Source organism: Brachionichthys hirsutus, chromosome 20 (assembly GCF_040956055.1).
Source record: "Brachionichthys hirsutus isolate HB-005 chromosome 20, CSIRO-AGI_Bhir_v1, whole genome shotgun sequence".
Lineage (NCBI taxonomy): Eukaryota > Metazoa > Chordata > Actinopteri > Lophiiformes > Brachionichthyidae > Brachionichthys > Brachionichthys hirsutus.
Genome location: NC_090916.1, coordinates 3,555,905 through 3,690,280, shown reverse-complemented (window position 1 = coordinate 3,690,280; position 134,376 = coordinate 3,555,905). Strand labels below are relative to the sequence as shown.

The 134,376-nt window shown below is 42.8% G+C and overlaps 4 protein-coding genes across 6 annotated transcripts; 2 read left to right on the top strand and 2 right to left on the bottom strand.

Moving 5' to 3' along the window:
- Positions 1-6,566: 6,566 nt before the first annotated feature.
- Positions 6,567-29,609, bottom strand: LOC137909483 (A-kinase anchor protein 7-like). The gene is made up of 10 exons (XM_068753945.1): positions 29,507-29,609; positions 28,618-28,776; positions 28,215-28,369; positions 27,482-27,618; positions 26,400-26,560; positions 24,120-24,232; positions 23,356-23,402; positions 23,140-23,240; positions 9,010-9,045; positions 6,567-6,937 (listed from the first exon to the last, which is right to left on the bottom strand). Exons 1-10 carry the CDS (start codon positions 29,556-29,558, stop codon positions 6,717-6,719), a joined length of 1,182 nt encoding a protein of 393 aa, XP_068610046.1. The 5' UTR covers positions 29,559-29,609; the 3' UTR covers positions 6,567-6,716.
- Positions 29,610-43,170: 13,561 nt separating this feature from the next.
- LOC137909276 (triadin-like) lies at positions 43,171-53,475 on the bottom strand. Of its 3 annotated transcripts, none has more exons than XM_068753720.1 (7): positions 53,087-53,475; positions 52,560-52,647; positions 49,845-50,043; positions 48,117-48,158; positions 45,212-45,259; positions 44,703-44,834; positions 43,171-43,912 (listed from the first exon to the last, which is right to left on the bottom strand). In XM_068753720.1, the coding sequence occupies exons 2-7, from the start codon at positions 52,560-52,562 to the stop codon at positions 43,890-43,892; spliced, it is 447 nt and encodes a 148-aa protein (XP_068609821.1). In that variant the 5' UTR covers positions 52,563-52,647; positions 53,087-53,475; the 3' UTR covers positions 43,171-43,889. The 3 variants fall into 3 exon arrangements, with proteins under 3 accessions (XP_068609821.1, XP_068609819.1, XP_068609820.1); XM_068753718.1 differs by having other exon boundaries at positions 43,663-43,912; positions 44,673-44,834; XM_068753719.1 differs by lacking the exon at positions 52,560-52,647 and having other exon boundaries at positions 43,663-43,912; positions 44,673-44,834.
- Positions 53,476-66,467: 12,992 nt separating this feature from the next.
- On the top strand, positions 66,468-117,810 carry nkain2 (sodium/potassium transporting ATPase interacting 2). The gene is made up of 6 exons (XM_068753653.1): positions 66,468-66,521; positions 93,550-93,687; positions 94,165-94,245; positions 104,057-104,257; positions 112,648-112,708; positions 117,725-117,810. Exons 1-6 carry the CDS (start codon positions 66,468-66,470, stop codon positions 117,808-117,810), a joined length of 621 nt encoding a protein of 206 aa, XP_068609754.1.
- Positions 117,811-125,999: 8,189 nt separating this feature from the next.
- rnf217 (ring finger protein 217) lies at positions 126,000-131,591 on the top strand. The gene is made up of 7 exons (XM_068754060.1): positions 126,000-126,875; positions 129,022-129,243; positions 129,346-129,510; positions 129,918-130,015; positions 130,110-130,213; positions 131,094-131,165; positions 131,512-131,591. Exons 1-7 carry the CDS (start codon positions 126,000-126,002, stop codon positions 131,589-131,591), a joined length of 1,617 nt encoding a protein of 538 aa, XP_068610161.1.
- The last annotated feature ends 2,785 nt before the right edge of the window (positions 131,592-134,376 follow it).

The window sequence follows — 134,376 nt, the reverse complement described above, 5'->3', positions numbered from 1 at the left end:
TTCACTTCGGCACGCTGACTGCCTCCTGATGAAGATATGCACTGAAGGACCCTTAACCTTTTAGGTTGCTGTCCACGGTTAATGGCATCACGCCTTCAGCGATATAAGTGAATGTAATCTGTTACTAAAGTCCACCGGAGACCTGAGCAGCGAAACGGCAGCGCAAAGTAAAACCGTCTCGTTGCTGCAGAGGCGAGTGCTTCCATGTTAAACGCTGATTCTAGCTTTCTAAAAATGAAGCCTGCTCGTTATTCCTCTTCATTAGCGTCATGGAGACTGAGACTTAATCAAATCACGACTAATGCCATGCACTCAGGGGCCCGCCTCTCTCTCTCCCTCTCTCTCTCCCTCTCTCTCTCTGAGATGTAGGTCATGCTGTGCTGTTGGGCCTGTGGCTCGCCCACTAAAATGCAATGTGACAACACGTCGGCCTGCGTGGTGCAGATTGGAGGTTCACATCACCATGTGGTCGAGTAAAGCTGTCGCCACATGTGTGTGTGTTTCTGTCTCACTGCGTGGGAAGCCCGGGTTTAGATAGAGCCTGTCGGCTGGACTGGTCCAGAAGCTTAAACGTGTCAGTGGCGGATTCACAACGACTCTCTGTTCTGGTAATATCCTCGTCTCCATTGTGCAGGTTTCAGTCCCACAACCGCTTCTGGACACCCGGCTCTAACGTCAAATAAAGTCACAATCTCCTCGTCTTTATGTGAAGAGTTGACCGATGGTTAAGTCTCCCCTTTGATTACTGTTAGACACGCGTGAACTTTTGACTTACCATTAGGTCATTCAGCCGAGAGACATAACGTCTCCAGTGTGTCTGTCCCCCGATGCCTCTTCCCAGTCGGAGGTGTCCAGGGGGGGGGGGGGGGGGGGGACCGAAATGGATGCCCCAGCCGCCACTATCCCACCACAATCAGGAAGAAAACTGTCAAAGAGAACGAGAAACAAACACACACACTGTTAACACATTTCTGATTACATATCTCTGATCAATGCAGATGTTTTTTTTAATGACTCAGCATCACACATTCCAGATATTTAAGATGCAAACATGCAGAGCAGCCACACAAATCCTTGCTTTCCACACTTCACAGTAGTATTCTAATGTCAAGCGTTCTGTGCTCTGCATATCGCTGGCACAAATATCTTTGTCGTCTGCTCCATAGGAAGGTTGCAGGCCTGCCATTGGCTGTTTAAGTGAGCGTTCTCCTCCCCTTCTGCAGCACGATTTCCATGGCTGATTCTATAAATCGAAGAAAAATATTTTTACACTGACTGATGGACGACTTTATCTTCATACTGCACATTTCACACACACACACACACACACACACACACACACACACACCAACATTGTCATCACTGATGATTCGGAGAGTGGAAAACGTCCTCACCCGTCTGCTGCTGCTGCTTGGTGAGGTTTCAGGTTTGACGCTGTCTGAGGACATTTTGAACGACAATTTGCGGCAGAAATTGTGATTAATGTGCAGAAAGCTCAGAAGGAAATGACAAACACTTGTGATGCTTGTTGATCTCGGCCCCGAACAAAGCTAGAAACATATTCCGCAGGCTGAGCGTGGCGCGTCTGTTCACCGCAGCTGGTGTGTGTCACAAGCCTGGGCTGCAGCAAAACACTTCTTTGCTGGGTGCAAGCTGATCATTTGTGGTTTTGGAAGTTTCATTTACACTGTACAATTTACAGTGTCAACAGTCAACACACAGACAGCAGCTGTGTGTGTGTGTGTGTGTGTGTGTGTGCCTCACTAATGGGGACAACAAAATCTTTAAACCGCTGCAATAAATGTGTAAATTCTGGTCTCAGTGACTTCACTGTCAGCGAAGCGAAGGACAGAAATACCCCCCCCCCCCCCAACACACACACACACACACAGAGTTATTAACAGTGTCAATACATAGCTGTTCCAGGCTTGAAGGCCAATGAGGAAGCTATAATAAGCAATCATTGACAGAGGAAGTAAATGACATGAAAGTGATAAAAAGTGGTAAATTGACTTGAAAGCATTTTAATATTAGACAAGTACAGTTTACAGGAGAATTAGGTGATACGCAGGATAAAAAAAAAAAGGGGCCACACAAACACACGTAGGACCAAATGTGGTTTTCTAATTCACATTGAAAATAATATAATAAACATTCAGCACGCATTAAATGAACACGTTTCTTTGTTACTGATGTATTTACAGAATGTCAGAGCAGCAGCCAAACACATGGAGCATCGTTTTTCTGTCTCTCTCTTTGTGGGTGAGGAGAGTCGGGGTACCTTGTTCATATTCCAGTCATGCTGCAGTCATCCCTCCGCCAAGCCTCTTCCTCACAAAGAGTCGTTCTCCAGCCCTCTCTCTAGTGGCACTTTAATTTTGTCGAATTATTATTATAATTACCAGTTCTCAGCCCACAGAATTAGTATAATGGGTTCTATATTTATATTTACAAAAGGGAAACAGGAGATCTGAGCCGAAAGGTAAAGCAGCTGACCAGACATATTATATATATATATATATATGTATAGAGAGAGAGAGAGAGAGCTTGCTTCATCACACACTATCACCATATAATCTCAGAAAGTGTAGAGTAAGGCAGATGGTGCAGAAGAGAGGAAGAGAAAATAAAAACATGAAGCATATTTGTCTTTCACTGCAAAAAACAGAACAAGCCTGTGGGCTTCAGAGAGCACGCACACACACACACACACACTACAACTTCATAACAAATCCGAGCTACAGGTTACATATGGTCAAAGTTATTTTTTTTAATTGTGAAAAGGACAAAAACAGTTTCATGTTAATTACCAGTGAGCTGCAGTGAAGTCTGTTTTTCTCCAGACAAGCAGTGTGTCCAGCGTGTTAACGTAACGCACAGATATATATATAAACACTAAAAGCCTGGCGTGAAAAACATAATCTATGAAACAAAAATAGGATTTTGCTGGTATGCCAATTAAAACAAACTACACTTCCCATAATCCTGCTTGGTCTGTTCCAGGCTGAATAGTTACTCTGTAAAAGTGCAGCTGAATTTTCATGCCCACACACCGATGCTGATGACACTTCAGATGCTCCGCCAGCAAATCAGAGAAGGCCGTCATGTGGAGGTTAAGTGGAATGTGAACGCCTGAAATGTTCTGGCTTAATAAATGCTCTCATTCCCTTTGAAGATAAAACAAACACAGAAACTGATGGAGTGCAGCATTCAGCCATTTACCCGACATCATCGCTTCAGCTGCATTCTAATACCTGCTTATGCAACGTAAACACAGAACAGGAGATGTGAAATGGGCAAGCATCATTTCAGCGTTACGTTATGAGCTCTGCTGATTCTGCAGCTGATGACGAAGCTGCAGCAGCTGTCTGGTGTTACTATATGTGATTTCTCAAATCATGAAATCGTGAAGCTGTGAAACAACGGAGCTCGGAGCGACTTCCCTCAGTAACACCCCGATGCCCCAGCTTCACTCCTGCTTTTCTTTACTGTTGAATCATCATGCCAGCCTCTGTACTGTGATTACAACAGGCATGGTGAAACTGCTCCCCCCCCCCCCCCCACACACACACACACATCTCTTCAATGTGAGCAGGAAATTCTAATAATCCTCATAGAGAGATGCCATGATCGGTTGTGAGCTTCCTCATTATTATAATTGTGATCATGGCGGAAGGCCGTTATTGTTTGAGAATCATCTCAACGAGAATAATTGGCTCCAGTCATTCCGTTTTTCCGGGACTCGTTGGCTGTGAAGGGGCCACACAGCTCCCTGCTTCCTGCCGGCCCTCGGGAGTCGTGGAATTGGCCCCTAGACGACAGGTTGCACCGGGATCTTTAACTCGCCTCCTCTCAGACATGCTGCCGTCTCGACACGGCGCTTCAGATGAGGGCGATTTGATTTCACTCCACTCTGAGCTTCCCTTTCCACCAGAGTTTAAATTCACAAATTCATTCCACTCAATCCCCCCACACTGCACTTTACTGATGTTCAGATGATGTAAATCACCCAACACCACCCTAGCAGATATCTCATATATATATAAAAAAAAAAAGTCAAAATGGAGAAAGTATTGATCTAGCCTAGCATCAGTTAATTATATAAAAGACTGCGCAGGAAGGTCAAAGTGTAACCAGCGTAGACACAAATCTATTTGTGGTGGGCGTGTCGTCCCTACCCTTCCATGTGAGAGCCGGCGGAGGGATCCCCATTTGGAAAAGCAGCAGCATGATTGGCAACAAAATACACAGATTAAGACAGAGACAACTTAAAGAGGAGCCGGGTTGGAAAAACTGCTGGCAGCGATGCTCGGCAGGCTGAAGTCTATAGAGGGGAAACAGCTGAGTGATCAATTGATCGGTGGCTGAATTAATGCAGACCCAGTCAAAGGGTTTTATGACGTAGGCTACCAATCGCACGTTTCATCACACGCCGGGGGCGGAGGCGACATTCAGACAGCAGTGGAGCAGCTAGTTAAAGACCAGGAGACGGATATTGGTTTTCAGTCTCATATCCTGCTTTATTGTTGAAATATGGCAGGACAATATTTACCACACACACACGCACGCACGCACACACACACACACACACACACACACACACACACACACACACACACTAATCACACAGGACAACTTCAGTGTTAAAGGGGATTTTAAGGAGGTTAAGGATCTGGTGAAAAAGATCAAAATGAAAACATTCCAAGTTCAATTCAGCTTTGTTGCTGACATTTCAAAGACTTTCTCCGGCTCGCACCTCTTCATGTGGGAGGAAAAACAAACCTCGCAGGGTTACAAATCTATCCTCGTCACAGTCACAGAAACCAATTCACAAACAGAAATAACAAGAACTGCGTCTTACTGTGGACAATTTTGACATTTAAACTCAAACCTTTAGCGGAAGGTCGACATTTAAGAGAGACTTTGGCAAATCTCACAGCAAAAATGAGTCTTCATCAACCACAGGAGCTAAGAATGTTAATTTATACTGTCACCAGCAGCACTTGGAAAAGAACAACTCGTATAAATTTGTTTTAGTGACTTAAGGCCATTCTGTACAGAGGATTTTATATCTATTGGCTCCTAAAAAACAATGGTGAAAATAAATGAATACTCTTGTGCTTTTTTTCCCCTCACCCTTGAAAATAAAATCAAAAGCTCTTTTCCTCAGTGTAAAAATGATATCTCTGAATTTGTTTACAAGCGATTTCTCATCATCGCCAGAAAGTTTTATTTGAAATAAAAATCTCCCTCACCTTCACCTCCCTTTTCCTGATTCGTTTCATCAGCTGTGGAGTCGAGCGCAGCGCGAAAGGCCGATTTCTTTTTCACGGTTAACAGGAAATAGATGGAAGACACTGAAATGAATAGCCGGAGGGGTTTTGGGATGATTCACGGATTGTAAAAGATGACCGTCCTGACTTCAGCATTGCAAATGATACAATAATAGAGAATGAGCTCCTCAAGACGAGCAGACACGGTCCCAGTAAACACAGCAAGCCAGGCCTAACCCAAAATGGATTTATGAGAATAACTCTACATAACTCTGGGTGCTCTGTTCAAACTAAAGTCACACAAAAAGTCAATAAAATATGGAACAAAAACAACAAGAAGGAAAAAAGTGTGTTTTGATATGTCAGCATCTCATAAAAAAATGATAAGTACAAGAATTAAATGAGTATAAATGCATTTCTGGCAGCCTGTTGTAATTGTTGCAGTGTTATTATATTTCTAAACCATTTCCATTTAATGGTGTCCAATTCACCCGACATCTGTCGTAAAGGTTGTGCTATTAGTGCAGATAATTTAATGCGACACAGATGAGCGTTCGTGGGTTGACAAATTGTTCTGAGAAACTCTCATCACTGGATTCGTTTTAGGAATTTAGCTTAAACTGGTGATTCTGCAGGACTCATGTAGTGAAATCAACAGTAAAGTATAATACTAAAAGCGTAGATGGGATCAGATCAGATCACTTTCTAAAATAAAAACGCAAGGATAAAGAGGGAAAATATAACAGTGTCTCCTGTAAAAAGTGAAAATAAAGTTAAATCCAGAAATGGACCAGAGGAGACGGAGAGAAAACTTGAATGACATGCTGTATGTCACAGAGTCAAAGCTCAGACTCAGGTCTGTTCTTCCCACAGCAGCAGCGACGAAGAGGAGCAGCGGAGTCATCTTTGATCCTTGATGACAGCAGCGTTTAGCAAATCAAAGAGCAAAACACAGAAATGATGAAGAAGGCGGCGGAGGCGCTCTTTTCTGGGGAACTTGCGGATTCTCAGTTCCATTTTAAGTGAGGGTGACGGCAAACCAAAAGGGGTGCGTTCAGGAAAATGGGTCACGGAGAGTTCTGTGCGTCTCTAGGAGTGCTGCACTTGTGTTTCCTGGGTTTGTTGTGCAAACATCCGGGCCACCGCTGAGCGGCGGCTGCTGTTGGATGCAGGGAACCAGAGTTAGTAAGATAACTAACAAGCCTAGGCTGACCTGTGGGGGGGGGGGGGGGGGCAGTCACCTAGCAATGAAGTCAAGCTACATGATCTATTTAACTAGAGCAGTGACACGCTAGGACAGATGGGTGGGTAGCTAGCATGACTGGCTAGCCATTACAGTTGGCTGGGTCAGGCTTCGCTCCCCAGGGCTCACCGACTCTTCGCCCGGTCAGCCAAGCCAAGCCCATCCCCCCCCCCAGGTCTCTGTGTCTCAGTCCAATGACATCACTTCCTGTTGTCTGTAGTGGAATTTGCCGTAGTGTCCGTCTTGGTTGGCGTTTCTTCAGTGTTTCCCGGGGGTTGCGCGGCTGTGGCATTAGGCCCACCTCCATTCTGTAGTGTTTCCCGTTTGTATTGTTGCAAAGCGCGATTGACAGCATCCTCGACCAATCGCCTGCTAACCCTCAGCAGCTCCGCCTCATCAGGCTCAGACCGGCGACACCCACCTGAGAACAGGTACGACAAAGCAGAATGGAAATGTTGACACTACAGGAACAGACCATCAGTCACACACAACGCATGCATGATTGCACACACTTGTTCCCTTAAACTTTAAGGGAACAAGTTGGTTTTAGCCTTATCTTGGTTAAAGGCTTAAACCAAGATAATTAAAAAAACATTATTCACGTTTTGCTTTTTTATTTTCTTTAAATGTGTCTAAACATGCAGAGATAAATAAAGTAAATATACCAATATTCCCCTGGAATATTTTTGAAATTTGGCATACTAATAATACAACAGAATACTGAATGCAGTATTTGAAAATATATTGTTTCTGATGTTTCTGGAAATAAGGTTGATCATGTTATCACATCAAACTGACTCTCCTAAATGTGGTTCGACAGCATCTTATCAATAATATAACAAAAAAAAAGATATAAATTCCTTCCCACTGCGTTGGTTCCACTAAGGGTTGGTCTCTCCTTAACTACTGCATGACATTTAAGTAACTACGGCTCTGCTAGTAACCAATAACACAGACGATACGCAGCACCAACATTCGGTAGGAGTCGAATCGGACAGACGCAAGGTGAGCTGGTAAACAACTCATGAACGACGGGTAAACAGACGCGTCGCACAAAAGAACCGGCAGCAGAACCTCGCTCACCGACCCACGCAAAGATTACTGCAGTATTTCACAAACACACTATAACCACCCCAACATTTCATTATCAAGGCCAAGCGTAAAATCCCTCAGCTAATCTTTTAAATCCCACAATCCCACAGGACCCAAAGCTTGGTTTGTATCAAGGAGCAGAGTGATGCTCCATTATTCATTACAGAAAGAGACGGCGCATAGAGCGGAGCAAGAGGATGACAGAGGGCTGGTGAGGTCAGAATCAACACTACCTCCCTAAAGGTGCCATGTTTTAACCGTTTGCAACGCTATGGGATGATATTTTATTGAGCTTTGAGAGTCTGTAGCGCGAGTTAAACGGCCCATCATAATGTTTCACTGATTTACAAGCCAAAATGAAGTAACGCACACAATAAACACCACAATCTACCTTCAGCACACAAAGTGCCCTTGAGGTTTGTCCCAGGTCTTATCAGTGTGCATCTGTTTCAGAGGCTAATGGTCTAACCTGCCGTCTGCAGCGTTTCACCAACACCACCACGCCAGGGGTTTGTGCTATATGGCAAACATTCAGCCTGCAAGTGGTATCAAGAATGTACAAGACCGTTCTCCACTCATACCACGTGCACACATCACCTTACAATACAGGCAATAATAGATCGGAAGATTATATTCAGTTACCTGCAGCCCGTCTCAGCTTGAGTCAATCGTAGCTCAGCAGACAATGAAAATATAATATGTGGAACAACATCCTAATATGGCGGCCATTTCTTATACAAATAAAACCACTAACCACTTAACTAACTTATGAAACTAAAGCGTGTGTGTGTGTGTGCTAATGAAGATGGAACCACAGCAGTATGTAAACATGTTAAACACATTTAATGTCATCCTAATAGGCCTTAATTTTATGTACACAATAAAATAAATACCAAAGCAAACAAAGAGTAAATATTATCGGCTGATGCTAAAGAGACGGCCTCGTCCTTGGAGCCTGCAAGTGTTGAGAAAACACAAGGCCAGTGAAAGCAGGAGCTTCAGGAATCACTTCCTGTCCTCTTCCGGACAACACGGCTTTCCTTTGGGTCCCTCAAGTTACTGAATTCATGCCGATGTGAAATTAATACGGATGAGAAATATGATATCAGCAGAAAGGAACTGATGGTCGACTACAAAATAGGAGGGAAGTACGCCTCGACATTCGGGAGATTTGATAAGAATTTATCACAATATTACTGTGACTGCATGCGATTTCAGAAAGATATTCAGATTAGATGATATAATCAAAGCATTTTGGAGGTTGCTGAAAGTAATCAACGTCAAATGTGCAGTTTGACATTCTACGGATGCAGGTTCATCACGCAATCAGTCGTAGACGGTGTTTTAATTGGACGACTTTGATTCTGATTGCTGTCATATGGTATGAATAGGGAAACATACTTGAACGCCTCACATGGAGTGAGTCCTGAGACAAATCTGCAACACAAGCACAAACATCAAATATTAAACAAAGACACACACACACACACACACACGGATGCTGCCTGAATTTCATGCACTCCTCAAGCTGTGCTGCACATAAAAACCTCTTTGTCGACTTCCGCAGGGTGATTTCAAAGATCATGGGCAGCATGAGGACTAAAAGGGATGCATATATATTCTGAGGAAGCGCCGAAAGACAAAACCCACTCATCAAAAAGTGGCATGACGCCGCAGTGCAAAAATAGCACATATTTATGCAGCGTTTATGGCAGAGATCAGCAAATGAGATAAACATTTCTAGAGAATTAGTCTCCTTCACCTCCTTTAGGAATCCACGTTGTGACCAGACATCAACAGCTTTTGGCTTGTCAAAGGTCTCTTCTGTGTGTTTATTTTTATGATATGCCTTCTCAAACTAGCCAGAACACTCAAGGTGTTGATTACAGTCGAGCTGCAGTAAAGCTGCCCTCTGTCCCCGTTCAGCACACACTGATTAACGCTACTCACCGAGGACGGAACGCTTCCACAGCTGCACTTATCTCCGTCTGAGACACACACGCGCGCACACACACACGCACACACGCGACAGAAACTCACACACCTTCTCTCACAGTAATTAATTCATTCATTTCCCTTAATCTACCTCCAACCTCGTACTTTTTTTTCCTCTTTCTACTTTTTCTTGCTAGCAGTGTTGCCATGGTGACAGGATGAGGGCCAGACAGGAACTTGAAGTTTACAACAACGCCGGAGGTTTTACCGACTTCCATCAAGAGGGTTTGTTTTTTGGCAGGCTTCGCTCTCGTCTTCCACAAAGTGTCCTCCTCCCTCACATGTGTTGTTTTTTCTTACGGAGCAACCTTCTCCTCTCTTCCACCTGACTGACTTTTTTCTTTGCCGCTCTGACTCTCATCCCGGATCGTTTCTCCCTTATCCGTTTGTCGTGTCCAAGAATCTCTTGAAATAACGCTGTCAATTTCTTTAACGTTTGCTTCTGCCTGCAATGAGCAAAACACTGGAGTGGATACGAGCAAATGGGAATCCCTGAGAACGAAAACGATTAAGGAGTTGGGAACTTTAAACGGTGCAGAATGACTGGATTCACTTCGGCATTCATTACATTAAACTCAGGCTCGACCTCTTTCACTGGGATGCTAATTTGCACACAACCATATTAAACCTCTTAGCCATATGGCATTTACCAAGCCAATTAGTAGATTCTAGCGAGACCTGTAGGGGAAAAGGGATTAGCATAGGATGCACCCGCTTCTCTGTCCGAAAGGAATACCGCAAGGCTGTGTCTTCGGTGAGTTCTTACATTTCGTGGACCGGTCACAGCTGGGCTACCGCTTTGATGAGCTGATGCTGATTCTACAGCTAACAGCTAAAAGAGGAGATAAAGACTTTATATCTTAGATAATGCTCATTGGTGGAGCTCTAATTATCATGATAGCCGTTACATACACGACAACCTAGACAATGAAGACAATAATTTAATTATATAAAATGCACATTTTTTTATATTAGCTTTTTATCCAAAGCACAAGTAATTACCATGGCAACAGGGTTATATATGTTAAAATAATGTTGAAAGGATACAGCTTTAATGCTTACATGTTCCAATTCAAAACACTAAGAGTTCTGGTTCTCTATTTTACCACGTTCAAATGTTAGCATGCTGATGTCACTGAGCTAAGCAGTAGAAGCTCCACCTGATGGCTGCACTTTTACCGACAGCCTCTTTTTTCCACTTCCTCTGTGTTCACGTCTGTTGTTCTGAGGATTTGTTGCCACAGGTTAGAAGTTTTTCATGTATAGATGCAGCGTTTGGGATTAGCCTCATACGAGCACCATCTACCTCTACATCCAGATGCAAACTAATCATCTCTTATGAGGTCTTCTCACTGCAGAGGAACTGATCTCACAAAAGCTCTGGCCGTTTTTAAGCAAAAAAAATAATTTGTAGTAGCTTACCTAACAGGAGAATGAGGACAACACATAACCGAGTCATGGATTGATGAAGAGGATGAGTATGAAAAGCTGGGGAGACTAAAGAGAAGAAAGACTTTGATACAGTGGAGGAAAGAGAGGCTTATTGCACAACATGAAAACTCCTAAACGGAAGTTTGAAGCACAGAAAAAGCCAAGGAAAAAATGGATCTGTGGCCGTTGATAGAGATGAGGAAGACGAGGACAACGAGGCCGACAGAAGCTGTGCAGCTGGAGGGCAGAGAGCCGATCTTGGACCGGTTTACTGAGGAAATACCAGAGGCTGCTTCAGTCATGAGACGCAGTACTCACAGCAGCCCAGTGAACATATTTATACTCACTCATATTGAGGTTACTTACCCACTAACCAAGATTATTATGCACACGTTGTACAATCCAGGAGAACACAGCCTAATGAAAACCGACGCGGGAGGCAATGCGGCCGTCCGCTTAACGAAAGGTCGGGTGTTCGACCCCCAGCACCCTGCAGGTGAACATATTCAAGTATCCCTCAGCAAGATACTGAATCACAATTTTAGCTCCACAAGCACCTCTATGCGCACGGTTCCTCCGGGATGGGTCAAACTCTGTGTAATTCTGTATTCAGTATCTCAGTGGGAGTTACAATCTGCAGCTCTGTACCGGTAATAGCTTCTCTTTATACAACACTTCCTGTAATGCAGCTTGCATTTGTAATTATAAAGCAGAGGGCAATAACAGTTTTCTGACAATCCATCCCGTAGGATTCAAAGAGTCAGTGCCCGGAAACCTACAAGTCGACTTTCCTCCGACAGCGCACTGATGGACAATTTCATGCCTGACAGTCTCCTCCGTTAAAAGGATGAACACTTTCAGGGCTCTATTCTTCACAGTTACTGAACCTTCAAAGAGCTATGGTGAGGATGATGAAGGCTGCAGCTGGGCCCCCCCCCCCCGGACTGGCTGGGGGGTGAGACAGCAGGAGGGCGTGATGCGCAGCCGTACGGCGGACACCTCCGTATGACACTGACAGGGAGACGACAGAGTCAATTGATTTTTCAGCCATGAAATGAATGAGAAGCAGCTCGGGTTTGGAGCCCGAGTGTTACGACACTCAAACAACATGCCAGACGTGTTTATTCACACAAAGACCGTGTAGTCCTATTATTCATTCAGCGAAGTACCGGGTGCAATATGTTTTAACTTTAGACTCTACAGACACTAACCGTGCACAGCTGCTCTGCTAATATTAGCTCCGAAGGACAACGAGCTGGTGTTCAGTAGGTATAATCTTAGATATAATATAAAATATTTGCTCAGGCCTTCTTCTAAACACTTCCATGGGGATATAAACTCAATGCCGAGCTGCATGCAGGCGACTTAGCTCAGTGACATGATGTCATCTGGGAAGTAAGCACCGATGCTAAATATTCCAGAACTGGACTGAAAAGCAAAACAAACAAACAAAAACAAACCGCTCAACATCCGGCTCAGAGGACGGACATCGGATGGAGACGTTAAACCTGAGCAGCCGGGGAGAGATCGAATTAACAGCCCGGGCTCTCCGGCTTGAAATGACAACATGCGACAATAAACGCACGCTGGGCTTTGATTCGACATCATTTCTGTGCCTGGTTGCTAATGCTAACGTACCACAGCACAACTAGCGATAACCGAGTGCCTATCGGCTCGTCAGAGCCCTGCTGAGACTCAACCTGATCGAGAGGGTATTTTCTACAGTGTTTCTCTTCCTCTTCAAGCAGCACAAGAATCCACAGGTCATTCCCCTTTAGCCTCACCCATTTGTCGCCCCCCCCGGACCCAAACGGTCTTAACTAGCGTTACTTCTGTTTCTACTTGCTGCCAGCGCCTTCATTCTGACACAGGTCTCAGACAGCGATCTGCACAATCAAAGAGTGGAGACAAAAGCAGTAAAGAAGTCCACTAAATAATCACTGCTTCCATTTAATCTCACAAGACAAACCACCAGCGAAGCATCAGGGCGCAGCTGTGTCTCCGTCCTCCATATCAGGACATGACCTCAGGGCAAAAGCAGTCAGTATTCGGGTTTCCTGCTCAGTGACTCTCACTCAGAGACAACTGCAGATCTGTAGAATGTTAGGACGGGCGCTACGACTGTCAGCGTTTCAGGGATTTAGATTTCGTGCTGAGTGACTGCTGCATCGGAACGGGAGGGATTTGCAAAGAGAATCAAACTAAAGCATTGAAAGAAAGAAACCCTGGCAGAGGATTGATTAGGGGAAAAGAGGATGGATTAATCAGAGCTGCATGGCTCTCCTCCCTCCTCCATCCCTTCCTCACATGTCTGCTGGGTTTTCCAGCGCTCTCATTCTTGATGCATTTATTTTGTTTTGTTTCATATTAGTTTATAAAAAAAATTGTAAAACATTTTTCATTTTCTTGAACCTTCACAGCTATAAACACATTTCCTACCAGAGTAATTGATTAGTAATCATTACAGTTTTCCAATGGATTTTTTTTTGATGTGGCTATATCTGGATATCTTTGGATTTCTGGACTGAAATTTGGACGGGAAAAGGTATCCAATTAGGAGTAGATGCATCCTGCTGTCACTGACGGTTAATACCGCCACACTAAATTCAACCACTACATCCCAATCTTAATCTATTTACATCCACCGATAGATTTCAGTGGAACTTTGCAGAGGTCGCCATTGGACGGAGGAGAGGTTCTAGAATGAGGTGGATCCAGATCCAGGAACTTATATTTGCTTTCTTTAACACTGATGATGGAAATAACAACAACAACAAAAATTTAACTATGAAATTGTACGGGGGTCTTCCACCTTTGTGCCTTAACCCATCCTTTTTGGTGTTTTAGTTACTTCTCTTTCTTTTATATTAATCAAAAAATAAACTATTCCTGATTTATACACACATTAATTGACATAGGAGAAAAATAATTCCTGTTCAAGTTTTGTCTTTCCTTCTGTGAGGCGCACACACGCACACACACACACACACACACACACACACACACACACACGATGTCTGGGTATCACCTCCTCTCCTCATCCTTTGTCTCAATGTCACCATCTCTCTGTAAGAGCATTCCCTCCAGCCCCCCCCCCTTATTATTCATCACTCCCTACGTCATTATTGCCTCTTTCCACCCCCCACCCCCCCACTCCCCCCTCTTCGTACTCAGAAGTAGGGCACAGTGGCTTGACTGTTTATAGCAATGCAGCTGCGAGCAGGGAAAGAGGAGCAGGACAGATGAGAGAGAATGCAGGAGAAGCTGCAAGGAGCAGAGGAGTGCACACACAGTCATGTGTGTATTGTAGCAGTATTTGTGTCCTTACCGTTGCAGGGCGAGCAACACATGCCCCCCCCCCCCCCCCCCCCCCCGACACAGACACACAGCACCTATTTTCAGAGCTGCCATTTCCCCTGGTGCCAAAGTTGGGATTAATGATCGTGCTATTATAAACACACTGCACAGGCCATAAATGATTGAATCACTTTATTACTTGTCGAATCATTAATCCAACCCAGCAGCAGTGGCACGAAGCCGCTGTAACTTAAAGAGAAAAAGATGTTTGTTATCATTATCTAGACGTTCTATTCTGAATGGAAATGATGTGAAAACTAAAATCATTTCATTTGATTTAAGTTTATTTAAATGTTAAAATGTATCGACTTTTCTGGACTCTTTAAACCATTTGACGTTGATCCGCATGAAAACAGTAAAAGAGATTCAACTGACTTTATTTAATGTTGAGGATATGAGTTTCAATGAGAATAAGTAAAAACCCATCAACCAACCAACAACCTACCGAAAACCCAAACAACAATCCACCAACCAACAAATCAACAAAAGGCAAACTAACCATTCACCAATGACTTCATCAACCCAAACAACTAAATCTGGATTTTCCCCATTTATAAAAACAGCAACAACCTGTCACGCAATCATAAAATATGCATTCAATTCACTCACCACAAATCACAGTCATAAAGGGATTCGATATGCACTATAATGCAAAATGTCTTCTGGATCTGATCTAGAATGAGGTCAGGAAAAAACCTGAAATTTTAACGTTGAAAACTCAATTTATGGATTTACAAATTGGTTAAAAATACACATCAACTCTGATTCACTTTGACTTTTCATGGTTGGTGTATAAAGATACCAAGAACAATTTAGAACCTTTTGATGAAGATCCAGATCACCATGTGGAAGGTGTGAATCCAATTAGGAGGGGAATGAGCTGCTTGGGGGAGGTCTGCTCTCTCTGAGTGCTTTTCTACTTTAAAACTGTCAACGCTGACGACCAATTCTTTTCAAATGGAGCAATTTGAGTCATTTGGTGAGCGAGAGAAAAAGGAAATCCCACAAAAATCCACCAGTTTCACACAACTCTGTGCATCAATCAATGCATGAAAATATAATATATTATGTTTTCAAAAATGGCCTTTCAGGATACAAAGATTTAAATACACGAGTTTAAGTCAGGAACGGTGAAATGTAAAAGCCACTTTTATTAGTTTTCAAGAAATCTATGATGAACAGGGAGAAGTTTTTAATCTTCGGAGGCATTAATAATCAGATATAATCAATAAAAGAACACACTTCAAATGTGTGTGAGTGGCCCTGCGATGAACTGGCGGCTTGTCCAGGGTGTAACTCTGCCTCCCGCCCGTTGACTGCCGGGATAAACTCCAGCCTGGACCGGGAGATGAATGAATGCAGAGGGCTATAATCAGACTTAACAGAACTATTAGCACGGCAGCTATTTCAGCGTGGAAGAACATCGTTCCTTTAAATTAGACAGCCACACTCGGACCCTCGACAGATGTGTGGAGGCGCTCCCACGGAAACATCTGTCTGTCGGTCACAGACACTCGGAGACACAGACGCTAGTCGTTTAATGACCCGCAGCGCACCGTCGGCGCCTTCCCTACAGTCCCTCTGCAAACACAGCACTACTGAGTATCAATCCAACTGCTTTCTTCAACAACACCCCCCCCACGCACGAAGACGGGAGCAGGACACTTACTGATTTTCTCCTCCGCTTGGGAGAAAGGGAAGCAGCACAGTTGACCCATGGCGCCTCCTTCCCTCTCCCCGATACGAGCCCTCTTTTTCCGCTCCCCCTTTTAAGACAGACAGGTGGGGCGAGAGTCCTGCTTCTCCCCCCTGTCTCGCCCCCTTCTCTCTCACCCCCTCCTCTCTCTCAATGGATAAATGGACCCATCGATGATGGGAGGCAAGAAAAATACAAATAAAGACTCCCTTTGCCTCCTTGCAGAGCAGAAAAGACCGAGCAAGTCAGCAGACGGGGGAAAAAATGAACGGGTGTCTCCTTGCTCTCGCTCTACTTTGCAGTGGCACACAGAGAAGCGCGTGTGTGTGTGTGTGAATAAGAGACAGACAGAGAGAGAGGGGGGGGGGGGGGGGTAGTAAAGAGGTGTGTAGGAGAAAAGATAAGATTGCAATCTTTAATATGTGTGGGACAGTGGAGGAGGGATATGTATAAAATAGAGTGCGTGCATGTAGGGGGAGGGGGAGGTGGACGCCAGGCTCCACCTCCCCCTCCATCATAGCGGTCGTTGAATGGTTGGCATCTGCTGCCTGGATTACTGCATTTATTTCTTACCATGTCACAAATTATATTTAAATTTGGCCAAATATCAGAGAATAGAACCAAAATCGCTTAAAATCCTCTGCTGAATATAAATAAATGTCAAGGTCAAGCATGGATTATTGTTCAATGGGCGGGGGGGGGAGTCAGTAGCTGTAAAAATACAACTTCAAGGTGAGGGTCAATGGAAAACTGATCCTCCGGATCAGGAGGAGGGAAGTTTAAAACTAGAGCACATTTCATTTCATCTTCATAGTCATTTAAATGAAAGGTATTTAAATAATGACCCCGATAGATGTACTCCTGATGGCGTCAGGCCAGTTCAGGCTTTTATTTCTCTGACTCAACCTGGCTTGAACTTTGAATTCTTGGAACACAGTTGTAAAATAATGCAAAAAAAAAAAAAAGATGCAATAGTCTCCTCTGAGCATAAGACGGTGCTTAGGGCACCGCCGCCTGATGACGGTGATAAAACTTCATGCTGCACTTTGTTGGGCTCTGGGGAACCGTTCTTCTTACATTTTATAGACTAATGTAATCATCTCCATTTAGGGACAATTCTTGGAAGGTCCAGCCTTTATAATTGTCATATCCTGACATTTTATTTCTTGGCGTCGTTGAATAAAGATCCTCTAACCCCGATGGTCCTCAGGCGGAGCGTCTGGCAGCACGTTAGCCCTGATTAACAGCTCCTTCTTCTGACTAAGGCAAGGAAAGGGAAATGTTTTGCTTCATCTGCTATTCTGTTGGTGATACCGACTTGGGCGTTCCAACTGAGAATTTCATTTCTGACGGGCGGCTTTGGAACACAGTCGAGGGCTTCGTTGGTCTCAGCGAACTTTTTTTAAACCAGAATGTTGACAAAGCTGTGATTTTTGCCAGCGCGTTTCGTTTCGACAGTAAAGTTTTGAGTTGCCGTTTAAAATCGGGATTTAAACGGTGCCGTATTTTTGTGAACGTATTGGTTTTAGTAAAACACACAGCAACAGGTCACCGCTACATCGTACTGATACGAACACCATGCAGCGTCGCCGCACGAACCGATGAGGGTGGTGGATAGGTGAATAGGAGACTGTTTGGAGCACCCCCCCCCCCTCCGCTGATGAGCCCCTTCAGTAATACAAATGAATCCCCCCACCAGCTCCAGATTGTCTTTCTGCTACTGCGTGTGCACCAACGTGAAGAGGAAGCTCCACTCTTCAGGGCTAATGGAGGATCACAAACGAGGGCTGAACGCGATGATCCAGTGAGATGTTAAACACACACACGTCCACTGACAGTACCACAGCAAATACACAGTACTGCATTACTACTGCATCACGCACTGAGCTCAGCTGTGAAAGGAGACAGCAGAGCCTTTATCCAACAGCAGCATTCAGCTCACAGCTGCTACTTAGCAAACACACACACACCCACACACACACGCAAGCTGGGATGACAGCTATTGGTAAGGCGTATTGTTGTTGGTGTCAGATATTGTCATGGACACACACCTGCACACACACAGATATTATCTAATTGATATGCGCTCTTTAACTGCAAATCAAACTATTGTTACTCTTGAAACCAATGAATCGGAACCAGGTATTACATAAACACGTACTTTTACTGCACACACTTCTTCCCTGCAGTGCAGATTATTACCGCCTTTGATGTTCACACTATTAAAGAGCCACATCCATAAAGAGCGCTGACGTGGTGTAGCTGAAGGTCGACTCGTGTTTGCCTCACGCCTTGATCACAGGGCAGATTACGGACACACACACAGAAGAAAGACAACCGTGTGCTGCAGATACCAGGAGTCCAGTCTACTCTGCTGACGTGGCTTAGTGATTAGCATAATAAGTCATTAATTACCAACGTGAAAAACAAGGAATGAACATAACATGATGTGAAAGCACAGAAACTAGCCACTGTTTGTTAAAATTAATGTTGTGTGACAAAGCCTGCTATTTCAGCGCCACGCAAGCCCCGCCTGCTGCTGGGATTTATTCAGAACTGGCATCAATATACTTCACAATTGTAAATATACACAAGTCAATCCAATTGTGCAAACCTACTCCTGTGCTGAAGCTGCGGTATAGTGATCTTCCATTGCTATTACGGTGTTATTACATGCGCATATGGCCCGTTTTTTCCTGGTTGAAAGGATAAGCATACAATCACGTACTTCAGGGCCGTGGGAGTTTTCGGTTCTGTTCACTCCTGCAGCTTTTGTATTCCTACGGTGTCTTTGGGCTGCATTAATTACATGCCGTTCCGTATCATTTTCCCGCTAACTTGATTGTTACCCCCGGCGAGGTTATGTTTTCGCCTGCGTTGGTTTGTTTGTCTGACTTTTAGCAAGACTACTAAAAACATTTTGGACTTGGATTAGTTCTCTAATTTCCCCGAGAACGACGTTCCGACTACTGCCTGCAAAATATTTTTTTCTGTGCTGCGGGAAAACAAGTTGGAGTTGCGTGAATAGTTTCAGGACTGATCAATGCTACAATAAAATATCTACAGAGAACCACACAGAGACACAGACGGAAAAAGCCTTTTCAGTTGATTCTTATTACTTCAGACGAGACGGAAAAACCCAGAGGGACTATTGTCCCTTTCAAACCCCTTCCTCCTTCCATCTGTTGCTACGCTCTAGCGTTACGCCTGTCCAGTCCTCCCCATCACGCGTCTCACTGCGTCTTTGCTTGACCCACATCGTCCTCCTCGGCCTGCCCTTTAGAATCGAAACGAATTTTCTCATCTGTTTCGCGCTGCTTCCCTCCCAGACTATCTGCTTTCCTCATCTTCACTGCCCAATTCTACAGCTTGTATGAGGCGAATCCCCCCCCCCCCCACCGCTTCTCCTTTCATGTCTAATCTCACTTTTTCCTTGCTCTGTCCTCTCCAATCTATAAAGTCCTTCCAGCAGCAATCTGCTGAGTCACTGCTGCTTTATCAACGCTTTCTACGCTTTGTCTTTTCTTGTCCGGTCTTCTGGACCTCGCCCAGGCCCTTTTCTCGTCATCCCGGCTGACGCGTCTGCTTACCGTTTGTCAGATGTGGGAACCAAACAGAGATTAGATACCAGCACAGGTTTAGTGCTCGTGCTGAGTGCTGTTTTCTACATTTTAAGATGATTATTGAGACTTGGACGACAGAAACAGAAGGGTGGAGTTTGTAAAAAATGACCCACTTCTTATTTCATTACATGTATGAACTGCAGGCGGTTGGAAGGGAGCGTCCTGGGACAAAGCGGCACCAATATGACCGCCATGATTATAGATGCGTGTGACACAACCTGTTCTCTCACTTCAGCAGCCTGTAAAGATGTAATCAAAATTGTCAAAAGTACAGGTGGGTCCTTTTTTGTCCGGACGCGAGGCGTTCCAAAGTCTGTAATGGAACGCCGTCATTACGGCACCGCATGGGATAAACCAAGTCAACGACACACCAGGCTGTTATTGGCGGGTCAGAATGGGACGGGCAGGAGCGCTCACATTTCACGTGATACACATCCGGTCAGACGAGCAGAATCTTCAGTAAAAAAATAAAATAAACTGATCTGACTTTAAAGATTCAAAGTGAAAAACTGTCTCCTGCGCTATTTCAATGTAAGAGTACCGCCCCCCTGAAATAGCAGCCGTCATCATGTTCCTACATTATGGAAGAAAATGAGAATTCGCTGAACAACAGGAGATGCGGGAACCAATTGAAGATGACATCATCAAGCTTACAGTAAATTAAATGGACAGATGGATGACTTCATGATCAGGATACACGACAACCTTCACCCAACATCCATCCAAGTTCATTGATAGGGATTACATTTTAAATGGCCATCTCCAACCATTACGGCACGGTGTTGAATCATTTCTCTACACCACATCTTACAATTAAATCTGATTCAGAAACACAACACAGACAGAATTTAGCCCATTATCGGCTTCCAACAAGAAAATGAGCCCAATCCATGAAAAGGGAAGAGCAAAGCAGCACCGATCCGTCCCTCAAATACCAAAAGGTCACAGAGCAGCAAACTGTTCCTCCGTTCGTGTGTGTGTGTGTGTGTGTGTGAGAGCCGCTTGAATCTGTGTGGATGAGTTTCTGCATGTAAGCTAGGATGCACTCTAAATACCACGAGGCCATGACAGCAGCTATACCGGCTGGAAGAATATAATCTCTACTTAACAGACATGCTGGAAATGTCACAGCGGCCATTTGTCAATTCAGCATCAACACACACACACACACAACAGCGTGCACATGTGCCGGAATCGAACCGCCAACCACTCGATCATAGGGCGACCCACTCAAACCACCTGCGCCACAGTCGAGTGACCGGACGACAGTTTTCAGTGAAGTAAACAACAAACGACAGATATCGGCCGGATGTCATCAGCAGGACAGAAAGGCATGAAGAACAGCCTGTGACTGCTGTGAGGAATACGATTAAATTAAAAAGGTGCTCATAACTGCTTTCAAACGCCCCCCCCGCCCCAGTGATCAGGAAACAGACGTACTGTTATTATTATCAGATCACGTTTGCAGCCATCTCTGATATCGTTTTCATGTCTTTGCTCTTGTGTCGTATTTCTGGAAAAAGTTGAATGGTCGGCCTTTGCCCTTAGAATTCGGGGACCTCTGCTAGTAAATCACATTTGCTGTTACCACAGCAACCAGAAGTGGTGCCACCAAATCCGCCAGCGTTGAAAGCTTGTGCGTTACAAGAAACGCAAATATAAAAAATATACAACAAAAGCTCCTTTCTTGTCACTTCACCCTTTTTTTTTTCAACCACCGATGTCTGTCCACACGCAAAACCTGCTGTGTATCAGGTTCTGCAGTGGATTATGAGATTAACACATGCACACAGATAATCAGATAATCAAACATTGACTACTGTGCACGCCCGGGTAAAGCAAGCTGAAGCTTTATGCTCCTTGTGAGAAACGTAAATGGAAATACGCACCTACTGAAAATGGAAATAGAGCTGCCCCCTGATTTAAATGATTCAAGCCATGAGAAAAAATCTCCACTGAACTGTGGAATATTCGACTGGATTCTTTACCCCCCCCCCCCATCGTTGTCCATAACGAGTTCTGGCTTCATAATGCAGAACTCTACGACTGCCTCTCGTCAACCAAAGGCTTTCAAGGCCAAAGTCAAGAAACACATCTGCATTGCTCTGCATTTAATCCACGAGTTCTTTAATTATCTCCACCGAGGAGGTTACCGGTATGTTTTCACCGGTTTAATATATATAAAAGAAATATTACCATTACCTCAAACAAGGTTGGAAATGGGAATCTTTGCATTGGTTAATAGAACATGGATGGAGAGTTCAGTGGAAAGTCGGCCTTCACACCTACACCATAGTATCTAAGGGTGCAAACATGGCTTAGCATTAGCTACAAGCTGGAAAGGAGGAAACATGTAAAGCGAAGCGAGGATATGTCTTCCTTCTTACAAGTAAAGAGGCTGAATGCTTCAGTCTTCTTCTGAAAGAGTCGTGTCTGTAAAGCTTATGTAACTTAAAAAGCTCGAGGCGACACGCGCATCAGCGCTGAAACCCTCCACACGGCCACTCTGCTGCGGACAGGACAGGGTGACCATCAGCGCTTTATCCCGCCTCCCGTGCATTTAGGCGCGCACGCCTGGCCGGGAGGAACACTGGATGAAAACGGGAGCTTTAAGTCGACGAGTGTGAGGCGAACGCCCCGCCGCTCCGTCTCACACACCGACGCTCTTTGTCTCAGCCCAGTGATCCGCAAAACATTGTGACAGGCAGATTCCACTCATGCCGACAGCAATTAGTGCAGCGACACAATCCTGGGAGTTCCTGCCAAATCCACCGCTTCTTATATCTGCAAGCATTCATGTGCCGATCGAGATGGGGGACAATAAATTCTTAAATAATGGCAATAAAAATGATTATTTTTAGTTTAAAGGTTACACGCAGCATGTAACCTCAGAAAAGGACTCCAGTTGTAGAATATTGAGCCACCAAAGGTATAAAATCAAGCCTTATTTAAGATGGTCAGTTTAATCTGTGGACAATTAAACCGATCTGCTTATGAAATAACCCTTTGAACATTTTCAACTGATATAAAATACTCAGTTTGCTGCAGAGCAAACCATCAATTCTGCCTGACTGACTTCTACCCAAATCCCAAAATCCTGAAGGTCATCATCTGGAGCTAGAATAAACTGCTCAATACCAAGGCTGAGCAGCACTAACAGCCGACTCATCATTTGTTTAATGCGCTCATCTGATTTGTGCCACATTTAAACAGAGTCATATTAAACTGAGCATTTCTATTGTACATTTTTTATCTTTAAATCTTCCAGCTACACCATCCGGCATCCGCAGTGATTTCTACCTGCCGCTGAAAGCACATCTCCTACCACCGCCGTAGCCATGGAGACCTACGACTCCGGGAAACACACTGGCTTAACGTGAGCAGACAGCGTCCTCTAATGGCTGGACACGGAAACGCACGCGTACTCACCCAGCTGGAGTGACGTCTCGGTGTGGTAATATCCATCTCGCTGCTTCTTTTTCAACATGGAACAAAGATCCAGCCGCTCAACGGTCTGGCCTCCGAAGAACCTGAGACGGAGAGGAAACAAATGCTATCCAAGAAAATCTACGGCCATCTTTTATCTGTTGGTATTATGGGATTGGATTATTTCCTTATATATATATATATATATAAAGCACCTACTGGTTAGTATAGCTGGAGAAGAGAGCTGGGTCCACACGCTTGATACCCTGAATAAAAGCAGGAAAATAATGTTATATAATGTACCATGATTATCACACACACACACACACACACGAAGACGAGGTTGCCACGACGCAGACAGCAGGCATGACAAGATGTCATCCGGTGTTAAAGAAACTAATGATTGGCCTCTTTCCCCGACATTCTTATTGTAAATAATAATATTTATCATCTTAAGTTCAGCGTTTACTTTTACTGAAATATAACCGTTGTTCTACACCATTTTTCTGATGGTCTTTCAGTCTCTTATTTTTTTACAAACCTGTTTGATGCACATGTATATTAGTATATAGTATATATATATTAGTATACACACACGGTCCAGGAAAGGCAGACTTCAGTATAATCGATTATTTCTAGAGTTAAGCCTCGCGCTTGCGTGAGAAATACCAGTAGAAATTGCCAGAAACTGTATTTATGCCTTCAATTTGTCCTCTAATACTACTACTGTACTTTCGACTTGTCCCTGTCTCTCCTCTGGACATGTCCAAACCATCAAAGTCTGGTCTCTCTGACCTGGTCTCCAAAACGTCTAACCTTCACTGTCCCTCTTATTGCCTCATTTCTAATCCTGCCCAACCTGGTCACTCCCAAGGAGAACCTCAGCATCTTCATCTCCTGTCTTTTCCCCAGAGACACTGTCTCTAAGAATATAACATAAAATACCCATCTCCACTTCCTTGTGTGTGTGTGTGTGTGTGTACCTGAGATCGCAGTTTTGACGCCCTCGACAGCTTCATAATGGTGAGGTGGGGTTCAAACCCACGACTGTCACCTTGCAGAAGACCTTGCTCTACGAAACGGCTCCGCAACCACTCTGCAACACACAAAGGGTTAAAAGCACCCGGAGGTTTATAAAAACAATCACTTTCAGAGTGCTGCACGCCCATCTCTGTTTACCATGTCATCATGTCAATCGCCATGAATTAACTTTTATCAAAGCCACACTTAAAACGTCAGGTGACAGAAACAGCGACTTTAGTCTGCGTAAAACGAGGGCATGGACACGCAGACGACCTCCAAGGACGGACACGCAGGGACAAAGACCGACACACCGGCAGATGAGCTGTAGAGGGAAACCACATTTATTTTTAGAAGAGGAGCGCTACAAGGAGAGAAAGGTTAGTAAATAATCAATAACCGTGGTGAAGGGAGAGGCGAGGCCAGAGACCTCCATCGCTAACAACACGGACCTTCTGTTGCTGCCATTTTTAAAATGTCAGACATCAACAAAAGTCTAAAGAGGATGAAACCGCTTTTCATCCAACTTTTTAATGTTCTACTGCGAAGGGTTTCCAGTGCGTACACATCCGTGTATTTAAATGCAGCTGTTGTATTGCTGACCGGCCCGTTTACCAGCTCATAAACGTGTTCAAATCATGAAGCAGTGGGTTTTTAAAGTATGGCCACAATTCACTGTGCAAAAAGTCAAAATGAAACGTGGGTGGCAAAAACCTGCTGCTATTAATACACACTCAACAGAGACCGACTCCAGTGTTTGGGCTGATTGTGCTTGATTGGGGCAAGCAGGGAGAGTCCGCTTTTTTTTTTTTTGATTAAAAAAACAACAAGAGACCAAAACAAATGTTGATGCATGTTCTGTGTCTCTAAAGGAGAACAAATCTTGCATTGCTACCACTCCCCTAAAAGTGATCTGGAAAGCTCATCACTGCACTCACATCCAGTATTCGGACTGGGCAAAGCTTTGCATGCAATGATGTGCTTTAAAGATAAACCTGTTGGACCGGGGAGCTTCATCTATCAAAAAGATTAATTGATTATATTTTCATTTCATATAAAGCGCTGAGATTAAAAGACTTTTAGGATTTGTCTCAGCTTAGCCCCCACTATTATGGCACTATCTGCTTGAGTCTGAGCGGTCGACGCGTGTTAACAGCTTAAATGCTGCAAATTGTAATGCTGAATGAAAAGCGGCTGCGTGTTCAGCCGATCGAACATGAGGACTTAGGAAGAACACTTCCGGAGCTGGACACAAAGCTCCCCATTTCCTGTGGCGTAGATGTGCACAAGAACATCGCTGGATACTTCAGAGTAGAAGTGGTTTGTGTTGAGCTCATTTACATCATACATGTGTGTGTGTGTGTGTGTGCGCTACAAGAGCAGTGCAGCAGCAATCCTCTTAGAAATGTTGGCTTCATGTCGCTGCCAAAGGCACACACACAAATACATGCTTGACACGTTAGAAGCAGAAAAGCTAAATTCACAAAAGGTGCAGACGGGAGATGGTAGAACAATCTATTTCCAACACAACCCATGATATTCTTTTACTCCAGCCTGACCAAGCAGTTTGAAAACTCTAATGCCTGAAGATTTCACCAAGATCTGTCTGTCTGTCACCTTTTGAGTTATGTTGCTAACAAACAAACAAAAACATAACCGCCTTGCCGGATGTAACCAGTAAAAGTATTTTACATTGTTTAAACATAAGGTGCACTGTCGACTCAAGAACTGACAACCGTTGGTAGACGATGTGTTTTCATTTTAATCAAATCTGACGCCCCTGATCTCATGCAGGACAACAATCCAGCCTGAGGTTGACACATTTTACACCGGACTGACGTTCGCCAGTTCACTCCAGGACAAACCCAGGTCCTGCTTTCCCCCCCCTCCTGTCCTAAAGCCATCCTTTCCAACCTCCCACAGAAAATACCCAACGACAGCGAGCATCCACTCAGCTATTATAAAAGGCAACAAAGCCTCCGACCAGCTGCAGGGCTCCTCTGCTGACCCTCAAGTTCAGCCGCCGCCCCACAGGGACACGAGAGAAGGTCAAGCATCGCATCGACGTCCTCTCATGAAATGCATCTCCTCGCGAAGCGCGAGAAGCACTTAAATCTATGCGGCGAAACAAAAATGGGAGTTTTACATTTACGGTGACGGACAGATTCAAGTGCCGACAGAGGACGGAAGGAAAATGAAAGGAGGACACGATGAGAATGAAAAAAGCTCAGTTTGTCACTGACCTGCCAGACTGTCCAGTTTGTCCCTGTGCTGTCCGGGGGCCAGCCCAACAAACACCACCTCCTTCCTGAAATGACCGATCCCTGAAAAGGGCAGCACCAGATCACGCCCACCCAGCAGCTCAGCCAATGGCCACGCCACCTCAGCCAGCACGGTCGCCGCCCTAAAAGGAAATAAGTGCAGAGAAATGCACAACATGCGCTCAGACACACATTAATCCTCTCTCTCAGATTACATAATCTAGTGATTAGTAATCACATAATCGCCAGCGCGATGTAAATTCAGCATTAGAATCATCGGAACGTGGATGGCATGTTCCGAAATGTGATGAGAAAAAGTCGCATTTTCTGATGGCATGTTTCCATTAAGATGAAATGGTCATTTCTGAATTACATAATCGGTGCTGAGAGCCGCGTTTCCAATGTTTTATCATCTAGCTAGCAACATTGACGACACGGCTTTGATCGGTTAAGTGGGCCGCTGACTTCTGATTGATCAGGTAAGGACTACATTCCAGCATCACTGTCCTTCCACAGTTGTTGTTTTTAGGGATCACTTCTGTAAACCTGAGAAATAGTTTACAACAATCGACCAGTTTTCTGGGAGGAGGAGATAAGGCAATACTATCAATCTCCAATGGAACGGGAGGAGCCATGGGCCCCATCCCAACTCCCCTCATTAACCCCTACCCGTCCCGCTCCATTATGTGCGCTCCCATATAGAGTAATGTGTCCCGTTTCTTTAGGGGCTGGAGGGCTAGTGGTCACCGAGACCTCCAGCCGGCCCCTGCTTTCAGACGTACTCAAAATGGAGGGGTAAAGACAGTGGTGGAAAATCCCATAATGCTTTGCAAACAGAGGCGGTGTAACTGTAAGATTATTTTTTTTCAATAAAAGACGAGCATGAACGTTATAATCTTTGCAGATAACCATAGGAATATCATTAATGTAGATGCAAATGATTATATGTTATTTAATATTTGTAAAGTACACATAAAAAAAAAAAAGAAATGTTTTTACCCTCAACATTCTCATGCAGTTTGTGCTATTTTTGACAAACACAACTTGCAGACGCATCCACTCACAGGTCCACTTGCTCCTGATTGGCCAGGTGGGCGACTAAAAGAGTGATGTGAAGAGTTGGGGCAGGGATCATGGCTCTGGCCAGTCGGGGCTCCTGCTGCAGCACCGCCTCTTGGACCTCGGTCACAGCGGCGCTGATCTGTCATTAGACAAAAGGAGTTTATTCATTAGCAGCCATCGCTAAGATTTGGAGGATGCATTCATTCACAGCATGTTTAAATATCGCTTCTCTTGTTCCCCAAACTGGCCTGGAATTGCTGGGGAGAGGGGAGATGCTTCTCAGATGGAGGAAAACAACCAAATCAATGCCCAACGAGAGAAGCTTCTTGGTCAACACGCATTAAAGGTTCAATGACGTCATCCGGGTGGAAAGGACAAATCTTTGCGGGGTTCTATTTTCCATGTAGAAGATTGCATCTAGTAGACGTTAATAAATAGACTATGGACAAGTTAGATACAAATGTTTTTCATGCAATTTCAGGTAGAGAAAACTGTATAGATAGTCTGATTACATGAAAACTAAATTATTTCAATCATTTCTGAGTACCGCCGAAAATTAAATTACCGGTAAGCTTTTGACGATATTTGTTTGTTAGCAAGATTACGGCAAACCTGTTGGATGGAAAAAATAATCTGAAGCAGCTGGGTCTTGGCCCAACTTGGCTTCCATTGAATTTGGAGAGCGACCCGGACACCCGTCTGTACATTCAAGGGAAGAGGATGGAAATTCCTTACTTGTGTGTTCGTGATAGGGATGGAGAGAAAGTAGTTGGGCCGCTGGCTCTCTTTTTTTGGTTTCTTCTTATCGGCATCCTCTTCACTATCAACTCGCCCTCCAGCGTCGCCCCTCTTCCTCTTCCTCTTCTTCTGGTTAGACTCTGAGCTGGTGACTGGAGGGAAAGGACAAGCGTACATTACATACACATTATATATATAAAAAAATATTCTGTCACAATCTCTTTCATTATCACCGCATAGGTCGTAGACACAGCCCCCCCCCCACACACACACACACAGCATTTAGCCATTTAGCCAGCAGTAAAGCACAATAAGGCTAATAATGATCACACATGCTACATTTAAACGTGTAATAAATAAAGAATTATAATTCAGTATTTAAAAATAATAAAGTACACACATCCTAGCTCCTTCCACGTGCTGGGGCTCGTCAGAGAAAACGGCAGCTCTGACATTAAATTGTCCGAAGTATCCGGTGACTTGAGCTTTTTCTTCATCCATTTCTTCTTCTCCCTCCTCACCTTCAGCTTTCTGTTCTTTTGGTTTGAGCCTTTAGGACCTGCTAAGAAAAGACATACACTACAGTAAAAACGAACAAAAAACCCACATCCTGTGCTTGAGAGGAATGTTTAATTAAGATGCACTTAAAAAAGGAAGCAGAGAGAGCAACATGGTACACAAGTTAAACTGTTAGGTTAGGTTAGGTATTCATTTATTTCAGGCAATGACAATGAATAAGTAATATGTCAATTCAGCCTGAAAGGGAGTGGGAAGAAGAAATCTTATTTAATCCCACCCCTATTTATCGTAATATATAAACATAACAAGTTCCTCCATTTCAAATCATATAAACAACAACTATAAGCACTGTATGATTTTGAAAAATACAACAAAATATCGGATGAAATTAGTTGTTTGTATGTTCAAGGTTTCATACTCTTATCAGGGCTAACCATCTAATCAACAACACTTTCTGAATGTTAGTGTTGTATATAGTATTAATGGCATAATATAGGAAGATTAACAAAATAATATCTTATCAAACTCACTAAAAAACATCACATTGAGACTAAGTCTTGCACAAGGTAAAATACTGCATAGGGCACTTAAGTGAAAACGTCTTTACTTGTGCATGAGCACAAGTTTTGGTGCTTCTTAAAACGGTATCGACACAATAACAGTGCAAACGACACGTGTGTCCACCCAGAACAACGCAGCCTGTCTTAAGCAGGGCTCTCTCCGGTCCTACCGGCCAGACCCGGTCCTGATTGTACAGCGGCTGTTCTCACCTGAGCCTGTGGAGGAGGATCCGGTGCGAGTCTCCCGTTGCTGGATCTCCATACCGATTGAAATCACCGCTGCTCTCTTCAACTCCACAACGCCTTCATCATCACCATCATCAGCTGAGGCGACCGGGCTGCCCGCATGTCAGGACAGAACTGTCCCTACAACACATGACAATTACGCAATCAGCTTAAAACAACCACTTCCAGATTGACCTAATGCCAGCTGGAGATTTTTGACTTTAATTTAATTACCTGAAGTTTAGAGGGCGCAGTCTCCGGACGGATCTTTCCCTTCTGTACATAAGACTTGTGTTCTGAAGCTAACACGGCCGAGGAGCAGGACACTGAACCACGTGATGCACTTTTGAACAGTTCGCCGACCTGCTGTTCCGTACACTTTACATTAACAGCTGGATATTTGCACTGGTATTGTAATAAAAATATATATATATATATATAAACATCTGCAACTCCCTTCTGATAAAGTTAGCGATGGGAAAAGCTCCAGCCGCCGCGTAGCGCTAGCTAGCACCTGTTGAAATGAATCTACGGGGAGCTAACTGTCCGCTGTTTGTGAGTCATGCAGCTAATTAGCAAAACTTAGTGACGAGTCCGCTCAATTAACTCGGTGACGATGACGCTGCGCGAATAAAAAGCTCCTCCGTGTCAGGAAAACTAAATCCTGGATCTGATCCGGATGAAGAACAGAGCTGGACGCGACACTTAGCTCCCCCAGGCCAGCGCTCTAATGTTGACAATAAGCTTCTAAGGCTCTCCTAAGCTGTCCCACACATCCGGTTTGGTTTTTCACAACAAAATGACAGTCTTTCCCAAATAAAAGCATCGATCAACACAAACACTTTAAAGGCAAAAAAATATCTTAATTATGCCAAGTTTGGTAAATGTCACATTATTTATTAAAATAATTAAGCAAAGGACATTTTATTGTTACTGTTACTCATGAAATAATGGCTGCCAAAACATTCCTCCATCAGTTCTAGAGAACTGGAGGCCAGTTTTAATAGTTTTCTACACTGACCGGTCATTTAGAAAAGAAAAACACAGAATTCTTTATTTCACAATTAAAATCGGTTTACAAGGGTATTGACTAAAGACAAAAAATTATATGAACGTGTTTTCATTTACAATACACATTATATATGGTGGCGTGTATTATGGCACAGTCCACTCACTGATTATAAAATGAATGAAGTTTCAGTGTTATAATTATTGATGAATAATTACAGTGGTTAATTTTAAAATGACAACATTTCATATGTCTGACCATATGGATGGATTGCTACACACACACTAGCAATTTATTAGAGGGATTTGTTACATACGTCGTGGCAACTTGCACTTTCCACAATGAGATTTTACATGCAACAGCAAAATATGGCATTCATGCTTTCAAGAAAACCTCATTTTAATCTGAATAGCTTACATGACCTATATATAGAAATTAAGATGTGGTAATACATTCATGAAATAACTGGATTCAATAGAGCATTATATGCAATCAAATAAAACTGAAAGCATTAAACAGCAGCACGGCAGTGAACAATTGTCGAGGACAGACCTGATGTTGATGCTGCAGCTGGAGAACTGAATATTGGACCATAATTATCAGGAACTCCGATTTATTTTGAAAGAAACCATTTAAGCCAATTATTTTGGCCCAACAATGTCCGTAAAGTTTGGCCAAAGTATGAATAAATTGAATACTGACATCGTAGGGCCACTATCATTATCTTATCAGAGCCAAACATGCACTGGACGTATCATTAACTTTTCTTTCTATTAATTTGATCCATCTATTGTTCTGTATGCATGCTAAAGCTAGTTTACCACCCAGCTTCACCATCCACATCCATGGCATCTTTGGCATCTTCAAATGTGCCAGTTCTGTACTCCAGCATTTTCTTCTGGATTTTGGAGACAGCTTCATCATTCTGGTGACATGTGAGAAGTCCATGCTTTGGCAAATGGAAGAAAACCTCGACATACAGCACAATATTGGCGTCAGAAGACCATGTCTTCTTAGAGCTTGTGCGCATGGGTTCAACTACGTGGTGCATCAATACCAGAATGACAGGTGTATTATCTGTGGAGAAAATAAAAGTACATGGTACATGAGAAAAATACATTCAATATTAAATTGTAACTTACAATTTAAAATCTACAAGACTGTCCACAAATAATCATAACAAATATTTACATTATAATTATTAACAATAACAACAATACATTAATTGTGCTAATTATTTTAATCATATAGTCAGAAATAACCTTGTTATTCCAATCTCGTAGAATGAAAATAGAATAGAAAAAAGCAGATGATTTTTTATGGCTTAAATATTTACCTTACCTTTTAAATCACTCAAGGATTCCTCAACATCAGACGCAACGCGTGAAGAGATTGGGCAGAAGACGACAGTGATCTGGTGGCCCTCAGACCTTTCACGAAACTGAACGTCATCATGAGACGTCACTTTTTTCATAAGTTGTTTCTGGACATTAAAGGTTTTATTAGAACCAACAATGCAGAATGTCACTGTGAAAAGAAAAATGATTGCGTAACTAGAAAAGCACTCAGAGAGTCAGACCTCCACCAAGCAGCTCATTCCCCTTCTAATTGGATTTACACCATCCACATGGTGATCTGGATCATCACCAAAAGGTTCTAAATTGTTCTTGGTCTCTTTATACACCAACCACGAAAAGTAAAAGTGAATCGGAGTTGACGTGTATTTTTAACTGGTTTTTGAATCCATAAATGGAGTTTTCAATGTTAAAAATATATTTTTTTTACTGGCTCCATTCTGGATCTGATACGGATTAAATTCGGTGGTGGGATAGAGGCCCCCACCTTACATGACTGTGTCAAAATCTATAAACATTGGACAATAATCAACCGAGATATTGATATCATCGGCGGAAGTAACTAACAGATTAATGCAAGAGCAAGAATTGAATGAATGTAACAACAGAATAAAATGTTCGTTTCAAATATCTATATGTAGTTAATTCTATAGCAAAGCTTTTTTAAACTCCTTCTGAAGTCACTGCTAAATTTAAACTTGTGACGTATATATACTGTAAAATTGAACGTATACAGTATATATACATACAACACAAACGTACTTCATACAGTATATGTACATACAAATATGTAAATTTAAACTTATATGTGAGTTTTCAGGTAAAAAGAACATTAGAAATATTGTTAAACATGGTACTGATCATTTTGCAGCTTTTTCTCACCAATCCTTAAAGATATCGAGAACGTTCCGTCATACAAGCCTACTTTGCAACAATCTCTTTCTGTGAGTGAAAAACACTACAACATTTAGAATACATTTCAAAAAGGTTTTTGAATTGATGGGTGGTCCATCAGTTTGGTTACTTCTGATTCCCAATGAACCAGAGTTGTCTAACAAAAAATATGTTTACCATTATTAAAAGATTATAAAATAGATTCCCTTAACAACAACACTTCAAGAACAATTCTAAAAAAAAAGTTGAAAAAATCAAGTTGCCAGAGACCCTACAACCAGCAGAGCAGCTCTTACAGGCAGAATGAAGGACCGGGGCAGTGGGGGTTTGAATCACTTGGATGAAGAGAGAGTGTGGCAGTAGGGGGGGGGGGGGGGGGGTCAGAAATAAATACCTTTTTCATTAGATAATGATCAAGGAAATCATGTGTGAAATAAGTGGAATTAAGAGGCTCTTGAAGGAACAACAAAGGTACAACCGGGGAGCGTTGAAAGATCACACACTCACCTGTCTGCACCTCAATGATTGTGTAGGGACTTTCTGTTGAAAGAGACATTGAATTAATTTAAAGCATCTTCTCAATAAATGCCAATTTTCACCTCAGTCTATTGAAATAAAGTGAGAAAAAATGTAATTGTTTGTAAAAGGCCTGGAGGGCACGGTTTTGGCATTTTCCCTTTCCACAGCAGCTCAGGTTTTCCTCACACCAATCATATTAATGTCCTCCCTCTCTGCATCCATGAACCTCCTCACTGGTCTCTCTCTCTTTTTTTTCCTGGTAGCTCCATCCTAAGCATGCTTTTCTCCCCCACACGGCTGTGACTTCTCCTACACCCTGGAAGCCCTGTATGTCTGCTGCATATATCAGCACAAACACAACCCAAGACTGTGATAGTAAAAGTGAAAGTATGCTACTCACCTCGTCTTCCTTGCGGAAGCTCCTTGGTTTGGTAATTTTGCATTCCAGATGAGGAACACGCGCCTGCCACAGATCCTGTTAATATATTATATAAAAAAAGATTTGTTCAAGTCAATATTTCAGACATTCCTGAATAGAGGGGGGGGAATTCATCTCACATGTCCACACACTGTGATAACAGAATATTAAGTAAAAGCATTCCAGTGCATCCGACAGCCCCTCTTCGGCAAAACCCAGGACCTTCATTACGGTAAGAGGAAGACTGAAAGATGTTCTGACTGCATGGGCTTGGAAATCTGAGCAAATTGCATTTGTTATATAAGGAAGTCTGATTGCAAGTGAAATATTTTTGTTTCAAAGAAGACCTCAATGTGTTTAATCTTCTGAGAATCTACTGGATGCTGGAGTTCTACTCCTTCTGTATCCAAAAACACTGTTTGTGTACAACCGACAACCAGCAAAGCCTCCATACAGTGTCAATGCACTTCCTGTTGTAAAATTCAAACTAAGAAAATTAGGATTATAGACTTAAAACATTCCACCCTTATTGTTTACATCTCCCATTATTTCTGAACGTGGCCTAATACGCCATCACACCTTTTTCATCACGGTATAAATCCTCTTTTGCATCTTTCAGAAGACCAATGTGCTGATCAATGAACTCCTGCAATGCATTTATCTGGATCTTTAAGTCATTCAGGTTTTTCAGGTTATCAGCCAAGACTTCCCTGTTGGTTGCAGCATCTGAGGGGAGAGAATCTAACCCATAACACACACACACAATTATAAACTTGTGTTTCTTCTACCACCAAAAGAAAAAACAAACAAACAAACAAATAAATAAAAAATAGCTGTCATTTGTGAAGATAGCCGTAGGAAAGGCTACATACCTTGGAAACATTTAAACAGGACAAACTTTTTCAGCTCTTCAATGAGTGCAGTCGGATTCTGCAACAGAAATATTACATTTGAACAAAACCCGGAGGAAGCATTAGAGTTGGACACTGCAATTTCTTGTAACAAGTCCCGAACCACGTTTTATAAATCAATTTATCATTGATCAGTTCATTTTTGTTATTTATTTATTTGCTCACCGGTTTTTGTATTTCCTTGAAGATTTCCTTTCTTAGTTCGATTTGCTGATCTCCAGGAAACAACTCACGAAGGTTTTCTGGAGTCAGTGACTGGATATCCAAGTTGTTGCACAAATTCGCCTCTGCAACGCATTGCATGTTGGAAAAATTCAGTTTAGAATTAGTAGTGGTGAATGAATGTATTTTAGACTATTACATAAGTAAAAGTATGTAAAAGATACTGGCAATACAGTAAAAGACACAGTAAAGAAAAAGTAGATATACAGTAAAATACAGATATACAGATACTGGAGTGGGAAAATACTCCACAAGTAGAAACCGAGCATTTACAGCCTCGCTAAAGTAAAATATCCAAATATTACTAGCACACTATACACAAAAGATCAGAAACAACTATCTATCACACACGCGCACACACACACACACGCACACGCACACGCACACACATACTACATTCACTGGAGCAGAGAGACACTTGGAACAGAAAGAAACCGAAACTAAACAGGAATCTAAAAATAAAACCTTACCTTCCAAAACACGGGCTGCGTTTATGTCTAATTTCTTTATATCTTTGAGTAGCGACATGATAACGCCTGTAAAAAAAGAAAGAAAAAAACACACATAAAGGCCGATAAAACGCTATTATAAGGCCATTAGACAAAGAGAACTGCGTCATACAGAAGAGGCTGGGAGTAAAGAGGAAAACAAACCTTAGAAATGAACAGAGCGACTCACGACAGATGTTTTGACAGATGTTTTGACTTCAGCGTCGGAGCTGCGCCTCAGTTCAGTTTCATGCAGGTTCGACCTGAGAATAAGGACCGGAGGTCGTTTCTGCTCTTTTCTTCCACGAGGCGAACCACTGCCCGCTGTCAAATCAGAAAGTGAAAGTTAGAGTTGGTTTTTTTTACGTACTGACGCAACGACGTTCGTCAAAAAAAAAAAAAAAGTGTTCCAGACCGGAGATGTAAAGATCAGATCTGTTGGCGCAGCTTTTGCTTTGCGGTGTGGAAAGACAAAAGCACAACACATCCATATGATCTTCATCGTGTTCATGCAGAGTCACTAGCTGGAGGAATGTAATGCATTTATTCATTAGATGTTTCTGTTCAGTCTGCTGCTGATTATTGCCATGCGCGGTGCGTCACAAGCCTCGAGGTGGCGCCATGTTTCAGCAGAACAGAAGCCAGGCCAGCAGGGTGCAGCAATGGAAAGCTTTTATTTTACCTCTCTGCAACGTCTTAACCAGCTAGCCCCAACATGCAAAGTCAACTGGAGGTAGTTAAAAAGTGTGACTACTCCTTCAGCCGGTGAAAACAGGCAGCAGTGATGGTTTAGAGCTTGGAACATTTGTGGGCTCTGAAATAAATGCACTATTTTTGCTTTAGATGCGAGTGAGGACCAGCATCCGCTTTCTTTCTCAGAACGGTGGGACCATCCAGTCAGACACTGGTCATGCATGTTCTATCCTCATTCTACTAACGCTCGCTGCAGCACAACAGCGAAGACAAAGAAAAACTGGCATGGGCTGAAATGTTTGTGCATGAACTTAGAATTCTACCGTATGATGAGGAACACCACACTCTTGTTTAGTCTGGATCCAGCCACAATAACAGGATTATATCCGGCGTGCACTCCAGTTACTTTACTCAACAGCAGTGAAAGGAGAAGAGCAACATCAAAGCAAATAAGTGCAACAGGTGTGGGTGTTTTTCTGCGATAGTCCAATTCAATACCTCCAGACTTTTGGCAACTGAGAAGAGAAACCTGAAAAGACAAGTATTTATTTAGGGGGATTGAATTGCATTGAGGTCCTAAAATAGAAATCGTTGGATAAAATTGACTAGTTATTGGATGGTATCGGCTGCCAGTGTGCATTAATTTAGTTATACATTGCTACTGTTTTCATAAAATCTATGTATATAAGATGTAAGATGGAGATAATCACAAATCCTTTACAGTTTGGTTAATTAATGGGGGACTTGTTTGTAATTTCTCAGCACAAGTAAAAAAAAAAAAAAAAAGATTAAAACCCCTGCTTTGCAGAAATTACAGGAAGATCCATCTTTCTGACAAAAAATGGATATGGAAAGACAATGTTAGGATGAGAATAAACTCGCATGAATTTTTGGCCCTTTGATACGCTTGGAAATGAAAGAAGAAAGATGAGACAGGGACAGTGACGCAACTCCCCGGTTCTCCACAGCAGAAGCCTAATCTTCCCACTTTACATGCTTAATTAACACAAAAATGTGATTCCTCTCATCTAGACACAAGAAACATGTTAGCTTGAAAGACACGAGCACGCACACACACACACACTTGCTCTCAGTCACAGACATTGCCCCCAGTTATTACGCATTTATAAATCAAAAGGTTGTGAAGGGAATTAATCTAAAACGATGGTGAGTGTAAGTCACCGGATGCAAATATGACAGCTTTATTAGAAAAGTAGATTGCTTGAATTTGTCTGAATTAATGTGACACTTTTTTTGATGAAACAGCACCAGTTCCTTCGCTTAGACGGGGCTGAAGGGAAGGGGGAGGTGAAGTGGGCAAAAGCATAGGAAAACAGGGGCGGTTCATTTTATTTTTATTTTCATTTGTTCACAATATAATATATAACATAACATTGCTTTTATAAATTAGGTTTAAGTATGTTCATAGAATGAGTCTGGAATTCACATTGAATAAATCCATACTATAATTTGTCTGTGGTAAAAATAAAAATAAGGGCTCAACTGTGTGAGCGCGTTAAACTAATGCTGACTAATGTCAATCAATATGCCAACATACAATGTTAATGAAATACAGCACTGACTGCAACAGCATGCTGGCATTTGCTAAGCAGCACCAAACGCACTCCGCTGAGGCAGTCATTGGTTTAAGGTCAGAAACCAAAGCCAGTAATACAAATTGATATATTGACAATGGCAGTAAAATAGTCTCTTACTGATTGCTTCTCATGTGATGAAAGATGTTTTTAGTGGAAACAGTAAAAGTGTGTTTTATTTTATTATTTAACATATTAATTACATGCACAAACAGTTCAGCTTATTATTGTCTCTTATGCCGTTTCCCTCATTCCCTCCAGTGCTTTGCTTGCCCTGCTGTTCCATCTCTCCACATCACACACACACACACACACACACACACACACACACACACACCAACACGCACACACACCTACACACACAACACACTCACACCTTTTCTTCATTAAAGGAACAGGAAAGGAGGAATAGTTTTTGTACAGTTTTCTTTCACATACAAATAAACTGAACCAAACGCAATCCAATGCAAGTATTCAAACTATAACACGAAGACAGGAAGGCATGAGATGTACGTCAGAGGTGACGCAATATGTTGAGACAGGTCTTTGACTGTTTGATCTGTCAGGAGTAAAGCTATTCCACCTTTAGAGAGGGGGAGGAGAGGGATGACGGAGGTGGAAAACGATAAGCAGCCCGCCGCAGGGAGAGAACGGCTAGGTGGCAGCTAGCGACAGAATGCAGATCAGAGAGACACGGGCACATCTAGACTGGGGCCTGGAGGTTTGAGTTCTGTATTCAATACAACCAGCTTTGTGTGTGTGTGTGTGTGTGTGCACGCATTGGAGGGGAGAACTCTGGATATAAGGGCTAAAGAGTGCTTTGGGAGTCCATCCAGGAGGGATGTTGCAGCAGCCCAGGCGGGATGACTGAAGCATGATGGGAGTGTTGGGTAGAGTCCCCTGCGAGGGAGGGGAGGGGGTGGTGTAGACTGCAAACCCGCAGCAGTACACCTATAAACCGTGTTTGCAGCACATTTATAGAGCAGATATTAGTCTTGGTGCAGGTAGAAAACAGCTACGAAACAACCGCCTTCGAATCATTGAATCGGCTCGCCCCAGAATCAAATATTTCTGCCTTCAAAGTCCCAGAATTTGTAGAAATACTGAATATTTCAACTGACATCATAGTGGAGTCGCAGCATGAGATATCTTCAAGTAGAAAAATTTAAAAGCAGCGTCAAAGTCTTCGTGTTGTGCCAGCAGATGTCTGCTAGTACGCTGCGAAACGTGGGACGGTTAAAGAAGCATCTGAAAACGTCCACAAATAAAGCAGCTTCTCTCTCTGCAGTCACAAATGGCATGGGAGCTTTGACTGATCCTTTACTCTCTTGCTAGATTCTATTGTGCGTCTGTTTTGAGTGTGTGTGTGTGTGTGTGTGTGTGTGTGTGTTTATCGTCCGACTGCGGTTTTAACAGCAGGAGCTGATCCTCTTAAAGAAAACACACAACATCAAGCGGAAGTGGCATTTTCTTTGATTGTGTGACTTAACGCCACATGGTTTGCGTTCACATACTCCAAATGTCCAAATGTATTTGAATGCATGCCTGAACAGTAAATGTGCGTTGTTGTGAGGGTGTACCCATGTGTGTCTTTGTTGTTGTGCGCGTTACAGTCGCGGGACTGGCATTCGTTTGATCATGACAGCGGCATGGATAAACAGATTACCCTTCAGTGCTGCGGCGACAGAAGAGAACTCCCAGGTTGACAGACCACACCAGCAAATTTAATATCATGCGCAGGCAAACAAGTTGGACGGGGAGATGAAGTGAATGATTTTATGAATATACTTCCCAGAGAATCAGTTTTATTATTCCATCTCTGGCGGGGGGGGGGGGTACAGTCTTCTTCTTGGCCAAGGATGGGTTGTGGTTGTAAAAAAACAAACAAACAGTGAACTGCAGGCACTGGATTCAGCTGCAGCTGTGTGAACACTAGAACAGATCCCAGTGCTGTCGATCGAGCACGGATTGTTGGTTAGAAAAGTGCAATTAGTTAAAAAGATGCTGCTTGTGTGATTCCATCAAATTAAAACAACACGGCACACTGCAGAAATTCTTAGGCTAAATGTTTGGCAGGAATTTGAAGAAAGAAGCGTGGAAATGACAGGATTGACAATACTTTCTGTGCTAAATACAATGCCAGCAGTGGCAGCCAGATGGCTTCGTTTTGGAGCTAACTAGTGTGGTGTCTCCAAAGTTCACCGCATGTTTGTCATACTGGATGTAGTTCATTTATTTCATATAAAGAACAGAGAATATTTCAGCCTGGTGGAATAATTTCAGACAGTTATCCAGTGCCTTCCCCTCTTAATTCTAATCTAAGCCATGCGCTAATTCTTTTCTCATCAAACTGAAGTGGTTTGATCGACTCTAATGATAGGAAAGAAGAAAATAAGAATATTGTGGGAAATACCAAACTGTTCCTTTCATGATTGCGGCTCCTGTAGGAACAATAATCAGTAGGATCTAGTGGTCAGATTTACATATAGAGGTCAAATCCTGTAAATGACTAGAAGAACCCTTCTTCTAAATTACCCGTCTAACCTGTTTTCACATCATAGTGAGATTTATTTTATTTGACCTATTGCACCTGTATTCACTTTGCATGTCACAGCTGGTTATGGGTTTTGAGTGACAGCACAGACCAAGCCCGCACCAAACACCTACATTGATATTGTAACACAATTCTGTCTTTAAGCGTTTAATATTTTTGTCCAATAACCTGCATAAATAAAAGTCCATATCTGGTCTTGAAAGGTTCCCAATTTGCTGCTGACTAATAGCAGCAGCAGCTGCATGAGACGGTAACGCCAGCCATTGTGCTCTCCCCCCTAACCCCTAATCCAGTCACCTGTGGGCTTTTGTGCCTTTATTATTTTGGTTCCTCTCAAATATGAAGGTTTTGAGAGTTAGTACTGATGCATGCACAATAAACTGCTTATAATGACTATAACACAGCGAGTGCTGTAAACACTCAAGACCTTTGGCCACATGATGACACTCGTGATGGTTCACCATGATTAAAAGTTGTCACCACAGCTGATCCCGAAAGCTTCTTTGGATTTAAAAAGAAAAAATAAATAAAAACAGCTGTCTCAAAAAAACTCAGTTTGTGTTCATGTGTGTAAAATATGCAATTTATCTAAAACTGTGCTAACTATCAGGGCTAACGCACAAAAACACAACCATGTCATATTACAGATTATGTCTCATGTTTCAACAAGTTGGACCCGAGCTCCACCAACAACCCTCTTTATCTGGTCAGCATGGGGTGAGGGTTAATCTCTACATCTGGCAACCCAGAAGAAACGGGAACGCAGTGATTGCTGTTCCTGGATCATTTGTACAGGTTCCATTGAATGTTGTGACATGCTATTCCTTCTGGTTGTTAATTTATTCCCTAGCTGCATTTTGGGGCAAATTCTATTTTAATCTCCACTCTTTATATGCTGAAAATTTAGACGATGACAAGAACAGAAGTGGCCGGGGAAAGGGAAGTCTGGGCTTCCCTGCTTGGGCTGCTGCCCCCCGTGACCCGGCCCGGGATAAGCGGTTAGAAGATGGATGGATGGATGGAAGAACAGCTGTTCATCTCAAGCACAAAATATCAAAAATGTTTAAGCAGGGTCTTACAACAGATCTTGCAACTGTGATTTCACCCTCTTGGGTCAACAGCTATTCTACTTGCTATCGGTTTAATAAATATATTAAAAGTCTTCCAGAATCCAGACTCCATTTATTATTTTTGAATGTGTGAAACAGATCATCTCTGGATGGAAGGTGCAAATATTTGTTCTTACCTGATGCCTGAAGAGAGCGTGTTTCACACCCCACCGGTGCTGTTTAGTTCTGTCTCATCAGGAGGACTCGTCGTTACCAGGAGGACTCGTGCTTACCAGGAGGACTCGTGGTTACCAGGTTGTGTAAATAAATGAAAGCAACAAATTATGTCTAAAAGCTTCTGCCTCTGAACATAGAAAGCCAAGATACATTATTCATGGTTTTACTACCGGGAATCTATGGGCAGGTGTGTGTGAGTGTGTGTGTGTGTGTGTCATTTTTTGCTTGTTGTTAAGAGATTACGCACTCTTACCTAATCACATTATCTTGTTAATAGAACCTATATTGACATTGTGATACCACTAATGTCGCTGAGCCTCATTTTTTTTTCCGTCTGTGGGGAAATTGCTATTTAAATGCTGAACAGGACGATATCTGATATTAAAAAAAAGATTCTACAATGATTCTGATCAGTGCAATGACCATCAATCCCTGTCACTGTCTCTGCAGCACGGCTGTGTAGTGAAAGAACATCTGATGAACCAGCATGTTTTAACACAAAATACTGCAAATGAACACTAAGTACATGCAAAGGATTTTTTTTGGCCAGTACTCACTACTGATCACAAATTGCATAATATAAACTTCACTTACTTGTGGAAAACTTGCTTTTCTTTGAGGTTAAGGTCCTTACGTTGCTTTTGATCTTCCATATTAGCTCTGAATAAAGCTTTGGTGGTCAAATTGGTTCCTCCTCTGTTGCTATTTGTACGCTAGCTGTAAAATCACCAATAAATGTTCACAATATGACCTTTGCTCCGTTCCAACACTCACCAACGTCGCTGCAGAAGCGTGCCCAGGTCATGTGATGCCACTCCATGAAATTCACTTGCAGCTATAGCAACCTTTTCCAGGTCAGCTGACTTATAATTCTACCAGCACATCATGGGCGGTCAGTAAATGTCCTCCGGCGTGCATTTAACAGAGATGGTCAGAGGAAACTTTGCAAGTCTAAGTCAAGTATGATATTATTTGGTACCATGTCCAAGTCACGTTTCATGTTTGTTATGTTGTAGGGTTTGTCCTCAGCTTCAAACACAGCTACTTAAAGCAAGTGTTCTACTTTCATCACTCCCTGCATCTTTCTCCATACAACAGTTTAAACAAAATAATACCCAGTCACTGTGACAGAGTCAATTTTCAGTCCCCCCCCACTTACACAGTGGTGTATTTAACATTCTCCATGACGGTATGTAGGCTGCAACAAATAAAAGGATTCACATATGAGGGATCGTAGAGAGGAGCAGGGTGATGAAAGAGGCAGCGATCCATGCAAGCGACAGCAGGCGGAGGAGAACGCAAGTGAATTTGTAGATATCAATCACTTATTCATTAACATACACATGGTGCGATGTGTGTGTGTGTGTGTGTGTGGAGACACTCCCCCCTGATTGCGCTGATTGGCACAAATGTTTTATTGTGTTCTTGCTTCCGGGTTTAGAGCATTTCTGTTTGCTATTTTGACAAAAGACTGGCACAAATATTTCATATAAGTGTTTGGGGAAAAAGGGTATAATATGGGACCTTTAATGTATGTATGAGTTACATGAGTAACTGTATCTAGTTACTTTCCACGACTGCAGTATTTCTTGTGTGACCTCATCAAACCACAATTTGTTAAAGCTATGCTAATGTTCTATTATTTTTATTTGATTTATGAAATGTAAACTGTGTTTCACGGGGACACCATTGTCTCAGAATGCAGTATTTTCCTCCGCCATTGTCTGAAATATTTCTTTTATTTGTACTACCTGGTTATGATGACGTTGAACCGGTGAAATGAGGCCATATGAGATATTCATGCAGGATAGCGATCTGATGCTCAGGCTGTTATTTTTCCCTTTATACTTGCCTCCATTACTTCATCTGTTCTTTTAATGACTTGCCAAAATACATTGCTGATTCATTATCGCAAGAAAACGCATGGGTGTGCAGTTTGAGCTTTTCCCCCTCATCGTCATCTAATTCTCAAGTTCAGATTCCCTGTTGAAGCCACACAGTCTGATACCAAAGGAGCCCGCGTTGAAAGCTCTGCTTGTCGGCTTCCTCCTGACAGAAGCGTTCATCTTTCTGCCTGGAAGGTTGTTGTTACCACACTTCATCATTCGCCTGGCGTCAACACGGTGGCTTGTTAGTCGGGGGGGGGGGGGGGGGGGGGGTCAGTTGCAAGGCAGACCACCTGCTGTGCAGACTGATGGAAGAGGGAGGCTTCTTTTTATTTCACTAATTCCACTTAGCAACAGACACAGAGAGAGATAACTATGACAGACTGAAGAAAGAGAATGATGACAGGATTGCCCAATGTCTGTTCTTCCACTAATATCAGAGGGGCTCCTTTTTCTTCTTCCTTCTCCTCCTCCTCTTCCACCTCTCTTCTGCTCGTCATAATCATCAATTCTTGCTCTCGCTCCACAATCCCCTCATTCAGAGCTCTTCAGAGTGGAAAGCTGAAGGACACCAGGAGAAAATGAGGGATGGTGGTTTAAACATTAGGCGAGGACCAGCTGGAATACTGACTCTTCCTATATCTCACAGAAAAAGAAAAAAAACCTCTTTATAAGAATAAAGGCAGCTACTTTTTCTTGCTTGATTACCTGGCCAGCAGTAATGATTAAATCCTGCATAAAGGAAAGATTCTTTTTCATATTCCCGTCAGTGCCTGCTGCCGTCGGGCCATTCACCGTTACAAATGAAGTGCTTGTTATGTTCATGGAACAATAACTGTGACTAATGCATGTTTCTGCTTCTGCCATTCTGAACCCATTAATGAAATTCAAGTGTCATGGAATTATTGTGCATTATAAGTGATTAAGTTCACGTTCTTACCACAAGTTAATTAAGTAATTTTGATGGGTTGCTGGTTCTGCTAATTGGATGAATAAGATAAGATGGGAGGCTTAATTTAGGCGTCATGTTCTGTATTTCTACAAATTAGAGGGTTGCAGGGGTTTCATTTTTATTATTAGCTGGTGTTAGCCGGTGAGTGATTGCATTCTGACTAGTTTGTCATTACTCATATCTAGACCAGAACGGATTATCATAATGAACATCTAAAATCAGTTTGAAACAAGCTGTAGAAGTTACTTTTCAATGCATTCAAATGCTGCTATATTCATTATTCATTAGTGTGTGAGCAAGTTATTTACATTAGTTTGCACTCATGATCATCGTGAAATGGTTAATAAATCAGAGGTGATGTTTTCTTACATGTGAGGGTGTCAGTTAGCTGATGAATACCTTCCTCCTCATCATCGGGAGCAATCAAACTGACTGCAAATGCCCATATCATGTCCAACCAATCGGTGCTATCCTGAGCGATGACATCACTAGGCACAGCAGCAGGGCTTGATCTTACTGGACGAACAGCTCCTAATAAAAGAGAAGAAATAGAACACCATAATACCGGTAAATGAAAAGTAATTTTAGGAATATGTTGTGGTTTTGCATATATACATAGCTTGAAGTTGACTATTGGAAAAATATCTGATTATTATGGTTATAGAACAGTCACCTGTCACAGCCATTTTTAACTATTGCACAAACTGTTCCATGGTCAGGATAAAATTACTTTTTTTTAATATATAATTTATTTGCAGCAGCTGTTTATAATAAAATGTGGCACCATCAATGTATTGTGGCTCCATTCTCCTCGACTCGCAGTTTGGTTAGAAACAATATTACGCCACATTTGATATATTTAAATGTTGTGCTATGGAGTGATGATGTGTGATGGAGATCCTACTTGCCTCTCATCCTCATTCCTCTCTTAGCGATGGAAGCAGGAGGGGGGAGACCTGAGGGGAGAGACACTGTTCTGAGAAAAATAAAGGTTGCAGAGAGATGGAGAAAAAAAAGAGGGTGGGAACCCAGACAGAAAAGATAACGATGGACAGGTTCTGTGATGATTAGTGGCCTTCATCACACAGTTCCACAATTCAATCTCTCACACTGAGGACATGCTGAGTGAAAACAACAAACAGCAACAAAACTGCAATTCACCATTCGTCACACAGTTTTATCATGTAATACATTAGGTTAGGTTAGTTTCAACTTTATCGTAATTACACATGTACAAGTACAAAGTGCAGAAATGCAGCAAAGTGTGTTAGTGTTGTAGTTTGTGTTAAGCACTAATGTTTGGTTTGGTCTCCAATCAGATGAGACTCCAAACATGCAAAAACTTGCTGGTACCTTTCCAGTCTTTTAATTAATAGAAGGTAAAATATTCAGCAAAGATCATTTACAGAACAGAAACAGATTTTTGGTTCCACGTTTGTATTTAGCCTCCTCCAGCAGAATCAGTACTTTGTAATTCTTTGTGACGCTTATTATTGACATCCTAGTAACACATCTTTACCTGCAACTTAAAGACTTATCAGAACGTTTAACTATTAATAACTAGCAGCTCATTCCCCTTGTAATTGGACTTACACCGTTCACATGGTGATCTGGATCATCATCAAAAGGTTCTGAATTGATGAGACGAGAAGAAGGAAAATCCAGCTTTCCTTTGTATCCCGACGGGTATCCGGATCACTCTCAAATCTAGTGGGATCTACTTTAGACCAAGACTCATCTTCACATATACAGCACTAATACAAAGACGTGATAGATGATAAATGCTTCATTAATTGGCCTTAAAAACTCTTTTCGAGGGACAGAAGGAGTTGTATTTTTTTGGGTGTACTCATTCCACAGGTAATTTTATGAATCTATTAGTACCCACAGGTAGAGAATATATGACACAGCTTCCAACAAAACGTGTGGACTCTCAGGCAGCTTTGTCCCAGGTGTTGCTCATTTTTGAGTCTCTTTAATTTCCCCTCACCCAGGTGGGTGAAGCTTTCGGTGTGTTTGCTGCACAGTGTGCAGGAGTCGACTGTCATCAACGACTGATCAATGCACTGACATTTCTCTGACTGGCACTCCAGGCGCCACAGAAGGCTAGAATTCTCACTCTGTCACCTTTTTTGATGTATTTCTACCCATTTCTTCTCTCTTTTCGTCTCTCAGACTCAGTGTCATCGTTCATCGTTGTTCTTTATTAAATTCATTGTTCTCTCTCTCTGTCTCATAGTCTTCTCCCTGACTTCATGCCTTCTGGGTTTTGTGTAGTCGGTGTCTACATCAAAGTGATAAAACATGAATTATAATTAAAATTGGGATGCAGAGATTAAAATAAGAAACCCAGCAGGAGACATACAGAAGCGGAGCTGATTAAAAGAGGTCAAATGAAAATGAAAGCTTTGTTTCTTTCTCTTAATTTTTTGCTTCTGTAACTACACTTCCTTTCCTTTCTTTGTGTACTTCCTTATTTCCTTCCTTCCCATAATCCTTTTTCACGCCGATCTTTTCTCTCGGGTTCTTGCCTAGGTGAGATAAGTTGGCGGATTAGCTGATTCTTGGTCTCTCTTCCTCCGAGCTCTTTTCTTTGCCTTCTGCCTCAATTGCTCCTGAACTCTTTCTCTCTGTAAGCATCTCTGTCCTTTTATTTCAGTTTCTGATGCTACTTGATTCACCACACACACACACACACACACACACACACACACACACACACACACACTCCTACACACACACAAATCAGGAAGAATTCTATTTCCCCCTTATTATCCAAAATGTTTTGTGCTATTTCATTTTCACACTCAGGCCTTTATTGAAATGTCATGGATGGAGAAAAGCCTTGTGATGAAAAAAGGTTGCCAAGTATTTGGTCTTTGCAAATATTTGCTTCAAAAATGAGGACAGGATTATGGCGTTTCCCAGTAACTCAGGGGGACATATATCTGGGGACTCTGTCTTCTGTTTTGTCTGTTTGAAATATGTTTCTCAAAGAATTATTGCTTAAGACATTTGTTTCTCTAAGTTAGAGTCGAACTGATGTGGATTTGACTTGCAAAACCTTTTATATAGAAAGTGTCTCAAAGCCAGAATAGTCACTTAGTGACGCTTAGTTATTTATGGATGCAATTACATTGTGGTTATTCACTCTTTTGCCGAGGATGTCTGGAACCACTTCAAGGACGGTGGCAGAAGACGACACTGATAATGCATTGCAGAGAGCGAAGGTAAATCAACCCTGAATCAGCAGGCATGGCATTGGCTAGTCACACATAGCTTACGCCCAAGAATGATCATGGGAGTGAATAACCTAAAAACTAAAACAAATCTGCACAAACCTTTCATGAAGTTTAACTTTGGTAAACTACATCCTGTGAATCTAGAAGAGCAACAGCAGCTGCAGAATCCAAGTCGTTGCAAACTCTCAGGGTTCATTAATCAAGTTGTGCCACCAGGTTTTATTTATCCCTCTGCTGTTGTAATACAAGCTTTTGCACACAAAAAAGGGAAATGGTTTGCAGACTCAGGAGTCAAGGGTGCGAATGCATCTTTTGAATGAACTGTGCACTGAGGTAAAGTGTTGTTCAACTGACATTTAGCAAGCTTGTTTTCAGGTGGTGGAAAAAAGCTTGCGGAAAGTTTCCATCTATGGAAAGTTCTGTTTGTGTCGCCAATTTAGAGTTGATCTACCCACGTTATACCGGGCACACATTTATCAGGGGTGGCATATCTTCATTTTTGCGGTCAGTCTAAGCGTTGCAACACGCATGCAGTGCAGTAAAAAACGTTAGTGGCACTTTGTGTTTTTACCAGGATGTAAACACAAGGGGTCGTCGCAGTGTGATGTGTACTCTTTGGATGGGATGGCAGGGGATTGACAGCATGAGGATGGAGAAGAGATGAAGGAGGGGGGAGAGTGAGGAGAGGAGTTACACAGATGAGTGTGCTGATGTGTGAAGCATATGATGATATGTTGAAGCTGTGGGAGGGACATGAGCAGAACGGATAGAAGGGTCGCTATCGCTCTAAATTGACTGCACTTTAATGCACCTGTTGTAAAATGATTGATTTCCTGCTCTGTGGGTGGAAGAAGAGAACTTGTGTGCAGGTCTCCTCAGAACATTTCGTGATCACATCACTACAAACCTTGCATGATTTATTCTACCCTTTTGTCAGAATTAAATTGTTTTTTGGAAAGAGAATGTGGATTTAACGGTAAACGTGCGGAATTAGAAGAAGAAGACACATTTTACATATTCGCTTATTTAGTTAAGCTTCCTCAAAATAATACAGATTTAAATCAATTACCTGAATGTACCATGTCTCTATTTTTTGTAATTAGTGCCAAAATTATTAACAGGATTGCCTTTTAAATTAAATGACTTGAATCGTAACCAAATCAACTAGGCTAATAGTCATCGTAATTTGGTACACGCAAATTTTGAATCACTAAAAGTGTTTAGTGCACTTAGTTTATGCTATATGAACAAATGTATTGAGACAGCTGGGCCTTACAGCGACAGAAACATTTGGCATGTAACAGGATAATCTGATCATTTCATTCAGACTGAATGAAGAGACTCAGATGCCCAGAGTATACCAACCACGAGCTGCACAGTGAAATACACAATATTTCTTTAAACAAAGTGAATATAATATATATTTTTTTGCTATACATGTAAAGTAAATAGTAATTTGAATATAATTAAATTAGAATATCAAAATATTTTGCATATTGTTTTTGATTTATGGGGTATTAAACCAGAGTTAAAAATAAATAAAACAAAGCAGCTGTGTGCCACAGTTGCTCCTTTTCTATTCCGCTTGTTATTCTACAATCAGATGTCTCTCATTATCTCAAGATGGCCCAGGGTGCACAGCTCTGGACACGTGATCACATCATCAGTGAAAAGACACGTTTAAGATGAACAGAAAACGTGTGATGGAGAATATTCACTGCTGCATTTACTTTAACCAATCAGTGGGAAATGATCGTTCTCAGGGAAATGGACTTGCTGTTATCTTGAGATGATGAAGTAATTAAATGTGATGACAGAAAATAGACGAGACAATTAAATCATGAGTTGATGATAATGGGATAAAGGATTGTGAGGAAATAAAAGTAGCGCAGCAGCTGGCAAATGCGACACCAGTAAATTCTTAGTCAAAATTACTACAAGTTTAACTTGATTACAATTTTTATTTGCTATATTATCCATGTCTATCAACAGGACGCGCCTTTCCATTAAATTCTAGTATGGTATGAATAAGAAATGCAAGTTGAAATGAGGACTGTGTGTTGATGTATGTACACAGCTGTATAAATACACTGGTACATGAACTGTTAGCTGATGGACTAAGATGAGATGGTGCATGACTTCTGAGGCGTGTGAAAGGTTGAGAAAACATGGTTGGATTAAATATGGATCTGCAAATGATGAGTGAAAGAATGCCAAGATGTCTTCACCTAAAATGCAACAAAGCAAATGCAAAATATCGAAATGACAATGGAAACAAATAAATACAAACTTTTGCTACCTGTCAGAGTTTTATAGTCGAGCAGATCAAATAAAACGATGGCGACTCCAGACCACGTGAGAATCAGAGCCATAACCAGCAGCCAAGCCATTGGTGAACTAAAGGTCATGATGACTTCATCCATAAATGTCCTGTGATTGGTCCGAACTGGAGGGACCGCCTCCTCGCCGCTTGCCTGACTGCTCATTGGTGACGAGAGCTGAGAGCAGAGAGAGACAGTTAGTAAGTCAAAGTTGCTTTATTGTCGTTTCTGCAGCATTTACGAGGCACACAGAGGATTGAAATACCTTTTCTCTCAGACCCGAGTGCAACAAGGAGCAACGAAGAAACAAGAGAAGACTAGACAATTCAAGAAAATGGACTCAAATTAAAGTAGAGAAGATAAAGAGAAGAAGAAAATGTAAGCCACAAAACAGTTATTCAAAGACTGTAATGCAATTTGGCAATAGTACAACTGGCAGTAGTGCAAATATATATACCAACAATACATAATATTCCAATACTGTGCAGTTTTAGATCCAGATCTGGATTATGGTTTTCATTAATATGTATATTTAGACGGGAACCATAAATATTGGACCACACTATGACAACTGAGGGGCAATGAGGAGATTAAATTTTATCTCACTTTTAAAAATCCGCTCTATAAGTCAAATCACCTTTTGAAAGACAGTTTTGGTTGCATGGCGGCGGGGCCGTGTGTCAGAACATGATTACACGATTACACTCCCATGCTAGTTTGTTTGCATTCATTACGTGGCTTGCTGAATGATTCATTTTCGCTGTCTCTCTGTCTGGCTCTCACACAATGTATCAGCAAATACAAAGTGATGGACGCAGCGTGGAGCGGATTTGAATTAAAATGCCCATTTGGAAGAATTGACCTTTTCAAGGTCATTAACCAGGCCCTGAAGGGCACCGATCCACTTGAGTCCTGTGCGGTCCGGTCCGACTGACGGGCATCTAAACTCATTAGGATGTTCATGTTGACACAATTAGGTGGCAGTTTGGACTGTGATGGTTCTCATCCTCACTGTCAATCAATAGAGGCTGGTTGGTGCCAATAATCTCCTTTCTCCTCATTATATCACGTGTTCAACTGAAATAATAATTATTTTTTCTTGCTCATGCATCAAACTAGATAACTTGAGTTAATTGGCTGCATTATATTGTATTATATTAAATCAAATTACATTGCAGCAAACTTATAGGCCTTGTAGACTAGTGCTACACAATACTGTACCTTTTCTCTTCATCATTTGGACCATATGAGTGAGAGAGAACATCAAATAAGCTGTTTGTTCATCCGGCTGCAAGCTGTGTTGTGCAGCCAATAGATTTCAGTGATTTTTTGTGTACGGGAAAAATATCTGAATTTTGATGACTTTCTCTTCTGGATTGCTTCTTCTCTTTATTCAACATTGCAAGGCCCATAAAGCAAATGTTGCAAGCTAATGATTTTACAGAAAGTACATTGGAATTACCATAGTGTGCGCACACATATGCACGCCCATTTCCTGACAGGGAAATGGTTGGTTGGTAAATGATTGGTGGTGACATATCCTGGAGGTTTTCTCTGATTGTTCAGGTTTTAGTGCCGTTTAACGGCGCGATGGGATTGTTTGAGTGGCATCACTCTGCCTTTGGTGCTGTTCATTTATCATGATATGGTTAACATTAAGGATGAGTGTTTCTGAATGGAATCACATCGCCTCTTCTTTATCATAACTTTAAGGATCATTATTTAAATTCAGATTTTTCTTCGGAGGGCAGATCAATCCTCTGAATTATGCATTTACAATATTGTAAATCTCAAATATTCCCGACCTAGTTCTTCCTTCCTTTCGTGCTTACTGCTTTGCTTCCAGGACATAAATGCCACACCTGTGTCCAGAACCATCCAGTCTTTTCTATATATTTTTGAAAGAGAAAACGAAGTGCATGGTGTGAATCTGCTTCACAGTGTTCAAGTCATCCAGGAGAGTTAAATATTTGTTTTGAGTCGGTCTCAGGTTGACCGTTCTGTTTCTGCATTCAGATAAAGTGAAAAATCAATTCAGCATAACTCTGTCCACGCCCGTTTAAATGTTTGTGTGTGCGTCTGATTCGAGAGCGTCCAGCATTGATCTGGAGAACAACAACTGCCGTGTGCTGAGTCTGTGCGTGTCTGGTTGGGAGACATAAAAGCTGAGCATTGATCTCGAGAAGCCCTGGCAGTGACTGGTCAGGCCAACATATTGATCCACAGCAGGTAGAATCGTTTTGCAATGATCGGGGGTAAGAGCAGAGTTTAAACGGATCGGAATGAGGGGGGCGGGGGGGCGCTGTGCAACCATCCACCCCGCAGTTCTTTCCAAAAATCCTGTTCTCTTACATGGCCCTTTTCTGCATCTCAACATTTGAGTCACAAACTGTTTCCCACTTTCAGCACACGTGTGTGTGTGTGTGTGTGTGTGTGTGTGTGTGTGTGAGTGTGTGTCCTCTTTTAAACACCAGTTGACCCGGCCCACCTGTTGTTACCACCAGGAGCCGGGATGATCTTCACACTCACAAACAAGGAGACCAACTGCTGCCACAACACCAGAGGAATGAACAGAATTAGAACAATGTGTGTGTGTGTGTGTGTGTGTGTTTGTGTGTGAGAGCCACTGAACACAATCTGAGGGCAAATGAAAGACAACAAAGGCACTGTGAAATGAAATAATGAAAACTCACCATTAAACAGCTTCAACTATGGTGCCGACAGACGGATGAGTCAACATGATGATGTCACAGGGGCCAAGCACTGACGTGTAACATGTTTCTAGTGAAAGATAATTATGTGTTGCCACATGCGTTTAACATCAGATAATGATGTATTCTGCAAACGTTACTCTTGATTGCAAATTTAGCTATCACATGATCTCATTGTCAGAGTGGGGGATAAGGGAGAACGAGAGAATACAAATATTACAATCCATTTGTTCCCAGACTGAGGGTTAGGAACCCAAAAGGAACCCCAAAGGAACCCTAGGATAATATAAGGAAAAAGAAAAGTGTTTTATATTTTGTATTTTTTCTACTCAATAGATGCTCATATGTCACATTTACACTGAGGCCCTAATCTATGTTGAGATGTCTTTATTCTAAGGGAGAACCGACAGACAGACAGATGATAGATAGATAGATAGATAGATGACGGACTGACCATGAAAAGTATTACTATTATAAATTCAAAAAGAAAAAAACTAATTTTACTACACCTTGAAATTTCTGGATGTTCAGCGATAACCTTCGGTCTTCAATGGCTCAGGAAATGCAGCGTTACCATAGAAACAAGTATGTAAGTCCTTCGTTAGATCCTCTCTGGACCTCAGTTGATTGTGAGAAAAGACGATGAGGTAACGCTTGAATCTGGCAGCATGAAGCTCCCAGGAATTGCGCTGAGCTGGATCACAGCAGGTCTAAAAATACACTAAAATACTCCCCCACAGGATAAAACTGAAGGAAAATGATTTGCTTTCTTTATTTGTTCTTGTTGTTTCAAAGTTATTCTCAATGGGCTCAGTTTGCGTCCAGGAAATCTTTGAGTTAAAGTTTCTTGCTGGTGAAGACAGAAAGAGTGAGAGGAGTCACCCTGCCCCCCTCCGAGGGTCCAAAATAGAGAGACAGAGGAAGTGGAAGGAGGGAGGACGAGAGGGACGGGAATATTTCAGAAGATGAGGTGGAGTCGGCGCGAGTGGATGGGGAGGAAGAGGAGTGCCGAGATAAAGGTCGATGCTGAGCTTATTAATCATGTTGTAATGAAGGAGGTGGTCAAAGACTGCTGTTGATGCCTCTGAGAGGCCATTACCTCGTTCCTCTCATGCTGTCTGCTCTTCACTGCAGAATATCAAGCCAGCGGCGAAGCCCTACCGATGATCTGCTGTAATAGGATTAGAATCGATGCGTCCTCTAACAGCAGCAGCAGCAGCAACACAGCAGGGACACCGTTGTGCATTTGAACACAACTTGGATTCTGAACCTTCCAAACATTTTTACCCTCATCCAAGGGAAACCAACTTCCTCCAAAGGTCAAAGTCAATCGCCAATACGTGAATAAATTATCCAGTTAGCTCACCCTATGTGAGTCCTTATACCCTGACAGAACCTGTGTTTGAGGCCCAGTTTAAACGAGGGTGTGTGCCTATATGAGAGAGCAGTGGGAAAGAGAAACCTGACCCCCAGTCTTGCCCGGGGAGCCTGCAGTGAGAGGCTATAATTAGAGATACAGACAGCAGCTGGTGTTTTAACCCTGGACTGAGAGCTTGGGGGACATGAATACACACACGCACACACACACACACACAATATTCTGGTTTCAAACTTCCGCAAGAACATAAAAAGTTTGAAACATTATGAAAAGTCTTTCAGTGGAGCGAGTTTTGCCTGTTTGCCTTATAGGACGGAAACATCTTTCTTCAGCACCGTTAACCATTTCCTTTGAGCCAAACCTTGAATTCTGCCTCTCTGAGCTTTATGCTAAACATAAAACGTCAGAAATACACTCATGTTTAAGCGTGGATCCAGAGAGAGAGGCTAACATAAATAAATAAATATTCCATTTACAGTCAAACAGTAAAAAAATAAATAAATACACAACCCAGCTTTTCATCTGTATAAAAATGTCGTGTTTAACTCACAAATCCAATCTGCTTCTGGATAAATGATGGCAGGTTTTCCTTTTATTTAGTTCAAAAGCAATATAAATCAGTTAATCTATCAAAGGGACACGCACAGTTCCCAGCTGTATATTCATCCATCATCTCATCTGAAGTAACCTACATCGCCGGCTCCTGATAAATATTTGCTGTTGACTTGATATTAATTTTTTATTATTTGGCTGTCACTTATAAGTGGCCAGATCGCTGGTGGACGCACACACAAATACACCCATAAGCAAGAAAGCAACCATCCCAAGTGATTCTGAGGAAAATGACAGCAATCAACAAGGACAATCGTGTCAAAGCGCATCAGTCAGAGATTGTCTGATTCATTCTGAGCGATTCTTTCTCCCATCCCTAACTCAGGATATTGAGGAGATAAAATAAAGGAGCATCTGCCGTGCTTCTCATTTCTATTTCTGTGTGTATCTAACATTAAATGGTGTTGGATTTCCAAACAAAACTTACTACTAAACTAGAAAATTAAATGAACATTCAGCTCAACAACAGAATCAGAGGCTGATGTGTTTTTTTCTCCTATGTGTGTTTTTTGTTTTTACTCTGATGCTAACAGGCTGCTGGGTGTTTGTAACATTCACTGAAAATAAGCACTGCTAAACAGACAAATGAATATATCTGCAATGGTATATTTATATTATATCTTTCACCTTTTAACATCTAAGATGTTACACAGGACTCCATACAGTCATTCAGTTAGACTTGCTGTGTAAGGCTTGAAACCAGATTCCATTCCAGGGCTACTGGTTTGCGATGGCTCTTAATGAGGCAGACCCTTAGTGAGGACACAGAGTTCATAGATGCAGGGAGAGGGTGAAGAGGGCAGTTTGAGAATGACTCTCTCACACACACACACACACACACACACACACACACACACACACACACACGGCTGTTGGAGACATAGATGGAACTGATTGGGAACCTCCAACAAGCAGTCAGAGTCAGCCTCTGCACTGTGTAACAGTACAACTTTTTAGAACCGTTAAGTTTGGATACTGTGTAGTGGCACTCACAAACTCACTACAATTAAGTTTCAAGTTTTAAAAAACACACACACACGATGATTTGTGACCATGATTGTGTTAACATTCTAAGTGTGAAATGTGTGTTTCTAGGTTTGTGTGGCAGAGAAACTTACTTCAGGGCTGATGGAGGTGAATGAAGGGATGGCATCTTCAAACGCTGCCTCAAACACCTCCTGCAGGAAATCCGTCAGCATGCAATCCATTTGTTTGGCAGATCAGAGTGATAACAGAATATTTAATACTACTACTGCTGCTAATGAGTCAGTACTATTAATATTATATTATATGATGAAAGGAGCCGGTCTGCAGCATGAGTACTTTAAAATGATGCTAACAGAGAAGTGGTCCTGAGGAGGTGGTAGAATAGTTACCCTGAATGTATGTCTTATATCACAAGTTGAGTAACGCTTCAGGTTTAAGATTTTCTTTTCCTGCTATTCTCTAGACTGACTTCGACAGGAGCCGGACCCTCTGCTGATCCGATTACTGTATTTCGCCCGTGAGTGAAGACAATAAACCGATGGCTCGTTCCATCGCCTGTACAGCACCTTTCTCTAATGCACGCTCTTTTCCAAAGGAACAATCTATCAGATGGTGCAACAGCCATCTGGTGCATGCGGCTAATGTTGCGTGTGGTCTGTCAGTAATGATGCCACAGGGCTACCTCTACCTGTTCTGGCTTCAAACACAGCTGCAGACCTCCATCCAGCAGAGGACGGAGAGGACACCGGCTCTGTGATTAAAGCAGATAAGAGGAGCCACACATCTCTTTCCCTCCAGAGCACACCCTGCTCCCTCTCACTGTATCCTCACGTATTTCTCCCTGAACTCCCTTCCTATCCTACATTCACCCTCACCTCTTGCTCCTCTCTATTTACCTCCTTCAATCCTTTAGTCTCATCCTCTGTCCTCCTTTCCTTTCTGCTATTCAACCGGCTTTTGAAACTGTTTGGCCCATGTTACATGTGCTGCGTGTGTGTGTGAATATGTCTTTACATATGTGTGTACAGTATATATATGTATTTATGTTTATGTATATGTGTGTGCATGTATTTGGCATTGTTTTATCAGTTTATTCTTTGTTGTTTACGTGGTCGAAATAAATAAATAAATAAATAAAAATAAATCTTCTTTTCTTCTTTCAACTCCTGCACACTTTCTCCCTCCTTAAACACACACACCCACCCACACCCACACACAAACACACACACACACACACACACACACACACACACACACACACACACACACACTCACAACTCTTCTTAATAAATTAGCAATAATGTCACCATGCTCCTTCCCAGGAGAGCAGTGTTATTGACTTTATTATGCAAATGTAAACCAGCCCAAAGCTATACAACTGATGGGATAGGACACACACACACAAACACACACACACACACACACACACTGCTGTTTTAGATAATTAAGTCAACCAGTGAAGCTGATGCATGTATTTCCATGAAAACTTGCTCAGGGCTTACTGCGTCTGTCTTGGCCTGCAATGCTGTAGTCACTAATAGTGTGGACTACAAAAGAAAATGCAAGCAGACAATGCAAAATTTGCCAATGACTTTGTTTCCCCTTTTTTTTTTTACAACTCTTGTATATTTTCACTTGTTTAAAGTGAAATAATTTGGCATCCAATAATCAAAGTGTCTGCAGTTGGATTTCTATTTCCTCTTGTCTGAAAAATGCAGTGCAGCCAAATCTTTCAACTGAAAATTGCTCCTGGTTTGTTCAAACAACACAATAAATGATTTAACTTGTAACAAACCACATGTTCCACCTCAAAGAATATTTTATTATAGCTGAGATGAAATATCGCATTGAATTTTCAGAAATTATGAGATTTCTGCCCACAAAAACCTACACAATAATGGTTGGTTGGTTGGTCTATTGGTCGGTTTGTTGTCTCAAATGGACATTTATTAACATATTATCCATATTATTATGTTACAAATAATACTCTGAATTATTCCACGAGTTGGAATTTGCACTTCGTATTTGTAAATAATCAATCGAGCCATCAATGTGTTGCTGCTGATGGTGATGTGTTAGGGCTTGGTCTGTTGTCGGTGCCAGCTCTGGCAGACACGCTTGGCTCGGGGCAATTCTCCAGAGGGAACAGGAAGACGGGAGCTCAGGCCAGGTGGGTGTACCCGACGTGTACTTGAACGTACTTGGCTTTGGGATTTGGCCAGGAAGTGAAATCCTGCTCATCTTCACTGTGATCTGCCGTCTTTTGGTCAAACTGGTGTTTGCTATTTGCCAAAGCCTGCGGTGTCTTGATATAAGCTCACAGACCTGGAAATGGACCGGGGGTACAGCACACTCACACACACACACACACACACACACACACACACAGACATTGGCAGAGTCAGACCAGACAGATGGAAAGACAGCAGAGACCAGGAAAAATAAGTATAGTTTGAGGGTCAAAATTATCTGTCTGTCTGTCCGTCTGTCCATCCGTCCATCCACCGTATTTATAGTTGTATGTTTGGATGATTCAACTGTAAGGCACAGCTGTATTCCTTTTTTTTTTTATTATTATAAAGAAGTACATTTAGCTTCAGCTAGCTTTCCCTCCACCGTACTCAGCTCTCCCAAACTGCATGTTTTTCTTTGTAACTGTTCATTCTATGGGCTGAATATCTTCAGCGTTCGCGTGATGAATAGGTCAACCTGTGTCACATCTAGGAACATAACAATTGCATCCATTTAAACATCACGGCTATTGGGTGTGTCAGCACTGACTCCGTGAGTGTGTCCTTAGCATAACCAAAATCTAATTCTTCATAAACAAATCGATTTTCAATCGCTCAAACTGAGAATTCCTTTAGCGACATTAGTGGCGTGGCTAAATAAAACCAAGGAGCAGAGAGCCGTGGCAGGTAGGATGGAGTAAAGGATGATTAAACGACAGTCGCAGACGTGGTTTACTGACCCGCTGCCTGAGAGGACAACAGAACAGCCGGTCAGCCCAGCTGAAGACACTCACTTCTTTATTTATTTGCTCCATTTCCAGCTTCTACTTCAGTCAATACTTGGAGATAAACACCGGATTAGCATCCTCACCTTTTTGTTTATACCCAGGAGAATGCTTCCCATTCCAGCATGTAAGGTTTAATGCTCCAGTGATTTTTTACTGCCTGTTTTAGAGACTTTTTAGAGTCTGGTTGACAGACTGATTCACTGACTGGCAGAAAAGCATATTAAAGACAGTGATTAACCACAGCTCTGGGATCTGATGCTTTAACTGTGGTCAGTAGGCATTAGAAGTGAGGCACGTCATACATATTTAACACTTGTGAGCATCAACAACCTGGACATGGACTCACAAACACTTCAAGTTTCTTTTAAAGACAAATTGATTTCTGTCGAGAAACTCCTGAAAGCTGAAATAAGTTCGAAGTGATTCATTGAAGTCAAAGCGGTATCATACCAAAGGCAATTTCACTATTACTACAGTATTTACAGGTGAGCGCATTGAGTCACTGTAGCATTCTTAGATGTGTTAGGATGAGAAGCAGGAACAAAGGGTAGCGGATGTGGACGTGAGAGGGATCGCTGTCTGGGAATGTTCTTCTGTAGGCGGAAGAATTAAAACTACACGATAAAAAAAAAAGAAAAGAAAATGACTCAGGGCCGGATCTGTTAATGGGGCTGGCTTTTGGGATTTCCGTTACACATTCAGACTTCACTCTTGATAAAAATGGCAAATGCATTGAGTTGTATTGAGCTCCCGTGAGCTATACCGCTGCAATATCCAAGTCTAATAGCACTTAAAGTTCTGCCTCCAGGCACACACACACACACACACAGTTGAGGACTGCCTATTAAGAGAGAAAAAGAAGCATAAATTAAAAGCTGAATTAGTGTTTCATTCATGGTTCAGACGTCTGCATCCACATGGTGGAGGAAGCACACAGCGACACCCAGGCTTTGTGTTTGCATGCACAAGCATCACTTATCTCTGTCTGGTTGTCATTGTGTTTTAGAAACTTGCTGAGGACCAATTTGTGTTTTAAGAGGATTCATGGATTTCTGAAGGACACCTGTTTAATAATTGCGCTTAGAGAGGCATGCTTGCTTTGAATATCTCGGACCAAATTACGTGGAGCAAATTCTATTGCGGCACAATTTGCACAATTAAAGGTTTATAAAATCCCTGAAAGAAAAGGAAAGCTGCTGCAAGTGGAGCGCATAGACACAGCTGGTGGTCCCAAGAATAGTGGGATGCTCATTGTAATCAGTCGACGCTGTAATAATTATAGGGATGAAGACACCTTGGCTGCTGCTCAACAGCGAATGAAATAATTCTGTAATTGGGAAATTAATGACATTTCCACAAACCTCGAAGCAATTCTTATGAGTCTTGATTAAATCCTTTAGAGTGACATTGTAGATGGGATGTTAATTATGTTGCATTACTATCTCGAGATGCAGAGGAAAAACAAATAAATTCAAGATATTGACAGGACATGACGTCATCTTTTCTTCCTGCTTGTTCACTCACTCGTTCTGGATCGACCAGCGTGCGGCGAGGACGCCTGCTGCACCGTGATGAGGACGGATCCTTCTTGTTGCTCCTGTTTGGGTTAGGGGTAAGACAGATCGGGCACTGTGCGTTCTATTCAACAACAACATTAGTCGCTGCAAACAGCTCATTTGCCCCATTTGCTCTCCCTTCCAGATTGTTATGAATTTATGAAACTATTGCTTCTGGACCAACGTCCCACTCCGGAGGGCGACAGCTGTCGGTGTCTTCCTGCTCTGTGTGAAATTGGTTTCTCCATCTTGCTGATGCCAAGCTGCAAATGATTCAAGCAATCAAGGTCTCTATGAGAAATGTTAAATGTGCTGACACAAAGAAATGAAGTTGGGGGGGAATCTAAGACTTTTCAAACCCCTGTATTTACTTTGAAATGGAGCTGCTGCAGCAGGAAACTTGAAGCAGTTCAGAGGCTTCTGTGGGTAAAGACTTCAGCTGTGCCATCGCCAGGTTGATAGCTGTTGTGTTCAGGAAAGCTCTCATGTCTGGTAAATCTGAAACCACCTTCCACTGAGGCTAATTTGTTTAGCATAAGGAATAGAGACAGAAAATAAACATGTTTTTAAATCTCTCTTTGTTTGCTTAATTCATGCAGAAAATCATGCAAAATAACCTTTCATAGTAATTTATGTGTTGCACTGATTAGTAGCTGGATGCTGGAGTGAGCCGAGCTGCGACTGACAAGCTTCGTATTTATTTTTCAGGCACCATGAAACTTCTAGATTTCACCAGGTAAGAAAGTGAGCATATTTTTAAAACTGTTATAGAGTTTAAAAAGAAATGTACAGCAGCTCTGATTTTTAACTCCTCATTTTTGTGCAAACTTGAAAAAAAAAAAACAAGCTAAACAATGCATTTATTGTCTTAATTTGCTTGCACTAAACCTATTTATCTTCATAGATCAAAGTCATGAAGTCAGGACAGCATTCAGCTAATTTGGTGTCTGATGGAGTGCTGCATATATGAAAAGGCAGGAGTTACAGAATGGCCTGCAGTTACGCCACAGATAGCAGGAGATCCGTTTCACACCGAGTCTGCTCGGCGTATTATGGCAGCCACCATCAGGATTTAACATCTGTCAAAATAGCCTTTTTGAAGGAGGTCATCTAGCGTTTTTAGTTGAAGTGGCTTTAATTCGTGTTTCAACCCGCCAGTCTTTTTTTTTAAATGAACACGCTACCTTTCCTCCAGGCCTACACACTGTTTTAACTTCTTTCCCTTCATTATTTTACATTTATCTCTCTTGGTTCAGCATTAATCTCCTGTGAGAGCCACGCTCGGCTGCAAAAGACCCAATAGTTTACAGCCTGTCTGGCACCAGATAGATGAAGGCAGCTGCTGCAGCTAATAGATCTACTTAAATAACATTCAGTGAAGTATTTAGCAGCAAATACAACAAAAAAAATAAATGGTGATCCGCCACATATCTCCTAGAGCGAATGTTAACCCTCATGCCAACTGGAAAGGAAAGTGTCCACTTGAAATGTTGTTGAATTAAACAATTGTGTCCTTGATGATAGTTTTGTCAAAAAATATATTCAAGTCATGCAAAGTGCTTCTCCTGATGTTCTATTTTGATCCGTCGACTGCTGTTGACTCCTCAGTCCCTTATTAATGACTCACTTTTGATGCACTAATGTGTTTTTTTTTTCATCTATTTTTATATCAAAAGCTCTTTTCCCACCAGTCATCATGCCCGGCTGTTTCCACCTCAGTCTCTGTGCTTCTTGTTTTCCTTCACTATATGTGAATTATCATCTACATTACGATGATGTGTTGTCAACATGAGACGTCTGTGATTCCGACATAACTTCGTATTCCACATACATATGGGTTATTTTCAGCCACCTGGGTCTGTGGCTGGGTTGTTTTCGGGAGGTGTCGGAGCTTTAGCATGCCACAGCTGTAGCTTTTTCTTTTTTTTTTTTGCGTGTGTGCGTGTGTGTGTGTGTGCGTGTGCGTGCGTGGGCTGATATATAGGATGGCAGCGGCAGGCATCTGCTGACAACTGGTCTCGACAGATAAAGTAATAAACACACTATTTCTCTATCTGGAAGGAGGTGCACTCCATCCCTCTTCATGTCTGTCACCTTCTCTCTGTCAAAAACCCGATTGGAAGAAGCTTTATTGTCACGTCAGGAAGGAGAAAATGTTACCAAATGTTTTGTGGTTTTACAAACAAGCGGAGAGATTGCTGCTCCTCCTGATTACAGGAGAGATCTTTTAAATACAAAACGCTGCCAGCCTCAAACAATTCCAGCGTCTGAGAGATGAATTGTTTGTTTTATTTTTTTTACATTTCCATGACAACTGGACAACTTTCTGTTAAGGACGATCATTCGATATGATCAAATGCACTAAAATAGCTCTTAAGTGCGATTGTTTCATTAAAATTCCATTCCCAGGCCCTGGATGCCTTTAAATGTTTTTTTTTTTTTTTTTAAAGCTCTTCCTTCTGTTTATTTATGAGTTTGTGCCTTGATGCACCAACACTGCCATCTATTAATACAAATGGCTTAGCAAGTCAACACAAATTAAACATTTATTTATCAGCAGTGCGGCACGCTTACAAGGACTGTGTGGAAATACTCGTGAGGAAATGATGAAATGAAAGGACACAGCACAAAAACACGAAGTCGCACATTTCTCCAAAATCAAACTTTGATATGAATCGACAACGCTCTGCTCACCTGAAAGTTCATCCAGGTTCTGGAGGCCAGGGGGGTCGGTGGTCCGGACCCAACTGGCCCGGCCAGTGACCTCCCAGAATGAGCAGATGATGTGTGACAAAGAGAAAAGCCACAGAAATGACAGCAGCGCTCAGAAACGAAGGAGGAGAGTGGGACATGCTGGAGGAATGTTGGAGACAGTGAAGGTAGAATTTGAGCTGAGAAAGGGGAGGACGGCGCGACGGATGGATGACTAAGTAGGCTAGATGATAAAGAGAAGATGTAATAAATAGATTGATGGATGGGGGGGACGCTTTGACACATGGCCTCCGGGGAATCAGCCGTTATACATGCCACTGTCACTCATGATTAGCAGCATAATTAAACTCCTGTCACACTGTGTGGCTTGATTGCGTGTGTGTCTGTGTGTGTGCATGTGCATGTGCACCTCGCCGTGTGTGTTGTTGTCCTGCCTGGATGTCTATGCATGGGAGGGGGGGGGCTGAGACAGAGATTGATGGTGAGGGGAAAGCAGGCCATTATGCTGTATAGCTAAAGCAGTGATATCGTCTCCACCTCTTTGTCTGTTTAAGCTGCTGGTCATTTTACAGGTGTAGAACACGTGACCCCAGAACACGCACGGACGCACACGCACGCACACACACACACACACACACACACACAGTTCTCTGTCCATTCATTTTCCTGTAGACTTGATAACCTCAATCGTTTCATCTACAGGTCTTATCTGGTACACCCCGGATGTGTCACCAGTGCATCACCGAGCCACACATAAGCTGACAACCGGCTGCGTGTTTTTGGAGGTGGGAGGAAACCGTGGCGAAAACCCATGCAGACATGGGAGAGAGAGAGAGAGAGGGAGAGAGAGAGAGTAATGGTTGAGCAGCTGTGCACCGACCAAAGCTGCTCTCAGTCCATGCTTGTGTCTCTCAGCGAGTAAAAAGAGCCGCCGCTCCCCCGCCGAGCGGAACATCAGCCGCATCAAGCCCCCCAGACAGAGCCGCAACAGCGACGGAAGTGCGATCCTTCAACCTTCAAAATAAACGTACACAGAGGGCATTTATTTAGCTTTCAAATGCCCTTTGTGTAGGTTTGTTTTTTTGTTTTTGTATTCCTTTTTCTACCACCAATTTGAATGAGTTTGAGGATAAAATACATTTTGTTATTTTTTAACATTCGATTGTTATAGAATTTGTTAATTATTTCATTTTCTCATCTCTGAGTTTTTTTTTTTTTAATACCTTGTCTGTATGTACAAATCTGTACATTCTACATATAGAGAAGAGTTCAATCTGGCGAGGAATGGGTATACAGCAGAATTGGGTACAGGCAGCGCATGTGGAACTGTTCCAGCGCCTTGAGGTGAGGGCGGCACGTGGTCCACGTCTTTGACCCTTAAAGGAGAGTAGAGACAGCCACAGTGTGGTCCACCTGGATCTCAGTGTTCAGACGCACCACAGACAATGCTGTAAACGTCCAAAAGACTTGCTGGCCTTGTTGCAGTCCTTGAAGGCATCATGGAGCCTGCTCTCGACACTTTTCCTGCGCGTCTCACAGAGGACATCATGTCTGATGTGCCTCGTGAAGCCTGGAACTCACTCTAGCTCTCTGGGATGATGCAGAGAAAGTATTACATTAGAAAAGCATGTACAAAAATATAAGGCATCGAAAGAGAACTACAATATTTAGACACCGTTGCAGATCTTACTGCATCTTTACTGCACATTCCATTCTTAATAATTGTCTAAATATTCCTTGCATAAAAACTGGATGGGCTTAGTTGTACTGCTGAACAATTAGTTTCTGTATCCCTAAATAAATCATAATTAGGATTTTTTTTAGGGGTTTTAAAGGTCTGTAATTTTCTGCTCGGTCCCATTATAATCTAGCTCAAACTTGGTGCACACGTATGTAGGCCAGAGGCAGTTTAGGCAGTTATGGATTACAGCTGCAAGTAAAAACTGGGCCAAAGTACCGATGGAAAACTCTCAGCTGGAGTTTCACAAGTTTGTTTCCAAAAACAGAAATTCCATCTTAAGTGTAGGGCAGTGGCTGCTTTGGCCACCTGGAATTATAAGGACTGTAGCAGACATTATATCCTGATTATTTTAATTCCACATCCTTTTCTGTTTTGGGGTCTGAATCCACCTAATACGGCCCCCAGTGCATGGAACTATTGTATTGTATTGTATACTCAGAGATCATACAGTGCTGCTATAAGGAAGATCCCTTTCTTCCCTTTAAACGTTAAGCCATGGAAAATGTTTTTTTATAAACTCAAATCATGGAATCAAAATTCTGATCAGGTGATGTGATTTAGAACAACGTGCACCACGGATGGAGGATGCTGTTTACTGATGACAAGGACTCGTTGCTGGGTCTCTAACGGAATAAAGAGTATGGTCCAGATGCCTGAGCAAAGTATTTGCCATCTCGCTGTGTCAACGTTGCAAGAGTAACAGCTTTTATTTTGAAATTCCCAGCACCGGAACAGCCCTGCTCTTCTGTGGTGGTTGACTTGACAGATGGCAGCCGTGAGACTCTCCTCCAGGCTGTCTCTCTCGGTCCGTTGGTCCATCCCGGGTCCCATTGTCTCCCCTCCACGAAGACAACCCAGAGACAGGGAACTAAACTTGCGTGTTATTCCGGCTGCCGTCCCCCCCCCCCCCCCCCCCCACATTAAATGTGGAGACTTAGCTCGACCCAACATTTCACACGCTCTCTCTCCATCCGACATGCAGACGCGCTTTCGATGAGAGATGCGTCCGTTCTAACCGGAGACTGAACCACCCGTGTTCGTGACGTGGACCCGACGGAGAGACGAACCAGAAGAGGACTTATTGACATCCGACACCTCAGTGACAAATTTACTCATCGATCTCTGATTGGATAAAAAAGCACCTAATTCAGAGATTACGCTGGATTATTTGAGCTGTTTATTTTTTTTGCGGTGAGTGGATCTTTATTACTGTTAGTGGAGAGAAGAGGAGAGAAGACGGGATCCACTTGGCACTTGTTTTCTCCACCCTTCAAATCCACCAGACTATTCAGCAAACGATCTTCAAGTCCCCGAGGATACCTTTGAGGATCCATTTCAGGGTCTGCCAGCCACGTGTGGGTGGCTGCTGTGGCCATAAGGATGCAATCAGGAGGGGGTGACTGGACAAGTGTGACCTGTGTGGATGTAATTGGACAGTCGGTCTGTTTTTCTGCCCAAAAATTGAATTAAATTCTGTCACATCAGTCCAAATGCACCAGTATCCCACCTGATTGAAGGGTTTCTGTATGTAACTCAGCTCAGTGGCTGTGACAACTTGCAGACTTGAACCATCCCTGCGGTTCTCCCTCCATCTTTGATCCCTGACCCACCGTCTGCTGGAAATCCAAGGGACCGTGTCCTCTGGCTGTTTCCCTGCCAACATCGCCCTCCGTTTGAATGAAGCAGTGGCCCGGAGGATAACTCCGGAGCTTCGGCGAGGGGCTGTCTTCTCTCCTGTGAGGCCAAGCGGGGAGGACCTCCACCCGGGCGGCCAGCCAGCCAGACGGCCCTCTGGAGGGGGTCGGGGGGGTAGGGGGGGCTTTGTGGATTTTCAAGGTTCTGCTTGAGATTTGAAAGGTTTGCCTCCGAGACAGAGGAGGACACCATGGGGTGCTGTAGCGGCAGATGCACCTTGGCCTTCATCTGCGGCATGCAGCTGGTGAGTGTTAACGCTGAAGTCAAACAAAGAGAAGAAAGGCTTTTCTTTTTAAAGCCAACTTTTAAGAGGTCACGACCAGAAATCAGAATTTCTAACTTGGGTGACTCGACACCATCCATGCTCTGGGTGGATGACTGGATGGTGGGAGGAAGATGAACGACTGAAAGGTCACTTTTTGGAAGTGAATGGGTGTGTAGAAGGTTGTGATGTAAGGTGGGCATCCTGTTTGAGGAGCAGGCTGACGAATGGGAGGATGCAGCGGATGAATGGCTGTAGGTGGGAGCTCTAAGAGTCTACACGGAGCGGTGACGGATAGGGGGAAGGCTGAGCGATAAATCTGGACAGTTTAGATAAAGGAGGGATGGATGGCTGCATGGCAGAGGGATAGATGCATGGGACAGGTACACGTGGGATAAATGTAAGGTAAGACGGAAGGAGGCGCAGACCTGGCATCCACTCATGGAATCAGCTGCCGCCATTCTCTCTGTCGGTCTCTCCTTGCGTCTCAGTCACAGTCACCATCTGTGTCAATGGAAAGTGGTGCCAGGCAAGACAATGGGCTGTGGGATGGATGAGTCTGTAGGTGGGCATGCGTTCAAGTGATGTCATCAGTGCAGTCATGTAAATAGTTCATATCACAAAGAAAGGAAAGCTCTCATACTCCTGCTGTAGGAGCAGAGATTTCCAGGAGAGCTACGTATCGGATTAGCCGGAATAGTTTAAATTTGCAATTATACAAGAAGAAATCCTTTAGAAAAAAAGGTTTAACTTTAAACCAGTATCGTAAATATTTCATACCTTATGATTAACATGACGCTGCTATTCACGGGCATGCAGCTGGTGAGCATCAAGAAAATATGAAAGTATTGATGAGTTGAAATGAGTCTGAATTGTGGCTTTATATGTCTGAAAATCATTTTCATAATGATGTTTCTATCGGTGCCACGTTATGTCTCTGCCCATCTTTTATGTTGCTGTTTATAAAAACGTCCACAGGAGGGCAGTGAAGAGTCAGAAGTTACAGCAACCATGAAAATCGCAACTGCAGGTTATGATCGTGCCACTAGTGTGGAAAAAGTGACATGTGGCGATGTGTTAATCGGTTGCATACGAGGTCATGACTTCTTCACTTTTCCATAGACATTTCCTGTATTGCTTTGTCTGCACTGCCCCAAACATATTTTGCCGGTCCTGTTCCAAAAAAATCATTTAATCCTCCTTCTGTGTCCTTTTTGTAACTTTTGTAACTGAGTCCGTGAGCGGTTGTAAATGTCAGGTTCGAGCCATTATTCAGAATATTCCCAGCCCTAATGTGACAAAAAAATAAGTGCAGCTTTAATACAAAGTACAATTTCCACAAGCCATTTTGAGCAAGGTCCTTGACTCAGAATTAGATTTTGCAGAGCTGGTTATCATTATTTTCGAGCTCGCCGTGGTGGCATGTGAACCTGAGGAGCATCCTTTCAGTGCTGGGTATCAGAAAAACTTTAGCTCTCCTCAGGCCAAATCAGAACAGGGAGGTGTGCACAACGTCTTACAGCTCACTATGAAATAAATAATTTCCCTCAAAACGGTTTCATTATAGATTTATAGAATTCGTCTGTGCCGGAGGGTCTTTGGCTGGACATAATCTCTTTGTATAAAAGCTGAAGGCGCCACTCTGATGCAGCCGGGGGCCGGCGGGCTGCATGTGCACACTATGCATAAACATGAGCTGACATTTGTGCTGTAGCATTGAGGCCATTTAGCATATACGTAGAGGCAAACTGAAGACCTATCGTCGATCTGAATAGGACACTGCTACATACACTGTTCCCTGTGTGTGTGTGTGTGTGTGTCTGCATGCATGCAAGTCTGTTTGAAATCAATAGCAAAGAGCAGGATTTGAAAATCAGCTAATTTACAAAGGATATTAATGATTGTGACTCTTGCTTGGTGAGGACGTGTTAGTAAAAAGGTGTATTGTGCTGTGAAATGAGATATTTCAATGCCTGTTTTCGTTCAGAGGAACAACTGCCACCACAAAGCCTCGTGCTTTAAATGAAACACACCTTTGTGCCGTAAATGGGGATGCTGCGTGCCTCTGTAGGTAGAGAGGAGGAAGGCTTGAGATGCTCTCACACTGATAGTTATTGTGTCGAATGCAGCGGAACTGACGCTGTTCCATAGCTAAGCCAGCTGACGCCACCGCTAGGTCTCACGCTGCAGGTCACCGATGCGCAGTTAGCTTTGTTGTAGCTTGATAGAAATCTGTTGACGATGAAATCCATAACTTTCAAGAGAATAAAGAGGATTACATTTCATGAAAGTATTTTTATGCTGGGTTAAAGGGAGGTAACCACAGGAAACCACACTACCCACAGTCTAATTAACCACAAATTAAAAGACCACCCCCTCACCTGCTTCACCTCTCACCCCCTGCTGGAGGTAATTGTCTTTTCTGTGTGAGCTTCTACCTAATAGTTGACCTCAACTGATGCCTTGTGTAACGCCTAACAGCAGGCTTTCTCCTGCATCATTAGCGGGTTTAATTGATAAGATAGGTGAATTTACCATAGCAGAGCAGAGGCCAGCGGTCCGGGTCGGACACGCGGCGGCTCCACAGCCGACATCGCCACGTGGAAAGCAGTTCAAAGCAGTTCCAGTAGGTGGAACGTATCGCTTGGTTACTAATGGTTACCAGTTGTTTCCTCCTGATTCTCATCTTTAATGAGGCTGTTGTTCATTTAACATTTAGCAAACATTTTGAAACGCAACTGTCACATTGATGAAGAGCAAAACACACGCAAAGTGTCGGAGTACGTAGAGAACAGAGAGGAGGATTATGAAATTAGCACAAAGTGAACGGAGATCAGGCTGAACAATATAAGAGCGGATCAGATGGTGTTTTGAAAACACCTCCTTCCAAAGACACTCTATATGTTGATGACTTACACTTATACGTGTAAGTGTGATCATTGTTGCTGCATCAGAGCACACGCCCACCAGCTGCTGTCATAATGATGATGACCAAATCAGCCAATGGTGTGACGTGGAACTGGGTGACAACCGATGGCCTTGCTCCATTGGCTGCCTCGGTGGTGCCGGTGCAGACTGTCGGTGGGCGTTTCACGTCGATAGAGCGTTAATTATCTTGTTGTGTGCAAGCTAATTGAAAAGACTAAATGGAGCGGGATTATAGCTTTGCAATTAAGCCTCGTGCACAATTACAGTGAGGTAATCATTGATGATAGGATATATATGTAAATGATCTATGAAACAAACACATGATAAAATTAAAATAAAAACCCATGTAATATACGGAAGTGCAAAAAAAAAAAGATTGGTGATTTTTCTGAAACAACTCTTCTCTTTGGCATCAAAAGATGAAGGTTACACCCACTCTGTAACCTGATTGGTCAAATGGAGGCTACCCGAGAACAGTGTTTCTGTGCGGCGGTGCGTTCCTGTTGCATTTCCCACAACGGATGGATATAATCAATAATTCACCTCCATGCTGAGACCTGAGTGCAGAGGGTGTATCTCTGTGCCCCCGTTGGAACCCAGAGGGAGGTCTGTAAGGAGACCCGCACGACTGTCATACGGTAGAGAAGAGGAAAATCAGTCCAAAATGTCTCAAAACTGGAGACGCCATCAACGAGGATGAGGAATAATTCAGTTTAGATATATATATATATATATATATATATATATCATTATTAGCGTGGCCGCTGCTCAATTCATCTACTGATTACTAAAATTCATCCTCTTCCTCCTGCAGCGGCGCCGTTGTTCTCATCTCATCTGTGAAATCATCACCTGAGAATGTTAGTTTAAATTATTACTTCAACAACAAGCGTCTGTCCTGAAAAAGGATGCACAGATGCAGGACTATAAACACATGTGTTTTATGAAGCGTCTGGCAGACAGAGCAAAAAGTGTGTCCACACTGTCATACTAACTGATTACTTCATATATATAATATGTGTTTAACAAAGTTTGACACAAGCCAGCAGCAATTAATATATCTTTCTGAGTTCAAAGTGCAAGAAATGTTGGGTTGGGATTGATTATTTTACATTGATTTTCCTAAGTAAAGTTATTCCATCCGTCTTTAAATATCCACCGTCTGCCGACTAGACCGATCTTTTCCTGCTGTCTTTTTCCTCTGCTCTGGTTGCTTTTTTTTTTTTTTTTTTGCCGTTTGTTCCTGTGCCCTCTCACTGGCCGACCGACTCATTCCGCACCTCGCTGCTTCGTTCTTTGAAGCCGCCATTTTTCTCTCTGGGGGGGATTCTTCATAGGATCATAGGATTCATCACTTCTGTCACCGCACCACCCAGAAGGCAGTGCTTTATCAAGGACGTATTTTGGTGGGTTCAACACTTTGGACTTTAAGGAAATACTCTTAAATCATATTGTGCTGCTTAGTCTCTTGTGTAGCTCCAATATAATTTTGATATTCAGAGATGAAGGAAATTCAAGCAAGCATCATGTGTGCTGCTTTCAGTTTTCCTTTCCTGACTCCTTCCTCATCAACACAACACCCCTTTCAACAAGGTCACACAGTCTCAGCAGAGTCTGCAGCTTTCTCTTTTTCTTTTGGCAGCCTCTAATTTTTCAGTCTCATTTCCCACTTGGCCTTTGTCTCCCCGGCTGCTTTCATTTCTTTATCGGTCTCCTTTCCCACTTTATCTGTGCTTCAAGAAATACAGTCGTCACAGTAGGGCCACTGGCTCGACTGACAATTTATTCAGTGCATTACAATAGATTCTGTGAACAAGACAAGCTTGCGTAGATCAGCAGCTGACGTGCTGTTCCATTGTGCCAGAGCGGGCCTCAGACCTGCTGGATCTGCCCAAGCTGTATTTATATTGTTCGAGCTGTGCTCTGTGATTAAGGGCTATTATAGTTCAGCAGGCTCTCAACTCTCAATAAATACAGTGAGTTGAAATGTGCTAACTTCTTGAGAAATGGTTGGCAAATGCAGGAGAGGCGATTTAGAGGAGCTAATAAGTTGGAAAAGCCATTTCTCGGCCTTGTTTGACCTACAGAAATTTGTACCTGACGAAGGCGCTCTCTGTTTTCCTCTAGAATTGGCTGCAAGCCGAACTGCTGCTAATGCTAACTCAGCCTGTTTCTCTGAGGTCTTAATATCTAGATGACTGAAAACACTTCAACCAGTTATAAGAAGAAAAAAAAAGTGAAATGTAGTGGGCTAGAGGTTTCAGTGTTGGGAAAATTAATTTAGGTCTGCCAAGTAGGCAGCCTGTAAGCTGCTTAGGGCCTCCTGGCCAATAGGGCCCCCCCCGACCTGGCAACCCTATTTTGCATGATGCTATGCACAGCGCGCGTGAAAACTGCAGCGCGTACCGGTAATCTGAGCAGCTATCCTTTTTTGTGTGATTACAACCTGGCAACCTACAGAGTGACGTTGGAGCCGACCTTGCGCTGATTGGTCAGCCTTATTGTAAGCAAACCAGCGTGGAAGCAAGCGATGCGTGATACAAACAGCGGTCGTCACTCGTCATCATGTCTACGAGAATTTATCCGTCAGGCACCGAAAAACTGAAGAAGGAACGGAACAACAGTCGCGAGGTCCGGCTCACTGATATTAAAGCCTCCCATCTCTCTGAGCCAATAGAAAGATGGGGAGCTTCTCCATTATCCTGATTAGGGGTGGGCGATGTAATGTCCCCAGTCCTTTTCATGGTGTCTCAGAGATGGCATGATATTTATTGTCCTCTTCCTTCATACAAATTCCTCATAACTTAGTCGAGTAGATATAGCACGTGAGTGACGTAGCCAATTGCATTGTTTGGCTACGCTGATTGGACAAACTCGACATGGCCCTTCCTTGGGTGACGTATTGCAAACAACGCAAACCATCAGCATGACGCTCTGGTACTTTACTGCCTCAAGGTAATGGAAGTATTCTGAGCAGTTGCATCGTCATTGCCTTTATGTCCTCTTGTTTCCTGGGTCAGGATAGCATGAATCAGATGAGCTCTATTTTCAGTCCGTTGACGTAGGAATGATGTGATCTTTTGATTAGAAAGGAAGGCACTTCAGCCCAATCACGTCTGTCAGAAAAAGTTCAGCAGGAATGGTGCCTTCAGGGAGCTGGTGTGGGATAAAGACTCACCGAGTCGCCTTCAACACCCACCTCACAAGTTAACATTGAATATTTTTAGGATTGTGATGAAGTAACCCTCCCTGTCTGACTTCATTTACTTGAACCCGATCGCTCTGGTCATAAGCTCCACTGAATGACTCCTAATAGCCACTTCATCATGGGCAACCCAAGCAGGAACGTAAGAGACGGCGCCTCTGAATGACGTATGGAAGAGGACAAATCTGCACTTTCTGCAGGCAGTACAAGATGCAGCGTTGGAATCTAAGGCAGCAATAACCGAGTGTAGCTTGAAATAATGTGACGTCTTTAGCTGCTTCCTTGATCAGTGGCTGGGCTAAAGAGAGATCTGATTTAAATGCGAGAAGCTGTGTTTGGCACAAAAAGAAGAGCCTCTATCTTTGGAAATAAAGACGCTGATCTAGGTTTAAACCTTTCCTAGCGTCCTCCTTTATGTCTGTGCTCTGACCTGAATCCTCTTCTTACAAATCACCGGTGACGTCAGAAGTAGAGCTCGGATATTCCGAGTGTGCTCACACTTTCAGAAAGCCCGATACATGCCACAGTTGCTGTGCTCTACATTTACTGGAGTTGAAGGAACAACACACATCTTTGGTCGAGGTGCAAGTTTTGCATATGCAAATCATGCTTTTAAGTGTCTTGTAATAGGACTGTGTGCTAATCCTGAAAGGGTTCATTCCAGCGTAGTGAAAAAAGATGAATGTTTTTCATTATGTCTTTCATATATCATGCTAAAACTTCTACAAAACAAGGTAGCTGCTCATGAATGAATGCATCCAAAAAATGTTACATATTCATGAGTACATTAAAGCTTCAAATCCAACCTTGGGATTGAGAGGGTGGGGTGCTCGGCGGTGGTGTTTGCTGTACGTGCTTGCAGCAGCCCTTTGATAACCGAGTCTGAATGAATGCACCTTCAACACAGCTGACTTTGGACAGGAAGTACACCCCGGACAAATCTGGTCGACATAGGACTACATAGAAAACAGCCATTCCCAACTCACATTTATGCATACGGTCAATTGAAGGCAGGTGAAGCATCAGCATCATACGGATTGTATTTGGTTTTTCCCTCAGTTGAAATGGGCTGATTTGTGTGAAAGCTGACGGCGATACGGTCGTCACTATCCATGCAGATGGTTTGTTATCATGATGAATCTGCAAATTAATAATCAGATTAATGACCAACACGTGGGCCTCCGATAGGCCCGCTCAGCTATAATCTCAGCTTCGGAGTCAGAAAAAGCAGTAAAATGAATTTGATACTGGGATGGGTCTTAGCTCCAGGCGGGTTCGGCCTCTGCTGACACGGCCTCTTTAGAACAAACATCTGGAGGTGACAGAGCTCCCCCTCACTCGCTGATCTCTGATGGGTGACATAGAATGACAGATGTGTGTCGTTGACATTTTGAGTCATGTTTAAGCGTCTCCTGTGCTTCCGAGAGTTGTCGACCGTCCTCCTCGCCGACCTATAGCCTGTCCTCAGCGAGTATCTGTGATTCAATATGTAGTCAAATAGCTCGTGCTGGTTGCAGCCGCCTCTCGCCTGTCAGCTGGGATAGGCTCCAGCCCCCCCCCCCCCGCTTACAGAAAATAGATTTTCTGAAATGATTATTTCGTGACAAACACAAATCAAAGTGTCGGAGAAGAAGCAGACCATGAAAGTGATAAAACCATCAATGAGCCAAAAAGACTTCTTCACTCGCTGTGGTTCTTTTGTAGTAATTATTTACTGCATGCTTTAATTAATAAGTACACAGACATGCTGACTGGTTCATTTCATGTGTGGCGTTTGGGATTCCGTCCACATGCCTTCCTCTGTAGAAGTCAGAGATAATGACTCTGGTGGCAAAGAGCCCAGTATGGAGGTAATGTCCTGCCAAAGCTTAACAAACAAACAAAAGACATTTTAAAAAGCACTATTCTTCTTAAAAATAAAATACCCCAATGAAAGAAATACATCTTGTTTCCCAAACCAAAATTACAAAACTGTAAAACAAACACACAGCATGGTAACACATCACACTGGCAAGAACAAAATTCATTACGTTTTGGGAGAAAACGAAATCCAACCAAATAAATAAAAATTGCTCTCTATTGACACCTTTGAGAAAGATTCAGTAAATGTTGCTGCATTGATATTTAATGTTTCTCTACAAACACCTCACCTGTGCCAATAAATAATAAACTGGAATTCTACCATTTTTTGAAAAAGAAATTCTCACAGTTGCCGGAAAAGCTGACTCAGTCTTTGAATTGTGCCTTCACACAGCTGAAGGGTTTGTCCTATAATCAGGTTTAGCACAAAAGCATCTACTGTATCACCTGTCTGGAGCACTATCGCGCCTCTATGTGTTGCACTCTATGGTGATACAAAGCTGGATTTGCCACTGGTTCTGGAATATGTCCCCTCAATCAGTCCTCTGAATTACGTCCGCAAAATCAGTACAACACAAAGGTTGCCTGAGCTGACACCTTGGACATCCGCAGGATACTTGGCGCAAAGTTTGTTTGTTGTGTAAGGTAACATACGTACAGTGTGATGAACTCAACAACAGACAACTCGCACACAAAGGTAAATAAAAAACTTTATCTGCATTTCTTTTCCGACAAGGAAACACATTTTAAATCCTCCAAAGCATTCTCAGATGCATTAGTCATCAAAGAAAACCTTTATTTATAAGAATTCTCAATTTCATTGTCATCTCGAAATACAACGGCAAAGCGGCAGTCACGAGTTGATTGCTTGTTTCTCTAGAGCAATTTAGCGGCCAATTTCAGTCTTCCTGAGCGCATCGTTGAAAATTGCTGCCAGTGTCAAAGCGACACTCAGCAGTGGAGTGGGAGGGGAAAAGTGAGGCGATGACATGGAACTAAGGTCATGTAGGGGATTTGAGGGAGCGATACCAGAGTCCCTCCTGGAGACGGGTATTGATGGAACAGGAAGCTGACCTTGTATGTGACCACTGGTGATGGATGGATGGATTGATGGATTGATGGATGGATGGTGTTTACCCAAACACTGCTGCCTCAATTTTTACACACAGGCAGGCAGACACTAAGGGAAGACAGTCCGATATAGAGTCAGACATCTTTGCATTTCCTGTTATAACATTTCAAACTTGTGTGGTGCTATTTTTCCATCAATGTTTCCACCTCCGGGTGAAACATTCCCCCCCACTGCTCCCTCAGAACTCACATCCTGTTGATGCAGTTGTTGTCATGGTTCCCGCTATTGTTCGACTATGCAGTCGTTTTGATCTCATTGCATCAAAGTAATGCTTGAATTATTACGGTGAGCGACTGTAAAGCAACGCCTCGAGCTTCATTGCACTTAAACGTGAGATGGCGATGACTGACGCGCGAACGCTTCCCAGCTCGAGGGAAAACAACCACATTTACAAAATGACTTTTTTTTTTTTGTCAAATTTCCGGTGGCTGTGAAAGTTGCAAAAAGAAAGCGTAAAAATAATCAACACTTTGATATTCAGCTGACAAAGCTGGAAAAAAAATTGGGTTTTCAGGTGGGAGCAATTTCTGGTTTCTTATCGAGTAAACAGACTCCCGAGGAAATATGTCTAAATATACACATTATGTGCGTCTTATTCTATTAACCATTTTCTCTTTTGGTTCTTTTAGTTTTCTTTTAATCTCTTATTTTACGCCACCATGTTCTTTCCTCTCTGTACCGTTATTGCCCTTTGTTTGCCTTGAGCTTTTTCTCACTGTCTCTCATTCTTCCTCCGTCTTTTATTCTCTCCTTCGCTGCTCTGCACAGACTCTCTCGGGCCATTTGAGCTGCTCAGGGAGCTGTGAAAGCGATGTCTGCGTGTCTTTGCCTCCGCATCCTATAGGGAGTGCCTTTGGTGGAGCGTGTTAAGTCTTTAGTAGAATCCTGTCAACTGGGATAAGGAGCCAAGAGAGCATGGATGGAGGGAGGGTGGAAAGAAGGGATGGTTGGATGGATATATTCATAGAGGATAGATGAACGTCTGCCGATGGATCGATACTGGGACAGAGTTTGAGATTTGGATGAATGGATGGAGAGGGCCGGGGAGATGAGTTGTGGGAAGAGGGAGGGGTGGATGATAACAAGAGGGGATGGATCGATAATGAGTGAGTATGGATGAACTGATGATGAATGGGTGAATGGGTTAACACTGCAAAGTTATCAGTAATGGTCGTAGATGGCAGACAGTCGAGAGCCAGAAATGTTAGGTGTTGACAAAGTGCTGCAAATAATGTGCAGCTGAAGTCTTCTGACAAGAGACGCAGTTTAGAAGCTGTCACTGCAAAAAGGACCGTTTGGGTCGACCTTCCAGAGGGCAGAGACCAATTTAACCCGACCAGTGGTTAAAATCCACGTTAAACGTGACAAAGGAAGGAGCGTCGATAACACAACGGTTTAGGCGAGTCCCACGGATGGAGTCCGCTGTCTTCATGTGGTGGTGACGGTTCGACTGTCAGACAACTCTGACTGTCCCGTCCATTAAGGGCAAAAATGCCCCACCACCTTCCAATAAAATAAACTTAAAAAATAATGTTTTAATAATAAGACAAATGAACTCAACATTGTCCTATTAAAACCTTTTTTTCATACAAAAGTAAAACTCTCAGGGTTCTCGTTTTCCAAGAAAGATCTTACAAAAAACGCTATCTAATCTCAAATTCTCTAACATTACACTTTCATTTAGTGTAGATGACATTTTATTGCAACACAACTCCAATTTGTAAAGTTTGGCAATGTATTGTCAATTCCAGAAAATTTTCTGACTGTTCTCTCTCTCTCTCGCTCCCTGGTGTTGGAGTTCTATCATAAAACGCTAAACTCTTGTTTTCTTTTGAGCTCTTGAAAATGCAAACCTTTGAAAATGGCATCCAGGTTGTAATTTGAGTCACCCAATTTTATCTCAGATTATTTAATGCGTCCCTGCATTACTATTTACAAGTACAGTATCCTACCGGCATCCACCAATTCCCTCATCTTCCTCCTTTGTCCTTTAGCTGGGTCAAAAGTGTCACTTGAACCCTCGTCTTCTTCACTGTGACTGGCTCAGAGGCAGAGGACAAGCAGCCAGAGAGAGACAGTTTGAGAACGTTCAGAGCCCGAGGATATTTTCCAGATGAAATGATCGACCGGTCTGGTGTGTGACCTTTATTGATTTATCCGTTAAAGATTTGTTTTCACTTCATGTAAAATCTTCCTCGAGTTCGGCGCCTCGATTCGCGCAAAGTAGATCTTTTAACCTTGAACGCATGCAGTCGGTCGTCACTCTTCACTTACCCACAGTTGTTTTGGGCACTTTGTGAGACTTCAGCGCAGCGACGCAACAGATGGTGTGTCCTCCCTAAAATCACAATCTCTGCAGCATTTAAAAAAAAAGGGTTATTAAACTTATGTCCTGGCTTACTGTGACTTATTGAATATTTGGCAGGATGGCCGTCGCTGAATAAAACTAGCATCAAATAATCATTAAAATGTTGCACATTAATGGCCACACGCGTGACAGTCTGTCAGTTTCTTTTGTTAATTGACGTAAAGCCCATTGAAACCAGCACGACGGGGAATTAAACAGCAGCAGCAACCAGGTGCACTCGCAGGCTTTGACAAACCGACAACACAAAGGTGCCTCAATTAAAGGAGAAAAGTTGAGCCTCAGTTAGTCACTGCTGATGAGATGCAAGAGAAGCACAGCAGCTGTCTGAGCATCAGCCGCGCTTCACAGCTACTGCCTGAGTTATGTGTGGTTGCTTCAGATGGGAAAGAAGAAAACGAAAGCTAAATTAGGTTGGCAAATGTTCTTTTCTGTAAGCAAATGACGTGTTTGTGACAAAGACGGAGATCAAGAACGGAAAATGAAAATGACAAATTTCCAGACATTGTCTGGGGCTGTATGGGGAATTCCTTTCTGCAAACATTTAGCATAATTCCACTGACATATACATGGCATTTGTTCTAACATCTATTTAGTTGAATGACAAAACAACCCAAACAACAGAGAAATGGCATCCTTTTAGTTTGCTGTCTGTCCTTCTGGGTCAGAATGTGTGCAGAAATGGTTTTGTGGCGCAGAGAATCCTCATTGGGTCGCATAATTAGGCCAACACATATTTGGGATAGGCTCCAGTAGATCTGATTTCAGATTAAAAATGGTTAAGGAAATGATTGAATGAACTCAAACATGATCGCATGTTTCTGATCATTGCATTTGACAGCAATCATTTTGCACAAGCGGCACATTCCCCAATCGAAGCTTATTTTAGACATCAACATGTCAGCAATATTTCCATTATGTTTTCCCTATTTTTCACCACAGTGGAGCGACAAGAGAGAAATGTACTTCTTTTTGGGCCACTTTTTTTATGGTTGATGCTTTAACTAATGATCATTGAGATTGTTCCATCCATCCATCCATCCATCCATCTTCCACCGTTTATCCGTGGTCGGGTTGCGGAGGCAACAGTCTCAGCAGGCACTTCCAGATTTCCCTCTCCACAGCTGCCTCCTCCAGCTCTTCCAGGGGGATCCCGAGGCGTTCGCATGCAGGCCAGTCGAGAGACATAATGTCTCCAGTATGTCCTAGGTCTTCCCCGAGGCCTCCTCCCAGTGGCACGTGCACGGAACGCCAGGGGTCATCCAAAATAATTATGAGATTGAGATTGTTGTTTATTTTTTCCCAATTCTCAAACTAATTTGTTTACTAAACAACACAAACTTGTCTTTTATTCAGGAAACCCATCAAGCATAGACCAGTCAAGGAAGATGCTTCCACTTCTTTGTGCTTCATGTATATTTTAGTAAATGCGATGTGGATAGCTGCCACGAGGACAAGTTGGGGTTGTGTTTTCAAAGGTCCAGATTAAGCAGATCATTTTACAGCTCTTGACACGCGCTACCTCTGGTCGGTTGCCTGAAATGAATGATACAAAAGCTTCCTTATCCGTGATCGGTCACATTTTCACTGCTACTTGCCGAGGTCTTCTGTTGCTTCTCCAGGAGGCGCCATTGTAATGATCTATAAATATTTCGCTCGGGTCTTTGTTTTCGCACACAAAGAACTCAACACACATATCCATGCGCCGCCAGGCATGTACACACAGACGGCCTGTGTGAAATGCAGTCTGCTGCGCTTCTTTGCACTGATGTCTTGCAATTTGAATCCCGAGAATCCGCTTCTCCACACATGGTCCCTGAAGGCACCGTTGAATAAGGGTTTTGTTTCAGTTTTGAATCCCTTTAAGGACGGGAGAAGACGCTGGGTGATGTGTGAGAGCCGGAGAGCTCAGCATTACACTTTCATCTGTACCTGTAATCATTTTTCCTTCACCGCTCATGCCCTCTCTCATGCCTGAATCTCCTCTCCTCTCCATTCCACTCCTTTTCTTCATCCTCTCAGTATGAATTGATTAAGTCTTATTACCTTACAACACCTGCCCCCTGGCTTGTCTCCACTCTTATCTCCCTCTCTCACACGTCGACACACATAGACCAACTCCTGCCTTCTACTTCTCCCCCACTGCCTCCGTCATACTCCCACAGACACACAGACACAGTAATCAGATCCACCAATCTCTTGTATTTTTGAATACGGCTGCAGAAGTGAGATACAGTCTCAGCTTTCAGCCACGTTTCCATATCAGGTTATCAACCAAACTATTCTCTCCATCCCACCGAAATAGAAGCGGGGTGTGCTGTTGATTGCAGGAGACACGGTGGTGGCAGCCATACCTGCTGTGTGCGTCTGTGTGTCGCGCAACCCAAACATAGTTGTGCGTATATAGCAATGTTGTGGCACATGGGTGTGACAACAGTAATAGCAGAGTTCAGCCTCGACTTAAATAGAGCCGTCCGATTGAAAATTTCCACACAAAAAAATTCTGATATATTGGTCAAATATGGAAAAAAACGTATTTTTTCTTTATTGGTGAATATGCTAAATTCACTTATTAGGCTATGCCTGTATATAAAAGTAGATATAAATTTGTTTGCAAGACAGAATGTGATATGAGAGCGCTAGAGAGCAACATGCTGTAGCGTCCCAGTTAAATTGTGCCTTTAATTAAGCTAACGCTCTGTGTCCATCATGTCTACGGCACACAGGAGAAATATTGCCATCATGATCGCATGACCCTTATTTCACTATTCCAAGACTGTCGGCAGGAATAGCAGAGGGCCATGTTTATAAAGTTGCCACAGATAATTGCTTAATCATTTAATTTGTTGCACTGCATGACACATTTGATTTTAAACCAAAATAATTGTTTTGCAAATTGAAATAAACACAGTAAATGTCACACATTAGCATAACAAGAGCTGCATCCAAAATAGTTCCACCATGAAATGAGCGGAATAACCTTTATGAGGGTGGGATTTATCGCAGGACGGCTGCTCACAGGTGGACCTTTATAAAATGTGTCTTGACACGTCGGTAAACTCGTCTTCAAACCCCACACATGTTTCATTTTGGGGCAATAGAAGAGCTTCCTGCAAAGTGTAGATAATTTGACCTCCGGCACTTTAAAGCTAATGAATCTCGGCCGCGTCTGCATGGTTGTCTGATGTTATTGACACATCGGCAAACTTCACCTGCGGGACGTCAATGGCAACGCTCAGTGATTTACGACTGCTGCGAACTGTGAAAGCCAAATTTACATGGTGCATCTTCTCATTCTATATCGAGCAGAGACACAAAGTCTTACAGGCTTTAGAGAAAAAAAACAAATACAGAACTCGAGTTCACAAGATCCATCCATCAGTGAAGTGTGATGAAAGCAAGCCAATATAATTTGACAATCTTTAGGCCTTTTGCCAAATGGAGGACATGATTGATTGAAATAAGAGGGGACAATGCCTAATGCCAAAGAGTCAGATGTCCAATCCCCAGAAATGATTTTATGATTAATGACACGCAGTAGCTTTTAGAAGTCTCACACCTCAGCTCTGCACTCTCAGCACTCATAGTGATTGCATCTGAGCGTGTGTGTGTGTGTGTGTGTGTGTGTTCATCTGTCTGGAGTTGGTGTGTGTGAGAGGTGAACCAGTTCAGCGATGCTTCATGTGTGATTCTGTTGATTACCAATGTCGAGTGTCTTACCTGCTTACATGTATTTATGTATGAGTGCGTGTGCGTGGAAAGTTGATTAAGAAGTCCGTCTGTGTGTGGTATCGTTACTGTGTGTGTGTGTGGGTGGGTGTCGCCGTGAAGTGCTGAGAGGTAGTGGTGATAATGAGCGACTAAGGGAGGGAGGTAGTGAGTGAAGGACAAGTGAGGATATAGCAGAAGGGGGCAGATGTGGCAAGTCAGAGATGAGGGATGCACAGGAAGGAGAAGACAAATAAACAACGAGCAGACAAGGTCAGAGGATGGAGGAGAAGATGTGGAGGATGGATAGATAGTTAATATAAACTGCAGCAGAGAGGGATGGGAAACACAGAGATGAGAGCGAGGACAAGAAGAGAGAGGGAAGGACGACATAGACTTATGTAGACTCATGTAAGCCAACATCGTCAGAACCGAGGGAAGGAATCGAATAGAATAGAGCAACAGCAACCATTATATTTAGCTTCTACAAAATAGCTATCCATATAAAACGTGTAACAATGATTGGCCCCTGGCAGGTGATCAGGGCTCAGTATAGTGGCGTCTGCCATGACGTGTATGCGCTGCCTTAGATCAGTCATGTGATGCTATGCGGTTGAAACTGCTTAAGAGTCTGGAGGTGTGGGCCTTAACAGACCTGCAGCGCCTTCCAGATGGCAGCAGAGTGACGATGTGCCCGCCCGGAAGAGATGGGTTCCAGATTATGTTTGTGCCCGACGCAGGCATCGGGTTCTGAGTCTGTCCTCAGGAGAAAATGACTGTGAGCCAGTCATGCTTTGTGCTGATTTAATGACCCTGTGAGGAGAAGGCGCTTCTGACTGAGCAGTGGTAGAAAGACACCAACAGCTGCTGGGACAGGTTGTCTCTCTGCAGTCTTCTTAAGAGGTAGAGCCGCCGCTGTGGCTTCCCGACTAGAGATGTCTGCCTTTCCCAGTCCAGCTGAGGTTATGGAACACGCGTGTGCCCGGGAATCTGAAGTTTGTGACACTAGATCACGTCTTCCTGTCTTCCATTCTGACAGTGCGTGATGCTTCTAGACCACATGCGTCAAACTCAAGGCCCGGGGGACAAATATGTTTGTAACTTAAGTGGTGAACTGATCAAATGGAAAAATTCAGCAGCATGGCAAAAACAATAGCAACACGCTTTCGGCAGGAAATTAATAATCTGCTGGCGGTGACTATTGAAAGTTATTTGAACTTTTTAGTTTTTTTCAGCATGTGCTGAAATGTTGATCCCAGCTACATATGGAGCTCAGGATCAGCACCGGACAGCTCCAAGGTAGTCAGCTATATATGGAGCTGTCCAGTGCTGATCCTGAAGGTGACGTCTTTTCCGCAGCATTGACTCGGGGAATGTTCTTTAGCTTGCCCACTTCGGTTGTTTTTTTGGTTTGCGCACGTCCATGACAAGACAAGATGGAGGCTTTTTGGTTTTGCTTTGATTTTGTATCGATTATCTTTGTTCCTGCATGATGATTGCATTTGAATGGAACTTTTCCACATTATTAGATGTTTTAATTTATTCCCATCACAAACTTTGGTTCATACTTATGATTTTTCTTATTTACAGTATGGCTTTATCTCTATATTTTTTAAGTTACAACCTTTTTAAAAAAGTGATATCAAAACTGAATATTTTATTGCAATTACTGTGGCAGCTAAAGACTTAAATAAAAATAAAAATAGTTATTTAACAGCATGTTAAGGAGTAGCTACAATTATTTTACATTAAATGACATTACATTTCGTTACATTTTGCACTGTGTTATGATTTACATTTGGCCTTTGGAGGGCAAACATAATGCTAATGTGGCCCTTAGAGAAAATGAGTTTGACACCCCTGTTCAAGACGGAGATCATGCAATAAGGTGCAACAAAGAGCCTCTTCTCTGCCTTTGTTTAATCATATTGAGGAAACCAGCGGCATATAACCACCATCCAGTATCTGTGTGTGTGTGTGTGTGTGTGATTTCAGATGTCGGTTCAGCAAGGAAAAAACAAGACCAAAGAAATAAGAGCAGCGTCAGCGTCTACTGCGCCGTCTTACACAAGTTGTGTTCTGTGAATGCGGTCGTGGATTAAAGCCTCACGTCTTCCATCCGACTGCCTGCAGATGCACAACATGGATTCTATTTAGCACCACGAGCATGTTGCTGCTGACATCCTAGAGCTAATGAAAAAACAACATTAGCGTATGTCAGCCGGTCAGCCGGTCAGCCATGACTCCGTGATACAATCAAGTGCAACTTCCATTCATGTGGGGGGGGGCATTATGAGAGTGATTAGTTGCAAAAAAAACTATTAGTATTGCTAAAACATCAATAGTTTACAGTTGAGCATCAAGAGTTCATCCTTCACCAGTCCCTTCAGCTGTCGGGTTCTAAGTTCTGCTCTCGATCTTTTCTGTTTTTATTCTAAATGATGTAGCACATTGACTTTAGCGGCTTTATTTTTCACACAAATTGAACCCGTCCGGTGGCTGGTGAACATTATTTCCTCTGAGCTTATTATAACTCTCAGATCCACGTTACGGGCTCATACCATTTAGTCTTAATGACATTTTCATTTAATAAACGTCCAGCTCTGTTGCAGAGTGGTATTACACATATAGCGATTCAATCTTATTATGACTATTAATAGATGAAACTGAGCGGTTGGTTGGTTGCACTGATCAGTAAATGGCAAAGACGAAGTCGAAAGATGACACCAAAAAAAAAAACAAGTGAAACATGGATGGTAGTAAATGACAGAACATTCCCAGAGTTCTTATGGACACTAAAGGGAGGCGTTGACACCCCTGGAAATATAGACACACGTACAGACTCACTTTTCTGAAGAAATCAAAACAGTATGGGAATGAATTACTCTCAAATAAGACATCATATTTTTGCATTTAATTAAATTAAATTAAATCTTAAATCATTTTCACTGATTTAAATGTATCCTTCAAATGGCAAATTAGTGTGTTTCTATGTGCAGCAACATTGTGCCATTAAAGTGACAGGTGAGGTAAGGATGCACAAACATAACTTAGTTTGAAAGGCAGATAAAGCATGCCAGGAAGCACCAAGAGGTTAGCTTGGAGTAGCGGGTAGCGCACTGCAGAGCCCTCTTAAATGAATTAAGTGCAATCCGCTTGTGGGCATCTTGTACCAGGAGCCAGGAGGGAGTGCTGGCTGGATGTGATCCACAACACTGAGAGGCTGATCAACAATGCGGCCTCAGCGATAGCACCCAGAGTAATATGATGGAAGTACAGGAACCTTTTTTCCCCTTCATACCGGCGAGCAAGAGGGAATAAAGCGTCTGGAGACATCGATGCTATGAGCACAATAAAGTCCATTTAAATAATGTGACAAAGATGGCCAGCGGTTCATTGTCAGCTGAGGCACCACCACCGGTTTGTTTCATGCCTCCCATTCAGCCCAAGACACAAAGTTAATTAAGTCTTGGTCCACGAACAAAACACACGCAGAAAGAGCACTGACACTATTGTTTCCTCACTTACTGACGGTTTTAGAACCTTTTTTGCAAAAGAAGCTTGTGTTTACACAGTTTACCTGGCTGTTAGATGTCAGGTACAGTAAAGTAACATGTGAATAACGATCTTTAATTATTTACGGGCTCAAATTCACTCACTAAAATTATGCAACACACTTTGAATCCTCTTTTGTGCACTCACCACAAACACTGATGATGCAGCTGATTCCATTTCGCTCCCATGAGGTTATCCAGAGAGAGGGAGCGGCATCTACTTACTATTCTCTGTGTGTGTGTGTGTGTGTGTGTGTTTGGGAGATAAGTTTGTGTGTTAATGTGTTTGTGCAGCCTTAATGTTTCTTAACCCGCTGGGTGTCCATCTGTGGGTTTGTCTGGTGTCATTTTCACTCTACGTATCCTGCTACTCCTAACACACAAAATACTCTCAAAGCGCTCACCACACACACATCCTTCATGCACACATGAGAAGTAAACAAAATCCAGAGTCGCACAATAAGCTGCACATATTACACACACAAATATGAACACACAGACGCACACAAAACTCAAGCCCCTGGGTGCAATAGAGGTGCTTCCAAACACATCCTATTTATCATGCAGCAGTTGAACTGTCCTTGGTTCAACCGGTGCGTGCACGCACACACACACTCGCTCTTTATCCTCATAAAAGCAATGCCTTCATAGATCGTCCATTAAGATATAAGAGCATACCAATAGAGCCCCAGTGGTTGGATGGTAATTCATTTATGGAGGGATGGTGTGTGTGCGTGTGTGTGTGTGTGTGTTTGTGTGTGTGTGTGTTTTGACTCATGACACACAAACTGATCAAGAGAGAGGAGGGATGGACAGAGACACGGGTAGCCAGAAAGAGGATGGAGAGATAATGGAAGGACAGAGAGCAGGAAGAGAAGGAAGACGTGCAAAGGAAATGAGCACCAAGAAAGGGAGAATAGAGGTGGAATGATGAAAAGAAGGAATGAAGGAGAAGAGAGAAGAGTAACGGGAAAACTGAGCAGCAAAAGCCAAAGCAGAGGAAAAAGGTTTTTAAATAGTAAAGAAAAAGAGAAAAGGAGAGCCACTAGCGGGGCTGGAAAATAAAGAGGGGAGGGGAAATGGCAAGAAGCAGAGGAAGAACGAGGGATCAAGGAGCTCGGAGAGAAAAAAAAGAGCAAAAACATTTGCACAAAGTGAAACATCTGTTTGAATTCACCGCGGTTGTACAGTTTCCTGCAAATTATCGGCTGTACAACCGCAGGGCGTTACAAGGCTTTAGCCCGAACACCTCCAACATCTTGCACACAGTTCTGAATAATAAAGCATCAGCGGTATCATTTATATTTAAAGCACCACCTCTCCTCCATCTTTGAACGGCTCACACAGATTCTGCTGCCTTCGCCTCCGCTATGAGCTTTTGTCAAAATGTGTCAAAGCGGCAAAGCAGGTAACACGTATCAGAACAAATGAGAACATTTGGCTCAATCTGATTCCCTGTGATAAACTCTTTTTTCCCTTCGGTTTGGTCAGATCAGACGACAGAAAGGCAATCTGACGAGACGGGGAGAGAAAGGGGAATGCTTTCAAAGGCAGCAGCAGGAGAGCAAACAGACAGATAAGATTTCCGTCAAAGATTGAATCTTCTATGGAACATACAGTACTTTGATTGATAAGGCCGATTACTGCGCGGTAGAGAGAGGGCGGCCAGGTGGGAGAGAGATACAAAGAAGTCGAAGGAGAGGAAGGAGGCAGAGAGCGAGGCACTCTGAGGGTGAAAGGAAGGCCAGCTCTTTTCTTTGCAGGACATGTGTTCTATTCATCTGGTAGTTATAGTAAACAACAATAAAGAAATTCTACTGCAACCTGTAATTATTAATAATGGCATTCATGTCAGGATCAGCAGAGGGTCAACGCACTATACAACACACATGCTGCCACACACACTCACACACACACACACACTGAGTCAGTCTAATGATATCAGATTGATGTCTGCAGAGAGAAAATGTCCTTCGTTGCGTTGCCATGGAGAACATCTAACTAGAAGTTTTTATCTTCTTTTTTCAATGAAAAATATGATAGCAGAAGTTTGATTATGCTGTCAGGCTAAATTGAAGAGAAATAGGAGTCCATCTTTAATTTCAAGCCATTTTAAATTCAAATCAGCGCTTTCATCGCCCGCTATAAAGTACAGCACTTTTGAAAACACATCCACCGTAAATCACAATCCAAATACGGCTTCAGCAAGTTAAATATAGAAAATTCAAATTAGATGTCCACTAGTTTTGATTTGAAGCCAGACTTTTTTTTATTTTATTTTATTTTGATCTTCGTTGTATTCGGGCAAAGAGAGCGCAGTATCCAGCTGACAGAAAACAAAAGCGCAATAGCAGAAATAGACAGACCCAGAGGGATGGACAGTCACAGACAGAGAGGGGAGATCTGCAGAAATACCAAACTGATTAGTGTTTCTGACATTTAAATGTCATGTTTCCATAAAGGAATGTTTCATAGGAATATTAATCACATGAGCTAAGGGAGCAGTGAAATGGATCCATGGGTTTTCTGATGGGGAAACGGGACAAATCTGGAAGGAACATCGGCAGAATGGTGTTCGACCAGTATTAATGGCAATATCACGCAAATCAGAATTTCTGTTTGAAATGGGTGGCAGAAATCAGATTTACCCAAAGGTCTACTTGTCTTGTCTCTTAACTGACATCCTTTGGACGTACATCGGACTCCTGCTGGATCTGAGCTGTGGTTAGGACTTGTCCAGTTGCCGAGGCTTATTATTATTGCAGAGTTGGTGAGAATCTGAATTTGGTCTGCAGTTGCTCATCACACTTTAAAGTAGCCTGTCTAGAGCTGTACTGTGGAGATGAGTGACCGTGATGACAGCTGACCAGCGATCCTCTGCAGCGCAGCATTCATCAACAAGCTGCCATCTTTATCCATCGCCGTTGTTCCACACTCCACAGGCACAGGGTACTTATAGCATTTGGCCAACACGAGCTCCATCCTCTCTGTTCGTCTGTTGACACCCATGACAGCCGGATACAATCACACACACACACACACACCCACGCACACACACCTACACACACACACAAAGCACATTTAAGAAATGTTGTTATGGTTTTGCCTTTACTCATGAAGCCCATGCACCGCTGAACTTGACTTGCTAGCTGTAGAATGTAGCTACTCTGGAGTCGACGAGTCACAAATAGAATCTCTGAGATCACAGCGCCCCCTACCATGAGGCACGAAAACTGCATGCCTCCCCAGTGTCTCTTTTCCAGACATTTTATGATCTGTAAGCACAACAAACACATTACACATATATAGTTGTATAAAGAAAAAAAAACACTACATTATATACATCAGATGATCTATGGTAATTTAGTTTATCTATCTATCTATCTATCTATATATATATATATATATATATATGTATATATATTCTTTCCTATACTTCCTGAAAATGTTACCTTTTCTTTCCTCACTTTGCGATGCACATCTTCCCCGCAGTCTTTCCTCTCTCTCTGAGCCCTAAGTAGCCTCAAATGGTCTGTAATAGCCTCCAATGGAGATGAATTGATCGTTGTGTGAACCGAATCAATAAGAGATTGCTTTTTGCTATACACAGTGGGATACGGTGCAGGCAGGCGGCTTTAATTAAGTTAACAGAAAACCACTATTGCTCCGGAGTTTTATGAGGGGAATAAAGTTTCCGATTAATGGAGAGACACAAACACAAATGATGGTCTTACAATTAAAGCTGAAGAGAGTAAAAAGGGCATCAATTTAGCGAGACGTGTCTCTGATCTGTCGCTGAGCAGTCATGATGCTCCCTGCCTAACATTTTCTCACTTCCTTGTCCAGGGCGTTCCCCGCATCTCGCCCGGTGTCAGCTGCGATCGGCTCCGGCGTAAACCCGTGACCCGGATTCGGATAAGCGGCTGAAGATGAGACAATTACGGATTGTCTCGTCTTCAAGAGAATGAATGTTTTGATCTCCAGCTCTCCTTTCACCATCTCGTTCTTCAGTTCCTTCTCAGTCTGTATCGCAACCTGCCCTGGCTGACCTCATCGCTCACCCATAATCTCTCCCACATTCCCTCCCCCCCTGTCGTCTATAATGGGCCGAGCTGTACAATTTCATCTGCAGTTTTTTTTTTTTTAAAGGTCACAGAACCAAGTGAAAACTCTCAGCCAAAGTGCTGAGGAAACAGGGGAGGGAAGGATGAGTTTATGAAAGGGAGGAGACCAGCGGGAGGGAGAGATAACAGAGTGAAGGATGTGGGGAAGGGATGGAAGGACTTGAAGGAAAGGCCGCATGAAGAGAGAGTGGAAGATGGAGAAGGTAGTACAGTAATGGAGGAAAAAGATTGAGTAATTAAATGAGAAGAGGGAGGAGGCAGATGAGGTCATTTGTTGCTTTATGACACATCCGATCTGGTAAGAGGGTAATGCATATTAAATATGTAGTAGATGAGAAGAAAGAAAAGGGTGATGAGGAGAACCAGAAAGAAGATAGAGGAAATGAGAAGATGATGGAAGAATGAGTGGGTGGCAGGATGAATAAATAAGGGTGGTGGAATTGAGAGAGAAAATGACACATTCTTATTTCCCTCTCCTATTGCCTCTCTTTTATCTCTTCCTCTTTTCTCATAAGATCTCTTGGATTTTCTCTCTCTCACACACCATCTTTCTCTTGTACTGTCTTCTCTGTTCTCTTTATTTCTTTCTCTGCTGTGTATCATGACGGGCACACCCTGCAGCTCTCTTTCTCTCTCTCTAATCTCTTCTGCCCCTCTCTCTTGTTCCTTTCATTATTATCAATCGGTTCCACAAGTTGTCTTTTCAACACTCCATCTATATGTCTTCATTCTCTCTGCATGTCTTTTGCTATATTTTCATTTTCATGTGACTTCTGATTTGGACATTGATTACCTCGACAATGGCCAAAGCTTTGAAACATTTGAGTCTTGGTGTGCAAATAAATGTTCCCTTTTATATAAATATATATATATATGCCCTTATTTTTTCATTCAAACCCACATATCCATTAACTACAATATAATTATGGAGGTTATGCCTGTTACATCACATTAAAGGAAAATGGCCATTTTGATAATCCATCAGTGACAGCATTATTTCTATTTACCAACAAATGGCACCAGAAATAGTGATGGAGTCTCTCTTCCATCCTTGTGGTTTATGGAACGAATGCATGACGTGGGTTTAAGACTGTACGGATATTGCTGCAGTCCAACATTGGAGTCAATTTTCTCAATTTTTCCTTGGGCTGTTCCAAATTGCAAAAGATGGTGGCATTGGGGGAACATGCGGCTGCAGTCCCAGTGCAGTTCTGTGCAACAAAGTGTGCAGTTAGAACAGGATCATTAAAATCACGTGGTGAGGACAGTGTTGCCTTTGTCATACAAAGATAATTTCACATCATGGCATTTTCTGCATGGAGGCAAGAGACGAGATGAAAATGCAGAAGCTTTTACCTGCCATTCAAAAGCTGCAAGTGATGCCAGCGAATTGGAACATGTCTGCTTCCGAATATGACGCCTCAGGTCTGCATCGGTTCCCGTCAGGCGCTATGGCTTCCTCCCACAGTCCAAACATACGCAATGAAGATGAGCGAATGATCTTAATCACCCATAGGTGTGAATGTGTGTTATAATAACGTGCCTGTGACTTGTCTAGGTCTTATCCTGCCTCTCGTAGGCTCCAGCCAAACAGCCCATGCAGGAAATGAATGAATGCATGGATAGTGCATAGGCTCTCAGCTAACTCATGTATTTGGGGAAACTGCTGCAAACCAGAGCTCAAGCATCAGTTCACCCTGACGATGCAGGAGGAGGTGGAGTAAGAATTCTTGGTCCCTGAGGGATTTTGTGCTGCCAGCAGTTAGACTGATAGAAAGATGCACATCAACTTGTTGTCACCGCTTTCTGTAACACACACAGACACACACACACAAATCCGTGCTGTGCAGTGCATATGGACATATTAAGTATATGCACAGAAGATTTGATTATTTTACTCTATAAATAGTTACGTGCAGCCACTGCAGAGCCATATCCTCTTTACGAGAGGACAAAGCTCTTCAGTCAATACTTGCAATTAGGCCTAATGTACTGTGTCTGCAGTGCATGTGCGGTGTTTGCCTAAACAAACGTGCTAATGTGAGCATGCCCCGACACAAGCGACAGAACGGAAATGTGCGTCTCTCCCTCTGCAGCATCAGATCTGTTCCAGCAGATCCCTGTCCAGCCTTTTTAGAGAAACAGTGGAGGCTGTCTTTACAGAGAAGCACCAGGTACCAGCTACATTTTTACCTGGAATGGAAACCCATAAAAGATGGAGGTGAGTAGAGTAGAGACAATAGCTCATGACAGTAATGTAGTCGTGGCTGCTGTTAGCGACTGACGTGTCTTCAGCTTGCTACCACAGCCTTTGTTGAAAGGCTAGCGATTTCACACCTCATCCGAAGCGTCTGTCATTTGACGCATGCAAAGGATGCTGGGATTAAGGCAGTGGAGGCTACATGCATGCTTTGTCTTTTGCCTGTCAGGAGAGCTCAGTGACTTAATTATCAGGAATGATGCTCTTAGGCAGCTGAAGTTGGATGTTTTGCAGCTGAGCCGTGTAATGAGAATTTCACAGCAGACCGTGAGTGAACAGACGGGCTGGTTTTGACTATTGCTCTTTCGGCTTTCATATTAACTCAGCTTTAAATCGTTCTTATTTTTGTGCCTGTTAATACAGCTTCTATGTTTTGTCTTTGTGTCTTGTGATGTGTGATTCATTGTGTAGGTTTTGGCAAGTGCCAAAGTGTGTGTGTTTGTCCCAGCTGTTGTGGAGACTGTTAATATTATTGTTGATGAAAGAGAGGCCCCCAGGGGCCCTCAAATAATGGGCTGAGAAGCCTCTGACTTCCTATAACGGCATCTGTGTGTGTGTGTGTGTGTGAGAGAGAGAGATGCAAGTGCCACGCTATATAATTCACAATGGATGGAAGGACACACTTGTAGAGTAACATACACAAAGAAACACACGGACGAGAGAATGAGTCCGTCACACACATACGGGCACGGACACAAAGGACACAATCTCTCTCTCACACACACACAGACACACACTCACACTTTGTGGTGCCAGCTGAGCCCCAATGTGTCCAATAACAGCAGGTGCTGTCAAGAGCAAGCAGATCAGGCCTGTCCTGACATAGGAACACACACACACACACACACACACACAAGGTTGGAGGCACATGTGTCAGCTCACCATGCACTCATTCATGACACGAACTTCACATAAATATTCTCAGAGTTAAGGTTAAAGCTGATGTGAGGTAGTTGTAGACATGCAAAGTTACAGTGTTTGTGTTGTTTTGGGTCTGTGTGTGTGTTCCTGCTATTTGGCAGGGAAAGGTTGTAGTGCTGCCATATGGTCTCGCATTAGGTCTCACTGAGCCCATTCATCTAGAAGTGTGTGTGTGTGTGTGTGTGTGTGTGTTTGGAACTGAGCGTAAAAGCAGGAAATCATAATAATCAAAGCCATTTATTTGATGTGTAGCTTTGGTGGTTAAATACTTGGAGTTGATCGTGTAGAAGAGTAAATATCCGTTTGTTTGTGGGCTAAATGATGATATTTCTTTCTTTCTTTCTTCCAGCTCATCCTTCCTCCTCTCTCCATCTCTCTGCTCGTGTGTTAATATATTTAGCAGGGCCATTCCATACACTGCACTGACTTCATTAACTTTCTCAGCATGAGGCGTCAGAGGCTGAATGATAATAAACCCACCCACCGACACACACACACACACACAGAGAGAGAGAGAAAGCTTTGAATGTCTGATAATGCAGAGATAGCTGATCTGATCACAATTCAACAATAGCTGAAATGCTGCAATGAGTCATCTCTACTGACAAATGAAAAAAACAGCAATAATATTAATATAGTACACATATGTGTAACCAATCCGACTGCTGCTGATGTGTCTGTACTTGTATGGTCTTTGTATTTTGTCATTAATGTTAGATGTAGCACGACTTCACCGAGAATCGTTCCTAGTCTGTGAACCCTCACTGACAATGGCAATAAACCACTTCTGATTCTGATTCTGATTCTGATAATATTGGCCACACACACACACACACACACACACACACACACACACTAACAAACTGTTTCTTTAAGTTCTGTCAAATGTCTGCAGAAAACATCACTTGCTGTTGGCTCATTGTTTTTAACTACAAATCTCTTCCTCCTTTCAGGTCAGTGTGTTGGAGCGTCAGGTGATGGACTTTTTGGGCTACCAGTGGGCTCCCATCCTGACCAACTTCCTCCACATCATCGTCGTCATCCTTGGCCTGTTTGGCACAATTCAGTTCAGGCCGAGATATGTCACCGGGGTGGGTTTCACACACACACACACACACAAGTGTTACGTTGTAAGACTTTTCAAATTTCCCAGCATGACTGCAGGACTCCACAGAGCCCACCCACACAGCTTACAAACCACAATGACCCCCCCCCCCCCCGGCTTTTTGCAAACACAAAATGAACTGAGGATCCTCAGATAATGAACATTTGATTTGAGCCTTTGCATTCCGCCTTGCCTCCATTGCTCACTCGTTCTATTCCAGCGTACGCACACTTTATGCTCTTCATGTGATTTATGTTCTCTCCCTGTCTGGTTTGCTTCTGATTCAGGCGATGACTCGCTGGCTGCGTTTGTTCTCATGCTTCTGCATCTGAACGACATCAAAAGTGACTCGTCTCTCAATCGTTGTTTCTTCGTTCCGCTCGCGTTGAATGCAAGACGATAACATCAAGCCTGTCAGATCTTTCCTGACTCCCACCACCTTCTCCTCTGATTCTCCTTGTAGTACGCAGCCTGGCTGGTCATGTGGATGACCTGGAACGTTTTCATCATCTGTTTCTACCTGGAAGTTGGAGATCTGTCCAGAGTAAGGAAAATGTTTCTCCTTGTGGTGAAATTGTTCGCTGTGCATGTGCAGAATAGAGACCTCTGCCAATTCTCAGCTCCTAAAACAGAAATATTCCAGCATTATTGCACACAGGATGGCTGTAGCTAAGTCACATTCACACCTGCATTTCAGGGGCCCTCATACAAGAATAAGCTTGGTAACATTCTAAATGTTTCTACTGTCAGCAAAGTCCCATGAACAGACTAAAAACGGCAATGAAACAAATTTGGTACCCCAAAGACAGGGCTCGATTTTTGTCAAGAAAATATAAAGAATGCACCAAAAAGAAAAAAAGAAATGTAAAACTTTAGTTTTTTCTCCAGGTTTTCATGAATTGAAGCTTTTAGCATCTATCCAATTAATTAGATCAAATCAGCGCATCTGAAAAAAGAAGAAATGTGTTGAAGGGGAGTGCTGATTGTTGCTGATTACACTGTGGTGTACCGTTTTCTCACCACAGTTTACATCAAATTGCTCATCCTAATGGACAGATATGTAGCAGGTCTGCTAAACATTTAATAAATCGCACAAGATTGCACTCGGAGCAATGCACACCATTCATCCTGACTCTAACTTTATTGCTTTTTTTAAAACGTGTTCTTACTGTTGGTTTACACTGAAGTGTGATGTTCTTCTATAAGGTTCCCATTTGCTATCGAGCGTCATCACTGTTGTTAATTAATCTCTGCTTCTGCCCCCATTACTGTCCCTTAGTTCTAGTTTCCAGTGGTTACACCAAACGCTGCATCCATGAGGATGGGACACTGCTGTTTGGAATTTTTCTTTATCACTTAACACCAAAAGCTGCAAAACCAGTGTTTGAAGGTTAAATGAATATAATAAGATTAATTACATCCGTAAATGTTTCATTCATTCTTTTATAAAATATTAGTATGGTATTTTTCTTAATATGTAGCTTGAAAAACATTTTTTTTTTTTTACAAGGCTTCAACCATGCATGAAGATATAATGCCATCTGGTTTCAGATGAGAGTGAAAAAAATAATTAATTTGGGATTCCTTTATCAATCACCTGCTGACCAATCAGAGGGAAGCACACTCTGGAACCAGATGCTTAACAGCTTGTTTTAATGGCAAGAACTGCTCCCTCACTCAAGGGCGCATCCACCTTGACCCAGTTATGGAGGTAAAGAGGAGCCACAAATGTACGCCCCCCTCGGATTCACCAGCTGTTGTGCATATACGAATCCATCACCTTCCACGCCAGGGATTTTATAATAACCTGAGCATGGTCATGTCTATTATTGTTGCCAAATATATGGAGGATGTTCTGCTGGCTTTAAGCAGCAACCGCACATCTTAGAGGCTAAATGTAAATGAATGATATAAAATATAAACGCTCCAAATGCAAAGGTTATTTTCAACAATTGACTGAATCAGACGTTGAGCTCTTGACATCCATCCGTTCACCGTCTACAGCCGCTCTATGCGGCTTGTGGGTCACGGCCTCACGGGTCTGAGGGAGCCTATCCCAGCCGACTCTGGGTGGTAGGTGGGGTACACCCCGGACGAGACGTCAGCTCATCACGGGGGCCCAAATCTAAGACAAATTACCATGCATTCTCACACTAAAAAGCTACGGTCAATTTGGTGTGTGTGAATAATTCACATAAGCTGTATGTTTTTGGGTGTGGGAGGAAGCCGGAGAACTCTGGGAGAGAAACTCCACTCAGAAAGGACTCGAACCCAGAACCTTCTTGCTGCGAGCTGACAACACCGCCCACTGCGTCACTGTGCTGCCCTGCTCTTGACATGCTAAGCAGGATTCACTGTAAATAGGTCTCCACTCCAAAAGTCAATAAGCCACCTGAGCTGTTGCAACATATGCCTTGAATAACGGAGAAAATAGTGCCGCATTTATATTTGTATGCAAGTCAAAAAGAAAAAGAAGCAAAGAATTGTGTAGGCTTTCTGAGGAGCAGCCTTACTGTCTTATTGGGAACAGAATGTCAGAGTATCAGCTATCGCCTGAAGTTTCTCCATCAAGAGTTTCTTCTTCTGGAAAGTGCATTCATTTCTCCCGAGGATGCATCGTGTTATTTCCATGGCTACAAATTTACAAGGGAGATATTCTGTTTCAGAGTTCCAGTGAAAACACTGAAACAGAATATCTCTGACACACACACACACACACACACACACACACAGTAGGAAAACCAGACAACCACAACCTGCTTCACAGAAATGCTGCCAGGCTGATTGAATGGTTTAAGATAAACACAGAGAGTGCATGTTATTTATGGAACACTGCACCATACAATAGCCAGAACATCACCCCAACCAAATCAGGTGCACAAATGAACTCTTTCCTTCTCGATGCAGCAGCAGGTTCATGGATGAAATATAACATGACCACCTTGCAAATTACTGTACAATTAACAGTATCTAAATCTCCTTCTTTCTGATGCTACTTCACACTTCCTTGATTTCTTTCCCTTTCCTCGAGCCTTGTTCTATTCAATGACACATCCCTCCTCTTCCTCCGCTCTCCCTGTAATCTAGTCTTTTTCATCCTCTTTTTCCGTGCCACACACTTCCCTTTCATTTGCCTCGTCTCCATCTTCTCGCTGTGTTGCCGTTTGGTCTATATTTCCTCTGCGAAAGCTTAGTGAAATGTTCCCCTCTCAGAAGCACACTTCTATTTACGGTCAATAGAAACTCCCAGAGTGGAGCTTTATGTATTGGCCAGAGTTGAGTGCCAATTTAATGCATTACGGTATACACTCTGAATTTGCTCTGAATGACAAGACAAAAGTGATCGAAACAGACCCTATTTTTCTTCATTACCAACGTCCATCATCTTTCTATGTCTGAAAAGGGTAGAAAATCAGCCCTGCTTTGATTTATGCCATCTTATCACTGATTTGTTCCCCGGCTTTGATACAATTTTCCTACTTTTTTTTAACCAGGATCAGGCTGACATGCATCCCAATGACAGCCGGTATAGTAAAGAAGAGAAAATAGGACAGACAAATACAGCAACTGTATTCCATGCCTCCATGATACACATATGTGGTCAGATCTGTCAGTTAAACTATGCAAAGCACTCCTTCCATACTTTTTGGATGTTCACTGAGTGGCATGGAAATAGTCCCGGTGTTATAGTCCAGGAAAGTTTAAGAAATAATCGGGCTGAAAGGCACAAAGTTTGACATTTCCTCTTGAATTGAAAGTAAACCCCAGACCGTAAATGGAAATGTCAAACGTCTCAACTTCTTCTGTTACTCCAATACCTTCAGAAAGCCGGGTAGAATCTGATCACCTGCTAAAAACTCAAGGTTTGCTCACAAAATCTGTCGAGTCGCCGTTTGATCCACTGAAAATGTGCCACCCGTTATTCCTCGTGTCGGTGCAGATTCTCATTCATCAGGCCGTGGTAATCCTTGAAGGAGGAATCTGAAGCAACTGCACTTCCGTTTCATTACATTTCCTCGTCTTACAAAACAAAACACTCACAGAGGTTTGAGTCAGCCTTTTTGTTCATTCAAGTGGAACATGTTGAACTTGAGGTAATTTAAGGTTCATTCAGTTGATTTAGGACCATTGCTTTGTGTTATTTGGAGTCATAAAAGGAAAAGAAAAAGAATAATCCTGGATAAAATGTCTTAGCACAGAACAACAGGTGCCAACAGTAGAACACACCGCACACACACACACCTACACACGCACACACACTTATACACTGCCTGTAATCAGGTCACCTTTGCCACTGCCCTTTTGCCCACCACTTTCCTGCCATACCAGCTCCTCTATCAGCCCCACTCTTCTGGAAGACTTCGAATCGTGACTTCTTCTTCTTATTTCAATAAAACTGTTTAGAAACCCGTCGCTCGCCTCGTCCGAGTTTTGCTTATGTGTCCAAAGAAATTTAACACGCAAAAGACTCATAAGGTCCTTGTCCTGCCCTAGAGGCAAGATAAGGTGCACATCCTCCTTGGCAGGCTGCGATTCATACCATACATCCGTCTGCCACGGTCCCATCCAATCTAATATAGCAGCAACACCATAAAATTAAGCTTTAAAAAGATTTCTGATGTGGCATTCCTGACAGACTTGCAGAGGAGCGTGTGGAGAGAGAACCGTCACGGTGTTGTCACACACACACACACACACACACACACTTAGACAGCTAACTGTCACTATAGTCTCCTGTGTCATATAAAAGATGCAGCCACCCTCTGGGCATCAGATGACACACAGATTCAGACACAGAAACACATACACCACGCTCATCTGCCAGTCATTCGCTGAGTGGGTGGGGCGGCGTGTGGGAACGCTGTCCCACATGCTTTTTTGCATACGGTATGTGTGAAAGTGAGTGTAAGCGAGTGTGCATGTGTCTGTTTGTTCCGCCAGTAATTTGAGAACCTTTCATTTATTGTATCTGCTGGAAAACAGCATGAAAGTAGCGCCACTTCAGGTGTCGGAAATCAGTCAACAGACGCGTAGCAATGATGGAGAGAGGCAGGACTGGCTGAAAGTGAAAGATGGATAAAACTGAAAGCGGTAGAAACAGAAACTAAAGAAGAAAAGCTTGAGGGTAGAGAAGGCTGGCGTCTGGGGTAGACAGAGGGACGGAGGGGTTCAGACAGGCGAAGGGATGATGGGAGCTATTGAAGATGACGTGTGATGGGATTAGGCCACATGTGAATTGCTGTCCTTTTCAAGAGAGGAGTCTGTGAAGTGATGGGAGTGGAAGGGCAGGTGGGGGGGATTTGTAGGGACATATAGAGTTAGAGTGAAAATGTCCCGTGGATCTAAAGTTCAGTGTGGAGAAGGCCAAAGGCTAATTGTCAGATTTCTTCCCTGCTGTATTCTTTCATCACTGTTGTGAAGATGAGTGTTGACATCCCAAACGTTTAGTCACAGACGTTCAAGTTAAAACAATGACTCTGATCCACAAAATTAATGCACCATCCGTGGTAATGTTTGATCAATGGACGCAACGTGGAAATCCATCCAGCTGCCCCTCCATTCCCTTCTTGACGACCATCCCATCTGAAATTGCCTTTCTTCTCACAAATGCTCACCTCTTGGGGGGCATTCCTGCTAGACGCTGTTATCGATGGAGCCCTCAGCTACCGTGTCGATTCAACTGTGTGGTTTCCAGGGTTTCTTTTAGCTCCAGCTGACTGAGCACTAATTGATCATATATGCTTTGGAAGACGATGGATTTGATTGACTTGCCCTCAAACCTGTTCTGTGGTTGTTGGTGTTCATTTCAAGCCTTGAAACCAACCTGTTCCATTAATATGTTAGCAGTGATGTTTGTTTTGTTGCACATTACAGAAAACTTGCCAAACTGCCTAGACTTTAAACCCACTAATTCTAATGTGTATTTGTTGAGTGGTTTAAATGAGGCGCTGCAGAACTAAGTAAAGCCGTAGGATTATCTTTTAATTCAAACAATAAGGGAACGGAAGAAATAAGATGTTCCCACCCTCCCAGGTTCAATGTTACAAGTATTACCACTAGGAATGCTGGCCTTGTGTACATAATGTGTAGGTAAGAATAAGTTAATGGGAAATATTTGTAAAACAAGGAATCAGAAGCACACAGCAAAACTACCATTCATTTTTTTTAGGTGTTTCTAAACACAAATTAACTTGTTGTGCTGTTTATTCATCATCTCAGATTAATAAGCAAAAGCGTTTGCAGCTAAATTCACCAGCTAGTGCCCATCATTTGGTGCTGGGCAAGTAGCAAACAGCATTTTATTTTTTTATTTTTTAGGGTTTTGATTGAAAAAAGCACCAAAGCAGCAAAATGCGTAAAAATGAATAAATAAAATATAGCCAATAAGCTAAATAATAATAATAAATGTGTTGTAACAAGAGAACAGCAGAGGTGGCTGGAAAAATGGTTTGTGTTCATCTCTACTGGGGGCTGTTCACCGAACATTCTGTGTTTTTGCATGTTTAGCTCCAACATGCAGGTGTTCTTCTGTCTTTTATTCTGTTTTTCAAAATGGAAAAATCTAATATGGACCTAATGCAAAAGTGTGACGAGAGGGGTTTCAAAAAACCAATTAACCCATTGAAAGTTTTAATTATCCCCCCCCCCCATTCATGCTGTTATTAGATCCCTATGGGGTATGGCTAGCGGGGCTATAATTAGCTCACTATCCCGAAACGATTGAAGAGGTTAAACTGTTGAGGTATTTGCTCGGAGACGGTAATGGGTTTGGAGTGGTTCAGGTCAGGGTTAGGATCTGGAATGGACTTCATCTATATCCACCCCCCAGCACATAAATGCACAAATTCAATTCCTAAACGCCCCAACCAATTTGATAGTAGACCCGTGCTTTAGGCATCAAGGGTTAAGGCTCCATCAAATGCCCGTGGGAAATCACAGCAAAGCGATGTAGGGAGATGCAGCGTGACTGATGATGTTGGTGCGAAATAAAACACTCCGAGTGACAGGGAACATATAGGAAAGTGGAAGAACAGATCGAGGTCCAGTTAAATAGGGTGAATAATTAGAGATAATAAAGCTAATATTGCCCCCTCCCTCATCGTCAGCCCTTTAGTCTGATAACCGTCCGCCTGTCTGTCTGCCTGTCTGTCTGTCTGCATTTGATCACTGCATGTCTGTGTAAAGATATATAGCCCTTCCTTGTTCCATCCATTCATATATACTATAAAACAGTGTGACAACAACATAAGGTGCTTTTAGGTTGACAAACAGTTATTTTGTCAAGTTGTCTGCATTTATTTGATCATTTTTAACGACCCTCAAATCCAGCCCAAGGCAGCATCATTATATCTCCCTCGTTGACAATCAAACCATTTGAGGAAATACCATTTTTCTTTTCCTCCTCCATCCCTCCATCTCTTGGGAGTCGAGATAATGGAAAGTGGGAAATTGAGGGAAAATTGAGAAAGAGAGCGCATGACAAAGAAAAGGTGGCAAGGAAGACAAAGGAAAAACCGATACGCTTCATTGAAGCGGCCACTTGCTCACCGACAGAGACAAAGACCTTTGATCATAAGTTCACGATCCTCAACTAGCACGTTGGAAATTATTGAGTGTGTGTGTGTGTGTGTGTGTGTGTGTGTTGGGGGTGGGGGTAACAGTAACAGCAGAAAGAGGTGAGAGAGGATGAAAGATGTGAAAATACTGCGGAACGACCAAGTGAAGGCGAACAAAGAACCTGTGCACATGTAACACACACACACACACACACCTGGAATAGCAAGATTCAAGATTATTTTTATTTTGAACGACGGCCATCATGATGGCGGGCTCTGTGCTGCAGCGCGATAACAATCAAGACCTCGGTGCTAGGACACAACTGCAAAGAAATGCTAAACGAGACAAAGCAAGCCTCCGTTTAACAGTCTGAGAGCGCATGATTCACGAGTGCACAGAGGCAACATGAGTGTGAGAGAGAAGGGCTGAGACAGGAACAGGAAATCAGTGCTAGCGGAGAAGATCTCTCTGCAAACAGGGACTACCTGAGTGAGGGCAGGGTTTTAAGGAAAGCCACGATCAAGTCCGAGGCGACAGCAACACGCTGCGAAAGTGAATTGGTGCTGGTTTACCTTTCCTGAGATTGAACGAGGTTGCTTCATATTTGGTTCCACAAGTGGTGACCACAACTAACCTGACTACCCAGCTAATCGGAGGACGGACACGTCCACACTTTAGCTGTCACAAAGTGGGAAAGCTTCTGAACTAGCAGCCGTGTACCCATCGATGACATGTTGCCAAATTCAGCTGTTCACTGATAATTACTTTTGTGTTTGTGTACGCTTTTGTCGGAGCAGCTCATTAGAAAAGCACTGATAGAGAATGTACTGAAATAATTATTGCTCCTCCCTCCCTCTCCTCTCCCAACCCCATTGAACACAGAGGGAGATAGAGAGCAGTGAATGACAGAGGAACAAGTGCAGAAAAGAAAAGACATGAAGGAGTGAAAGATTTGGAGTAACTCAATAAGAGACAGCTGAAGGGAGAGAAAGAGCGAGGGAGATTTCGAGAGATTCTACTCATTACAAAGAGGAGCACAACAGGAGGAGACGGCATTAATCAGAGCTCGGTGCTAATGAGGCATTTACTCATTACACTGAAATAGAGAGAGGCCAAGGAAGAAAGGGGGAAGAGAAGGGGGTGCAGGGAGATATAGAAAGAGAGACAGCATAAATTAATAGCGTCAAGTGTGGATATGTAAGTGGGTTTGGTACAGATAAAAACAAAGTGGACTATAGAGTGTGTGTTAATGTTAATGTTAATGTCGCTGGACCTAAATATCTGCTGCTTGTGCTGTTCACCGAGATAATCGCTGGATATTTGTAAGCATAAAGCATATAAATGGTAGAAAATGTCATTCTTAGACGCTATGGTTAATCTACCATGCAAGTAACATAGTGAGGAAAACCCAGTGCACACACTGAGACCAAAAGGCAACTGCATCATGGTTTCATTTATTACAGTTTTCATGTCTTGGTAAAAAGATCTACCGCCAGAGAATTAATTAGCAAATGAAGGGAAAGTGTTTTTGTTGTTGTTTTGCTTTCAGCCAGTTTTAAGAGACCCATTAAGTCTATTCATTGGACTAATGGCAAAACAGGACAGATGTGTGTGCTTTAGTCAGTGTGTGTTTGTGTGTCAGTGTTATATGTCTCTCCTCGCCATGCGGAGTCGTTAATATGTACATTAATTAAACCGGGAAGAATGCCTTACCTCACTCATTGTGCATCTTTCAGGGGTTGAGGAATAAACAAAGCATTCACTCCTGCATTCTAACTGCCATTGCTATCCCTTCTTCCTCTGCTGTGTTGAAGTAGAGCAGTGAAGCAGTGAGGAAGAGTAAATGTGTATTTACTTTATTTTTTTAAGATTTAAGGCAGCATAGTGACATCAGCCTCTAGCATGATGGGAAAATCACAGTCAAACTCGTTTTCTCCAAAGGCCACATTAGCATTATGTTTGCCCTCCAAAGGTCAAATGTAAACCATAACACAGTACAAAATGTAACTAGATGTAATGTCATTTAATGTAACTACTCCTTAACATGCTGTTAAATAACTACTTATTTTTTTATTTAACTCTTTAGCCGCCACAGTAATTGCAATAAAATATTCAGTTTTGATATCACTTTTTGAAAAGGTTGTAACTTAAAAAATATTAGAGATAAAGCCATACTTTAAATGAGAAAAATCACAAGTATGAACCGAAGTTTGTGATGGGAATAAATTAACACATCTAATAATGTGGAAAAGTTCCATTCAAATGCAATCATCACGCAGGAACAAAGCAAAGCAAAACCAAAAAGCCACCACCTTGTCTTGTCATGGACGTGCGCAAACCAAAAAAACCAACCGAAGTTGGCAAGATAAAGAACATTCCCCGAGTCAATGCCGCGGAAAAGACGGCACTTTCAGGATCAGCACTGGACAGCTCCATATATAGCCGACTACCTATGGAGCTGTTCGGTGCTGATCCTGAGCTCCATATGTCGCCGGGGTCAACATGTCAGCACATGCTGGAAAAAACTAAAAAGTTAAAATAACTTTCAATAGTCACCGCCAGCAGATTATTAATTTCCTGCAGCGTGTTGCTATTGTTATTGCCATGCTGCTGAATTTTTCCGTTTGATCAGTTCACTATGTCCGTCTTACAGGCCTCACTAGGACCTCACTTTGTTCTCAATTAAAACGTGGCTGCGACCCGACCTGACATTTGGTCTGACGCTGCTTGATCTATCTTCTGTCTGTGGATGTAATTCAACTCTCTCTGTGTTTGTGGTTCTCCCTCCTCCTTTCCAGGACTCTGACCTTGTTCTGACCTTCAATCTGTCCATGCATCGCTCCTGGTGGATGGAGAATGGCCCGGGGTGCAGAGTGACACCCATCAGCCCTCCTCCATCCTGGGCACCCGAGGACCACAGATATATATCTATATCTGGCTGTCTGATGGATTTCCAGTTCATAGAGGTGGCTCACTCCTCGCTGCAGATACTCCTGGCTGTAAGTTCTTTAGCAGCATACAAAACTCTCTGCTGCATTTCAGCGTTTGGCTTTCGATAGTCTTTTAAATGGCAGGGCTTTGGAGTTTTGGCTTTTGGAGATGTTAGTTTGTTTCTCACATGAGACAGGGAATAACGTTTTAGTTTGTATCACAGGCAGGCAGTTAGAACTTGTATGATTTGTGTACTTATCAGCCAACGATGCCTGTGAGTCAGCAAATTATCCATTTTTATCTTCACAAAGCTGAATCTTTGGACGGAGCTATGCCAACTGTTTTCCCTGGCCTTCGGTGTTTGCAAATGTTTTGGATATGAATGCAGATATTTAATTGATCATTACGTTAAGTATAGCATTATGTTTAGCATGATATGTAGCACAATCCCCACAAAATGTGGTAATAAATTACGCACTTTTGAATAAGATTTTAAAAAAAGCATCCATAGGCTCCACCGAGCAAACCCCCTCGCTGAAAGAAAATGGGCTGAATAAGCTGCTTTCAAGATGCTCTTTCTATCTCAATTCTGTGCGTGTCTCTCTTGTACCGTCTCATTTAATTGTTGACAAAAACAATTTCCTTCTCTCTGTCTGTCCTGCGCCTGTCTCTTGTCCTCGCCCTCTCCATTTCTTCCTCTCCTGCACCGTCAAACTGTGATAATTAGTGGGGATCAGAAGAGACAGAGTGAGAGTGAGAAATAAAGAGCAGGAACAAGGGCTGGCTGTCTCTTTTCATCAGAATCTCCTCTGGTTTCTGGCTCGGTTTTCTGGAGGGTACGCACGCATATTGATACACAAGCGGTAAACAAATCAATGCTTTCATACGACCGTGCGTGTCATCACGAGAGAGAGAGAGAGCGAGAGAGTCCGGAAGTTTCACTTTGCATCTTCCTCTCTCTCTCTCTTGCTCTCCCTCCCCTTCCCTCGCTCCCTCTCTCTGTGTGTGTGTTCTCTGCCAATCAATAGTGGTAGTTATAGTGTGGCTGAGCGCCAAGCCACCATACAGCTGTACCACAGTCTAGCTGTAATTGGTGTGTGGAAACTCTGTCATGCTCCATGAGCACATACTCAGCAGCCCGACTGGTTCAGTGGCTAACTGGCTGGCTGCTTAACTGTAATTGGTAGAAACACTGTCAGGGTCCTTAATAACATACATTCAACCAGTCGGCTGGCTCACTAAGTGAGGGCTCAGAGTTTGGTTCTGTTGGACTCTGAACTGGTTGTTTGCGTGTTTAGTGGGCATTTGAGTTGGCGCTGTGACCCTTTTCCTCTTTTTGGCAAACTGGGACGGGGAGATAACGCCGGGACAGAGTGCAGATAGAACAGCACCAGCTTGTGTTGCGTGATTGTGTTTGCCTGGGTAGTCAGATGGGTCTCAGATGGACTGGTTTGCTCACTGACTGTGAATTTGTCTTTCATTTACTGTAACAGGTTCATCTGTTGTGAAGATTCAGTTGTAAGACATCCAAGGACATGTAATATCTATTAAAAATTGCATGCATTGAGACAGTGTGTTTTGTACATGGTGTACTACTATTATGTATTCAATTAACTGGTTGCACAGCTATGTATATATATATAGAGAGAGAGAGAGCAAACTACCACAACTAGGAAACTTAAAAAGCATCGAGTCACAATGAGCAGTTAACTCAAAGCGTGGGGAAACAGCTTAAAGTCTGGGAACTCTGTGCAAAGGAGAGATCAACCATTTAAATGAGAATTAAATGTTATTCTATTGGTTTCTTCAATGGCCAAAAAAAAAAAGCTCCATCAGGGTAGAGGAGGACTTTCTTGGCAGCGATGTTCTGTAATCTTTTTATTTAAAGGTTCTGCTAAACACATCTGTGCATTCCATTACATGACATTTAGAAATGTCTCCTGTGCGACAAAGCCCATTGTTAATACATGAAATAGTCTACAGTTGCAATGCAATGCTGGTTGTCAAGAGATTTCCGAGCTGCAAAACCCAAATGGCCTTTCTTCACTCTTCAGTGCACAGCGTGAAGATCTGAGCTGAAATAGAGCTTTCTCCAGGGAGACATCGAGAGTCCCCAGTGAAATGTCTGCAAATGATACCTGGCTGCAGCATAGTGTGGGGTGCACAAGTATGGCTTCTGTGCCCACGTCTTTTTTCAGTTTTATTCTCCTAACAGAGTCATAATTTAAAAATTACACACACACACACACACACACACAAAACATCAAAGACGAGGCTTCCTGCTGGCTCAGTGTTCCAGAATTCCTGCTGGCAAAAGCTGTAATTTCAGTGATTAGCATAACTTGAACCAGAGTGGAGAACTATTTAGCAGACCTACTCCTTTGTTGTTGTTGTTGTTTTTATGTATGAAAGTCAACCTCCGGTGTACACGGATGAATCACTATGACTGTCCATGTTGCGCCTGTGAGCAACGCTGCAGCAGAGAGATTTAAAGCTCCGGCGATCCCTTCACCCCCTAATGAAGCATCTCCTGCTCACGCTGCTGGGAATCATTTTTCATTAGTTTACTTTGCAATTAATCAAACCAAGGTAATGTATTTATTGGCTCGTAACCCGTTATAAGTAGTCGTTATGATGTTTCAATAAAAATCAGATCATCTTTGTGGTGGCGCTAGAGAAAGTCATTGGGATTCATCATCTGGAGACCGCGAAAGGGCCCTGAGACTGGCTTGGCTAAACATGCAGTCAAATAGTTTTTCACTTAATGATGTGGAAAAAGTGTTTGTTTTGTCAGCTATTTTTAATTTAGTCATATTTAGCCATAGTCCCATGTTAAATATCCTGATTAGTCTGCACTGCATTCAGACAACATGATCCAGTTTCTCTTGACTCAACTTGTAGGTGCGACTGAAGGTCACGCAATATGGTTATATGATATATTTAAATCATACTGACATCAGCTTATCATTAACATTTAAGCCAAAAAACTGTATTATCTTTTGTCATTATTTTTACTCTTATATCCCATTTGATAATTCTTAATAAAGATCGGATTGCATGCTTTATGAACTGTCTGGTCTGATCATGTCAGACATGAAATATTGTTTAATATTTATATTTTATTGTACAGCACCTGTTTTCCGTTGGGTCAGTATCAATATTGTAAAGATAAATTATAACACTAATCCAATATTTGCTGAATGGGTCAGCAAATACTGCTTTAAAGCAGCTGAAAGATTCCTGGATGTCAGAGTCATGATTTCAGAGGATTTGGGTGCGAGCGTGGTCGGTATTGGACCCTACTTTAGATCAATTTGTTGTTGCAGTGAGGTTCATGCGATGCGGGACTACACAAGCATCAGAAAAACACAAACACCTTTTGATGAAAGTGATTAGATGTAATTATTGATTATAGCATTACAGCAGTAGTCTTAACAGGGTTCTGACTGGCTGGCTAAACATTTTCCCTCACAAATCATGCACAGACCTCAGGGAGGAGAAAAGCAAGAACATTCATTCATGCATTTCATTGAATGAAAGTGACACTTTCTTTACAACACAATCTATCTGCAGCCGACGGATTCAGTCGCAATAGATGCTTCTTATTTGAGATAAATGCATTTTCATGATGAGGCAATGCATTTGGCAAAAAAAAAAAAAGAGATTAATGCACGGGAAAACAACAACTCCTCGGAAGAGTGCTCATAAACATTGTGGGTACAGAGATGCATAATTAATGTCAGATCTACATAACGCCATGATCCTCTCAGATAGGGTTTGACCTGATCCCGTTTGTGGAAACCCAGAGGGAGGAGATGAGGCGGGAGCGTCAGCACTTTCTACTGTGACTGGTTTGGCAAAATGCAAGCGCGCCTTCCCCCCTCCGTGAAGGACAAACCGCATCACTGGTTGACTGACCTATTACTGCCTTCCCCCCCCGGTACCGGTGCTCGGCTGTCTTAAAGGTCTCCTCCCATGACGTTTCCCCTGGATCTTTGTGCTCAGGCTATGCAGACTGAATTCTGCAGGCTTTCCCTTCCTTATCAAACAGCTGTTTGACATTCAACTAATTTCTCCCCGAGGTCCTTTCAAGACTTCCAGGTGGAGCCTCGGCTAAGGAAGCATGTGGTACTGCGTCTTTGTAACAGAGAAGGAAGCGTCACTTATTGTTTTTTTTATTTAATGGCGTTTTCTTGCCACATGGCAGATGTAAACTTGCACTTTAATGGGATTCTTTATCCTAATAGGCAATAGTGTTAAAGCATTAAAGCCTGCAATGCCCAAATAGGTTTGCCCTGTATGTCACCTGATGTGTCTGAGCACAGATAAGAAAAGCCAGTAGGCAATATAAAATCTTTACTGCAATTACCTCTGCCAAGGAGGGTCTGTTTCTGCCGCCATTTGTTTATTTCTGTACAAGATTGCACAAAATGTACTGGATGGATTTTCATTAAAGTGGAGTAGTTGGAAATGTGGCAAATAAGAATTTGTTTAATTTCTATAGGATCCAGATAAAGGGGGCAGATCCGCATGTGTTTGGTGGAATTTGAATGGAAAAAAGGTTTCGTTTAACTGTTGGGTCTTGGTCGAGGTTTGCGTTCTAGTGATTTTGTATCTCACCATTTCCTCTATTTATTTAGTGTTCATCGTGTAATGAACTCAACTCATTACTATTATAGTCTGGCACCTCAATGACATCTATCTTCTGGTTTTGTGGTTTTGAGGGAATTTAATGGATTGTGTTGTCAGTGCTCCAGTCTGGATTTATTTCAATGACTTGGTGAAAGCTCAGCTTTACAGGTAGAACCATTATGAGATCAAACGTTTATTTTTCTTTTGCTTTATGCAAATCCGATGACATTCCCTTCAGCCTCGCTGTGGTTAAATAGTTATTATCAAGTGTGTCCATGCTAAAAGGCGAAACCAAGATGTGATTAAAATTAGGATGAATGTATTAGATGGGAGAGCATATCTGCAGAGCTGGAAGCTCATATTGTAGCTATATGCAGGTCTTGAGTTTAGTGGGACTGGATTCATTTAAGGGCTCCTTCCAGGTTTTCACGGGTGAGATGGGTTAAAATGGTTTCACCACATTGCATTATGTATTGCTGATTGTCAAAACTGACACTTCTCTTTTTTATTATCACTTTATACACGTGTTTATGGCATTCTCTTCAAGCTGTGAAAGGCAAATCGGCAGCAATAGTACTACTCCCTGCCTTTAGATCACACCAGTAGGTTTTTCTGACTCACCCTTGCACAAATAACCACATTGTTTACCATGGCAACAAGCAGCTCATGCACATTATGTTTAAGAAATTAGAACACATTCCTGCCTCACGGGATAGCATGCATCAGTGTGCTCTTGAAGCCATATTAAAATGGTCCCTGCTTTAAACCCAGACCCAGCAGTGAACCTGAAGTTATTGCTTGTCAGGTTTCGGAAGTTGGGGATATTTAAATGTTCACCTCTAACACCAATCAGCATCCAGTTTCACTGTGGTAAGCAGGTAACCCGAATCCACACACACACACACACACATATCTGTTTGACTGTTTATCTGGATTCATACCAGCATTTTTTGAGCTCTGTTTTGGCCCATCATTCTTCCATGTTTTATGTAAATCCACCCACAAGTTTTAGCAAATCCTACTGATGAACAAAACCGACCAACTGACAGGGTTTTAAGCATTACCTCATCAACAGAGGATGGGAATGAAAGCAATTTAATCTTCACATTATCTTACATCAGAAATGGTAAATAAATATCAGGTAAATTCTGACAATAAAATCATCAATTAGTTCACACAGCTCTCAGTTTACAGCATGCATATAAAAAAAAACCCTTAAAATGCTTCACAGTCAGTTTACCCTTTCAAGTCTAATCTGCTGCAGGCACCAAACCTCAGACCCAGAACATCTGCAATAAGCTGTAGATAAGGCACACACACACACTCCAGCTATAATCCACATAGAGGCAGCCCTGCTATGCTGCATGGGTTCCTTCAGATCTCCAAAAGATACGATCGGACTTATTGTAAACAGGAAATCATGTTTACATGCAGCAACAGCAAAACAGGATATTTGAGCATCCCAAATATAAACAGGATATTGATGTGCGGAGCAATGCACTCTGCCACAGCTGATCAAATGTTCTCTATTACAAGGTGGCACAGCTTTCTCTGCTCTGTTCAGCACTACTGCATCCAAAAGCCATTTTCAGAGGCAATGAGCCTGCAGAAGACGGAGCACGCTCCGGTTCAGCTGCTGTTGCATGCGACAGGAAACACACGTCCGAACACCTGACGGTCTTTTAAACAAAATGTTTGACTTTGTAATATTTAAAATGTCTTTTGCTTGAACACCAACAGCAAATCTGCAGACATGAGTTCACGCTAACAATGTTCTCATAATCTGCCGTCAATCAGCATCTGTGAGGAGTTCAAGGCATCGGTGAAAATGCCTGCAGTATCAATAAAGAAAAAAGACAGTAAGAAGTGAAAAAAGAACAATAAAAACAGAATATCTAAAATGTACCTCAGCATTACTGATTTTTATTAATACGAAGGTTCTCCATTTGAAAAAATCTAAGTGGTCAAATAGTCCCATTTAATATCAATGTTTTTCAACATGTGATTCCTGCATGAAAGGAGCAAGGACTAAAGGCAGCATTGTGCGCCTAACGATTCCATGAGGGCTGCACGCTGGCACAGTGGGTAGCACTGTTGTGTGGGTTCTTTCTCCCGCCTCCAAAAACATTTAATTTAGGTGAATTGGTCAGTACAAATTGTCTGTAGGTGTGAGTGTGAGTGTGAGTGCTTGTCTGTCTTTGTGTCTGATGAGCTGGCGTCTCATCCGGGGTGTTCCCCGTAGACAGCTGGGAGAGGCTCCAGCGCAACCCGAGAGCTCTATGTCAGATAAGCGGCTGTAGAGGAGATGATTGCGCTCGTCTCGTCTTCACGAAGATAAATGAATGAAAGATTCTATGAAGCATATAACTGCATGGAAGTTAGAACATTTCATCAGTATACAATCTGTCACTGCATCTGAAAATGAAATGACTCCACAATGCTTTCTACTATTAATAAAAAATACCCAGACATGCTGCCAACCTCTCTGGGCCTTGACCTCACCTGGGATGGACTGTTACTCAGCATCGATGCTCTGATGAGATCACATTTCATATAGTTCTTATGTAGCGCCATCCCAACCGGTTTGACCTACTCCGGTTTTGGGGGATGTTTGGGTTTAGGGTCGTATACTGTTGAAATTGATTCCTTCATACCTGACTATCCCCATGTTGATACTTGGTCTGCTCCAGTGTTTGGCTCAAATCTAAGTAAATGTTTCCCCCCACTGAGCAAGGTGTTATATTTCTATGACTCTTCTACTTGGCAATGACAGAGTAGGCAGGGAGAGAAAAGAAATAAGGAAAAGCAAAGCAAGGAGAAGGGAAGGAATTGGAGAGAGAGGCAGGAAGTGTGAGAGAAGGAGTGAGCAGAGAGCTGCTTTGGGTGCTGAACATTGTTTAGACTAAATGAGGTCAAGACCTTGAGATACACACTGAATCTCAAGTGTAGTTGTACACGTTTGCAGCTAACTGTTTGTGTGTGTGTGGCCAATAGAATACCAACCAGGTCAGGGCCATTATTGTTACACTTAAAGCCTCAATAAGCAATAAGTTACTTTAATGCCTCATTTAAACACACGTGCCTCCATCACTGTCTGCCTGTTAGCTTCGTTCTTGCATCATTCTTCTTTCTGTCCGTCTTTCTTCCTATATCACCGAAGAGTAATACGTTCACTAGCTGACCTTACGTTGAACGCACCTTCCTGTTTACTTCCTGTGGTGTCACCGCCACTAAGTGTGGAGTGAATGAATAATGCACAATGTTGAGCGCTTTGAGTTTCTGAAAGAAAAGCTATATAAGTCCAATGCATTATTATTATTACTATTATTTGCTCTTATCTGCGGCCTCCTGCAGGTTGCCTTGGAAACAGACAGCCAATGGGAGAGCAGATGAGAGCAAAGGTGTTCCGCTTCTGGGGGACTGCATTATAACTGTCCAAACACCTCACACAGACACATTTAATTATTTTTTGTGACAGTGATGACATGCATAAACACAACAGCATAGCCCCTGGAAAACGCAGCATTGCAGCCAATTTGTTTCCACGTTTTGATTTAGCTTCAAGTGGAAGCCAGACTATCAGAGAGAACAGTTTGGGGAGTCCTGTCAGAGTGGGTGGGGACGAGAGAATAAAGCTTGACATCGGAATACAGGACAAACTCAGTTTTTGATCCAAATACCACAGAACCGTTCTGCTCCACGTGTACAGAACCTGTTTTGCCTGCCTGCTCCAGCTGTTAGCTGCGTCCGTGTCTCGTCTGTAACGTCGGTCTGTGTTTCACAAAGAAGTCTAACCCGTCCTCTGTTTTTTTCTCCTCGTCTCTAGTTGATGGGGTTCATCTATGCCTGCTATGTGGTCAAGCTCATTTCTGAAGAGGAGGATAGCTGTAAGTCACACACCTGCACTTCCTTTCTCACAAACACACATACACAAATAGAATTGGTAAAAGTCAGAGACTTTTGTCGTTGCTCCACACTGTAAAACTGATTTAGACCAAGTTACTGCTCTAGATATTTGAGTTCTGAGGCAAACACAAACTGTGCTCTGGAGGAAAACCAAGCTGTTCCACCAATTACATATGAAGTACTCCAAATAAACAACGTGTGTGTAAAGGTCTTCTTCAGATAATTTATCTTTAAAGTGCATAGTAAAATGGTTCACGTTACAAGGCTGCATCAAATGCAGAATGCTTGGACATATTGATGTATTAGAAATTTGATCAGATTCGTCACGCAGGATCAATGGATGGACAAATATTACAATTCCTCTTTCTACCAAGGATTTTAAAATGAGTCTGCAGAAAGTACTACAGTTTCTGTATTTCACCAACATCAATTATGCATAGAGGCAAACATAAAAGGTGAATAAAGGCAGTTTCAGCCATTACTTTGATGTAGTTTATTGTGTAATTAAATATTTTTTGTTTCATTTAAATTAAATATCCTACTGAGTCAAGTTATTTTTACAATCTGTCTGGAAACATGAGATTCCAACTACAGTAGGGAGGTAACATGAGGAGTTCACATGACACCATGAACTGCTTTACAGCCATTAAAGGTATTTATTCAAATGAGGGCACCTTGATTTCAAACGAAGGTTGAAGCCAGACACTCGATGCGGATCACACATACATCTTCAATCTGTTGCTAAGTAACTTGTCAATTTAACATAAACTCAAACATTTCATTGAAAGAACTTTTCAAACTAGAGGCCACAGTTAAATTCACACATTTGTGACAAAATGAAATGCATGATTTTTGCTCTTTTCAGTTTTGGCTACTTAACATCTGAGTCGATGCGCAGCAGGTTCACCTCTTGCATCAATTTTCTGTCCGTCCCTCACCTGACTCATCATTTTGTTAATTTTCCCTACAAGGAAGCAGCAGGTTTGAATAAATCTTTCCCAGATTAAGGGGTCCCTTAAAGTGAAATTTGTAACCTCCAGATATGGCAGCCGGCAGCTCATTTATTCACAGGAAATATGTGGAGAGAGGGATGAGAGAGGCAGTGGACGGCGAGGCAGACATGTTTACCATTTTCCACCACCATCACCCAGCAATAGCTGCAGGAACAATCGAAAAGGGTGAGAAGAGAAGAAGAAAAAAGATCACCCATAGTTCAGCAGTTCATCTCGTCAATCCAGTTTATTGGGATTGACGATAAAAGGCAATATTGACTACGATGTGCTAAACATTTGACAATCTAACTTAATTTCATTGGATGATTAATAACAGCGCTAGATGAGTGAATTCTGTGGTTGGATGCCGCGCACGTCACTGAGCATTAACATGAATGACCTCATTCACCTGAGGCAATTTGGTTTAGTTATTCCATTAAAGACGATGCAGCTGTTCTCCGGGAGGATCAATACCCAAGCATGTCTTATTCAACACTGAATAGAAGATGCTGCTCGCTAGCACATGAATATTGATGTGTAATAAATGCAGACTGGAGCAGTGGAAATATTTTGAAGTAGACGCATTTCCTGCTTTCCTTCCTGCCCGCCCAGAGCAAAGCAGGGATTGAGATTGACGGGGGTAAATGATTTCCATCTGCTATGAAACTGAAGGTCAACAGCACAGACGAGCGCCCAACAGCTACTCGTGATAAAAACTACCTCTGTTAGGTCACAAATAGATATTATATCAGCAGATTGTTAAGGATTATGCAGCCCTGCATATACACTACGGTACTTGTGAATAGTTTCCTTTAACATTATATTTTATTAAACATAGTGAGACCTAAAACGCCACTTGTTCCACGCCTGAATAATTCACGTCTACCCTTTATTGTCTGCCTTTTGCTTAACGACTGTCTGTCTACCAACGGAATGCTGATTCCATGTTAAAGGTGGATTCAGCTCAGAAGGATGACGTCACAGTGCGCAATATTCCCACGCGCCTCACAAGATAAAATACTTTAGTGGTTGATGTCTCACATTGCCAGTAGGGGGTGTTCAAAACGACATTCAGTAACACCTCGACATACGAGTGTTCCTAGGCATGAGCAAACATGTGAGAAACATTTTGCTTTGAAACGCGAGCATACGATTTGAGATACATTTGAGATGATGAATCCACAAAATAGGCGGGGTCAGGGCGAGTGCTGGAACGTAGGATCCTGTCACTAAACAATCTAGCAAGGGTGTGGCGTCTGGGCTGAGTATATGTCGTGTCCGGGCTGATGACAGATTAGCTGCAGGTGTGCGTGGGAGAACAGGTGAGCGGAATGAGCTGATTGCTGACAGAGGATCTGGAAGACATGAGAAGTTAACGCGGGGGGAAGCACAGGCTCGCCTCAAGCTGTTACAATAGACGGCCCGAACGGATTAAATTGTCTTCAGCTATTTTATATGGGAACATTTTATTTGAGTTCCGAGCTCAGTCCAGGAACGAATTATACTCGTATGTCAAGTTATTACTATACGGTATATTTGTGCAACCAATGAATACATTTCATTATTCATTTCACAAATTGCTAAACTGGGAAAACATTCTTTAAATTCCGAAGTCATGCGTCTATGACTTTGAAATTCATTTTGAATAAAAAAAAAAAAAGAGCTAAAAATGAGTCACATCCTTCTTCAGACTAGAAGTCCTGCATTATGTTGGTGACACAAGACTTCACAAGACGCCAATCATCCAACAAGAACTGCAGACGCCACTTGGATGAGGGGTGAAACACCTTCAAGCTTCTCCTACCCTGGAGAAGGTGGACCCCGAGTCCACTTTTATTTCATTTAGCTATATAGTTTGTAAGCTACTTGTGGTTATGTGTCCGGGAGCTGGAGCCTAGCATCCCATGAGGAAAACACATTGATGCTCCTGCGGACAATTTAAATCTGCCAGTTCATCTCCATTTTGCAATTGGACTGTGCAAAGAAAAAGGGCAGGAAAGTGGAGATAATATTCAAACTGCAAGCTAAGGCTGGGCATTGTTGTAAATACACATGAGTTATTTCCATCTTTTCCACAAGGGCACGTGTTAGCAAGCTTCAGATTGAGGTTGAAGGCCGTTATTAAGGCTTGATGAATGCATACAGAATAACAGCGTTACGTGACATGCAGCATTTTCATGTGACAGATATATAATTATGTCCATAATAATATTGGGATGCGTTGTAATCTTCGTGCTGCTTGAATGTGGCTGCAGAAAGTCCTGCATGGTAATGCCGTCTCTAAGACTAAACGGGAATCAGGCAGCTTGCTGGGGAATGTGCTTCAGGTGAGGAAGACTCACTGAGGACCTATGAAGATTCCCAGTTGCTGAGAAAGCTAATTACGCTGATAATTATTCTGTGCATGCGTGAGTGAGGTTAGTGCGTGTGTGTGTGTGTGTGTGTGTGTGTGTCCGTGCCTGCGTGTGGGAGATTAATCTGAACTGTCGGTCTTATCTTACTCGCACGTGTCGGACGGATTCTTGTCAAATTCATGAGCAACGTGTATGCAGATTCAAAAATCCTACGACTGCACCAAATGCCAATGGTGGAAAACTAGAAAACAGATAACTGTCAGGTAAATTTTAAAACTACTGTTGTAGATATTTACTGATCCTACTGCAGCATAAGACGTCTGGGAAGAATCGCTTATGTTCCTGCATGCTCTCTGGACAAATCCGGGCCTTGTGTATAACAGAAATTGGGCTGCCACAGCTTGACAGGCTCCTGTTCTAAGAGTCAGGAATGGCAGAAAGTCTGCAGAATCATTTTACTGCAGCATGAATCAGCAGGAACCCCCCACGATCACGCTGGGGCCATTCTTCCACAAGAGGATCCATGCAACAACGGCACCCACCATGCACAGACAAAGCCTCCGCATTATCAGTGCTGAGCAGCCCCAATGAGCCGAACAATCATCAAATTCACTGTGTTTCACGCTTCCCAGGAAAAAGGCTGACAGACAAAGACGAACATCTGTGGTCTTGTGTGTTGGAATCCCAATTTAAACCATTAATAACACTTTAATAGGATTTAGGGAGAAGACACAGGTAAGGTGACGCCTCAGGCTAATATTTTTTAACGTCAAAGTCAGTGGCTCAGTGGGTTGGGCCCTGGGCTGGGAAGTGGAGAAGTCCCCTGCTTCCCAGGTTCGGGTCCCAGCTCTGGTGGGATGTGGTGTGTTGGCTGGTGACTGGAGAGGGGCCAGTCTGCCTCCAGAGCACTGCCGAGGTGCCCTTGAGTAAGGCACCGTCCCCGCTAACGGCTCCAGGTGTGCCGACCAAGGCGGCGCCTTCACCCTACTCCCTCTAGGGCCCTTTGATACACGTATTAGTGTGTGGTTGTTTCAAGGGGCCCGTTGGAAATCAAACTCAGACTTGCACCTGATGTTTGGACCTATATATTCCACCTTATTGTAGCCTAAAGGTATTCTTAAAGCTGCTTTAATCCCTTTGGTGAAAGTCAAATTCTATATTGTACTCGATGTTATGAAACCCTGCCAAACAAAAAGGAAGTGTGCTGCTGATCAAGTGAAAGACGTACTCTTTAGGAGCTCTGCAACATCAAAGTAAAAATAAAAATCATGGCTCCTTCTCTTCAGACGTCCGGGCTTTCTGCCTCCGCCTTTGGAAAGAGGCCACCTGCTGGCAGCTCAAGCCGGGAGTCTGTCGAGCTATCCTAGATAATTTAGGAGTTAAGAGATTTCTAAAGGCATAAATGCTATATATCACCGCACAAGTCTCAGCCTTCGTCCAGAAAGTGGGATTAGATTTGCCTTGCAGTCGAGTACAAAATTTCTACTTGGAGCAATTACACGCCTGTAACTCTGACTGGCTTTAAGAGTGATGCAGGTTCTGGTACAAAATGTCCTGTTGAGGCATCTGCAGGTGTCGGAGATGGTGGGAGGTTGCCAGCTAATAGCCACAGAAAATTATGATTTCTCTAATCAACGGTGCTTTTGTGCAGTTGATTTTATAGGTGGGTTCGACTCGTATGGTTACCAAGGGCCTCAGAAGACCTCCCACCTTCAGCTGCAGCCCATGTACATGTAAGTATGGCTACCATCCGGGCATCCGTCTGCAAGTACCTTGTTGGGATATTCAAAGATGATTTCAATGCATACCTGCAACACGAGTCTGAAGTAAAAGGGTAAAACTTTTTAGTCGTTATAAAATTAGCTTTCATTCATCACTGCCGTTAGTCCTCCTATAGCAGTGAATAAATGGGACTCCAACCATCAATAGCACGCTGCATTTAGGGACTGCTTTTAATCTGTGCTTGATAGCTTGAGTTTGGCAGCGAGACAAGTGAAAGGTAAGTTTCGCTGCATCAGCATCAGAGTTCTACATTTCTATTCCCAAGGTCTCATCGGTGATCGCTGCGGCGGAATAAAGTTGGAGTATGTGGTGAAAGCTGCTGCATCCTGAATGTCATTCCAGCTTATGCTAAGCTACGCTTCATAATCAGCTGTTTACAATTGTTATTGTTGTTTGTTTCATGGAGTCCTTCAGTAATTCTCAGGCCGGACCCAATAGGGTAACTCAAAATGAGCCCGGGTCCAAGCTTCGACAGGCCGGCGTCAATCTCCCTGTCTCACTTTGTTTCTGTGGAAAGAGCCAAGCGACACGACAAAGGCTGCAGCGCTGTAACACACAGCATCGCACAATAATGTTGATTGCACTGATGTGCGGCAGACAAGCGATCAATAACTGTTTTTATTGGAGAGCAGAGCTCGTGTGAATTAAAGAGAGACACAGAGCAAAGAGAAACCGAGAAAATGGATGGATGAAAGACGAGCAGATAGTGAGAAGAGAGAGAGAGAGAAACGCCGAGTGATGGATGAAACAGAAGACTAAACAGAGAAGAAAGGCAATAAAGGGTCGTTCTGTAGTTTTATATGTCCCCTGTGGAAGTCATAACACGGATCATAAATCATCAACCCCCAAGATAATGGCCAGAAAAATAAACACACACTCTCACACAAGTTGGATCTTGAATACACATTTACACACAGACGTAGGCGCAGACACACACACTGATTTACCACACACAGAGAGAAACACCTAGACGTGCAATAAACGCGGTGATAGACAGCCTATGTTTGCACACACACACACACACACACACACACACCTATAGACGCCCTCAAACACATATACAGACACACAAATGCCATCGATATGCTATCATAGTCCCCCAGCTGCTGCCCTTTCACTGTGGGGTTTATTGGCTCTGGCCAGAGGAACCAATAAAGGAGCATCATCTGCATCGCCCCACTGGAAATATCTTCTGCTTTGCAAGACACACATTTGACCACCCGCAAACACACAAAAATGCAAACCATTTCCACCTCAATACATTTATGGAAACCAGCAGAATCTCCACCGCCAAACCTGTGAATGTGTGTTAAACGTGAGAGTAAAGCTCGACGTTCGATTTTAAATTCCATTATGCTGTGTAAGGAAGTCAACTCCATGTCAAGACAATGCCCCTGATCAATACGATCACACTGTGAGATCCGATCATCGATTGCTCACATTCCGCCAGACAGGAAGCAAAACAACTCTTTGAAGGCAACGTGCAGAGCTTTAAAAAAAAGAGATCTGAAGTGAAAATAGAGCATTCGGAGGCAGAAAAATGTCAGAAAGGTCACAAGCACGCCTGATCCTCAGACAAGTCAGCTGATCCGTGTAAAAGTTATATTATTTCCTCCGCCAAGGAGGTTGTGTTTTTGTATGTCTGTTAGCAAGGCAACTCATCATCAACTTTGATGATGATCCAGAAGAGATCCTGGATTCTGGATCACTTTGAAATGTTCATTCACTTTGCAGTCAATGGAGCTTCAAAATTTGTTCCTCGATATCTCGGTTGATTATTGACCGATGTTTGTGGAATTTGACAGATCTGATCTGGATTGCGGATATTATCGAGATTTTTTATAAACAAATGGGGTTACGCTTGCGTTTTGGCCTACTTTGAGATAGAGATTTCTAACAAGCGTTTTCTCAATGTCAATTCCACATCAGAGCATCAGAGTCAATTGGATCTGTTACCTCCACCAAGGAAGTTACGTGTTTGTTTGTTTGTTTGTTTGTTAGCAGGATTACAGAAAAAACTGCTGGATGGGTTGATTTTTCCATTTACTTTTAATGTTACTTTAAAAATCATATCTTGTAAAATATACATTCACTTCAGTTACCAAAAATCCAGCTTTTGGGTTCGGTCCCTTGCTTCGACTAACCATTTCCCCTCTTCTTCGTACAGGTCAAAGTAAAACCAGGAGCTACCACAGGAGCACTGCCTTACCGATCACCACTGCTTAACATCCTGATCAAAACTACTCCATCTGTCTTTTATTCAACAACAACGGAGACGGGGAACAGTAAAGATGCTCTCCTTTAAACTATAAATACCCCACAGTAGTCTTATTGTTTGTCTACCTGGCTCCTGTTTTTAAAGGAGCAAGGTCTATTCCTGATGAAACACTGGCCTCGTGTGGCCAAACACAGTAACTGCAGGACTGTAAAAGCAGCTCCTGCAAACAGTTACAGCCTTCTTTCTCTGAGGGACATAATCAGGAGCTCATGACTTGCTTCCTTGCGAGCTGTCGGGTGTCTGCGCCGGGAAAGAAAGCAAACAGGCCATGACTGATAACTGAGCTACTGATTCCAAAAGACAATTTAGGGAATCTACATTTGGAGAGACGTCAACATGCTTTTTGAAGTTACGAGAGAAATCAGTTGCTGCCTCAAATATCATGGAATCTAGAAGCTTCCAAGTGCAGATATACCTGAACAAAGAGCTAAAACAAATGCCGAGACACATCGTCATGAAACCTGGGAACTTTAATTCTTTGTGAGACCGGACTTCCGACCATCAAGCATCTACAAAGAGGAAGAAAGATACAGGAATGTCAGACATCACTTTCCTAACATCGCTTTATGGTGCATTTGGGCTCAGGTTGCAAATAGCGACAAAGCAAAAGTGAACATGGCTTGGATGAGCAGGAGAACGTGCTCCACATCATTTCATTGGACAATTGGAAAAGTTCAATATCAGTGTGACGTGTAGATTAACATGCTTTCATTCCATATGTGCATGTGTACATGAAACAGACCCGTTAAGGAATGCATATGTGAATCCACGCATGCACATACACACACACACACACACACAGACAATGTACCATTTTAATACTAATGTGAATCTAAATGTTTACAGTAGATATTGAAGCTGCCAGGACAGAAAGACTGAACATCTGACAGACAGGTAGAGACAGGTAGATAGACAGGCATGCTGGAGACAGACTCAAGAGAGGCTTTTAGCTGCAGCATCTCTAATGCCAGAGTGTCCCTTTCTTGTTAATGAGACGGGACAGTCCCTCCAGATTCATCTCTGTTGCTCTCTTCCATCCAAGTAAGACCAGATGTAGATAGAGTGAGAAGACAGCAAAGAAAACAACCACAATCGAGGTTAACAGTTTCCCCTCCTCTTGTAGCACTAAATGCAAACGTTCTGCTCTCTCTCTCTCTCTCTCCAGGAACATTATTCCCTTTCTCCAAAAGTAATGAGACAATAAGACCAGTGAAGTTACCAGCCTAATCCACAGCATCCACCTCTGAACTAATAACAGAGATAATTCTAAAATATTCCACAGGCGACGCTTGAAAAGGAGGAAAGATGCAGACAGTACCAAAGTGACAATCACTGTCAGAATGGCGAAGTTCTTATCACAGATTCTTTTTTTTTCTTCATATTAAAAAAAATGCAAGAAAAAGATGACGATTGGTAATTATGCAGGGGACAAAAGAGCATTGAAGTATTGATTCGTCTTTTATTCTGCTCAAAATAATCAAACGATTCTTCCTGGAAATGTGATTCAACATTTGTTTGTGTTACAATCACTGGACCAAATGTTTGAGGCCTTCTCCGTCAACCAAGGCACCTTCCTGGGGTCAGACTCACTTGACCTACGGAAGTTTTAACGGACCCCTGAAACTGATCTGAAGTCCAACTTCCTTCCTCCCCCATCAGCCAGTTATGTTTCGTAGGTAAACGCTACATTACGTTCAGGGTCGCTGCCCGCTGAGGCTCCACGGACGATCACTCCAGAGGACAGAAACAACATTTTGTGTGTTTGCATGAGTTGTTTCCAAGCTGTTGCATATTTAATCTCATGCTGCGTGTGAATAACTAGCTACTTATTTGTGAAATGAGAACCGTTTCGTCTGTTGAATGCTCCTTGACTCTCTTCAAAGAGTGCTAAATGTGAACTTTGTGATTTTTCTATAAAACAGTCAGAAATATTTGCCAGTTAAATGAGTAAAATAGCTACTAAGATGAAATGTAAAACAAGGAAATGTATCTTTGAACTTCTAGACGTTTTTTAATCACGTGGCCGTATGTACTGTTTTTTCTAGTTGACTACTAATGTATGATGTTGTGTACAAGTGGGACTATGTTTTATTTCTTCTAATTGTACAGCTCATTGGAAATTAGAGGAGAACTGGAGGAAAGAGAATTAGTTGCACTATAGTCTGTAATTGTTTAATTTGCCATTCAGTCAGGTCTGGGATTCAATTCAGCATATATTGACCTAAAGATATTAATTTATAGTAGAGTTACCAGCCTCACCAGGCATCCCCACACATGACTTTTTAATAAAGAGAATGAAAGTGGATAAAGTGTCTTTTTTTCAGCCTAAATTTAAATCACAAGGTGAGAAAAATAGATGGAAGTGTTGTTAAAAAAATGACAATCTTGGAAATAAGAGCTTATAAATTCATTATCGTATGATGGAAATGATAACTGAAGCAAATATTCACAAAATCAAAGGATTTTAGACATATAATGGCAACTGTGTGTGTGTGTGTGTGTGTTAAATTACATTCAAACCCAGAACCTGCAAAGTCATGAAATACTTTTGAAGATTATCTTCACCGTCACTCCATCCCAGTTACACTTTGGAACGGTCAACAGATCGTCTGTCAGGCGTTCTGATGGTTCATGTTTGCATAAAGAGCAGGAATGTTATTGACTCACGTCAATAAACCAAGAAAAGCCATTGTCTCTTCATCTCCTCTGATGTGGGAGTAACTCCATTCCATAGCTTCACTGTGGTGACATCCTGTATACTGCAATTATTGTAATATGGTACAGAGTAAATTATGATTATTAGACATGCATCATGGTTTTTTTGCATTTGATGAGAAACATGACTTTATTTGGAAATCCTTGCTGGAAATAGAGAGCGTTTAGGCATTTTAAATTATTGTACAACTTGTGGTGTAAATGGTAAACTATGTTCAGTCAGCAATGCAATATTTGGTCATGTGTAATATAAAGGAACAAATGCTCCACAGCTCATCTTACTTACATGCTGTAGGTCCTAGATAACTGCTTATCTTATAAACAAAAATGTGTTTCTGCAAATTGTTGAAAATGATTCTCAGTAAATTTGCATTAAATTAATTTGCCACGGCTTCAAATTAAAATAGGCCATTAGAGGAGCATTTAAAAATCTCAATAGCAATTTAAAAAATATTATGCAACCAGTCACATGTCATTAACCGCCAGTAAAAAGAGCGAAATCCAAATTCTCTTTGGCGCCCGGTTTACTAAAGTTCAAGTTTTTACCTTCTTTGACCTGAATGTTTTTACATATGTTAAATTATTCATTTAAAAGTCAATGTATTCCTGCTGAGTTATTTATTTTAAGGTCATATTCCAGCTGGATGCATTTAAATTCTGGAGAAAATCCGATTTCTGAAAGGACTTAAAATGAAGTTAAACCTGTTGAAACCGGATCGCAAAAGAGAGCCGAGGGCAATGCTGATGACCCTGATCTCTTCTCACGCATCCTCAGAATCCTTCCAGGAAGCGCTTTGCTTCTTGTTTTTCCAAGGAAAATACCAGTAAACAGTGTAAAGAGGTCAAGTGGGTGGCATCCTGACCTCCTCAACTAACACTTCCAGGTAGGTTCAATTCAAATACCTGGGAATAGTGGTCTAAGTAAATTAACACTAACCATATCAAAGAGGAATAAAAATACGCCTTAAGGCAGAAAAAAAATCCACTTAGTTTAAGATGGAGCAAATGCCAGGGTTTGAAGGCCTTTAAGCATTTATTTGCACCCTGCAGAGTGTCCCCACTTGCTGACCTATTTATTGTGGATCGGCGCACTCCGGAGCATTTCTAATGGCTTTTCTGTCTCTAACTTGCCTTGACTCTCACTTGTAAAAGCTTTTTAACATTGCTGGCATTCTCCACTAAAACCAATTGGCCTCTGCCAAAGGGAGCAGACTAATTGCAGCGAGACTTATGCCCTACGGCATTAATGAGGAACTGTAAAAGAGCAAACAAGCCATTTTACAGGCACCTCAATTAGCTTGATTTGAGTGATGTTCCTCCAGCAAAATCTGTCCACGTAAATAACATAAATGGATTAGCCTGCAGTTAATTAATTACATTTTGAATTGTGACCTCCACCGAGGCGAGGGTTATGTAATCACTGGCATTGGTTTGTTTGTTTGTCTATTTGTCTGACTTTTAGCAAGATAACTCACAAAGTTTACGGACGGATCTTGATGACATTTTCAGACAATGTTGGGGATATTACCAGGAATAGATGATTGAATTTTAGCGATGATCCAGAAGAGATCCTGGATTCTGGATCACTTCTTGTCCTCAGTATCTCGGTTGATTATTGACCGATATTTATGGAATTTGACAGTCACTCCGATTCACTTTTACTTTTCATGTTTGGCATTTAGGCATTCTAAAGAGCAATTTAGAATGCCTAAAATCCCTAAATGAATGCCGATGCCTGATCCATCCCAACTGGCTTCTTTCGCCTGACGGGGGCTTTACTTCAAGCTTCGAGAGTATGATGAGAAAACTTTGGTTTTGATTTGGTGCTACGTAAATCTGGATGCCTTTGACCTGAAAACTGAAACCAGTGGCATCTTGAAATCAGGATTTAAACAGTCTAATGATAAAGATCTGCTGATCATAAAGACAAATCAGTTCAATCAGTTTAATTCTATTAATTACCACACAAAGAAGACGTGTGTGGATGCCCTTTTTTCAACCTCGAATGTCCCAGTGTGTCACGGCCACAGTGGAAGGACCCACCAATGTGAAAACACACAGCTAGGACAACACTGGTAACTAATATTTGCATGCTTCCTTCTGTCCACCCGTCACACACAGTGCAAGCATCAGAATGTTGCATAAATCAATCAATAACCCAGGGTGTTTAAATCCATGCCAACATTTACTTTGTCTTCTTTCTGGCTTTTGTGAGTTAGAAAACCCTGAAGCAGGAAATGTAGGGACAACCTTTTCAGCTTTCAACGTCATGAGTCCAGCCAGTCCTCAACCAGCAACAATCAGACTTTTCTGCTCCCATAAAAACGACACACTGTTAGTAATGAAAACAAAGTTCATGCTAGTTACAATCAGAAGGATTAAACTAGACGGAATCGATAAATATGAAAGTGAGAACAGGAAGCACACACCACATTGGACTCATTTATGAGATTACAGTTCATTTCCAGAAAGACAGTCCAGTTCCAGCAAAGGTCCATTACTGTCTGATTTGTTGACTGACCTCTGATTGATATGTACATTTAGAAGTAAAAATATTAAACCTCTTTTAAATTAGGTTTATAGGCAAATACACCTTTTTTTAATTAAGTATTTACACTACTCAACCCCCCCCCCCCCCCCCCCCCCCCCGAAATAGTTAAATAGCCCGTTGCAACACTTATAACACTCATTATTTTTGACATATAACACAAAAATCTCAGTTGTTCTGCGTCTCTAGCTTTGTATGCTAATATGATGCCTCAGCAAACACCAACTTCTGGTGCTCAAATATTCATGCGTTTACATAAAGCAACCATCTTCTTGAAATCCCATCAGAGATTATTTTTTATATACTATATATAAACTATTTCTGCAAGCTGTTTACAAATTGTATATATATTTTATAATAAACCCAAATCGACAGAAGGATCTGAAAAGGTTTGCTTCCAGTTTTTAAGGATATTCTTGTGCACAGTCTGCCGGAGGGGCGGGCCTTCCCATCGGCCTATCCCTGCTTCCCCACACGATGACGTGGAAACCCGGAAGCAGCGAGCTTTACGAGCTTTGTTTTTGTTTTGGTGGTAGGAGTTTGAGAAGAAGAAGAAGAAGAAGAGCGAACCGCTCACTCGATGGGGGGAGAGTCACACCGGGGATGGACCGGGACGGACCGACAGCCGACGCCTGCAGAATGCCGAGTTTTATCACGAGTTCCGAAGACGGGACGGTGAAATCAGCCCGCAGCCTGCCGTCGGAGACGTCCCGCACAGAAAGCAAAGTTGAGTGGTCGGAAAGATATTTTCGCCGCCGTGTCTCCAGATCCAACTCGCGGTTATCCCTGGACGGCGGCGGGAGGGAACGGAGGGAGAAGAGCAGCGAGGACGAGAACGATGCGACGGGAAACAAATGCAGCGCCGGAGGAGAGAGGAGGAAGAGGAGGAGGAGGAGGGCGAGCGCTGTCGAGATTTTGAGGAGGAATCTCGGGGTCTCGAAGTCTCCCTCCATCCGACTGAACGCAAACAGCCGGATGCAGCGCGGCGCTGAGGCTGAAGGAAACGTTACCGACAAAGTTCCGGAGGATCGTGGCGGCTTTAAAAAGTCGGACGCTGAAACGGGCGACGCCGTGGCGGAAAACGAACCAACGACTTCGCGGGGAGTCGAACCCGGTGGCGGCAGCAGCACCGCAGCAACAGAGTCCCTTCGGTCCGCGGAGCACGTCTACTGCACCGTTTACTGCATCGCCAGCGACAGTCGCCAAAGAGAAATCACGGACGGCGACAGTGTCACGTCCGACGCGCAGAATAGAAACGAGGCCGGTTCCGGTCTGGAACCGGAACTGGAACTGCACACGCTGGACGACCTAGCGGACCATTTCGGGTACGTGAACCACCGGCTGTCCGGTTTACGGGCCGCGGAAGGGACAGCGATCCAGAGTTGCCGGGTGTGCCTAGAATGTAAAGCCATCGCGCCGCTGCCCTGCTGCAGCAAGGCCGTGTGTGACGAGTGTCTGAAGCTCTACGTCAGCTCCCAGGTTGGTGGTGGGGGGGGGGGGGGTTAAAGGGGGGGTTGCAGGAGGTGAAACGCAATATGTTCCCGGTTACACCTTTGTTTTTTATGTCTGGTCTACCTGCCGGCCATACATTGTGTCACACTTTGAAAATCACCACAGGAGCTGCACCAAGCAGGCTAACTCCATACATGTGCTTTAATTAGGGCTCTAAATTGGCTCTATGGGGGGGGGGGGTAATAAAATGATTCATGCACTCAGATTAATTCTGCAGCATCATGTTGTGATTTGATCGTCCAGGTACAATCTGACAGAATTAGTATGTGCCCCTTCTATGTTACACTGTGAATACACTCCAGACATGTCGCCAGCTCATCACGAGGCCACAATAGACTGACAATTTGGAGTGATCAGTTCAGGGAGAACCCACGCAGACATGGGGGGGGGGGGAGAACATGCAAACGCCACACCGATGGGGCTCGAACCCAGACCACCGTTCCGCCCTGCAGCGTTTCCTCTGGCAGTGTATTTTTTTACAGCGTTGCGATCTGCCCGAGTTTAGCGAGAGCTCGCGTTAATCAATCCGTGTGACAGTTTACAAGTAGAAATGGAGAAGTTGAATAATAGATGAGGGAAACATTTGCCTCCTTTAAATTCGGCGTGGAAGATCAGGTAGATTGACGTCCCCTGCGCTCCAACGGCGCTAAAGTGTTTCCAAATTGGTGATTTGAAGTGTTTTGCTACTGAACTAATGGCACAGGGCCTACAATCATAACATTTAGCTGCTATTACTATAATAATGTGTAGATACGGCTGTTCTGATGAGTCATCCTTGGCGCTTTCTTCCTGCAGTTGTCTTGTGTCGATGAAAATATTGATTCAAGTCATTCGAACGCTAAAGATCTGACAAGAACACTCTGACACGCACAATGAGGGCGGGGCAAAGGTCAAATAAATCATGCGTGGTCGTATTCTTTTCTGTCGTGTTGGCTTATTGTGGGGGGAGATTCAGTCCCTGGTTCATGTGCCATCTTAGCTTCTTTATACACTTCGGGTGTCTGGATGCGATCAGAATGATCCTCAAATGATCCTAGATGTCCCAAATGTGGCTAATAAATGGGTCACAAGCTAGTTGTTATCTAACATTTTAATCATCGAACTGTCAATATTTGCTATGCTTTGGGTGAGCTCGTATTTAAACTGCCGTCACTCAGACTGGCAGGGACTGCGAGCTTTAACCGTTGATGGGACGCACAAAGCCAAAATGACGGCGGCGTGTGGCGTATAAGGGGTTAAAACTTCTGCTAGAGATATTCCAACAGTGTCAATAGTGTAATCAGTGTTTGTTTAAAATGTAGTGCTGCTGGTGGCCTTTTTAATCGGCTGTTTATTTACAGGTTGAACTTTTGATTCTGTGTTTATCCCGGGACTCTCCCTGCAGTGCAGACGCTCACGGCACGGTGGGCACAAGCAGGAAGCGTGCGAGAGAAATGCTTTCCTGTTTTCCTGCTGCTCCGTCCAGTCGCCCGCATTACAGAAACGCACGCAGAGACCGCGTGGCAGGTGAGGAAGAGGCAGAGGCAGAGGCAGAGGCTCGAACCCGTTCAACCAGTCTGTCAGCGGAAATCACAATGACGGTGTGCTGGCAACAATACGAGCACATCAGCTGCGTCGCACCTGCAGCCACGGACACATAGTCAGCGCCGCAGACTGGATTGTGGGTCTGCGTTACACGGGCGTGTGTTGTGTTGTTTTACATGATAGTGGGTGTAACGCTATCAGAAACGTGCTCGTTGCTTTCTGTCCTTTCACACGCTCGCTGTCAGACACACTGACGGGATGCAGTTCTCACCAGCTGGGGGGGGGGGGGGGGGTGGGGGCGCTCTGAAGACATGTGGCCATCCGGACTGGGCATTTCAAGACCAACCAATATAAGAACAAAAACAACCAGGAACAGGAGCGGGAAGACAAACGGTTGTTGAACTGAAGAAGCCTCTTGGATGAGAGATGAAAAGTCTTCAAACAAACTTGGAACACGTCCGGTTGATTCTGTCTTTGCTGTTCCTGATTCGCGTCTCATTGCGGATACTTTCATGGATGTTAGTGTTGACCGCCGCCTGTCCTGTTGTGTAATCCTGCAATGATGAGCCAAACTTGTCTGTTTCTCCAGGTGCGAATGGCCAAATCTGATATTAGCTGTCCCATCCCGGAATGTGGCGGCTACTTGGAGGAGGGATTAGTATTTTCCCATTTAGCAAATGAAGATCTGGCAAAGTACCGTTACTTTTTGGAGCTGAGCCAGTTGGACACGGGCACCAAACCCTGTCCCCAGTGCAGCCACTTCACCTCTCTGAAGGAGTGTAATCTGGACCACTCTGAGCACAAATACAAGGTAATGCAGGCGTTCCCCCCCGCACAGGCTGCCGCGTGAACATTAAAGAAAGCCACGCTATGCTACAGTGACGGAAGACTATGTCTTCTTACCCAACTGCAGATCCAGTGTAACAGCTGCCAGTTTGTGTGGTGCTTTAAATGCCACGCGCCCTGGCACAATGGGCTCAAATGTCGCGACTACAGGAAAGGAGACAAGCTGCTACGCACATGGGCCAGTGTCGTAGAGCACGGGCAACGGAATGCGCAGAAATGTCCCCGGTGCAAGGTAAGAGCGGCGGAGACGAGGTGTGTTTCGTTGTGGAGCTGCGTCTAAAGCTGTGTGTGTGTGTGTGTGTGTGTCTATATGGAAAGATTGAACCGATCACTGCAGATGAATAATTCAGTGAAGGATAAGAAGCTTTAGCATGAGGATAGATGATGGATGGATGGAAGGCTGTCGAGAACTCGACGAGGCTCCGTTCAGGAAGCGGAATCCTGTTCGACTGAAACGCTGAACCGCATGCTTCAATTTAGTGCAGCTAAAACTGCATGTTTCACAATGAGCTGAGATGAAGCGACTCTTTATAGTTGTTGTATCTGGAGTCTGGGTGCAGGAAATAACATTCAGTGGGGCTGAAATATAATGTCATCGTTTTGTTCTCTCTTTTACCTCTTGCTTCCGCTTGCCTGTAGATCCATATCCAGCGCACGGAGGGATGTGACCATATGACATGTACACAATGCAACACAAACTTCTGCTACCGGTGTGGCGAGCGCTACAGACATCTAAGGTTACCGTCTGAATGCTTTGTAAAATGTCTGTGCATTCATTCACCCTCTTCCATGTCCGTGACCTGATTTCAGCTTCAACTTCCTTTTTGTCAGGTTTTTCGGGGACCACACGTCAAACCTCAGCGTGTTTGGGTGCAAGTATCGCTACCTGCCAAATAAACCACACCTGAGACGGCTAGTTAGAGGCTCTATCTGTGGTACGTTGGTGCGAGAATACTCAACCTGCAATTTCCTTTAAGCTTTGGTAAATCTTTTATTTGATTTAAGATTGGCCCGAGGGATAGCGGCGTGGGTCGCTCCATCATTGTAGTCCAGTAGGAATCAGCTAAAGCTACGTAGTTCGACCGCTGCTGTTGTCAGTCCAATTAGTTTTTCCCAAAGTTGATGAATTCAGTAAGTTCTTTAGGAATAAACCACGCCAATGATTGATTTACCTGTTCAGTTCCCATATTGCTTCAACCTGAAGTTTTTCCTCCCTCTAATCCCGCTTTGGAAGCTGATTGCTATCAGGACTCTCTTGGTCAACCCAAAATTAATTTAAAAAGCTGGACTAGAGTCGATCAGAGAGCATTCCTGCCCTCTTACTGCACATAGAGTCGCGGTGATCTGTCTGCCCTGCTGTCGTCTGGCAGGCGGTTCAGACTTACCCATTATTGCACCGCCAGACTGTGGCGCCACTTTAGCCTCATATCGAGAGTAATCATCAATGACTTCCATATTTAAGACCACTAAGAAGAGATTTTTTTAAAATAGGCATCACATTTATTATTCCAGCTATAATTATCCATTCAATCCATTCAGAGTAGTTAAGTGTATTCACGAGCAAGCCCCCCCCCCCCCCCAAATGTGTTCTCTATGGCAGCTACATCTAGTTCCATCAACAGGGTGCCAGTTGAAACGGGAGCTAATTTGTCCTTTAGCAAGAATCATTTAGTCATTTCCACCCTACCTGCAAATTCAAATTGAGGCGCTGATGTCGAAACAGATTTAAAAATTACACCAGAAAGCAAAACCATTCATTTTCAGCTACATAATTTACATTCTGACATTCTTTTCTTTCTGTTTGTGTCTTCACAGCCACAAAGATCCTGATTGCTCCAGTGGCGATTGTACTGGGCGTGGTGTTTGGATCCATCGCGCTGGTGATAGGTAATGCAGCTTTACCTGTGAATGCAAACGCACATTAATCTCCCAGAGCAAACAGGTCACGGCTAAATGGTTTATTTCCTGTCTGGATATTTTCTTCCAGGCAGCAAAGAAGGTGTTCTGATTCTGCAAAACTGAATCAGGATACGCACCAGTGTTTTAGTAATCTTATAGGAATATAATGTGTTTTACTACTTACTACTACACAGTAATGTGAACTACTGAGGCCTCATCTGAATTACAATTAGCGGTAATCTCTTCCCGTGTCCGGACGTCTCACTGATGACCCCCCCTGCAGACCAGCGTGTCATTTCTATTCATTGTTATTTGTGTTTTTCTCTGTCTGAAGGTTTGCTGGTTTTCCCAGTCTACTATGTGTGCAAGATGAGGAGGAAGAATCGCACAGAGGGCTCTGGGCGGTGGTTCTGATAGCTGCTCTGTGCTATATTTAGAATATGCACCTACACCATGAAAGACAACTCCCGTTTGTCCTCGGGGATGAACTCGCCAACCTGAGTCACTGGATAGTTCTGAGAGTTAAATGGAGAAATGATCTATGGTAAAAAATTAGGGAAGGACATAAACCCTTAGAATTCAAGATTCAAGAACCTGAGAATTGTGCCTGCATAACAGACACACACCATCACACTGAAATCTGCTGCTGCTTCTCATTGGAACACTTGTGCAAAAGGAATGCTCTATTAGAATACTGGATGCTCAAGCAGGAAACAAACAAACAAAAAGGCTTCTGGACAAAGCGCTTTCTTTTTGAGTGTTTGAAACCTTTGAATCTCAGCTACATTTCACAGCCATGGGCTGTTTCAGAACATTCTTCCCCTCAACAGTCATCCCCGGACACATTACAGGAAGTTTACACCAGCTAAACGCTCACTCGTCGCTACCTTTCAGGAGAACTGACGCAGATGATGAGCGGCTACAGTCTTGTTTAAGACGAGTTCACAGATGAACAGAGAGAAATGTGAGGGGAAAGTATGCCTGTTTAACTTTTGGGGAAACTTCAGTCCTTTTTTTTTTTTTGCTGCAAGTGCACAAGGGAAATTGAAAAATTAGTTGCCACAGAAATATCTGTATATTAGATTTATTCTGATTCACCTGCAAACCTGTTTTATTTTGAATGTTGATGAATTATCAGGATCTGAGCATTTTACAAGAACACGCAGTTAAAAAAATGATGGCTATTAAACATGGAGGGATGAATAATCCCGTTGCTGTCTGAAGTGGATAATCCCGCCCCCAAAAGTGACACCAGGTTAACATACAGGAGTGGAATTACATCAAGTTGTTGTCTGTTGTGGCTTCACATCAGCGCTTTGTCTTTGTCCCCTGCCTTCCTGTCTGTCTTTTGGTCCCTCTCCTTTGGATAATCGTGTCCCAACACACTCTATCTGGCCTGTTGTCTCTATTTTACCCAATGCCAGTGCAGCAAGTGTGTCAAAATAATTAGTTGACAGTGGCGGGACAGACCTGCTCCGTGGTCATATTTATTTATCCTTCTGTTTTTGCCTGTTGCAGAGGGATTTGGCGGCGAGGCTGCTCGGGTGTAGTGCAGTCTGCACTGAGTGTGGCTCTGTTACACAACAGAAGGGAGTGAACCCCCCAAATAACCGAGGAAATGACTGAACATATTACAAATACTATCTGTAGATAAACAGAAGTGCAGTATTTCAGCTGTTCTTTCCCATGTAGGTAGAAGGTTTAAGAGCTAAACAGGGTGTTGGGTGTTTTAGAAGGAGTGTCCGGTTGCTGTGCATCGAGTACGTGTTAATTATTAGGTGGTCGGGGTTGTAAGCGTTTAGAGAGTTGATGCAGAGGTCGCCGTCCGTGTCAGACGTTTGCAGCGATGAGAGGATGCCCTGCTTAAGTTTTCTTGTTTTATTTTGAACACATTTTATTGGAGAGACTTGAGATCAAGCAAAATGTAGGTACACATGAAAGATGATGTCTCGAGTGTTGCAGTACATTTTGTTGCTGGTCTTCACTTAAACCCGCTCAGGGAGTTTTTATTTTCCTTTCCATCAATCTACCAGAGATGTGCCACCAAGATGTTTCAGTCAAAGAACTTCCTGCTGCGATTTTCCCAGAGCTGCTCAGCAACCATTCCGAGAAGTAATGAAATCCTTGTAGTGTCTGTGTGCCCCTGGTTGTCTCAGCTGTGTTGCACATGCTGCTGAGTTTTGGCGAGAGCGCATATTATGTGTTAGTAATACATTACTGATGAATTAAACGTGCCTCATACATTGAAATGATCTACTGAACCACTGTCCTCCTCGTATCATGTATTTGTACGTGCGTATTTTGTTTATCTGCTGAGCTAGCACCACTCTGACATTTTGAAAAGCTGCATTTTACTATTTGAAGGACACATGACATGTCGCAATGCGCCTTTGTACTTAAATTATCTTTAGCACAGAGAAACCGATCAGTAGAGGGACATTTGTTTAATATATTGTGCGCTGGATTGTTTTTTTTTTTATGTCATAAATTGCATTTTATAAAAAGCGTTTCCTTGCTGTTTACGCTTTAACAATGAATTAATTTTGTTGGGTTAATACCAGAAAACTAAAATATTACAAACAAACAAAATGGCTTCTTTGGTAATTCATTACTTACGTGAATTATAGAAAGTAACGCTCAGTCTTCTCAGGTTTGCAGTCACGTGATAGCGCATGTTTCTATAATCTCTCCCAGAAGCCTGGCGGGTTCTGTGCACATTTCTTACTAGATGTCCATGGACATCTCGTGGCTGTTGTGATTTGGGTTCCTATCCCAAAGATAGTGTGATAATGTGCAGTAGTGCATTCACAACCGTTATAAAATGGGTTTTACCAAGCACTGAACCCTGCGGGACTCCAAAGATTACAATTGAGGTTTAAATCATAACTTCATGATAAAAAAAATAACGTCACAATACGTTTCCTCCTACCAGCCTCTCTCTTCAGAGTAGACTGGAATGAGGAAGAAGCAGCACAGTGGGTCCTGTTGTCGTCTGTCTTAATCTAAATAAGTTGGAACATCTTTGTTCCAGTTCAACAAGGAGTTCAGAAGAAACAGAATAAGTTAATTATCAGGCTGGAAATCTTCTCTTACTGATTGTTGTGATCAAATAAATACATGCCATACAAAATGATTATTTTAATATAATGAATTTATTGTTAATACTATTGTATTTCTTCATGTAAGATATCATTTTTAC

Coding starts and splice junctions, on each gene's coding strand:
- nkain2 (XM_068753653.1), top strand. CDS start 66,468: ATGGGGTGCTGTAGCGGCAGATGCACCTTGGCCTTCATCTGCGGCATG. Junction 93,688..94,164: donor GGCCGAGATATGTCACCGGG/GTGGGTTTCACA, acceptor TTCTCCTTGTAG/TACGCAGCCTGGCTGGTCAT. Junction 112,709..117,724: donor TTCTGAAGAGGAGGATAGCT/GTAAGTCACACA, acceptor GCTTTTGTGCAG/TTGATTTTATAGGTGGGTTC.
- rnf217 (XM_068754060.1), top strand. CDS start 126,000: ATGGACCGGGACGGACCGACAGCCGACGCCTGCAGAATGCCGAGTTTT. Junction 130,016..130,109: donor GAGCGCTACAGACATCTAAG/GTTACCGTCTGA, acceptor CCTTTTTGTCAG/GTTTTTCGGGGACCACACGT. Junction 131,166..131,511: donor ATCCATCGCGCTGGTGATAG/GTAATGCAGCTT, acceptor CTCTGTCTGAAG/GTTTGCTGGTTTTCCCAGTC.
- LOC137909483 (XM_068753945.1), bottom strand. CDS start 29,558: ATGGAGATCCAGCAACGGGAGACTCGCACCGGATCCTCCTCCACAGGC. Junction 23,241..23,355: donor TTCTCCAGCTATACTAACCA/GTAGGTGCTTTA, acceptor TCTCCGTCTCAG/GTTCTTCGGAGGCCAGACCG. Junction 6,938..9,009: donor ACTCCATGTGAGGCGTTCAA/GTATGTTTCCCT, acceptor ACCTGTTCTCAG/GTGGGTGTCGCCGGTCTGAG.
- LOC137909276 (XM_068753718.1), bottom strand. Junction 48,159..49,844: donor CGACTATAAAACTCTGACAG/GTAGCAAAAGTT, acceptor TCCCATCCAAAG/AGTACACATCACACTGCGAC. Junction 43,913..44,672: donor GCTAACTGACACCCTCACAT/GTAAGAAAACAT, acceptor GGTGTCCTTCAG/CTTTCCACTCTGAAGAGCTC.